The 143138-nt window shown below is 41.3% G+C and overlaps 4 protein-coding genes across 6 annotated transcripts; 3 read left to right on the plus strand and 1 right to left on the minus strand.

Annotated features, from left to right (window-relative positions):
* Window positions 1-5541: 5541 nt before the first annotated feature.
* On the minus strand, window positions 5542-6853 carry LOC129145544 (translation initiation factor IF-2-like). The gene is made up of 2 exons (XM_054693925.1): window positions 5771-6853; window positions 5542-5547 (listed from the first exon to the last, which is right to left on the minus strand). Exons 1-2 carry the CDS (start codon window positions 6851-6853, stop codon window positions 5542-5544), a joined length of 1089 nt encoding a protein of 362 aa, XP_054549900.1.
* On the plus strand, window positions 6163-105672 carry SMG1 (SMG1 nonsense mediated mRNA decay associated PI3K related kinase). Of its 3 annotated transcripts, XM_054693822.1 has the most exons (64): window positions 6236-6274; window positions 29193-29250; window positions 32281-32444; window positions 33007-33162; window positions 35257-35393; window positions 36215-36273; window positions 37507-37720; window positions 39829-39954; window positions 40367-40439; window positions 41923-42020; window positions 43335-43508; window positions 45304-45528; window positions 46891-46992; window positions 47683-47952; window positions 49574-49704; window positions 49871-50032; window positions 50149-50267; window positions 50771-50858; window positions 50955-51056; window positions 51787-51927; window positions 52481-52680; window positions 53068-53264; window positions 53438-53599; window positions 54145-54299; window positions 56085-56227; window positions 56847-57048; window positions 61188-61297; window positions 61993-62140; window positions 62798-62957; window positions 63652-63772; window positions 67016-67264; window positions 67597-67881; window positions 68763-68907; window positions 69023-69161; window positions 70732-70962; window positions 71062-71239; window positions 72500-72661; window positions 73226-73443; window positions 73770-73924; window positions 75524-75746; window positions 77734-77980; window positions 78654-78883; window positions 80484-80732; window positions 81217-81355; window positions 81459-81568; window positions 81693-81911; window positions 82507-82697; window positions 83417-83589; window positions 83729-84008; window positions 84714-84986; window positions 85496-85730; window positions 85996-86222; window positions 86925-87075; window positions 87179-87368; window positions 87535-88004; window positions 90968-91105; window positions 92459-92611; window positions 94148-94327; window positions 95589-95816; window positions 96465-96676; window positions 96823-96929; window positions 97909-98088; window positions 98170-98276; window positions 101189-105672. In XM_054693822.1, exons 2-64 carry the CDS (start codon window positions 29237-29239, stop codon window positions 101264-101266), a joined length of 10905 nt encoding a protein of 3634 aa, XP_054549797.1. In that variant the 5' UTR covers window positions 6236-6274; window positions 29193-29236; the 3' UTR covers window positions 101267-105672. The 3 variants fall into 3 exon arrangements, with proteins under 3 accessions (XP_037363440.1, XP_054549797.1, XP_054549798.1); XM_037507543.2 differs by lacking the exon at window positions 29193-29250 and having other exon boundaries at window positions 6163-6274; XM_054693823.1 differs by lacking the exons at window positions 6236-6274; window positions 29193-29250 and adding an exon at window positions 30164-30646.
* A 2399-nt stretch (window positions 105673-108071) lies between these two features.
* Window positions 108072-116354, plus strand: ARL6IP1 (ADP ribosylation factor like GTPase 6 interacting protein 1). Its single transcript, XM_037507544.2, has 6 exons — window positions 108072-108202; window positions 110441-110574; window positions 111056-111175; window positions 113338-113455; window positions 113993-114077; window positions 114486-116354. The coding sequence occupies exons 1-6, from the start codon at window positions 108167-108169 to the stop codon at window positions 114602-114604; spliced, it is 612 nt and encodes a 203-aa protein (XP_037363441.1). The 5' UTR covers window positions 108072-108166; the 3' UTR covers window positions 114605-116354.
* A 3796-nt stretch (window positions 116355-120150) lies between these two features.
* On the plus strand, window positions 120151-123465 carry RPS15A (ribosomal protein S15a). Its single transcript, XM_054693926.1, has 4 exons — window positions 120151-120283; window positions 120836-120915; window positions 121329-121388; window positions 123376-123465. The coding sequence occupies exons 1-4, from the start codon at window positions 120151-120153 to the stop codon at window positions 123463-123465; spliced, it is 363 nt and encodes a 120-aa protein (XP_054549901.1).
* Window positions 123466-143138: the final 19673 nt, after the last annotated feature.

Raw genomic sequence — 143138 nt, forward strand, 5'->3', positions numbered from 1 at the left:
CCACATGGCGCAGAGACCTCTCTTATCTCGCCTGCTGCTCCCCTCAGCAGTGTTTTTGGTCCATCTGTCTGTTCTGCTCCCCCTATCTCTGGGAGGAGCAGAGAGAGACCTCTGGCCTGTACCCAGTTCTTGTATAAATATATAAATCTTTAAAAAAAAAAAAAGAATTTCCATTCCTTCCACTAAGAACTATTTCTTTGGGGCTTAATATGGCCAGGTGCTATGCTGTGTGTTGGGGATTGAGGGGGTAATAGTGGGTCAGTTGTGGAGTTGGCAATCACATAGCTAAAATCGTATCTTCAGAAATGAGACAGATAATACGTGTGCAAAGAAAGCTACTATTTGCCCAGAGTGGTGGCTGCTTCTGAGGAAAGAGAGGGCGGGTGACAATATCTGTATAAGGCACTACAAAAGCATCAGCTTTTGTAAGCAAGGAGGCCAGTCTATACCTTTCAGAAGAGATGAAATGGGCCATGGAAAACATAACCAGGACTAGGTTGAGGCACAGGAGGCACCTAGGGCCCCCAATTTAAGGAGACATTCATTTGCCAGCATGTGCAAGTTCAGGGTTGCCACTTACACAACCCTGAAAGTGAGTGCCTCCTTAAATGGGGGACCCTAGGCATTTGGCTTATCTCACCCCTGTTGAAAGACACAAATGTGGGAAAGGCATTTCAAGCAGAGGGAAGAGCAAGTGCAAAAGCCCAGAGGCTGAGAAACTTCGTGTTTCAGGAACAGAAACCTGGTTCTATGACTGGAGTGGAGTGGAGAAACCCAATGGAAACAGGGAAGCAGAGCCACTAAAAGAGACAGGAAAAAAACTTTCTGAAAGTTTTGAGAGTTGATCATGTTTATATATATATATATATATATATATGTGTGTGTGTGTGTGTGTGTGTGTGTGTTTTAAAGTATCTGAATAGTTGCCATGGGAAAAAATGGGCTTTCAATTATTTTTGTCACACTGATTTAGAATTGCCTTTGTAACCCTCATGTATTAGGAGTCGAGATAGGGGGGATCAATTACTTTTTCAGTGCTTTGGGGCTTGAAAGTCATGCTTCTCAATCATGGCTGCACATTACAATCCCCTGGGAGGGCCTCCCTGGTGATGCAAGGGGCTAAGACGCAACCTAGGAAGCTATTTTTAGCCGCTGCAGCATGAGTTCAATCCCCAGCCTGGGAGCTACCCACATGGCGTAGCAGACCTCTCCTGACTCATCCACTGCTCCCCTCAGCAGTGTATTTCGGTCACTCTGCCTGTTCTGTTCCCCACTCTGTCCCTGGTGAGTCCTCTCACCCTCTGCACCTCTGGCCTGTACCCCAGCTCTTGTATGCATAAATAAATAAATCTTAAAAAAAGAAAAAAGAATCCCCTGGCAGAAACTGAAGAAATACCAGTGCCTGGGCTGATGCAGCGATTCTGATTTAATCAGTCTGGGGTGCAGTCTAGCCATGGGGATTTGACTGTGAAGACAAGATGAGAATGACCTGGGGGTCCAGTTCTGGGTATAAGCCTCCCTGGGGATGTTTGAGATGTAGGAGAAACCAGCTTTTACAGACTTTTGTAGGCTCTTAGTAACAGGAGTCTGGATTTTATCCTAAGAATGGGGAGCCATTGATGGGTTTTTAAGCAGAAAGGTGACATGATCTGATTTTCATTTTAAGAAAATCATTTTGGCTGCAGCATGGTAAATCTCCTTAGGATAGATTCCCAGAAGTGGAATTTCTGGGGGAAGGTTATTAACAATTTTAAGTCTTTGGCTATATACTCTTAAACTGCTTTCTAGGAAGTTGCTGCCAAAATGACACTCACCCACCTTCTGTGTCCTCACACCACCCCTTTGCCAACATTGAGTGTTTTGGAGGGTTAATTATTTCTATGGGAAAAGTACAAAAACTGAAAAATAAGAGGCAATTGTTTGAGCAACCGGGCACAACCCCTGCCAGCTATTCTACCCCCCGCCCTTCATTGGTCAAATATTATCCAAATATCCACATGCTTCAGAGAAGTTTTAAATCTGATTTTTAGTTAACACTTATTGATTGCTTACTGCATGGTGGGCATTGTGCAAAGCACTTTACATGGGATATCTTTATGACTCCTCAATATCCTTAAGAGGTCAACACAGGACCTCCCCTGGTGGCGCAGCAGTTGAGCGCTGGGCTGCAAAGCTGCCTGCAGCCTCTGCAGCGCCGGTTTGATCCCTGGCCATTGGCAAGGGTCCCACATGGTGCGCAGACCTCTCCTACGGCCCGCTGCTCCCCTCAGCAGTGTACTTTGTCATTCTGCCTGTTCTGTTCCCCACTCTGTCTCTGGTGAATCCTCTTACCCTCCTGTGCTACTGACTGTACCCAGTGCTTGTATAAATAAATAAATAAATCTTTAAAAAAACAAAGAGGTCAACACGGCTGTTATCCATTTGATAAATGAGAATCAGGGCACTGTGGGAGTCAGGGATCTGCCTGAACAATCGCACCTTCTAGATGGAAGAATTAGAATTGGAACTCAGAGCCCTTTCTTGAACTATTCTTCGGTTGCTCTGTAATTTGGAAAGGTGAAAGGACTTTTCAGATTTTTCTCTCAGGTCTAAGGTTTTGGTGATTCTGCCATGAATCGTTTGGCATTGGAATAATTGACATAATTGTGTCACTGCACCATTGTGACGATTGACTATTCAAGGAAGTCAAAATGATTATTAACTGGCCACATCAGGTATGTGCCCATGGATGTAAGGATGGAAGGGGGCATCAACTCACCTGGAGCTATTCACATGGATTATAAAATGTAGAAGATCTGGGAAAAACAGTTCAGGGAAGATCAGAACTTACAACAAAGAAATGCTTTGAGAGATGGGGTGTTCCCAATCAGAAAACAGGACCCCTTGCAGGGTGGAGGGCAGAGAGAGGGGAGACTGAGCAAACAGGAATATTTCAGTCATTTCTTCTAATAGATTTACCTTTCTGATCACTACTCCCAAAGGAGGCAGGGGGATTGAGTCTTGATCTCTGTTCTGTCCCCAATCGCTTGCTTAGCTATTCAGTGAAGTTTGCTGTGTTTAATGAAAGAATAAACCATGATTAGGCTGTATGTACTTAAAGGTAAACACTAGAAAAAAGTGTTGATTATTGCTCATGTAATTAAACATTAATTACAGACAAACAAATATAAAAAATACCTTGTCACAGGAATAACAGTCTCCCAGAGAAGACCTTACTGCCTGAGGGAACCTTAATCTTGGGACTTTATGGGGGGGTGGGGACTTTTTCTCTTCAAATTGCAGGGAAGAGGAAATGATAAACAGGGAAGAAAGGTCATCCTTGTGGGACTTCTGACAAATGGCAGGACCCTTCTCATAGTTTCCCCTCAGCAAGATGGAGGTGGGCGTGTGTGTGTGTGTGTGTGTGTGTGTGTGTGTGTAGGGGGGACTTAGGTAAATTTCAGGGTGAAGTGTTGTACCAGTGGAATATATCCCCCCTAACTCAGGAATCTTTATTTTTTTTACACATGTGGGCACCCATGCTTGGGTCTGACCTAGTGGGAATTTCTGTGTTGTGTCAAATATTAGCTGGAGTTAGGCGAAGTTTCTTTTTCCCTGAATGGGGTGGGGAGGTAAGGGAGGTAAATTTTTTGAAAATCTAACTTTCCATCCTTTATTGCTGCCAGGATGGGACCTCCCTGGTGGCGCAAGGGGTTAAGATGCAGCCTATGAAGCTGTCCACTGCCTCTGCAGCATGAATTCAATCCCTGGCCTGCCAGGGAGCTACCCACATAGCTCAGCAGACCTCTCCTGTCTCGCCTGCTGCTCCCCTCAGCAGTGTATTTCAGTACATCTGCCCGTTCTGTTCCCCATTCTGTCTCTGGTGAATCCTCTCACCCCCCTCAACACCTCTGCCCTGTACCCCAGCTCTTGTATGCATAAATAAATAAATAAATCTTTAAAAAAAAAACTGTCAAGATGATGCCAGTGAGGGGTTGGCAGGTGTAAGCAAGGGCCCAACGTTGAAGAGGTATGTGTGTGTAAATAACCACCGTTTCCTAGTCTTTAAGTACTTTTGGTAACAGTTTTTAATTACACAAGCAATATAGCCTTTCTTCTTGCAACATGAATTAAAGCCTTCTGTACGAGATAAGGTTAAGATCCTGTTATCTGTTTGGTGGGCAACATGCTCACCTTTTCTCTAGATAACAGTGTCATATTTACATTGGATGCTTCAGTGAAGTCCTTGGTGTGGAAGCAGTCTGTCTAGGGGAAGAGGGCTCAGTGCTCCTGTGGCCAGACTCTGGGGAGGAGTGTGGGCAAGTGTCAGGGTGAGTTTCTTTTTTTTTTTAAAGATTTTTTTTTATTTATTTATGCATACAAGAACTGGGGTACAAGCCAGAGATGCGTGGGTGTGGGGGGTGGGGGGGGTGGGGTGGGGGGGGGTTAGAGAATTCCCAGAGACAGAGTGGAGAACAGAACAGGCAGACTGACTAGAATACACTGCTGAGGGTGTAACAGGGTAGTCCCCAGGAAAGGGGGAGGTTCTAGGTTTCCTGCTCCACTCAAAAGGAGGGTGGAGCTGAGCAGGGAGAGAAGAAGCTGCAGAGGACACTGAGGAAGGAAGGACACAGGATGGAGAGCCAGAAGGAGACTTGGACGAGGCACATGGAGCTGAGAGACACGTGAAGAAACTTCATTTGCCTTTCCGTCGTGGACTGAGTGAAACAGATGTGGGTGAGAGACCTGTGGGGAGAATAGCAATGGTGGTTTTTTCCCTTGATTTTGATTTTGCTCTTTTCCCTCCAGACTTATCTGTTTGTTTCTGATCCTTTTCTGTGGGTCCCCACTGGAAGATGCTTTAGACTTGTGACAGGCTTTGGGGCCTTGCTCCGGGCCAATCCTGCTTGGATGGACTCTTACCCACGAGGGCACGGGTACCTTTGGGTGCTTGATTTAGAAACAGATTCTTTGCCTTTCCTGTATTGTTTCCTAATTGTATTAAAGTTCCTTCCCATTAGTCTCATGTTTTGTGTTGATGCAGCAGATGGCAGAACCTATTTACAGCAGGCAGTTTTGCTGGCTCTGGGCTGCCCCTCTCCCTGCCCTGTAACAAGGGGAGCAGCGGGCGAAACAGGAGAGGTCTGCTGCGCCATGTGGGTAGCTCCTTGGCAGGCCGGGGATCGAATTCTTGCTGCAGAGGCTGCGGATTGCTTCATAGTGCTGCGCTTAACCCCTTGCGCCCCCAGGGAGGCCCCCAGGGTGAGTTTCAAAGCACATTTGGCATTGCAGGGACAGGGCTGGTGGTCGTGGGCACTCCCCTCCCCGCCCCCCCAATTTAGTTTACTTTTTCACAGCGCGAGGAACTGGCCAGGGTGTCAGGCCTGCAGGGGCCCCCCTCCGCCGGCAGCTGCCTGGTGGACACCTACCCCCTCGCTTTTGTTTTCCCTTTCCACCGCACGGGGTGGGCCAGGTGGGCGCGCGGGCCCCCTGAGGCGAGCATGCGTGCGCCGGCGCGCTCCCCCGCCTGGGCACACCCCAGGCCCCCGACTGGAAGCCTGTTTACACCTGATTGCCCAACCCTCCGGGGTCAGGTGCTTTCCGGGGCGTGCTCGGGCGGGTCGGCGTGCGCGGCGGCGGCGCACCGCCCCGCTCCCATGATGCCCCGCGGCGAGGCCCGGACCTCCGCGAGGTCCGCGGGTCGCGGGGTCGGGGGCGGGGGGCGGGTCCTCTCGCCGCGCCCGCCCGGCCCCGCCCCTCGGAGGCGGCCCCGCCCCGCCGGCGGCCCCACCCCTCCGCCCTGGCCCGGCGGGCGCGGGCGCCGCCCCTCGCTCCCAGCATGCCGTGCGGCAGCGGCGGCGCGGCGGGCGGAGCCGAGAGGCGGGGAAGCCGTGGCCGTGCGAGCGTGAGCAGCCGCCGCCGTCGCCTCCTCGCCGTCCTCCTCCTGCGCCCGGGCGTCGCGCCGGGAGAGACGTCGCCCTCCCGTCCCCGGCCTCCTCCGCCCCCGCCGCGCCGCGCCCGCCTCCTCGCCCTGCGCCGCGGGCCCCGGCGGAACCCGGAACGGCCGCCCGCCGCCCCCGCCCCCCGCCGCCGCCTCCAGGGGCCGCCCCTCCGCGCCGGCCGGAGCGCAGTGTCGGCGGCCGCCGGTTCGGGCGGCGACGCGCGCTTCTCCGGGCGGCGGCGCTTGGCCATGTCGTGCCGCGGAAGGTAATGAGCCGCAGGGCCCGGGGTCTCGGCTGAGCAGCGGCGGCGGCGGCACCCGGTTCCCGCGGAGCTGGAATGACTGGCAAGCCAGGTGGGTGAGGCGCCGCCCGGCGCCGCGGAGGCGCGGCCTAGGCCCGGCGGGCGCGGCTTCCTGGGTCCGCGCCGGGGGAGGCCTCGGGCCTAGACGCCGCCGCCCGGTGCAGCGGGCCCGGCGCCCCGCGGGGCGAGGACGGCCCGGCCGGGGGCCCCGCGGCCGCCTCCCCCCGAGTTGGGGCCGGAGTTGGTGGACGCGGAGCCCCAGCGGCCCGCGGCCGCTCGGGCTCCGCGGGAAAGACCCGGGCGGCGGCCCCGGGGGGACCCACGTGCCGTTGTTGGAAAAGGCACCCCCGGGCGGGGCGGGGGAGCCCTCAGGACCTCGCTGTGCCTGCGGGCGGGCCCGGGCGGGCGCGGGGGAGCGGTGGTGTGCGCGCCGCGCCTCCCGCCCCGGCCCCGCCGAGGGAAGTTTCCAGCGCAGGTGCAGGTGCAATGTCGGGGTGCGGGGGGGCGGGTCGCGCCCCGGCCCCGCGTGGGCACTCGCTTGGGGGCGCGGGGCGCTGCCTCCTGCGGGGGGATTGGGTCTCCCGTCGGGGCCTGGCTGGGGAGAGTGTGTGTTCGGGCGCCTCAACTTCATCTTGGGTGTGTGTGTTTCTGGCTCATCGTGGGGCAGGTATGCCTCACGCAGGGTCTTGCCTCTTGCTGTGTAAGTGCGTGTAAGAATTCAGACTCGCTGCAGTTCAGCCCAGCGCCTAGGAGAGCCGCCTCGTTGCAGGTAATGTTTCGGGGTAGTTGAATCATGGGGCGCTCACACTCTGAACAAGCACATTTGCGTTATGGTTATCCAGGTGCTGGTCCCATAAATGCGAGACACAGTGCGGTTGAAAGAACTTTTGTCTCCTGGTGGTCCCGTGTAATTTGGCAGGGTTTGGAAAGTCGTTCGACAAGGTGTTAGAATGTAATGTTTTAAGGCCATGGGAAAAGCAAAATAATCTTTTGACTAATGGGTGGGACGCATCTTTTTTTGGGAATACCTCTCCCCAGATCCTGTGTCCGATGCATGTTACTAGGTGACTTTAAAAGTTAATGCCCGCATCTAGAATGGAGACGCTAAGTAGTTTGAAAACCATCGCTTTACTTTGGTCCTTGATCACTCGGAGTTGGCGAGTGCTCTCAATAAAATCAGTTTGACTAGTTTAAGTAGTTGTGTCTATAATTGATCATTGTTTTGCACTTACACTGAAATGTATGACGTTGAGAAACTTTCCATCTAACAATTAGGTGATAAATGAGATGAATTTGACATTTAAGAGTCTTATTATTTTTCACTATTGTGGTCAATATATGTAACAGAATTTAGTGTCCTTCAGGAGGAGGAAAGAAAGTTCCTTCTCAAGTAGTCCTAGAGCTTTTGGAAAAGAAATTGTAGCTTGCAGTTCTAAATAAATGGAGTAACAGAGTTGCAGCCACATGCTGGGGTCACCTGACTCTGTGGCAGGTATGGTGGAATGCCGTGTGTAGTTGTGGAATATGTACTTGGATGTTAATGCTCGTGTTTTCTTTCTAGTGCTTTCTTTCTTTCTTGGGTGTGGGGAATTGGGGGAAGGCTGTAAGCTTTCTGTGAGGCTGTGCTCTGTAACAAAGTCTCAGAATTTACAGCACAGGTAGCCAGATACTGTGGGCTGTGCTTGGTTACAAGGAGTAACAGGTTAGGATGTTGGAAATAACTTGACTTTTTTATAGAGAAGGAAATGGGGAAGTATGGACAATAACTATAGCATAACTAGATTTGTTTGCAAGGTCATGTAGTTGTTAAATTGCAAATAAAAAACTTAAGATGTTTGCCAAGTCATACATTTTCATAAATTAAATTTGAGGTTGTTATTCTGTCCCCGCTTCACTTCAGAAAGGTGATAGACTCCACTTAACTGACAGAATGAAAGTTGATTTCCCCCCTTGTTCAACTGGGGGCTTGTTTCTCTGAGCATCTTCATATGCAGGTCGATTACTATGGTTTGCCTGACTCGTTTTGATTAAAAAAAAATTCTTTGCCTTTCTGTACTATTTATTGTCTTTTTTTTCGTTCTATTTTTCTAGATTCGTGCTTTGAAAAAGTGGGACTTAGAACTATTCTTGGCAATTTTAGTGTCACTTTGTCATTTAGTTTAGACATTTCCTGTTGAGTTGATCATGGTCACACATGATGTAGTTCACATATATTGACAGGAAGTGTTCCAGGTGGCTGAATATGGCAGCGGGAGCAGACCCACCTTTGCTGGAAGCGTACCTTTAGCAAAATGTATATAGCACTGTCAGCTGTGCTCTCGGTTAACATTTAAGAAAAGTTAGGCAAAAATTAGCTTTGTATTTTGGGATGTAATCTTGCAGTTGTACCATTCCCAGATAGAGATTAAAATGGTTTGCTTTAAAATTCAATTCAGGGCCTCCCCGGTGGCGCAGCGGTTGAGCGCTGGGTTGCGAAGCTGCCTGCGGCCTCTGCGGCGCCAGTTCGATCCCCGGCTGCTCCCCGGCCACCGGAGGAGGGTCCCACATGGCGCGCAGACCTCTCCTGCCGCCCGCTGCTCCCCTCAGCAGTGTACTTCGGTCCTTCTGCCTGCTCTGCTCCCCGCTCTGGCTCTGGTGAATTCTCTCACCCTCCCGCGCTTCTGTCTGTACCCAGTGCATGTATAAACAAAACAAACAAACCAGCAAACAAATAAATAAAGCATGCCTCTAAAAAAAAAAAAAAAAAAAAAAAAAAAAAAAAAAAAAAAATTCAATTCAATGTATAATTATTGTATATTTTAATATTTCAAAGTGGCATGATTACTTTGACATTGGAGTAAAAATACAGGTTAGTTCAGCAAACAAAAGGAAGCACCTGGGTCCACAGAAAAGATTTAGCTTAAGCACTTGGGAGTTTAGGACTTCATTTGTTTAACAGATACCTGTTAGGCTCTTACTATGTCCAAACTTAAGGTCTTTCTACAATTCAAAGGATGAAACTGTATCAGAAATAGTTTCCATTTTTGGTAAAAAGTAGACAATAATTTCTCAAAAGTATATGAACCTTTATCCTCTCGTCATAGACAAGGAAGAGTGCGGTGAAGGCAGAAAAGCTAGAATCTACTATGTCTGATATTGTAAGAATCTGGATTTTCAAAATTTACAGTTATCTATTTAGCCTTTTCTGAATCTGTAGTGTCTCATGTCCATAGGGACATAATATAGTAAAATATACATGAAGGATAAAGTTACAAATTTTATAACTGTGAAAAGAACTTCAATTAAGTTGAATTTAGTGATTACTAATTCTGTACCCGAAAGATCTCCAAGTACAGTGAGGTTTTTTTTTTTTCCCATTTAATTGCATGTGAGTGTATAATTTGGGGGGAATGTTTATTTTTTCCATTATAAAATAGACCATCCCTAATGAAACATTTGGTAATTCTAAAAGGATTCTAAATTGAATTTAAAAAAAAAGATTTATTTATTTATGCATACAAGAACTGGGGTACAGGCCAGAGGTGCGAGGGGTGAGAGGATTCACCAGAGACAGAGTGGGGAGCAGAACAGGCAGATCTATTGAAATACACTGCGGAGGGGAGCAGCAGGGAGACAGGAGAGGTCTGCCGCACCACGTGGGTCAGCTCCCTGGCTGGGAAGGGAACAGTGGCTGCTGATATCTTGGTAGTGCTGAGATTTAACCCCTTGCCCCCCTAGGGAGGCCCTGTGTGTGTGTGTGTGTGTGTGTTTTAAATGGGAGGTGATAAAATATTTTAATTCAGTGAAATTGAATTATGCCCAATGTGGGAGATATTGGTGCTTTTGGGGTTTTTGTAACAGAGCCACTATCTTTAAGGAAGTTTTAGATTAGTGTGGAAGATAAGAAAAGGCTTTGTGTTATAAATCAGTGTTATTTCAATTAAAAGAAGAGCTTTGTAAAATGTAAAGTATTATAAGCATGTTAATTGTGATATAGTTCTTGGTGTAATTGTTCTTCTATGTGATTAACAGTTTAAAACCTGGAGAGTTCTAGGAGGGAACACTATACGAGTAGGGGGCAATGGGGTTGTGAAATTGATCTGTGCTATTTTCACAATAATTTTTTTAAAAACTATTTATTTATTTATTTATACAAGCACTGGATACAGTCAGAAGCGCGGGAGGGTGAGAGAATTCACCAGAGCCAGAGCAGGGAACAGAACAGGCAGATGGACAAAATACATTGCTTAGGGGAGCAGCAGGCATGGCAGGAGAGGTCTGCGCACCATGTGGGACCCTTGCTGGTGGCCCCGAATCGAACCTGCGCTGTAGAGGCTGCAGGCAGCTTTGCAACCCAGTGCTCAACCGCTGCGCCACCAGGGGAGGCCCTATTTTCACAATAAATTTGAGGGGTGGACCTCCCCGGTGGCGTAGCGGTTGAGCACTGGGTTGCGAAGCTGCCCGCAGCCTCTGCAGCGCAGGTTCAACCCGGCCACCGGAGGAGGGTCCCGCATGGCACGCAGACCTCTCCTGCCGCCCGCTGCTCCCCTCAGCGGTGTACTTCGGTCCTTCTGCCTGCTCTGCTCCCCGCTCTGGCTCTGGTGAATTCTCTCACCCTCTTGCGCTTCTGACTGTACCCAGTGCTTGTATAAATAATTAAATAAATCTTTAAAAAAAAAAAAACAAAGGAGGGCCTCCCCGGTGGTGCAGCAGTTGAGCGCTGGCTTGCGAAGCTGCCCGCAGCCTCTGCAGCGCTGGTTCGATCCCCGGCAGCTCCCCGGCCACCGGAGGAGGGTCCCACATGGCGCGCAGACCTCTCCTGCCGCCCGCTGCTCCCCTCAGCAGTGTACTTCGGTCCTTCTGCCTGCTCTGCTCCCCGCTCTGGCTCTATTGGGTTCTCTCACCCTCCCGCGCTTCTGACTGTACCCAGTGCATGTATAAATAAATAAATAAATCTTTAAAAAAAAAACAAAGGAAAGTGGGGAGATGGCAAAATGCAAATTGATAATTCCCAGTTTGGTTAGAAGGATGTGGTACTTGCGAGGGGTGTCACAAATAAGAGATAAGCTCAGCACTATATTGGTGCTGTTTGTAGGCTTCAAATGATAATTTGTGTGTTTGGAATGATTTTAGGGAAACATTGAACTTTTACAGTAGGAAAGTAGTAGCATAATTTAGGAAAATTAAAGTTTGTTGTGGATGTAACCAAATTAGTCGACAGTTAGAACAGTCTAAGACTGCTAAAGACCTGAATATTCTGTTTATAACTCATGATTTAAATTCAGAGTATTCAGCCCACTATGTGGGAATTTCCTTAAGCGAAAGCCCCTCCTGTATTGGATTGTCAGAAAATTCATGACTTTTTTTTTCCCCCAACAACCCAATATTACCTTATGTTGAGGATGACCACTCAAGTGATAATCTAGTCACAGCAGTTCACTTACATTATATAGAACAGTTGCACATTTAAAATGGAGTGTGTTTTGGGTGTTTTGGGAATTCTAAATTCTCACAACTTTTGATTTAAGGAGTTTCCTTCATTCATGGCATGTTATGTGTGTTATACAGTAGGCACTTTCACCTGCCTTTCTTTCCCTGTTCAGATCACCTCAAATAAGTCCCTGAGGCTCCTTTTCATTGGACTTCCCTTTATGAATTTACACAAGCTGTCATTTGTTTGGTGTCGTTTCATATTGTTATTTTAGTTGTCTTTGGCTGTCTTTACAGTTTTCTCAGAACCTATTTTATTATGGTGATTACAAATGAAAACATACCCTCTTGTATAGAGGCCTAACAGTAATGATTAAAGGCATTTTGTGGTTTAATTCTTTCTTATATGAAATATTTGTGCTTTTATTATCTTTTATTAAGATGTAGAGTGTAACCTACTAAATTCATGCAGAATTTTTTGATGTAGAGATGTTCGTGTGTTTTTAATACCAGTTTTTCTGCACCACCTTGTATTAGTTGATAGAGTGTACTTTTCCTCTTTTAGTTGAATTCTTCTTTGAATTCTGTTGTGGTATTTACATATACCACATGTAGATAACATTTACATATGTATAGGTCTTTGTGTTCAGAGAAATTTGATCAATGTATACACCTGCGTAACCATGAGCCCAGTCCAGATACAGACACCCAGTGACTTTACAGTTGGATTACATCTCCCCCCCCAAAAAAAAGTAAAACAAAACCAGCAATGTACAGATTTTGCCTTAATGCTTTTTGTGGAAAAGAAATCTTTGAGTATGATCTTATGTTTTATTGCCAATTTAATAGTTTCTTAGGAACACCATAAACATTTCTATTATTTCTCTTTTGCTATAAATACTTAAAATAGCTGAAGAATCCCTGTGAAAACAGTTTCAGATGGTAGATCTATTGTTAAACTTTTCAGGCAGTTGAGTCTTGGAACACAGAGGAACTCCTCTCTGTGGCTAAGTTTATTCCTGTGTTGCTGAGCTGTTTTTCATGCTCTCCCCAATCTGAACCTTGTGTATCCATGAAGACCCCTACCCTTTGTTCTCTGATCCCTCTTAGTGAATCTTGTTGCAGCAGGCTATACTATGAAAGCTTAGTCCTTATCAATTGTTCCCCCAACTAGTTTTAAGTTCCTGAGAACTGAACCTGAATGAACCATCCAGAGTTAGCCCTCCTCACCCCCCAATATTTTACTTGCCCTGAAGTACTTCCTGCGCTCTTTTCTGCCTTATGGTCTTCGTGTGTGCAGAGACTTTGGTCCTGGTACTTGTTTCCTCAGCCTAAATGTTACCCCCTCAAAAGAAATAGCCTTCTCTGACATCTCACTGTGATATTTTAATGATATCTTTTCTCTGTAGCACTTATAACTACCTGAAAATTTTAGGTGTCTTCCCAATGAAACATCCTTAAATGTACATGCATATTGTAGAATCCTTTCACTTCTGTGTCCCTTTCATCCCTGCTAGTGCATCAATACACAGTGTACACTCATGTTGTGTCCTCCTCAGGTAAACACATGAAAATGGAATTTTGCAAGTTTGTTTCTGTATTTAGAGTTAACCCCGGCGTTTACAACACTGTTACTGTAGAAGGTCTGTGAGGGGAACAGTTCCTCCTACTGCAGCCTGGTTAGCCTGAGGCAGCAGTTTAAACAAACTGAACAGGTTTGAAGGGACAATGTTCTAGGGGATCGAAGTGGCCAGATCTTTCACAGAAGAAAGAATATGGTCATTTACTACCAAGGTTTTACTCACTTTGAAAAAAATGTGCACATATTTTATAAAAAAAAGTCCTCATATATTTAAAGCTCTGTACATAGATATCTTACCCCATATTTATTGTATTCATTTGTACATTAAATAATCTAATCACAAAATTGTTAGGCGCTGGGTTGAGATTTCTGGCATTTCATTTGTTGTCTAGTGGAAACAAACCTCTTGCCAGTTGTTTGCTTGCTGATTAGGGAATGACTGAAACCCAAAATTTCCAGAATTAACAGATTTCTAAACACAGTGAACTGCTTCTTTCATATTAATCTTCATACCTTTTCAAAAATGGAAGTTGTATTCCTGTTAAAATTGATTCCTTTGGGCGGCCTTCCTGGTGGTGCAAGGTTTTTTTTTTTTTAAAGATTTATTTATTTATTTATACAAGCACTGGGTAAAGTCAGAAGCACGGGAGGATGAGAGAATTCACCAGAGCCAGAGTGGGAAACAGAACAGTCAGACTGACGAAGTACACTGCTGAGGGGAGCAGCTGGCGCGGCAGGAGAGGTCTGCCGCGCCATGTGGGACCCTTGCTGGTGGCTGGGGATCGAACTGGCACTGCAGGGACTGCAGGCAGCTTCGCAGTCCAGCACTCAATTGCTGCGCCACCAGGGGAGGCCCTGGTGCCAGGGGTTTAGTCTCAGCACTGTGAAGCTATCCACAGCCTCTGCAGCACGATTTCGGTCCTGGTCCTGGGCTGGCCAAGGAGCTACCCACATGGTGCAGCAGACCTCTCCTGTCTCGCCCGCTGCTCCCCTCAGAAGTGTATTTCAGTCAGTCTGCCCGCTCTGTACCCCACTCTGTCTCTGGTGAATCCTCTTACCCCCTGCACCTCTGATCTGTACCCTATTTCTTGTATGCTTAAATAAATCCTTTACAAAAATCAATTCCTTTGGCAATTAATGCTAATACTTATGTTATTATTATTCATAATGTCCAAAACTGCATGTTTATTATTATTTAAAAGACTTTTACAGACTTTGTGTCATTTAAAATTTTTTTAAGAGACATTTCTGGTATCAGAATTATAGATTGATTTTTGGTATGAAACTTCCTAAGTTCTGCTACTTAGTTAACTTTTATAGATCTACAAGAAAATTATTCATGGCTCTGCAGTGGCATAATGTAATTGTGTATCATGTATTTGCCTGCAGATTAATAAAATGTTTAATTAGTATGTAACAGATCCTCATTTTGGGGTGGCATCCAGTATATTAGTACTTTTACTGTTTATTAAGGAGAAGGCTCCACTAATAAATATGCCTTGGTCTGTGCAGTGACATATTTTAGTTTTTCCTCCAAATTTGACAGCACTGGCAGTGTTTTATTTTTTATTGAAGCTCTTTACACTTAAATTTTTCTTTTCTTTTTTAATTTTTTAAAAAGATTTATTTAGTTATTTATACAAGAACCTTTGTACAGGCCAGATGCACGGGAGGGTGAGAGGATTCACCAGAGAACAGAACAGGCAGACTGATGAAATATACTTCTCAGGGGAGCAGCGGGTGCGACAGGAGAGGTCTGCTGCACCATGTGGGACCCTCGCTGGCCAGCAGGAATGAACTGGGCGCTGAAGAGGCGTGGTGTTCAATGGCCCGCTCCACCAGGGGAGGCCCTCTTTTATTTTACTTTATTTTTTTTTTAAAGATTTATTTATTTATGCATACAAGAGCTGGGGTACAGGCCAGAGGTGTGGGGGTGAGAGGATTCACCAGAGACAGAGTGGGAAGCAGAACAGGCAGATCCACTGAAATACACTGCTGAGGGGAACAGTGGGCGAGTCAGGAGTGGCCTGCTGCGCCATGTGGGTTGCTCCCTGGCCAGCCGAGGATCGAACTTGTGCTGCAGAGGCTGCAGATTGCTTCATAGTGTGGTGCTTAACCCCTTGTGCCATCAGGGAGGCCCCTCTTTTATTTTTTTAAAGATTTATTTATTTTTTTATGCATGCAAGAACTGGTGTGTAGGGCCTCCCTGGTGGCACAAGGGGTAGAGCCCAGCACTGTGAGGCTGTCTGCAGCCTCTGCAGCTCCAGTTCGATCCCCAGCCAGGTAACCACCCACATGGTGCAGCAGACCTCTCCCCACTCACCTGCTGCTCCCCTCAGCAGTGTACTTCAGTCTATCTGCCTATTCTGTTCCCTGCTCTGTCTCTGGTGAACCCTCTCACGTCCCACACCTCTGGCCTGTACCCCAGTTCTTGTAATCATAAATAAATTAAAAAAAAAAAAAGAACTGGGATATAGGCGAGGGGTGCTGGGTGGTGAGAGGATTCACCAGAGACAGAGTGGGAAGCAGAACAGGAGGATCTACTGAAATACACTGCTGAGGGGAGCAGTGGGTGAGACAGGAGAGGTCTGCCTGGCCAGGTGGGTTAGCTCCCTGGCAGGGATTGAACTCATGCGGCAATGGCTGGTGATAGCTTGATAGTGCTGATACTTAACCCCTTGTGCCACCAGGGAAGCCCAAATCTTTCTTTTTTAAAGATTTTATTTATGTTTGTGTAGGAGCACTGTGGTGCAGGCCAGAGGGGTGTGTGTGTGTGTGGAGTGTGTGAGAGAGAGAGAAAGAGGGGATTCACCAGAGACAGTGTAGGGAGCAGAACAGGCAGATCTACTGAAATTCACTGCTAAAGGGAGCAGTGTGTGGACAGGAGAGGTCTGCCTGGCCGTGTGGGTCAACTCCTTGGCCTGGGATGGAACCCAGGCTGGTGGGGGTGGGGGGGGGCTTAACCTCAAGGCCACGAGGGAGGCCCCAATTTTTTTTTTAAATTTAACAAAAAACTGTTATCTAACATTTTAACCTTTACTATTAAAAGATATGTGCATGTGATGTATATATCATGTAGGGTTGTGTATGTGTTAAAATTTTAGCTTTAATCTTGGAATACTTCTTTGAAGCAAACCATTACTCTTGGCTATTCAGGCTTTTGAAGGTTTTCTTTATATTCCTGATATGTACCCCAGAATTTCTTGTCTGAAGTTAGAACTTGAATTCTAGAATTGTTTTTATTCTAACACTGAAATTTCAGATTCATTGCCTCAGTGACAGATTCTATGTTGTCTTTCTGAGATTTGCCAGAATTTAGACAGAAAAAATGGAAAGCTGTCATACTTTTTGTCCTTTTTATAAAATGAAATTCCTTTCTGATTAGATGACTAAAAAGATCCAAAACTGATCATCAGTATGATATTGTGTGATGCAGGTGAATAAATTTAATTAAAAATAAAGCATAACCTGGATTTTAACTAAAATCATTGATCCTTTTTCTTGTCTATCCTTATATTCTTTGGAGCTACATGAAGGAAAATGAAATGCAGCAGATGTTCCAGTAGCAGGACTATGAAACTTGAGATTTAGTGTTTATTCATTAGTCAGGTTTGAAAGAGTCTCCTTTAAGACCTAGTTTGTATTGTTCTTGAAGGACTTGAGTTAGAATTCTATTTAAAATGATTGTCATTTTGGGCCTCCCCGGTGGCGCAGCAGTTGAGCGCTGGGTTGCGAAGCTGCCCGCAGCCACTGCAGCGCCGGTTCAATCCCCGGCTGCTCCCCAGCCACCGGAGGAGGGTCCCATATGGCGCGCAGACCTCTCCTGCCGCCCGCTGCTCCCCTCAGCAGTGTACCTCGGTCCTTCTGCCTTCTCTGCTCCCCGCTCTGGCTCTGGTGAATTCTCTCACCCTCCCGTGCTTCTGACTGTACCCAGTGCATGTATAAACAAAACAAACAAACAAAATAAATAAATAAATAAAACATGCCTCTATAAAAAAAAAAAAAAAAAAAAAGATTGTCATTTTTTGAAACGTTGATACATTTTAATATTTGGTGTCTTGTTCCTTTTTTGAAAACATTGAAATTAAAATGAACTTATGCCTAATAAAGGTTGTGTGTGTGGGTAGTCGGTTGACTGAAAGTTTTGTGCGAGAAACTTTAAAGTGGCCTATTTTGTATGGTTACTATAATGCTAGTATCCCCTGTGTTTTTATAAAAGATATAAAATATACACCAATAGTGTAAACCCCCCCCCCCTTCCCGCTCTTTTCGTTCGTTTAAAAATCCACTTGCTGGGCCTCCCTGGTGGCTCAAGGGGTTAAGCACCACACTATGAAGCAATCCGCAGCCTCTGCAGCACGGGTTCTACCCTGGCCGAGTTCAATCCTGGCCTGCCAGGGAGCAACCCAAATGGCACAGCAGACCTCTCCTAACTCGCCTGCTGCTCCCCTCAGCAGTGTGTTTCAGTCAATCTGCCTGTTCTGTTCCCCACTGTCTCTGGTGAGTCCTCTCACCCCCACATCTCTGGCCTGTATCCCAGCTCTTGTATCCATAAATAAATCTTTAAAAAAAAATCCACTTGTGTTGTATAAATGCATCGGAGAAGTAAGAATTACAAGCCCCAGGGTGTTTTAGATTCTTTGATAAAGTGTACTTATTTTTAAGAATTTTAAAGTGTACTTATTTTTAAGCATTTTTAGTATTGACCCTCTGGGAGGATGCTGTTAGGGAAATAAATGGACTAAGAATGGGAAGACAAAGGTCTGTTGTACTGACAGTGTCATCTGTTCCTTTGAGGTGTTAATTCTTGCCTCCTTAGGATCTAGGGTTATAAGGGTTAGAGAGAAAGTTTGAACAATTACTTTCAAAGCTGTTAAACTGCTATACAAATTCTATATGTTGCCATATCTGAACCAAGTTTGGAAGTTTAAAGAACCTCCCTCATTTATCTCTTGCTCAAAAAGTTTCATAATTTACTGCACATATGCATATACTCACATTCTGACTCTAGTTCAAGTTTATTTTTCTCTTCTAGTACTCTCAGTATTAGAAGAGTATATGTGTAATGACTTCTAAATATTTCATAAAGGGTGTTTATGTTTATGTCAAGTATCTTAGTGGGGGAGGGGTGTGTGTGTGGACATGCATAACTTAAATTTCTGATAAGTGTGGCATAGGGCATTGTGATGTTGTTGGATATGTGATTAATTGCCCTCCAGTATAGAGGTGGTTCTTTTTCTGCATTTTCTGGTTTCCTTCCATTAGGCTATAAGCCTGTTTAAAGTTGGCATGTGAGCAGTATGTAGACCCCCCCCCCCATCTTATTATCCACATTTAAGGACTTAATACCAGGTGAAATTATGAGCCAATAAAAATAATGATTCTTTGTGACTATTGGCATATATTAGAGGGCAGGTGCAAATGGCATTAGAGAAATGGTAGGTTAAAAGGTGGCTTTTACCTTGCTTAACTTTTATTACACAGTTGGAATTTAAGAACCAATTCTTGTAAGAATGCTGGTTGAAATTGTATTGCTCTCCCTCCCCCCAGTTTAGTATGTGTGTTTTAAAAGGAGTTACTTTCTTTGTTTTAGAGGAGTTATGCTGTATTTGTTTAAAAAAGTAGGGAGGATGATCATGGCATCACGGAAAGAATATAATACCAGTGTAATAGTGTGAAGTACTTAAAAAGAAAAAAAAGAACCACTTGTATCTTCGAAATAAATGCAGAAATTAAAATGAGATTCTATGACATTTTAAGAATGTATATATGATATTAAGCTACCATAATATTTTCACACCATTTTAAATTAATCAAAATGAATAAATGCGTCTCCTAAGGAACTTCTGATTTACAAACATTGATTTTTCTCTTTTGTTATAAAAGGGAAGCATGAAAGTTTCTTATTTTATTTATTTATTTATTTATTTATAGAGGCATGTTTTATTTATTTGTTTCTTTGTTTGTTTGGTTGGTTATACATGCACTGGGTACAGTCAGAAGCGTGGGAGGGTGAGAGAATTCCCCAGAGCCAGAGCGGAGAGCAGAGCAGGCAGAAGGACCGAAGTACACTGCTGAAGGGAGCAGCGGGCGGCAGGAGAGGTCTGCGCGCCATGTGGGTCCCTCCTCCGGTGACCGGGGAGCAGCCGGGGATCAAACCGGCGTCGCAGAGGCTGCAGGCAGCTTCACAACCCAGTGCTCAACCACTGGGCCACCGTGGAGGCCCGAAAGCTTCTTATTTTAAACCACTTAAATCAATCTGATTAAAGTTTGTTTAGTGTAAAAAGTAACAAAAGAGAAAGATAGTTCTGTATGGACATCGTGGATTTAAAGTGACCTACGTGATGATTTTGAATGGTTTTTATAGCTTTCTTAAGCTTAAAAACTTTAAATACTTTAATATATTTCTGACTACTGCTAAGCACAGTGGGAGCATTGTTTCCCGGCTCTTGATTGCTGCTACTAGTATGTTTCAGTGGCTACTTCAAAGTATCTTCATTTCATAAAATTTCCTGCAGTTAAAAAAAAAAAAACACCTGTGATGATTCTTTAAAGTATCTTCCTTATAGAGGGACTATGGGAGAACTAAATAAGGGGTCAGGGAAAAAAAAAATAAAAACCAAAATTAACAGGCAGCTATAAATCAGAGACATTCTGCAAGGGGGGAGGGGGTAGAGAAGGAGAAGGATCAAAACGGGGTGGGAAGAGCACACAGGACTGTGGTGATGGTGCATGGGGCAGTTGGTGGTGGAAATTTTACAGGGACTACACCTGAGAGGAGAAAGCAGATTTTGTACGAAAATGAGCAATGATGTAAAATATATATGAATAAATTTAAAAAAATACAGAAAAGTATCTTCCTTTCCCAATTATTTGATTTAGGAGCGTTCATCTTTTTATTTATTTATGCTAAAGTAATAGGAAATGACTGTTTCAAGATCACTTCTGAAAAAGAGATCCCAGTGCTTAACCTAGAGGGTTTACCACACCTATTTTACCTCTGAGGACAGGTAGTATGTTTTTTTTTACCAATTTGGTTTTAACAGTGTATTTCCTACCCCAAGATACCTAAGGAAGTGTATCCTACAGGAGTTATTGGAGGTATCGAAGAGGGATCCTTAGTATGATTACATTGGCAAAGTTAGAAATAGAACCAGAACTTAGATTCCCTCTAAGATGTATTTATTTCTTAAGAAGCTTTCTTATTCATGTGTATAATTTGAGCATTCCTAAAAGATATTTCTGATAATGTCTCTCTCTGTTGAGAATCATTGGTGTGGAATTTGAAATTCAGTCTCCCCCTCCCCATATTTGTCATTATATTTAAGTATTAAATGTTAAGAGATGCATGGTAGACTAATGTTTTTTTTTGATGCCCCAAACCTTGACTGTGCCCAAGATTTTTAGGGTATGTACCATATCATAATGGCAGTAATGCCTAACTTGATCATAGTTTTCTTTAAATGTTCTCCTGTGTATGTTGCATACTACTAGTTTTTTCTTAATGTGTCTTGAGTGAATTTTGGCAGTAACATCATTTTTCTTGATCAGTCTCACCTGTGAAAAAAAGTGTTGTTATTACATAATGCATTCATTTTTAAAGGAGACCACAGTGCTTTTTAGGATTGTTTTTAAAGGGAAGTTTAAAATAATTGTTAGAGAATCTCACAAGCATATTCCCTTGGGGATAATATCGTTGAGTAGTATCATGTAGTGGAAATTTATCAAACTAATTCTATATTCATTATTTACCTGTTTCCAGGACTATTAAAAGTTGGTTTTATACACTTCCTATTTAATAAAACACTCTGCCTTTCCTTGATTATAGAATCCTAGTTTGGTTTCAAGACTTCCTTTTAGGATTCTTGTAGTGTTTAATTCTTAGCGATTCCTAATCTTTCCTGTCCTAATGGACTATGTTTGGCATTTAACTGGAGAGACTGTGGGGTTGGGGTGAGGGGTGTGTGTGACATGCTTCTTTGTAGACTTTTGGTCTTTTTGTCCTTCCTCTGCTAGGGAGGTCATGGAGTAAGAGATTTCCTTTCAATCTTGGCAATTTCCCAGGCTGAATGGGATGTTTCTAAAGTACTTCCAGGACTTGCTGACAAAAGGGGAAGATAAGTGATGCAAATGGGGCTGAAGCAGGGTTTCTTTTTAAAGCAGTAAACTTGCTTGGTTAGAAATACAGGCCTAGAGAAAGTGAGTCAAATTAATGTGTAGTCATAGATTCAGGAGCGTGAGGTAAATGATTATTTAGCATAAGAAAGTTATTTTTGTTAAATACTGAACACTGAATTCGTATTTGTAGTGAAGATTAAAAGCATACCAGATTTTTGTAACTACCAATATTCTTAACCTACTAAAATATGAATTTATGCAGATGAGGCACGGAACCTCAGGGTACTTAAATTCGCAGTGGATTTCATGTCTCTCTCTCAACCAATGATTTTGTTACTTTACAGCCCTGTGCTTTGTTTAAATTCTTTGGTATTGTCTCAGTGACCACAATTTTGAAAGTATCAAGATGGATAGACATGAAACATTAACATAAACTACATTTTAAAAAATGTTGTAAGAACTATCTCAGACATTGATAAAGAGTAAAGTTGCTATTGTGCTAAAAATTTAGTTTTTTCAGCCTTTTTTTTTTTTACTAATATAAGTGTACTATTTTGTTTGTTTTTGTACTTCTTAGGTTAATCCTTTCCAAGCTTTAAGTTCCAGCAGTTGTTATGTTTGGTTAAATCAGACACTAACAGTCTTTAGCATAGTGCTGCATTTTTGCTTCTCCATTTGGAATGGCTAAATAAATTAGGCCACATAAGACATAAAACAATGAAAAGTGTAGTTTTTTTGAAGTGTAATTTAATGCTCCGTAGTTCTCTGCATTTTGACACATGCATGCACTAGCATAATCACGACCCTCACAATCAAGCTATAAAGTAGTTCCATCATCCCCACAAATTTCCTTGACTCCTTTTTCTTTGCTGTCTTTTACTCCCAGCCCATGTCCCCCCATTTTGTCTTTTCAAGAATGTCATAGATAATTGTTTTTTAATGATAAAGTACGCATTTACCATTTTAGGGCCCTCCTTGGTGGTGCAAGGGGTTAAGTCTCCGCACTATCAAACTGTTGCCAGTCACTGCAGCCTAGATTCCATCCCTGGCCAGGGAGCTGACCCACATGGCGCAGCAGACTTCTCCTGTCTTGCCCGCTGCTCCCCTCAGCAGTGTATTTCAGTAGATCTGCCTGTTCTGCTCCCCCACTCTGTTTCTGGTGAATACTCTCACCCCCTGCACCTCTGGCCTGCACCCCAGCTCTTGTATGCATAAATAAATAAATCTTTAAAAAATTTACCATTTTATAATTCATTGGTATTAAGGGAATTTATGTGCACTCCAAAAAGAAACCCTGTACCCATTAAACAGTCACTTCCCTCCTCTCAGCCCTTGGCAATCACAAATTTACTTTCTCAGTGGATTTTCCCATACAGGGTATATTATATAAATGGAGTTATACAATACATAACCTTTTTGTCTGGCTTCTTTCGCTTTGCATGTTTTTAAGATTAAGCCATATTGTAGCAGGAATCGTTACTTCATTTTTAATGGCTCCTTAGTATTCCAGTGCATGTGTTTACTACATTTTGTTTCTTTGTCCATCTTCCCTCTCATGCAGCAACCACTATGCTAATGATTTTTCCCTCAGGAAAGATGTAGCATACAATAGTACCTTCCAAAAATAACATCTCAAACAAGTAAGCAAATTGATGCTACTACATGACTGATTATGTATGAGTTAGTGTAATACACACTTTGGGTGCTCTTTGAGTTTGAAGAAGGAGCTGAATGATGGGACATTCTCTGAAACCACAGAGCACTTTTTATTGGGACTTAGAGTGCAGTTCTTTATTTTTTAGATTGTAAATTCTTAAAGGGTGGCACTGTCTTATTTCACTTTTTGGAATAGGTAGCTCTTAGTTAATGCACTTGTAGTAAATGATCAAGAAAATATTGGTTGCACTAGAACATTTTGGAAAAGAGTGGGTTACAGATTGAATCTTCAAGAAAAGTCAGTGTTTAGTTTGGTTTAGGTTCAGGGGATTGTATTCTAGGGTCAAGAGAAAGGTCCCAATTATGGTAATAGGCAATTATTTGCTCAACAAGTAATTTATATGTCATCCAGGCAGTGGGGGTACAATGATAAGCAAAGTTGGCAGACCCCTACCCTTCTGATATTTAGTCTCCTGGCAATAAACTTTTCAAATGGTGTAAGAGTGAAGGGAACTATTAAGTTCTCTGGCAGCACATGTATAGCAGACTCTCTCCAAAGGAAAGCTAAGCTTGATGGATAAATTAGCTAGGGTTGGTGACTGGTGAGGACAAGGCTGTTTCAGGCAGAGTCAGAGCAAAGTGATTCTGTGGCACTGAAAGATTAGGATGGATGGAGCATAACATGTAAAAAGGTTGATTGGTAGACATTTAGCTGGAAAGGGAAGTAAAGAATGTAGGATGATAAGGACAGTGGGTGGACATCAGACTTGTATTTTTTTTAAGAATTATTTGCATCATGCAGGGAATGCAGGTTAGAGGTGAGAATTGAAGATAGGAGACATACTATGACTGACTATCCAAATAGTGTCACTAATTAGAAAGCACCTGATGATGGTACCGTTTATTAAAATGGGAATTCCAGGAGGAAAGGACTCAGTTGTTGTGTTTGAGGCATTAGAACACTAATACTTTTTTTTTTTTTTTTTTTTTTTAACTATTTGGGTATGTAGATCTGGGCCTCATTGTGAACTTCTATGATGGAGGCCTAAATTTGGGAGTTGATGGCTTACAGGTAAGAATTACTGTTGTGGAATGAATTGAGAGCAGACAGTACAGATGAGCTGACTAGAGTAGCCTAAAGTCAGGCTTTGAGAAACATACAATGATTTGGTAAAAGAGGCTGAGCAGGTTTCCTGAGAAAGTAAAACCAGAGAGATACGAAGAAATACAGAGTTTAGCATCTCATAAGCTAAAGGAAGGGAAGAATCTGGTTACTTTGAATTCTCAGGATCTGAGCACAGATGGTATTGTAAGAATTTTAAAAAGAGGTTTTCATTCAGTCCATCTCAGTCCTCTGCAGGGCACCTTTGTGCAGGCAACAAACTGCTCAACCCTACTCAGTAGCTCTGGGTATATTTGGATTTAGCAACTTGATTTTTCTGAAAGTGATGGGACAGAAATTGTATCACTGTGGATTAAGGAACCTAGCAGAGGCAAAGAAATAGGAATGGAAAGTAGACACACATTGACTGCAGAGTGAAGTCCTGTTGTTAGAGGGTCATCTGGGATTGGTGGAGTTTATTTTTTATGTATGTGTTTTTTTAAAGTATGTTTTTGTACTTTTAAATGGGAGGCAGAGATTTTACATGTTTAGGAAGCATGTATTTTGTGGGAAAGGCAAATTCCCTTGGGGAAAGAGTTTGAAAAATTGAGAGGCTGGAATTAGATGGAATCCTAATCAGGGCCAGTTGGGTACAGATGTATTTTGGGAGCTTTTTTTCTTAGAGTGTGTGACACTGTGTGTGTGTGTGTGTGTGTGTGCGCGCGCGCGTGTGCACTTGCTAGAACACTTTTTTTTAAAGATTTATTTATTTATACAACAACCGGGGTACAGGCCAGATGCACAGGAGGATGAGAGGATTCACCAGAGACAGAGCGGGGAACAGAACAGGCAGACTGACGAAATACACTGCTGAGGGGAGCAGTGGGCGAGGCAGGAGAGGTCTGCTGCGCCATGTGGGTTTGTCCTTGGCCGGCCGGGATCGAAACCGCACTGCAGAGGCTGTTGACAGTCTCATGGTATGGCGCTTAACCGCCTGCACCACCAGGGAGGCCTTTGTTGGAATCTAAAGAGAATGGCGAAGGTCTGCATAGTGCATGTAGAGAATGGGGGGGTTAATACCGGTGGACCTAGGAATGTGCTTATCAATAGATTATGGATAATTTCTTCAATATATGATGGTTTCTTCATGGTTGGAATTTTACCAGGTTGGTGTGAGGAGAATATTAAGGGAGGTTAAATGAGTTAGCAGAAGTGTGATAGAAATGATGGACCTTAAAGTCTTTTTTTTTTTTTTTTTTAAAGATTTCTTTATGTGTACAAGAGCTGGGGTACAGGCCAGAGGCATGGGGGTGAGAGGATTCACCAGTGACAGAGTGGGGAGCAGAACAGGCAGATTGACCTAAGTACACTGCTGAGGGGAGCAGTGGGTGAGCCAGGAGAGGTCTGCTGCACCATGTGGGTATCCCCCTGATCAGGGATCAAACTTGTGCTGCAGTGGCTGCGAACAGCTTCATAGGTGCATCTTAATCCCTTGTACCACCAGGGAGGCCCTAGGCCTTAAAATCTAAGCCGGTTAAAGAAGGAAATGAGGAAGGAAGAAAGTACTTGGATTGGGAAAAAGTCACTGGAATTAAAGTTACTAAAGAAATACGTCTTAGAGTGATATTGAGAAAGAGTGTGAGTAGACAATTGTCAAATACAAGTCATCAGAGGGCATTGAACAAGATGAACTGAAAAAAGCTTATGGGATTTTAGAGACAAGTAGGCCATGAGTGGCAGTTTCTACTTTGGCACAGTTTCAATGGGATGCTAAGGGTGTGGGACCCAGATTATAGTGAGTGTTGAAGTTGAGGAAGGCAGGCAAGGAATTTTTTTCTCGAAGAAGATTGACCTAGATGATTAGAATTAGAAGAAAGGGAGTTGGAGAGTTTTTTTTTTTTTTTTTTAAGACTTGAGAGTGTTCATATGTTGTTGATGTGTGATTGTGTGGTGACCAATGGGAATGTGAGAAATCTAAGGGGGAAAGTTGGGGAAGTTATGTAGGTAGGAGATTTACTTGTTCTATTATGATGAGAATGGCTGTGTGTGTAGATGTATATTAGGGATTTATTGTAAGTTAGTGGTGGAATATTGAAGAACTCTAAAGTTAGAACTGAGTTTGAGTTCTTGCTTTGCCTTTTTTAAAAACTGTGCAACTTTAAATCAATTGCCTCATCTGTAAGATGGCAACTAGTGGGATTATCTTAAATATTTAATGGGATATTAAATGTATGTAATGTACAGCATGGTAATGATACCATTATGTAATTAATACACTGTATTTTTACTACTGCATTTGTATATTTGGGTGTTGTTGGCTGAGAGTAGATCTTAAAAGTTCTTATCACAAGGAAAAAATTTGTACGTATACATGGTGATGAATGTTAACTAGCTTTACTGTGGTGATCATTTCATGATACATACAAATATTGAATTACCTTGTTGTGTAACCGATACTAATATAATGTTACATGTCAATTATATCTCAATTTAAAATTAAAAACAATAGAGGTAAGCTGTCTGCCAGACTTGGTAGGAGCTCATTGTTAGAACTGTTTGTATTTCTAAATACAAATCTGTAAAGTCATCACTGGTAGGCTCCGAGAAGGAGAGTGTAGAAAGTTTGAAAGTTGTTGTAGAAAGGAGAGAACATGGTGAGGAAAGCATGGGCAGTATTGAAGGCCCAGTTATCGTCAGAGAACTACATGGTGGTGGTGTGTTTATCAGCCTTTTCATCGAAGACAGTTGTGCACATATGCAGCAAAGGTTAAAATCTGATTTAGTACTCTCCTACAGTTAACTTCCTTTTTTTGTCCCTTCTGGATAATTTACTAGGGGGTGTTGGAGGTTCCTTGGAAGGACCATAAACTGTACTGAAGTAAAATCTTAATTACGTTTGCTCAAGATGCTATTAAAAATAAAATATATAACCTTTAAACATTTGGTTCAGAGTATTTCAAATGCAGTTGCAGACTTAGAGGGAGCATGTGACCACTCTTATTTCTGACAGTGATTCTAAGTTTGTAACCAGACTAGTCTTTGGTTGGATAATTCACCAGAAGGTTTTCCAGAACTCATCAAAAGGTTTTTACTCATGGTTGCAGTTTATTACAGCAAAAGGAATCAGACTCTTGGAGTGTAAAGGCCCTTAGAGCAGAGCCCAGGAAGGTTCCAAATGTGGAGCTTCCGTTTTTTCCTCTTCCCATGCAGTCATGAAAGTATTACTTCCCTAGTATTGATGTGTGAGAGCATGTGTGGAATATTATCAAGTATGGGAGCTCAGCCTATCTTTGGATTCCAGAGTTTTTATTAGAGCCCATGATTTACTGCCTACTTAACTCAACTGGTTCTCTAGCTCTTATGAAGGTGTAGCTGATTTGTGTGACTCAGAGTCATTGCCACTGATTACATTGTTATATTTCTGCTGTGGCAAAATACTCCAGGTGAACAAGAACACTCTTAGTAGCAGGCATGATATTCCAAGAGTTTAGAGATTATCTTCCAGAAACCAAGGGTCGAGGTCAGAGCTCTCTTTGGACAAGGTAAAATTCTTTACTGCTTTATAATAGTTATTTTTATATTTTGAGTCTGCAGCAACCACAAGTTGAGAGTTTGGTTAGTGATTAAAAATCGATAACAGAGGCCTGCCTGGTGGTGCAAGGGGTTAAGTGTCAGCACTATGAAGCTATCTGTAACTGCTGCAGCATGAGTTAGACCCCCACCAGGGAGGTGACCCGCATGGTGCAACACACCTCTCCTTTCTCACTTGCTGCTCCCCTCAGCAGTGTATTTCAGTCAGTCTGCCTGTTCTGCTCCCCGCTCTGTCTCTGGTGAATCCTCTCAACCGCCCCCTACCCCGCCCAACCTCTGGCCTACACCCCAGCTCTTGTATGCATAAATAAATAAACCTTTAGAAAAAATTGATAACAAAGAATTCATGTGTAGATAATTAGGATTTGATATTGGAGATACCTATACTTAAATAACTAAGAAAGTTTTATCAAGAAATAACTGTTGGTATTTCAATATAGCAAAAGTGATGTAAACTCAGTTTTAGCTTGATGGTTCAGTTCTGTTTATTAACTTCAGCTGTTTTCTTCTGTGGGAAGAGTTTTATATAACGAAGTGTCCCTGAGCCTCGTTTTTAAGTCTTAGACCTTTATGTTAGAACAGTATTTAAAATATAAAAGTGATGTACACAAGGCCTAGTGTATGCACAGTTTTATCTTTTCTTTTATCCCTCATGAAAAGCATGTCAAATCCAGGTGAGTAAGACATTGTAGGGATTACCTTGAATTTATTTCTAAAAGATAAATCATTTGTGTGTGGTATTGTTAGTATGAAAAAAAACAAAAACAAAAACAAATACCCAGCATATATCCTACAACTGCTTTGTGACAATGACACTGTCTTTGAGTACCATTGCTTAGAGAATAAATGCATCCCCACCTCATTGGCTTTACTGCAAACCTTATTTCCTGGTTGCTATCCATTACAAATTAGATCTCACCACAAGAGCAAAATCCCTTAATAAGCCTAGTTATAAAAACAACTTGAAGCAATATGATGCTAATTCCTCTGGCACCACTAGGTGTGGTGTTTGCATCAAGTCATTTTGGGGTGCTTTATGGAAATGCTTCCTAATAGGGAATTCCTGACTATGCTTCCAGAGTGGCTTTTTGGACCACAGGATGTCACACTTAGCCAGGAGATATAACCCCTAATACAGGGTGGACTGTTGATATGAGGTCTGAGGATTTGGGTCATTCAAAATGAATGACCTCTTAAGGATTTATTACATTTTCTGTATGTTGAGAATAGGTAACTAAAATGAGTGGTCACAATATTTGCATGTGATTTGTATGTAATAGTTAACATTTAAATTCTCTTATGTACTAAAAAACTTTTGGTTGCTACCTTAAGACTCTCCTGCCTCTAAGGCATTGGGTGGCTTTCCATCTCAATTTTTGCTTCATCATATGAACCACAGAGGACCATAGTTCAACTAAAAGCACCTAACCCAAGAATGATATTTGCTTCATGTTTGAACAACAAATGTTTTAACCCACTGTCTTCACTAATATTGTAACTACTGTCTTACAGATTGACTTGATGCAAAACATCACAAAGGCTCCATATTATACAGTATGCGATTTTTGAGGTATGAGCTTTAGAAACTTACCTCTCATGTGGCATGTACATCAGGCTTTAACTTCAGTTTAATCATTTTGGGGTAAATTTATGCATTTCTTTTTCTCTCTCCAAAAATATTTTTAGAGTATTAAAGGGACTGGAGGTATTTTTGGATTCTTGCTAGGATTCTTAGTCTTAACAGATACATTTTCTTTTATAACTAAATTGAGATACTAATTCTGGCAGATGATAGCTCTTTCAGCCCTTGAAACTAGCTTAACATTTATGCCTGCCTTTTTGAGTTCAAGTCTGCATTTTCTATTTGTGCCTTAGATTGCCTCATTTCCGTTCTTTAATAGTTTTCTATTTATTGATCTGGGATGATCTTGTTGCTGCTAACAGCCTGATACTGACTTTTTTTGGAGACCTAAGCATTCTAGATATTATAAAAGTAGAGGTTTCCTATAAATGCTGAACCATTTTGTGCTTTTGGTTCATAATTTCTCTAATTTGAATTCTGTTTAAATATGTTTTGATTGGTTTGTTTTAGAAGAACTTGGCAATGAGTTTTTCAGCAGTTCTGAAACAGCATACTAGCCTGGAGAATTTTTGATATATTTCTGAAAATACAAGTTATGGAAAAAAAATCTTGGTGTTCATAACTCGTAAGATTAAAAAATTTGTATTTTTATCAAATTAGGAAGTGTTTCCTGGCTTTTTTCAGTTTAGCTTGAAATTAAATGCTTTTCAGTTAGAATGGATTTGTTGATAGCAGTAGATTTCTTAATTTCTTTATTGAAGTTTTTAATCAGCTGCTAAGTATTGAGTGTAAAATCTTGTTTGTATTTATATGTTCATGAACTATTTCTACATTGTTTACTAGATCAGAATCTTTATTTAATTTAGTATTATGGTCATAATAACTTTGCTTTGTACCCTGTAAGCTAAGTATTTCTTTAAAATTCTTTAACTTATTTAAGCCTCTTAATCTTACAGGTTAGGTAGGTCTTAGTCCCATTTCATGTAAGAGAACACTGAGGCTTGGAGATTCCTGTGCCTTCTACAAAGTCACACATTACCTTTTTAGCGCTAGAGCTGGGATTTGAGCCCAGATTTTTTAATTTGACATGTTTGCTATTATATCACCAGAAAATGATACATAAATTTAACTCTTTGATAGTAAGGGTAGTGTATGTGATATATAAACAATGAAAGCAGGAAAAGCTATTTAGAGATTTAGAATGGGTAGACTCCTGTTATCTTTTGGTGTTTCAGAATTGTTTATTCCTTTGCCAGCAGCTTATTTTTCCAGGTTGTGTTAGGTGCTATACATGCAGATAAGTTCAAAACCTGTCAGAAATATCATACATGTTTATTTTTCAATTCCTTTTCAGAAATTAATGGCACATTATGGTTTATTATAGGTACGCTTTTATTCTGTTTTTAGATACATGCAGAATGCTATTATTACATTAATAAAAAAGTTCATATACTCCATTTAGTGTTAAAGGTATTTAAATACTTTTCCCTTGAAATTACATAATCTTTATTTTTCCTATGTTAGAAATATTGAATTTTGTTTACTAACTAGTGATCCCTGAATGTTCGAAGAGGGTATTCCACTATAGAACCTTAGTTATTTTATCATGCGAGAGTAAGATTTTTAATTAAGTTTCACATTGAGAGCCTTTAGGAATAAGTTAGACTATTAAGAGTGGTTGCAGTGAGTATAGATCAGGGTATCTGATTTGAGCCTATGCAGTTTCATGTTCAGTATTTTTGTGGCTGGGGGAACCAAACAATGATATGTATACAAACACTGCAGTCATTTTAAACATGGGGAGAGGGGCGTGTGGGCAAGGGACACGTTAGTTTCTGCTCTTGCCAGTGTCCTGAACTTTTCCATATAATAATGGATTCATGAGCTGTTTTTATTAAGTGTCATAAAAGTGAATTTTCCCCAGAAAGTGGTTTCTCTTGCAAGAAATACCAGTAGGAGAGGAACCCCTTTTTTTTTAATTTTTTTTATTTTTCTGTATGTTTTCTTATAGACCAGCCAGTGTTGTCTTATTTTTTATACTTTATGATTGATGGTTGGAAGAATGAGGCTCATGAGAAATGAACCTCTTTCTTCCCTCTGTTACTGATAAGGATTGTAAAGCAAAACTGATTCTTGCATAAGAACACTAATTCTGTCCTGGGACTGCACCACTTCTTTATTGGCAGCCAAGTATAAGGGATTATTGTAGGCAGTATTTGAATTTTAAATAGGTTATGGACTGTAGTCTTCAAATTCAGCTTTATTCTATTTATGATGCCTTTTATTTTCTTCATTTTTATGCTTTTAATAGATATTCTTTACAGTTGAGGAATCTTCAGTGAAGTCCAGTATTGCAGTACATTAAAATAATTGTACTTTGCAACCATGTTCTTTCCTTACTCTTGTGCTTGCTTGCAAATATTCTGTAATTTTTTCCACACAAAATAATCAGGTTAGAAATTTGGTTGAGAGAGAGAATGCCATGTTACCATAAGGCAGTATTGCAGAAATAATTTGGTAACACATTGCCTTTACTGCCTAAGCTAGTGTTTTTTATTTTATGACTAGGAAATCTGATTTTTCCAGTGGTAAACTCTTTCCTGGGAGCATAGTTGTCAAAGAATAACACCTTTTGTCAAGTCATGTGAAGAGAATCCTGGACCAGGGTGACCAACTGTCTCCATTTTCTTGAGACTCGGGGAGTTTCTAGGACATGGGATTTTCAGTGCTGAAACTGGTTTAATCTGGAGCAAAGTGGGATGAGTTGGTCACCCTAATCCTGGTAGTTACTCTTTCTGAATGGGTCTTTAGAATGGTAGAAAGGGATGGCAGATTAGCATTTCATCCATCCCTTTCCCTTGAGAGATTTTAGACACTTACAGTGCTTACTTAAAATACTAATGATCTCTTAAAAATTAGAACGGTGGGGAGAATAGAGGCTTGCTATAGAAGAAAGATTTATGACTTGAACTCTTAAAATGTTTAAAGTTCTAATGTTATACTCTTCTCTCTTTACAGAACTGATAGTGCATCAGCCGACCCAGAGAATTTAAAATATTCCTCATCCAGAGATAGGGGTGTGTCTTCCTCTTATGGACTGCAACCTTCGAATTCAGCTGTGGTGTCTCGGCAAAGGCACGATGATACCCGTGTGCACGCTGACATACAGAATGACGAAAAGGGTATATATGCACACACATACTTCCTTAATGCTAGAGGCATAGTATTTTTTTTTTTTTTAACAGACCTAGCTACTTCTCCTTCCCCTTTTCTCTCTTCCCTTTCTTCTAGTAAGTTGAGAAACATTAAATACAGTGCTGTTTCCAAAACCTCATAGGTTGACTTTATAAGTCATTGGGGAAAGAGTGAAGGTTAACAATGTGACCAGCCCTGGGTTCTAAAAATTTAAATGTTTTTTTCATATGCATGATACATAAATGCAGTATCCTGTGTCCCACCTCCCAAATGGTACTACCACTAAGGCTGAAGTTGCTCCTGACCACTGTCCTCTAGATTTCTAAAAAGCTTTTAAAGTGAAAAATCTGACTAAATTTTGTTATCATTTTTTCTTATCTTCATTGAGAATATTAAAATGAAACAAAAATTACTTCAAGATGGGCAGCACAGAGATGAGTAGAAGCAGCAAGGGCAGGTTGAGCTGCAGATTTCATAAGATCCTGAGCTATGAGAAATTGAGTGAACCAGTGATTCCTATTTAAATAAAGCAAATGTTGCTCTTTTTAGGTGGCTACAGTGTCAATGGAGGATCTGGGGAAAATACTTATGGTCGGAAGTCGATGGGGCAAGAGCTGAGGGTTAACAATGTGACCAACCCTGAGTTCACCAGTGTTCAGCATGGCAGTCGTGCGTTAGCCATCAAAGACATGAGGAAATCACAGGGTAAGACTGGACAAACCTGGCTCCAACCACAAATACCTGAGTCTCCTCTTTTGATGCCTTGTTTCTTACTAATGCTTTGTACATGTATGAATTGGCTAATAAATCAGGGTATGAAATCCAGATTTTTGATTCACACATTTTGTTGGATATAATCACTCTTTATACTTTTCCGTTGTGTGTATGCTATTTAGCTTGATGAATGTCTTTGTGTGTACAGCTTTTTCTTTTGTGTATAGCTTTAAGACTTTTTTTTTTTAAGATTTATTTATTTATTTATACAAGCACTGGGTACAGTCAGAAGGGCGGGCGAGTGAGAATCCACCAGACCCAGAGTAGGGAGCAGAACAGGCAGACTGACCAAGTACACTGCTGAGGGGAGCAGCGGGCATGGTAGGAGGGGTCTGCACTCCATGTGGGACTCTCACCGGCGGCCTGGGATCGAACTGGTGCTGCAGAGGCTGCGGGCAGCCTCGCAGCCCAGCGCTGAACCGCTGTGCCCCCAGGGGAGGCCCAAGACTTTATTTTAAAGATTTCTTTATTTATGCAAGTATGGGGGTACAGGCCAGAGGCATGGGAGGGTGAGAGAATTCACCAAAGACAGTGGGGAGCAGAACAGGCAGACAGACCGAAGACACTGCTGAGGGGAGAAGCGGGCGAGACAGGAGAGGTTTGCTGCGCCATGTGGGGATCCCCCGGGCTGGCTGGGAATTGAACCTGTGCTGTAGAGGCTGCGGACAGTTTCACAGCACTGTGCTTAACCCACTGTGCCACCAGGGAGGCCCCTTGTGTATAGCTTTAAAAAATGATTTTTGGGGATGAATTATAGAGGTGGAATGACTGAGTCCAGGCTATACTGTTTAATAGTGTTTTAATTTTTTTTTTAATTTTTAAGATTTATTTATTTATGCATACAAGAACTGGGGTATAAGCCAGAGGTGTGTAGGGTGAGTGGATTCAGCACAGACAGAGTTGGGAGCAGAGCAGGGAGACCTACTGAAATACACTGCTGAGGGGAGCAGCAAGCCTGTCAGGAGAGGTCTGCTGCACCATGAGGGTAGCTCCCTGGCCGGGGATCAAACTCGTGCTGCAGTGGCTGCGGATAGCTTCATAGGTTGCGTCTTAACCCCTTGCACCACCAGAGAGGCCCTGGTTAATTGTGTTTTAAATCTTAGCACTATGTATAATAGAAGCTAGAAAGTTACTTGAAATTTCATTCTCACAATCTCCATTTTGCAGCTTGCTAGTGGCAGAATTATAGATTCCCTGATTGGTAACCTAATGGAATTTGCAGTGTCAGTCTTTACAGAAGTATTCTGGGCTAGAGATTTGAAATCCTATTCCTTCTTTCTCAGATATTGTAATTTATTATCAAATATACCTTTATGCTTTAGAAATAAATGAAACTGTCAGACCCTTTGATGTAGTTTGTGAACAAATAATGGTTAGTCAATGGTAATTAGTACAGTGGAAAATTTAGAAAGAAAAATTTAGTACTTAAGCACATCTTTGTTAGTGTCCAGCTTTGAGCATTTCTGTTTATTGTCATTCAAAAATAAGGGGAAGAAATGCTCTGATCTGCCACTGTCCTGGTGGCAGTATATCTTGTACATGGCAGGTGATAATCAGACATTATTGAATTGAATGCATGACTGTGGTTCACCAGAACTTCGTCATAGGAAAATGATGATAATGTGAGCAAGAGGCACCTTTCCAAAGAGATGGTGGTGAGAAATAGAAGCATGTACCTGCTTATGCTTCATTGAGACTTTATCCTTAACCTGGAGAACTCTTTTATCCAGGCTTTTTACCTGAGTTTTGAAAACAGCTGGGAACAGATCCAAAGAAAATAATTTCTAAGTTGTTTTTCTCTCAGCTGGGCCTCTGGAATGAGGTGTTTGCTTAGGTTTATCTTTGAGTTCTGCTGTATGCCAAGCAGTGTGCTGGGACTTTGTTTATAGACATGAGCAAAAGTGAGATGGGACTTGTGTACATTGTCCAGTGGACTCTGGTTTTTGAAGTACTTTAACATAGTTGGTCTACTCAGTTTGTGTGCTTACTTATACTCAATGGATAATAAAATGTGTATATTGACAGAGCGTTCGATGTCTTATTCTGATGAGTCTCGACTGTCGAATCTTCTTCGGAGGATCACCCGGGAAGACGACAGAGACCGAAGACTGGCTACTGTAAAGCAGTTGAAAGAATTTATTCAGCAACCAGAAAATAAGCTGGTGAGTATAGTGTGTTTAGAAATGTTAGTTTTTGTGTTTCCATAATAAACTAGATAATGACACTTGAAGTGGCTGAAGAAGAGAAAAGGCATTTAGGGAAAAATAAGAATCCTTATTCCAGGATAATTTGGCCTGTCCTATGATCTAGAACTTACTGTGTGACTCATCTGCTATTATTGGATCTGCCTTGGTGCTTTCTACAATAGAGTGCTTTTAACATAAGACAGAATATCTCTTTGATTTTCGTATGTGAAATTGGAATAAGGGATACATGGGTAAGTTTTGTCTGGCGACCAGGGCTGAATGAATGGGAAAGTCCCTTAAATTACAAAGTTCAGGTGCGGCTTCAAATTTCTCTCCACCATGAATAATTCTTCTAATGTAAAATTAAGAATAGGAAACCATTTGATGAGAATGGCGTGGTGAGTCAAGTGAACATTTGGTTCAAAGCAAGTCCCCCTCTCCATTTTTATTATGAAATCTTTAAAATATACAGCAAATTGAAGAAATTTTCCAGTGAACATCAAATACTCCCATTTAAAGTTTGTTATCAACATTTTACCATATTGCTTCACCATACATTTTTTAAAAGGCATTAATTTTTTGATTGACGGTCATGCCTGTATATTTATAACAGCTAAGTTTTTTCATAGTCTGAAAGGAGACTTGTGATACTCTGATACATGCTAATTGGGGACTGGGAGTAATGAAAGTAAGGTGTTCTCCAGTTGTGGTTTGAAGGGTAACACAAGTTGAGAAACATACACAGTGTTCTTAAAAGTATAGGAATTTGAAGTTTTTATAAATGTGTTTTTTTTTAGGTACTAGTTAAGCAATTGGATAATATCTTGGCTGCTGTACATGATGTGCTTAATGAAAGGTAAGTAATTAATAATGTTTAAATTTAAAAGACTTTGAAGTTACTTTTAGAAATCATTAAAATATATACAAGACAATAAGCCCATTGACTTCACATGTTTAATGTTTCGGATTGCCTTGTAATCTTGATCTGTATTACAGTATTCACACATTCATTACCTTGGAATATGAATGGAATCCACTTGAAAGGGAATACCATTTTTTTTAATTCAGTCAGCATGACTGAATAATTGAGCATTTACTTGTAGAATGACCAAACTCTTAAAGCAGGCATGAATGAATGCAAGTAACTTTTGTAAACTAGAGAATTCTGTAACTGCCTAGAGAATAAAGGTGATAGGGAGCTTATTTCTTTGGACAACAGAGGAGTCAAACCATCTATTCTGCCTGACTCCTGGGGTTCTCCAAAGGTGTGCACAGTCAGTTCTTCATATGGTCAGCCCCAAAGAATTGCAATGTTGGGAAGCACCCAAAATGGTTTTCTTTTGTATAGTTACATACTGATATTATACTAAAATCAGTGCTATTATCCTTTCTAAGGTTAACATACTTACTACTATTTTCCATTTTATATTCCTTACATGTTACAAGGACATTATATAGTTAGTTATGGTATGCTTTATACTATCTTTATTGCTGCCCTTTTCTGTGAATCATTTAATACCCTTTGAAATAGAATTTGAAGCCTGACTTTTAATATTCCTGGATCTTTTCCTACTATTTCTAAATAACTGATTTTGCAAAAGAAATTCTAATGTCTAACGAAAGTACTTTTGGGCACTGCAGGATAGAGGGAATTTTTAAATTGGATATAAAACTTAAATCTTTTATGTAGTTTGAATAGAAGAATTATAAAAATTATCTGAGACTTTTTTTTTTCAAAGATTTATTTTTATGCATACAAGTACTGGGGTGTAGGTCAGAGATGGGGTGTGAGAGAGGATTAACCAGAGACAGTGGGGAGCAGAACAGGCAGATCTACTGAAATACACTGCCGAGGGGAGCAGTGGGCAAGACCGGAGAGGTCTTCTGTGCCATGTGGATTAGCTCCCTGGCTGGGAATCGAACTCATGCTACAGTAGCTGGTGATAGCTTGATAGCGCTGAGACTTTAACAAACCCTGCACTACCAGGGAGGCCCCATAAAGCATTCTTTTGTAAGATGTGTCATTCTTGTCATTTTTGAAAGCTTAAGTATTTTGTGTCTTCTGTTTTGTTTACATTAAAATAAATAGTAGCAAATTGCTTCAGGAGTTGAGACAGGAGGGAGCTTGCTGTCTTGGCCTTCTTTGTGCTTCTCTGAGCTATGAGGCTGAGAAGATCTTCAAATGGATTTTTAGCAAATTTAGCTCATCTGCCAAAGATGAAGTTAAACTCCTCTACTTATGTGCCACCTACAAAGCACTGGAGACTGTAGGAGAAAAGAAAGCCTTTTCATCTGTAATGCAGGTAAGAATGAGGGGGAAAATTGATGATACACTTGGGAAGAAAATTGCCCTTGATATGTCCTTGCAGGGGAGCTTAAAGGAAATTTAAAATAGTTTTTTCTGCTGATAGTAAAATGATATAAAGAAAATTTCTCTTTCCAAAATTGTGTAAATACGTTAAAAGTAGATTTAAAATTAGTTCATTTTTAAAATTTTGTCTTTTTAAAAGCTTCCCTTTGAATTTGCATATTACTAGAATCATTTGTAGATTTGAAAATAGGATTTTTAATAGGAGAACTAGATAGGCAGGGCCTTCACATCACATTATTTGAGGTTGACTAAAACTAAACATCAACTCATTCTAGGCCTTTTTAAAAGTCTAGAAATGTCAATTTCTTAATCCAATTGATGAACAATAGTATATAAATGAATATCAGTTTTACTTTTGTTTTACTTTTGTGTGTTTGAATTCTTCAAAGGTCATTCACTAATTTTGAGTGAAGTTATAAGTAATTAAATTTTTGTTGCGCTTATGTTTTTAAAAGCAGGGCTTTAAAAAGAAAGAATATCAGATTTTATTTACTTTTGCTTCTTTATGGTTTATGCTATGCTTTATTTTGGTTAAATAGTTTTTGAAAAAAAATAATTCTGCCTTTAAAAATGAATTTTTCCTTTAATAAAAAAGTCAGCATTTTTGAAAAGATTCTGAAAATTACCTATAACTAAATAGCGTAGCAGTAGTTGGATTTATTCTGAACATTTCCCCAAGTATTTATTTTGAGAACTTTCAACACCACAGGAAAAGAAACAATAAATATAATAAATATACATGTACAACCTTTACCTGGTTTGTCTCTTACTAAGTTTGCTTTGTTTTATTACCCCCCCACCCATGCACACTTTTTGTTGAACCATTTGAAAGTCACAAATATTATGATAGTTTACCCCATAATAACTTCAGTGTGCATCTCCTAAGGGTAAGGTTATTCTCCTTTGTAGCCATAGTATTATAATCATACCTAAGAAAAATAGTTTTATTACATAATAAAACTATAAACAGATTTCTGCAGATCTTTTTATAGCTTTGTCTTACCTAGCCCAGGATCCCATCAAGATTTATGCATTGTTTGGTGTTGACCCTCTTTAATCAGTCTCTCAAGTAATTAGAACAGTTTTCTGCACCTCTTTTGTCCTCCTTACTTGTAGAATGTCTTACTTTCTGGGTTTGTCTGATTGTCCCTGACTAGACTGAGTTTAAAATTTAAACATTTTGGTCATGTATACTTCATGGCTTCGTATTTATACCGACATCACACCAGCGGGCACATAACCTCAGGTTGTCTCTTTCTCTAAGATGAAGAGTTTCATCTTCTGGTGAGGGGATGACTGAAAGATCTTTCCATCATGAACGCTTATTTTACTTCCTATGTAAAGTGCATGATGTCATGAGGCCTTCTGAATATCATGGCTTTTAAGTAATATTTCACTCAGTGGTTTCAACATCTGTTCATACTCTGCCTAAATAGATTATAACATTCGCTGTTGCAAAATGGTGGTTTTTCAGTTCTAGCATTTCTTCTATATTTATAACATTCTTTCATAAAGAAGAATTTTCCTTTTTGGGAAAAAATGGGTTTTACCACTGTTAGATATTCTTTTGGTAGTATGCCATATATTTATTTTAATAATATATCTATGTAAAGTGGTAACATGAGCCTGTGTGTTATTCATGTGTTGGGGCCATGCTAGACTTCTGAGTCATTCCAATTTGAAGCAAGTACTAATATCCTAAAGCATAAGCTATATAAAATTTACTGTTTTATTTTGAATTGGAAAGTAATTGTGATACTTTAAAGAAAAGTTTCCCAAACACATCTTCGTTTTTGTACTTGAAACTTAATCACATCAGTGGTGCTAAAGAGACTACTTAGTATAAACAGACAGAGACGAGAAGAACAGTAGTTTTCAGCCTAATATCTTAGTGGAATGAAATATGTTCTGGAACTAAAACTAGATTTTTTAAAAATCATAATCAATTTTGGATACAGCCAACATCAAAAAATTAACATAATTTGCTAATTTCTTCTCTATTTTTTTGAATGTTCACAGTTTGTAACTTTTTGTTTCTAGCTTGTAATGAGCAGCCTGCAGTCCATTCTTGAAAATGTGGATACACCAGAATTACTTTGCAAATGCGTTAAGTGCATTCTTTTGGTGGCTCGATGTTACCCTCATATTTTCAGCACTAATTTTAGGGTGAGTTCTTTGGTCTTCTCCCCCCACCCCCACAATTTTCAAATGGTGTGGTGAGGCTTTGCATGTTTGAGGGCCTGGGGAATTAGCTAGAAAAAAAATTGTTCCTTTGTGTGTATATTCAGTGGTGTTTGAGGGTCTAGGATTGAATCGTGCAATAATATTATTTTTATTAAAAAATCACCTGTATTTTCTAACATTAATACTTAAGATATTTAAAGAAAAAAATAACATTTCATCAGTGTCATAAATGAAAATTCATTATTCTCCTGCCTTATCCTCCCTCTAAGTTTGTATAATGTTAAGTTGGTAGAACATAAAATGCACTTCTAGGGCCTTTTAATGTGAAATGATGCACAAATGGAATAATAGGAAGACTTTAACATGATTAGCCCCCTTCTCTGTGTCTCTCCAGGATACAGTTGATATATTAGTTGGATGGCATATAGATCATACTCAGAAACCTTCGCTAACACAGCAGGTGTCTGGTAAGTCATTCTATATATACCAATCACTTAAGTATTATGGGAAGGAGTGCTGGTCCTTGAAAGGCCAGTTTATAGTACTGTTACTTCATTAATCCCCCCAAAAATAATTGCTTCAGGGAAATATTTCAGCTAGTGTAAATTTACATTGCTTGATAGCTAAAATTATCTTTTCAAAGGAAAATTGTATAGTTTGCAGTAGATAGGAAGAGTAGGTACAATTTGTAATGCCCACCTGTGAGAAACTGAGAGGACTTAACTGAAGTCATTTATAGCATGGGTTGGTAGGAGAAGATGAGAGTGAATGAATACAAATACCCTGACATGTAGAATGGAAGGGGCTGGGTAATTGTGATTTGTTTTCTGGTTATTAATAAACAAATAGACTCATTTGGAGAACTGTCATAAGGAAAATTTTTGTTTAAGTGAATGATTAGCAGTACTCATTTGGACATGTCATCCTGCTCGAGGTATTAAAGTTTCTCTTGTTTAGTGCACTAAACTTTTAAAAATAGGATATGCTGGTGAGAATGGTTCTGTTCCATTTCCAATTTGGAGGTGAGTCAGGGGACACTTGATGGCTAGGTGTGGCCCTGGGGTAGAAAGCCAAGCTGGTGGTAGATGGTGGCATTTTAGTCTGTTATGTATAGGGATGGTATGGATATGAATTCAGCTTAAAAAAAAAAAAGACATGAGATAATAGATATTTTAATATCTGAAGACTTCATTTCTTTAGCACTAAAAAAAGGCATTGGTTAAATCATCCAGCAGTATGTTTAATAGTTAACAGTTCTAATTTTATCACAAAGGACATAGTTTAAGAGTGGGCAACTTAAAAACCACCTTTTAAAAGAAGGCTTTTAAATACTTTCTTTTTTTTTTTTTTTTAAGATTTATTTATTTATTTACACAAGCACTGGGTACAGTCAGAAGCGCAGGAGGGTGAGAGAAATCACCAGAGCCAGAGTAGGGAGCAGAACAGACAGACTGATGAAATACACTGCTGAGGGGAGCAGTGGGTGCGGCAGGCGAGGTCTGCGCACCATATGGGACCCTTGCCCTCCGGCCGGCGAACCAGTGCTGCAGAGACTGCAGGCAGCTTTGCAGCCCAGCGCTCAACCGCTGTGCCACCAGGGAGGCCCTAAATACTCTTAATTTGGATTTTTGTATTTTTTTCTATTTAAAAAAAATTTTTTTTAAAAGCTTTATTTATGCATTCAAGAATTTGGGGTACAGGCCAAAGCTGTGGTGGGTGAGAGGATTCACCAGAGAGAGAGTAGGGAACAGAACAGGCAGACTGACTGAAATACACTGCTGAGGGGAGCAGTGGGCGAGTTAGGAGAGGTCTGCTGCGCCATGTGGGTATCTCCCTGGCCAGGGATTGAACTCGTGCTGCAGTGGCTGCGGACAGCTTCATAGACTGTGTCTTAACCCCTTGTGCCACCAGGGAGGCCCCCTATTTCAAAATTTCTTATGTGATTCCTAGGGTGGTTGCAGAGTTTGGAGCCATTTTGGGTAGCTGATCTTGCATTTTCTACCACTCTTCTTGGTCAGTTTCTAGAGGACATGGAAGCTTATGCGGAGGTGAGTATATAGAAAACTAAGTTATTGTCTAAAATTCCAGTTAAGTAAAAACCAAAAATCTAAAACAGTGTTAGGGGATATTGTAAGACATTGCATAATTTTAATTTTTTTAAATGATTTTAATTTATCAGCAGAATTACTAGCTAGACTGAATGAAAAATTGTAGGTCTAATTTGCAAAACTTGAAATAACTTTTATAGCTGGTAGTTTTCTAAAGACATAGCTCACCTTTTTTTTCTTGGTTTACCAAGAATTTAAAAGTAAGATGAATTGATAAATTGATAAAAGCCGCCCCCAAGACAGCTCTTTCCTGTATTGGAGGTCTTAGGTCATGTTCAGTGGATAGAAATTGCTTCAGCCAGATTTTGCAGTTGTACAAGTAGCAGTTTTAAGGTGCTCCTGTGAAGTCTTGGTTGTTAGTTTTTGACTTTCCTGGTCCTCCTCTCAGGGCTTAAATCTGCCAGTTTCTGTCTGATTCACTTTCTTCTCTTCCCTGTTCAGATCTGCCGCGATTTCTTTATTGGTGGTCAAGGTGTCAATAAAGATTTAGTTTTATCTTTGAATCTTGGCTGCTTCTAGCCAATAAGAATTTAATCCCTTTGAACTGTCTCAGGCTGTTTGCTCCCTTTCAAAGTGAAGGGGATGTTTTGGTTCCCCGTGTTTTTTGTCCCCATATCCAGACTGTCTTTATTCCTAGACCACCTTTTAAGCTGATGTGTATCTGCCTCTCAGAAGCCACCCATTCTAGTTTTTACATATACTTTCCCTTGATAACCATAAGTCTTATTTCTTTATTTTGATGCTTAATAGTATGTAGATACATATTGCTTCTTACCTACCATTTTTGCTTTCTTTTTCTTTGAGTATATCTTATTTCCTCAACTAAATCATAAAGTCTGTAGTCCAGGTCTTATAATAATTTTTTTTTTTAGCATCCCCTCTACCTCTTATTCTTCATATGCATGATGTTGGTGTGGAGTACTGAGTTGAGTGTCAAATCTTTGGAATGAGATTTTAGCAAAAATCAATTCAGGAATGGCTAGTTTCTGACTTTATTTATACCTGTAATGTAACTCTTGGTTCCTAGTATCTGAGTTGATACAAGAGGTCATTTTCTTAATGTTTTGTTAATGTTGGCATATTTAAAGAAGTAATACGAACTTTTATATTCATGTTTTCTTTTTCCAGAGGTCAAATTTTTCTTTGTAAAAATATAAATTTAACTTAAAAGTTGGGGCTTTTTTTTTTTTTTTTTCCCCTTTCTTTTTTTGAAAACAACATTCTGGTAAAATAATGTTGTGAATTTCATTTAAGGATCTCAGCCATGTGGCTTCTGGGGAGTCAGTGGATGAAGATGTTCCTCCTCCATCAGTGTCATTACCAAAGTTGGCAGCACTTCTCCGGGTATTCAGCACTGTGGTGCGGAGCATTGGGGAACGCTTCAGCCCAATTCGGGGTCCTCCAATTACTGAGGCTTATGTAACAGATGTAAGTATCTTTAAGAGTTTCAGGTATCATTCAAAAATAAAATAGTTTGGTATTGTAAATGTGTCTTTACCTAGTGAACTGTGTTATCAATTCGTTGTTTAACATACACGCATATATATATATATGTGTGTGTGTGTGTGTGTGTGTGTGTGTGTGTGTGTAAGCCTGGTACTTTCTTAAAAATCCAGAAGAATAGGGAATCCTACTATATCCTATTCATTCCCCTCCTAGTCCCTTGCATCTTATCCCCCCACACCCTCCCCTCCCCCAGTGTAGAAAAGACCCCTATGAATTTTTGAACGTCCTCAAACTTTTCTTGGGAGGTATTTCATTGGTCCATTTTCATTTTTTATATATCACTTAAAAATCTTATTGTTTAATTTTATGATGTTACAATGTTGCTTTAAAATTTTTCAGTCTTTCAATCTTTTAAGAACAGCCTAAAGAGAAAGTCTCGTAGAAATAATTTTTTTCTGAGCATGACAGTACAAAACTGTTTGATAGCATGGCATCAAAGGATATAAAGATAAAAGAACTTAAGATATGTAGTAGTCTGAGACATCAGTTATATGATATAACTAGATTGCCACAGTTCAGGAGCTGCAAATATTAGCTGCCCTGTATTATACTCCAGTGAGAGGTTCCTGTAAGAGACACAAGAAGGGAACTTCCATCATTGAACTTGCTTGAATAAAAACAAACATGTGTGAAACAGTTATTAACAATTTAATGTAAGGACTAGAATTTTATTATTAACATAAAACTAGTTTTTATGAGCATTTACTTTTGTTGAACATGTTGGTACATAAATGGGGATATTTATTACATATGTAATTCTTGATAAGTTGTGTGAGCAGAAATGTTAGCTTCCAGTGATAATTAAAACCAATTTATATTTTTAAACCTCATCAGAGTGTCTGAATATCTTTGTTTAGTATTTACTATTTAAATGCTGGTATAATGATGGTCAGAGTTGAAATAAAGGCAGGTAACCGAGATGTAAAACAAAAGTAGAGGAATACAGTTATTTTCTTAAGATAATTATATATTTAATGTATTCTTTATGGAGGTCTTTTAGGGCTTTTAAACCTGTATGTAGATTTTAAAAACTTCTATATAGTGTTTGTTGAATATTATAGAAATATTAGAGTAATTTCTTTTCTCTATCAATACTGTTTTTTCCCAGTTATTTTTATTGGAAATGTAGGGCATTAACAATGACTATTACAGTTTAGTGGGGCTTTTTTTTGTTGGAAATTGTGTGACTTTCATAATTCTCAAATAAGAATTACATGGTATTGAGAATACTAAACGTTACAAAGAGACCATCAGCATCTGAATTTTCATAAGCTAAAGGTGAACTTAGATGTTTAATTTTTAAATGGTTGGATGCCAAAAGCCCATGCCCTAGATTGCAGAAAGTTATTCTCATGGCAAATTATTCCGATGTTGTTAATATCCTTAATGTTTTAAGTTCTGGTGTATTTCATGTTTATAAAGATTTTGAACTTCAGACATTTAGTAACTTTTGGAGTAGGGACATAAGAATTGAGTATAAGGGAAATAGAGGGTAGCAAATCTCCTTTCCTGCCACAATAGTTAGGCACGATCATTTTTTGTGTGTTATATTAAAGATACCCTTATTGTTCAATCCCTGAGAACTTGACTGTTAAAGAGACTGCTGACAAGCAAGCAGTTAATTTTTAGTTAAAACTGAATTAAAAACTATTTTTGTTTTTGTGCTATGGGAGCATCTGAAATTTTTTAAAAAGCTGCTTGTTTTCCCTATTTGCAGGTTCTGTACAGAGTAATGAGATGTGTGACGGCTGCAAACCAAGTGTTTTTTTCTGAGGCTGTGTTGACAGCTGCTAATGAGTGTGTTGGTGTTTTGCTCGGCAGCTTGGATCCTAGCATGACTATACATTGTGACATGGTCATTACATATGGATTAGATCAACTGGAGAACTGCCAGACTTGTGGTACAGATTATATCATCTCAGTCTTGAATTTACTCACATTGGTATGTGAATTTTTTGGGTTGCTTTTTAATAAGTTTGTTTATTCAGGCCCTTAAATTTAAAATGACATAAAAGAAATGAAGGCCTTGCTTGGTGGTTTGTTTTTTTAAACAAGGGTGCATTAATTGGTCTTACTTATACAGTTAACTTGCTTTTGCTGTAGTATCTATTTACTTTCAGGATTTTGTGGCTCATCTCAGCGTCCTTGTGGGTTTTTTTTTTTTTTTTTTAATATCATTCTTCACAGGAGACTAGTACCTGATAAATACTATATAAGAGAAGATATCTAATAACTCTTTTGATAAGCTTTGTTATGTTTTGTTTTCCTTATGAAGTTTCTTTTCTAGTTTTTATTCTTCACCATAACTATTTTCCTTCCCCTCTACCTTTCATTGTGGACTTTTGAGGGGAGCATATAAGAAAAAAATAGTATAGTGAATCTCTGCATACTTTGTACTCAGTTTCTGTAATTAGAAACACATGGCCCATCTGGTTTCATCTAGGCCTCCAACTCTCTGCCGCCTCCATGCTGTCCTTCCACCCCCACGTGGATTATTTCAAAGCAAATTCTAGATGGCATTCTGCTGAACATTTGTGCCAACGTTACACTTTGCCAGTGTAGAAAACGGTCCATGTTTAGGTGTAATTATTTATCTAAATAATTTAACATCACAATGTAAAGATCTTACTATTTAGCTTAGAGATATATATATATATATATATATATTTAATTGCTATTTTTGAGAGCAGTTTCAAGGTTTACAGAAAAATTACGCAGAAAGTAGAGTTCCCATAAACCCACTCCCCTCAGTAATTTTCCCTCCTATTGACATCTTGCATTCATGTAGTTCATTCATTACAATTATTGAATTAAATTGACATTTATTTTTGATTGCATTAATATTGGCTTCCATTATTGTGTTTTAAAGTAAGACTCTCCCCCTCCAGATGTTGTTTCTATACCAACCCTCTACCAGACTACCCACCATCCATCCTCATTTTCCATCCCATTTACTTGAGGATTGTCTGTATTGTATATTTTGTGGGTTTTGACAACCCATACAGAATGCTATGTATTCATAGTTACAGTATCATGTAGAATAGTTTTATTGCCCTGGGAATCCCTTGTGTTTCACCTACCCTTCCCTTCCCTGTTTCTCTCAAACTTTTGGCAACCACTATTCTTTTTATTTTCTGCGTAGCTTTGCTTTTTCTGTAGTATCATGTAGTTGGAATTATATAGTATATAGCCTTATCAGTGCAAGCCAGTCTTTCACTTTGTGCACTGTGCATTTAAGTTTCTTTCATGCTCTTTTATGCATTGTTAGTTCATTTCTTTTTATTTTATAATTTTTTTCTTCTAGATTGTTGAACAGATAAATACAAAACTACCATCGTCATTTGTAGAAAAATTGTTTATACCATCATCTAAACTACTATTTTTGCGTTACCATAAAGAAAAAGAGGTAAGTGAAAGATTGATAATGACTTGATAAGTAAGGGTCATTGAAGAATTAGACTTATGTTGTTCAGTAAGTTACACAAATGAAGTTGATTAAAATGATAAGTACTTGATTTATAAGATGACTAATGTTTTGTTTAACTGAACACGTGTTGATTGTCATGCTATTTATACCTTGATGTGTGATGTGCTAGGCAATCTTTTCTATTTCTATCACTTATTTTTATTAAATTTGCTAAGATTTCATTAAAAAATCAAGCAGACATATTTATAGTGTTAATAAATTCAGAAGGACTGTGTGTATTGTAAGTAGACTCTCTTTGTTAGCTTGTCAACAAACTCCTGGTCAGAACCACTGTAGACTTTCTAAGTAGATATAGCAAAACCAGTCTTAATAAGCTGTTTGTATATTTGTCTTGGCACCAGCTGCTTTTAAAAAATGGTATAGTAAGAAATCTCATATTGCCATTTTAAATTTAGTGGGGGCCTCTCTTTGTAATAAAGCTTTGTAGTTTAAAAAGCTTATTGTTACATGTGGATGCCTTAAGGTTGTTTGGTTTCTTGAAAATGAAGGTGTTTGGTGTTCTGAAATGTGAATTTGTCAATATTAAATGGATTTGCACCATCATCACCATTGTGCAGATAGTAGTTTAATTTCTATTTAATTGTCATGTTCCTGAATTCTCTTTTTAAGGTTGTTGCTGTAGCTCATGCTGTTTATCAAGCAGTGCTCAGCCTGAAGAATATTCCTGTTTTGGAGACTGCCTATAAGTTAATTTTGGGAGAAATGACTTGTGCCCTAAACAATCTGCTACATAGTCTACAACTTCCTGATGCCTGTTCTGAAATAAAACATGAGGCTTTTAAGAATCATGTATTCAATGTAGACAATGCAAAATTTGTAGTTATATTTGACCTCAGTGCCCTGACTACCATTGGAAATGCCAAAAACTCATTGATTGGGGTAAGTCTCATAATGGCTTGTTTTATCCTCAAATAAACTACTTCTCTTTGCATATTTATCTACCTCATTTACTATCATACAGTGCAACTACAGACAAATGACCATACTAAGGACATGTTTGAATAATTGACAAATTTTGTTTTTGCCATTATGTTTAGCTCTCTTTGACAGTCCTTAACATGGTTTTTAATATTTGTTTTAGTTTTTAGAAGAATGTTTACTCTAGCATGCTCATAGGAAATTTGTTAACATTTCCCACAGCTCCATTTTGTCTAGTTCTTTTAACTCTGTAGCCTCTTCCTCCCTGGTGCTTCCTTTTCTCCGGTAAAGTTAAGGCTTACATATGGTCTCACTCTGACTACCTACTTTTTTCTATGAATATTCATATGTTCTTTCAGAAAAGAATAAAGATTTCTTTAGGAAATTTGAGGTGATCTTTTGATTTTAAATTATTGCTGCGGTATACACATTTCCCCATCCTATATTGGACCTTGTAGTATTGAGACATTTTGAATAAAAAGTAAAGGGATATAATTAAGGAACAAAGTTTTCTAAGAGAGAGAGAAGGGAAATGTCACGATTTGGTGGTAATGGATGATGTTGGAAGGCTGTCGTAAATTCTTCATTTTTTAACATTTGAAACTTTGATTCATGCTGCATACCTATTTGAGGAGTTTATGTCCTGCATTCTGGAAAGAAGAAGAGGGATGTGGATGGGTGGGACAATAGGGGAGGGGCGTATCTTAGCAGTAAAAAAGAAGATATATCTTTGTCCTAGAACAGGGCACCTTTCCCTTTGTAGTCTATGGAAAATTACAGAGATAGGATCTACTGAGCTAAAGGATAGAATTGGTCAAATCCAGCCTATGACCTTATTTCTTCTAAAATAAAAAATCTCTACTGATATAATGCAATTACCACTAAAATTATTGTGTACAATTCGATGATTTACAGTGTATTCACAGAACATGCCACCATCTTGAAATGTCACCTGTTTTTTTATTTTTTTTTTAAATTTATTTTTTCTTTTAGAGGCATGCTTTATTTATTTATTTGTTTGTTTGTTTGTTTTGTTTATACATGCACTGGGTATAGTCAGAAGCGTGGGAGGGTGAGAGAATTCACCAGAGTCAGAGCGGGGAGCAGAGCAGGCAGAGGGACCGAAGTACACTGCTGAGGGGAGCAGCAGGCGGCAGGAGAGGTCTGCACGCCATGTGGGACCCTCCTCCCATGGCCAGGGAGCAGCCGGGGATCGAACTGGCGTCGCAGAGGCCGCAGGCAGCTTTGCAACCCAGCGCTCAACTGCTGCGCCACTGGGGAGGCCCATCACCTGTTTTTTTAAAGGCAAATTTTTGGAACACAGCCACTTATTAATAAGATTGTTTTGTCACTGCAGTTGTAGAATTGAGGATATTATGGCCCACAAAGTCCAAGATATTTGTCTTATCTTCAGAGAAGCTGTGTGTTGACCCTATGTTTAGTGTAATGATCATTTCCAAATTTGAATGTCTTTCTAATTTGTGAAAATATGGAGACATACTAATTTTGGAGGATAAGCTCTTGGTATGCTTATATGTGTCTTGGAGAAGGCAAACATTGACTTTCTTTTGCATGTCATCAGATGTGGGCGCTTTCTCCAACTGTCTTTGCCCTCCTGAGTAAGAACCTGATGGTTGTACACAGCGACCTGGCTGTCCACTTCCCTGCCATCCAGTATGCAGTGCTCTACACGTTGTATTCTCATTGTACCAGGTACTGCCTTTACAAATACAATGGGAAAAATATTTTTCTTACTTTAAAAGAGAAAGATGGGTGCTTTGAAGTCTACATTTAAAAAAAAAATATACTGATTTCACTTTGGAATTGCTTTTTTCTTTTTAGTTAGGGGTGAAAAGATGATCTGTACTCTGTCTTCCAGGCATGATCACTTTATATCCAGTAGTCTTAGTTCTTCATCCCCGTCTTTGTTTGATGGAGCTGTGATTAGTACTGTAACTACAGCTACAAAAAAACATTTCTCAATTATATTAAATCTCCTGGGAATATTGCTTAAGAAAGATAATCTTAACCAGGACACAAGGTAACTTTTTTTTAATAATATTAACTGTTACTAATTTGACCTCATAATTTGAAAATAAGTATTTTAAAGTTGTTTTTCTTTTTAATGTAAAATCAACCACATATTTTGTGTTTCAGAAAACTGTTAATGACTTGGGCTTTGGAAGTGGCTGTTTTAATGAAGAAATCTGAAACATACGCACCTCTGTTTGCACTTCCATCTTTTCATAAATTTTGCAAAGGCCTTTTAGCCAACAGTAAGATTCTGTGATTCTTTAATTTTGTTAACACTTAGGAGATCTTTGTTCATGAGAAAAAGAGCATTCTTCATGATCTGAAATGTATAGTCACCATTTTGATAACAGATGTATAATCTGTCTTAATTTTTTTTTCTGGTAGTACGTGAAAAAAGTCTTGTTTAAAGTGATTATATGTAAAGTAAGCTTGGAGCAATTTTTTAATGCATGCTATGTACTTTTAAAAAATTCCACCAGACAGGTTTGGGTGAAGATAAGTCACTTTAAGTGAATTTTGTTAAATATATTATTTTCCTAAACTTTATTGCCAGTAAAAATTCCAGGCAGGAACAATGCCTGATCATAGTAGTTGCTCTTTGTTGAATGAGTTAGTGGGTTCCGAAATTACAATGCACTGGCATATAGTTTAACCAGTCATCTTAGCAGTAGAAGGGAACCTCTGCTTTTGGTAGAAACTAAAAGTAACTTTGGTAAACTGAAAGTAATTTTTAATTTTTTAATAGCTCTTGTTGAAGATATGAATATCTGTCTACAAGCGTGCAGCAGTCTACATGCTTTGTCCTCTTCCTTACCAGATGACCTTCTACAAAGGTATGGATTAAAGATCCTGTCTTTGGACACTGGCCCCAGTAGCTTGGCTATATTACCGTACACCACACTTGTATCACCTTTTTCATTTTTTTGTAGGTGTGTTGATGTTTGCCGTGTTCAGCTAGTCCATAGTGGAACTCGTATTCGACAAGCATTTGGAAAGCTATTGAAGTCAATTCCTTTAGATGTTGTCCTAAGGTATAATAATTGTGTTGGGGCAAAGATAGCCCACCATGTTTTTACTGCCTAGTTTAGTTTAGGAAAAGGCAAACCACCTACTAGTGAATAAATGTCACATCTTGTGTGCTACTTCTCTGATTGAAGACATGTCAAAGCATCAAATTATGTGGGTCCAGAGGAAATAACAAAAATTTTATTTATTTATTTATGCATAATAAATAAATGCATATGCATGCATGCATGCATGCAGGCAAGAACTGGGGTGTAATCCGGAGGTGTGGGGGGTGAGAGGATTCACCAGAGAGAGTGGACAGAAGAACAGGCAGATCTACTGAAATACATTGCTGAGGGAAGCAGCAAGCGAGACAGGAGAGGTCTGCTGCGCCATGTGGGTTGCTGCCTGGCCAGCCGGGGATCGAACTCATTCTGCAGTGGCTGGCAATAAGCTTGATAGTACTGTCTTTAACTCCTGCGCCACCAGGGAAGCCCACAAATTTTTTTTTATGTAATATATTATCTCACAGTAATTAGTACATAAGAGTTCATACAGTGCCAAATGTGTTCAGTTACTTGAAAAACTTAACTATAATTTTTATTAGTTTTGATTAATTTGGAAGCCTTCAGTACCTAAAGTTGCAATTTTTTTTTTTTTATTTCTGAATACCATTAGCAAGGACATAACCCAACTTTGTGTACTAACCCTTTAACTAACATTTTGAGTAATGATGACTTTATTTTTTGTCTACAGCAATAACAATCACACAGAAATACAGGAAATTTCTTTGGCATTAAGAAGTCACATGAGTAAAGCACCAAGTAACACATTCCACCCTCAAGATTTCTCAGATGTTATTAGTTTTATTTTATATGGGAACTCTCATAGAACAGGGTAAGACATTTCTTTCATTCCTTTATCATTCTTTTATCTGCAAAAAGTAATTTAAATACACTTGAATATCTTGACTTTACTACCAAGTTTTGAGGAGAAAATGTATTGGGTTAGTGTAGTAAAATGTAGTATTCTTCTTGAGTGGGTTATTTTACTTTCTAGTAGTTGGAAGAATTGCTCTGAAGAGAGCATCTCAGGAAACAAAAACATGCTTTGAAATTGAGTGATGAAATGTGGTTGACAGTTAACTGATTTGATCTGGTCATCAGTGCTTTGGACAGGGGCTGCAGGCATAGACATTCTGGAGAGGCTTAGTTGTAGTGAATGTTTTATCCAGATTGCAAATTTTCATGAGCCACTTAACACTAGGAATTCATACACACAAAGGACATCACGATGAGAAGTGGGGATATAATGGTTTCCACTTTAATAGGTTTGTGTTTTTGGGGTAGTAAAAATTGTAGCTCCGTATTCCCATTCTCTGGGCAAAATTTTTTTGTATTATTAAAATGAAGTTGTCATTGTCTGTTATATATGAAACTATTTTTCCCAGGAAGGACAATTGGTTAGAAAGATTGTTCTATAGCTGCCAGAGGCTGGATAAGCGTGACCAATCAACAATTCCCCGCAATCTTCTAAAGACAGATGCCGTTCTATGGCAATGGGCTATTTGGGAAGCAGCACAGTTTACTGTCCTTTCTAAGCTGAGAACCCCACTGGGCAGAGCTCAGGATACTTTCCAGACAATTGAAGGTAATTAACTTTGTGCTTTTTCAAAGTTTGTAATGTAAATAACTTCAAGCCTTCTATTAAGAAGTAATGGATTTTTTTTGGTTAAAACAAGTATTTGAAGTATGTTTTTCTTTAATACTTTATTATTTAATCTTGTTGATATGTTTGTTTGAATAAGCTTTCATTGAATAATTGTGTTGGACACAGGATGATTGTCTTTTTTTGTTAAAACATCTACTCCCCCCCCCCCCCCCCGCAAAGTGAAAGATCTTTCCTGTTGGGAATCTTTACTTAAATATTTGATATGTAAGAGGATTTTTGGTAAATGTGAATTTGTGAAATTGCCTTCAAGTATTTTAGAATCTTTAATGATTTCTTTTAAATTTAGAATGTTATGTTTGCTTTTAGGTATCATTAGAAGTCTTGCAGCTCACACATTAAACCCTGATCAGGATGTTAATCAATGGACAACTGCAGAGAACGATGAAGGGCACAGTAGCAACCAACTCAGACTTGTTCTTCTTCTGCAGTATCTGGAAAATCTGGAGAAGTTAATGTATAATGCATATGAGGGATGTGCTAATGCATTGACGTCACCTCCCAAGGTTGGTTTCAGTGGTCCAATTTGTTGCTTTGTAGCAGTTGCATGGTCAAACCTGGCAGTTTGTACAAGAGCTGTAATTACAACAGACTTGTGTTATTTGGTTTATGTGTATTTGAGACATCTGTACCTATAACATGAACCCATCTTGAGTTCTTCTTTCTCTTTATTCCAAAGGTCATTAGGACTTTTTTCTATACCAATCGCCAAACTTGTCAAGACTGGCTGACTCGGATTCGACTCTCTATCATGAGGGTTGGATTGCTGGCAGGCCAACCTGCTGTGACAGTGAGACATGGGTTTGACTTGCTTACAGAAATGAAGACAAACCTATCTCAGGTAAAGAAAGAGTAGTGTCATAGTTATTTTGTAGAGAATGAGTTTTTTTTTTTTTTTTTTTTTAAAGATTTTATTTATTTGTGCATACGAGAGATGGGATATAGGCCAGAGTTGAGGAGTGGGGGTGAAAGGATCCACCAGAGACAAAAGTGGGGAACAGGCAGACTGACTGAAATACACTGCTGAAGGGAGCAGCGGGTAGGACAGGAGAGGTCTGCCTTGCCAGGTGGGTTTCTCCTTGGCTGGCCGGGGGTCGAACTCATGCTGCAGAGGCTGTGGATTGCTTCATAGTGCGGTGCTTAACCTCTTGCGCCACCAAGGAGGCCTGAGAATGAGTTTTTAAGATTCTGTCACTTTTTTGGTAGTTACTTTAAATGCAACATTTTAAGAATTTTAAGCTAAATAATACAATATTGTTGTAAAATAACGAACTCCATTTGACTTGAAACAGGCTTGGATTGTGATCAGTAGTTGTAAGTTTAGAGAATTGAATTTTAATGATATTGAGATCCGTGATTAATTTTTCTGGAAAATGTAATTTCCAGGGAAATGAATTAGAGGTAACCATCATGATGGTGGTGGAAGCACTGTGTGAACTTCATTGTCCTGAGGCTATACAGGGACTTGCTGTCTGGTCATCTTCTGTTGTTGGAAAAAATCTTCTGTGGATTAACTCTGTGGCTCAACAGGCTGAAGGGAGGTAAGCTGGAAGGGGAGGAAATGGATGATAGAATTTCTTTATATTTAAATCTTTGGTATTGCCAACTAATACATAGTTAAATGTTAAAAGAACTCTTTTCAGTTTCACTAATTAAAGCTTTCTAAAATCACTCTACTAGGAGGCACTTTAAATCTGTTCTTAATTAGCAGTAAAACTTGGGTGTCTTATTTATGGGTTAGTAGAATACCTTTCATAAAGACCTGCCAGTTACTTGTTTTATAGATACTTTTGAATTGGATCCTTTTTTTTTTTTTAAAAAGATTTATTTATTTATGCATACAAGAGCTGGGGTACAGGCCAAAGGTGTTGGGGAGGGCGGTGAGAGGATTCACCAGAGACAGAGTGGGGAACAGAACAGGCAGAGTGACTGAAATACACTGCTGAGGGGAGCAGCACGGTGAATCAGGAGAGGTCTTCTGTGCCATGTGGTTTGCTCCCTGGCTGGCCTGGAATCGAACTCATGCTGCAGTGGCTGTGGATAGCTTCATAGGTTGCATCTTAACCCTTGAGCCACCAGGGAGGCCCCTGAACTTGATCCTTAATAGAGAATCTTCCACATCAGAGTCTGGTGCAAATTACCCTTATGGCTCATTAGTTTTGTGCACACCACAGTCAAGCTAATTTATTCCTCTAGGTAAATGAGCATGTACCACAACAATCTTATGTTTATTTATTTGGGCAAATCTCAAGATAACTTTCCAGACAATTTTCACCTAATCTGAAATTGTAGGAAAATATGAGAACTGCTCATAATGCCATCTTCTGGCGATAACTTAGTTTTGACATGTGTGATTCTTGAGTAGCTGGTGTATCTGATTCATTCACACATAGTTTCCTATCTCTCCTTTTCACAAAAATAGCAATTTTGCATTTTTATATGGTTTCGCTCTTTCTAGTTAGCAAAATTAAAAAAAAGGAAAAAAAAAACAAAAGCAAACATTTTCCCATGTTAAATATCCTGCAGTGTGATTTTAAATTACACAGTTATGCTAATTTTTGAGTGTGTCATAATTTAACATCCCTTATTGTTGGGTGGTAAGATTGTTCCTGATATAGTTCACTGATCTTAATACAATGGCACCTAATTCTTTGCTCACAGTTGTGATTAATTTTCTTTGAAAACTGTATCTGCCAGTTGATTTAGTGGAAGAAAGGCTATAGGCCATAAGTTTTATAACAGGTATTATTGCTCAGCCACCATGCAGAAAAGATGGGTCCCCATTTATACCATCAGCAGTAGAGTCACTGTTTCCTTTTCAGCATTGTGTGCATACTGAGTGTCGCTGAGAAATGAGAACCCTGCCACCATCATCTATGGAGAACATTTTTTTCCCTACTTATGAAATAGAACTTTCCCCATGGGTTACATTGATAAGAAACATAGATTATATGTTCATGGCTACTTGTTTTTTCCTTTATTGATATGTGAGATTTTATTTATGAAGATTTTATTTATCTAATTTCCGATTTGTAATTTTGTTTTTAATGACTATGGTGTTTCTTTGATACCCAGAAACTTCCAAGTTGTTATACCATTAGAACAGTTACTTTATGGATTCTTTTATTGTTTTTTTCCCCCTAACTTTGCCTTTGCACACTTTGAGATTAGATACTACTATCTAATTTTGTGCACCCCATTCCCATGCAAAATAATTGACTCATTGTTTCAGCTCGGTATTTTGAGTAATTCATTTTTTTCAGTTTTGGGGGGAAATGGAGTAAGTGGATACTTTAAAAGTAAGACTGTTTAAATTTGTGTTGAAGGTTTGAAAAGGCCTCTGTAGAGTACCAGGAGCATCTGTGTACCATGACAGGTGTCGATTGCTGTATCTCCAGCTTTGACAAATCTGTTCTCAGTTTGGCCAATGCTGGACGCAATAGCGCCAGCCCCAAACATTCTCTGAATGGTGAGTATTCAGTTGTTGTTTTTTCCTATTTTACTCATCTATTTCTGTATTTATATTTTTGAATATTTTCCTTAAAAAAATGAAACCCCTTAATGTTTTATTTATTTCCTTTCATCTTTGTTAATTTTTTTTTTTTAAAGATTTGTTTATTTATACAAGCACTGGGTACAGTCAGAAGCGCGGGAGGGTGAGAAAATTCACCAGAGGCAGAGTGGGAAACAGTACAGGCAGACTGACCATACACTACTGAGGGGAGCAGCGGGCGGCAGGAGAGGTCTGCGCGCCATGTGGGACCCTCCTCTGGTAGCCGGGGAGCATCCGGGGATTGAACCGGCGCCGCAGAGGCTGCGGGCAGCAACCCAGCGCACAACCGTTGAGCCACCAGGGAGGCCCATCTTTGTTAATTTTTGCCTAGTGTTTGATTTCTGCCCTCCAGGATAGTCCCTGTGGTTATCCCACCACCTTAGCATAGTATTCAGTTTTTTAAATAAAAGGTTATAGTCAACTAATTTGTATTGCTGATCATACTGTATATTTTTAGAGTTCTGTGCTCTTTGAAATATTTATAACTGTTCTACATCTTTGTCTCCTTATCTCACAAAATACTGATTCTATTCAGGTGAATCCAGAAAAACTGTGTTGTCCAAACCAACTGACTCTTCCCCTGAGGTTATAAATTATTTGGGAAATAAAGCATGTGAGTGTTACATTTCAATTGCTGACTGGACTGCCGTACAGGAATGGCAGAATGCAATTCACGACTTGAAAAAGAGTACCAGCAGTACTTCTCTCAACCTAAAAGCTGATTTCAACTACATAAAGTAAGGATTTCTTTTCAGTTATAAACAATGATACATAGTCTCATTAAACACATTTTTGCTAGTTTTAAAGTCTTGCTCTGTGTCAGAAAACTATTAAAATTGATCCTATCTACTGTTGGAAGAGGGCTGAAAGTTACAAGAAGTCAGTAATAGATGGGAGGGGAGGGTGTTTTTACAGCGAGAAAACACTTGTAACTATTGAAACAGTCATTTGGTGTTGATTCTTAGCCTATTCTAAAATCAAAATGAATATACAGAAATTTGTCACTGCTTTACAAAGGATCACATTTAATGCTTTAGTTTCAAAATTGTTTGAATGTATCAAAAACATTCATTCCAAAGAGGGCAATTTTCTGAACACTTGTAATTCAACTTCCTTCTCCTCCTGTTCACTTTGTGCATTTATTAATCCCTTTATTCAAAATTTGAGTGCTTGTTGTACCCCAGACACTTGACTGGTGTTATAAGGGACATTAGCTTTCCTTGCATTGAGGAGCTCAGCTTTCGGTGAGTGCATGGGTTAATGGCAATTGCTCTGTTGTGTGTGTACTATGTGCCAGCAGTAGGATGCAGCAGTCCATAGAAGAGATTCAAAATCTGACCCGAGGAACTGATCTTATAGTGAGTGAGGAGTCACATGGGCATATGTACAAGGCTGTGGAGTGGCCTAAGGATGCCATGTGAGCACAGTGTTGGGGTAACAGACTTGGTGCAAGAATGATGGGCTTGGAATCTGGAAATTTCTGGGAGGCCAATATGGTTGGAACAGAGTGAATAATAGGAGATAAAGGTGGAGAAGCAGATGACAATTATGAGAACTTTGACTTTAACTGATAGAGAAAATGTTAGGTGCCATTTGAACAAGTGGGACGTAATGATCTGACTAAGTGGTTTACTCTGCTGTGGCATGAAGAGATTGGAGCTTTGGAGGACAAGGGTAGAAGCATGAAGACCAGTAATTTGAGGGGTGGGGGGGCAAAGTAGAGGGAGGTGATAACACACCATTAATTGAAGTAGGAACAAACAGAATAATGAGGCATGTTTAAGGTGCATATGAAACATGCAGATGAGATTGTTTAATGTGTAAGAACTGGATTTGTAACTAACTATAGAAAAGTCATTATTATATAGGGGGTAATGAAAGGCCCTTTTTCCTTTTCACTCTAATACTCCAAAGAGACTATATGCTACCAAACTACAGATAAGTCTCTGAAGAAAGAGTAAATGGAAGGAAAAGAGGGCCATGGTTAGAATCCTATTGAGCATCTTTATTAAGGGATAGGAAAGGGTCCCTTGGAAGAAAACGTAAGGACATGGAGGATGGAGGTGGTGGCGGTACAGCAGAACCAGGCTGAAGTGGCCACCTTTGTCAGAGGCCCCAGAGACAGCAAGTAAGAAGAGCTTCATACATATGAAGTAACCAGGTTAAATACTATTGTGTGGTGGAGTGATTTGAAAGCGAAAGGTTTTGGTTAGGTTAACTGGGTAGTAAATATTTTCTTGAAGTCAAGGAGAGGCAGAAGCTGTGGTGGGAGGAGAATGTGTGTTCTTTGAAGATACTTTAATTTTCAAAAGGTTAAGTCCTTACTAATGTTGACATTCCATCAATAATAAAAACGTGTATGGGGAAATACTCATAATTTCGAATGACTAATCTTTTTTTAAAAAGAAAAAATGATACTTTTAAAGGGAAAATATAGAAAGTAGTTCTTATAGGGTCAAAGAGTCAATAAACAAAAGGTAACAAAAAGGCTAAGTAGTAAGTTAAAAAGAGAAAAAGCAGAATTAAAAAGAATGTTACCGTCATACTGATTACAAGTTCATTATGAACAAAAATATCATTGTAAAAGCACATCAAGAGATTGTAAAGTGATTACGAGTTTTCATAGGTCAGGAATTTTTTTTTAAAAAGATTTATTTATACATACAAGAACTGGCATACAAGCCAGAGGTGGGGCTGTGTGAGAGGATTTACCAGAGACAGAGTGGGGAGCAGAACAGGCAGACTGAAGAAATACACTGCTGAGGGGAGTAGCGGGTGAGTCAGGAGAGGTCTGCTGCGCCATGTGGGTAGCTCCCTGGCCAGGGATTGAACTCCTGCTGCTGTGGCTGTGGATAGCCTCATAGGTTGACTCTCAACCCCTTGTGCCACCAAGGAGGCCCTGTCAGGAATTCTTACTGTATTTTCTTTCTTTTTTTTTTTAATTGTATGAATTTTTAAAAATTTTTTTTTTAAGATTTATTTATTTATACAAGCATTGGGTACAGTCAGAAGCACGGGAGGGTGACAGAATTCACCAGAGCCAGAGCGGGGAGCAGAACAGGCAGAAGGACCGAAGTACACTGCAGAGGGGAGCAGCGGGCGCGGCAGGAGAGTCTGCGTGCCATGTGGGACCCTCGCCGGCAGCCGGGGATCGAACCGGCGCTGCAGAGGCTGTGGGCAGCTTCGCAGCCCAGCGCTCAACCACTGCGCCACCAGGGGAGGCCCTCTTACTGTATTTTCTTTCTTTTTTTTTTTTTTAAAGATTTATTTATTTATTTATTTATTCATACAAACACTGGGTACAGTCAGAAGCGCGGGAGGGTGAGAGAATTCACCAGAACCAGAGTGGGGAGCAGAGCAGGCAGAAGGACCGAAGTACACTGCTGAGGGGAGCAGCGGGCGGCAGGAGAGGTCTGCGCGCCATGCAGGACCCTCATCTGGTGGCCGGTGAGCAGCCGGGGATCGAGCCGGCGCTGCGGAGGCTGCGGCAGCTTCGCAACCCAGCGCTCAACCGCTGCGCCACCGGGGAGGCCCAATCTTACTGTATTTTCTTATGCCCCAAATCCTGACATATAGTTTAAGATAATCTTGCATTTTCATAAAATCATTAATGGACGAATTTTTCTTTCTTCCAAACCAGTTAAATGTTCTTTAGCTACACTATGTATTATGCCACATTTGTCAGTATAAATCCATAGCAAATATTTATAAAACATACTGAATAATGAGGTGATTAAAGAATGAATAAATGTAGGTGAGCCATATTTTTAATTATTTTTGAAAAATGTTTTATATGAATACTTTCTTGGAATATTTTATCTCTAATATTATTGTATTTATTTAGGCTCATATAGAAATGAGAGAAATTTACAAAATGCTTATTTTAAATATTGGGGAGATTGAGTATTCTGTGAGATTAAAGGGAAGGAGCCACTAGAAAGCAGAGGTTTAAGAAATAGGATGAAGAGCATTGAATGAATGACTAACTGGATCCCACCTTTTCTCAAGGTGCCGCAAGGAAAGCAGTTTAGATAGATACATAGAGTTTTGGGAGTGGATGCCAGGTTGGGGGTGAAAGGGTAGAGGAAATTAAAGCCTGTGTTTGTTTTTCTGAGCAATTTGTCTTTAGCTGAAGGTGGTATAAGGGCATTGTAGAGCACTGGAAAGGTCGCATATCTCGTAGTGGGAGAAATGGTAAGAAGCAGGTAGTTGTATTGATCTCAGCTTGAGGCTTCTAAGGTAGAAGCAGAAATAGTCAAGGATGTGTATTTCCAGTAGTGGATTCAGACTGAGTTGTGAGGGAGGCTACGCAATGAAAGAAACAGGAAAAAAATGAATGATTAATAGAAAAGAGAGACCAAGCAAAAACTGTAAGTCATCATCTGAGAGCAGCAGTGCAGAGCTAGTGAAAGAATAATTAGGGCTAGGATATAAGATGGAGATAACTCTGATAGGAAGGCTATCTACAGGGGCTTGTGCTTTAGGTGAGGAATGAAACCATTTAGGGAATTTAGTGCTTGTGCAGGGAGAAGTAGATGTTGAAGGTACCTGCAGAGGTCTCATGTCAAGTTTGTTGGACTGGCCCTCCAGATATATGGGCTGCAACAGACAAAAAGAGGAAAGAGACACGGAGGGATGGGTATCTGAACTGAACACCTAGATCTGTGACTTTCCAGTTTGCTACTCCAATTTTAGTACTAAGTAAAATGGCACTAACCTCTTCAACATAAAAATAAAATGGTGGCCTATGTGGAAGAAACTTCTACTAAAATACTGTGTAACTGAACTCTCTTTTTCTAGAATTTGTTCTGTTTTTTGAGTGGTTCTACAGACTGGGATAGGATGGCATACAAGCTAACCAATATTTTAATTACAGATCACTAAGCAGTTTTGAGTCTGGAGAATTTATTGAATGTACCGAGCAATTAGAATTGTTACCTGGAGAAAATATCAATCTACTTGCTGGAGGATCAAAAGAAAAAATAGGTATTTGAGACAATTCAAAAATTATTTTTATGGTCAAGTTGTTCAGGTGGTTGGCTTAGTGTATTTTCGTGGAAAATCTGAAAGTTATATAATTATTTGGGGGAAGAAGTCCTATGTGAAGCAAAAAATTGAGGGTCATTCTTTTCATACTTGATCTGAAAGTGAAAAAATGGTTTAATTAATAAAAGTAAGTAAACGAAAAAAAGACTACAGTAATGCTGTTTTACCTAGCTATTTTGTTTGAAAAATATACAAGTAGATTTAGTTTATTTTTTTCTTGCTTGACAGCTTGATGATTTATTAATTTTGTTATTACCACTGGAATATTTTTCAAATGTTTTACTAAACTTAGTAGTATGAGCATTTTGTGTTTAGCATTGATGTGCTAGATTCAGTAAGATTTGCCAGTGTATATCTAGATTTGCCCCCTTTAAATAATACATTGACATACAGATTTTTGAACCTTTGAAATCGGCTGGTTTTGTGTGTGTGTTGGGGGGAATTGAAATATAATTTTATATGTAATATAATTTTCATAGTCATCAGAAATTGCTTAACTGTAAAGTTCATCTTCTTGAACTTAAATATGACAGGAAGTATTCACTGGTGATTATTTTTTAATACTGTTAAATATCTTGTCTCTCTTATACATTAAATGCAGATTAATTTTTAATGGTATTTTTAAACTTCTGTAGATATGAAAAAACTACTCCCTAACATGTTAAGTCCAGATCCCAGGGAACTTCAGAAATCCATTGAAGTTCAGTTGTTGAGAAGTTCTGTTTGTTTGGCAACTGCTTTAAACCATATAGAACAAGATCAGAAGTGGCAGTCTATAACTGAGTAAGTTTAATTCTCAAGAGGTAAATGTGCATTATGTATATCATGATAAATGTATGTACTTTCTGTACATGCATGTGGGGTGAGGTGGTTAACAGAACTCTTGTCTTACTTATTAAGATAACTACATTTTTTTTTTTAAGATTTATTTATGCGTATAAGAGCTGGGGTACAGGCCAGAGATGCAGAGGGTGAGAGGATTCACCAGAAACAGACTAGGGAGCAGAACAGGCAGACTGACTGAAATACCCTGCTGAGGGGAGCAGCGAGCGAGACAGGAGAGGTCTGCCGCACCATGTGGGTTGCTCCCTGGCCGGCCAGGGATCGAACTTGTGCTGGAGAGGCTGCGGATTGCTTCATAGTGTGGCTCTTAACCCCTTGAGCCACCAGGGAGGCCCCAAGATAACTTCATTTTAGTTGTAGAAATTGTATGATATGTGAATGCAACATTTACTAACATACTGTGATTGAAACTAAATGAAATGTAAAAATACCCAAAAGTGAATATGTTGACTTGTTTTTTTCATTTTAAGTAAAAAACAGGCTGTTCCTCTTGTTGGCTACTAATAGGATAGCATCTTATTAAAATTCTTTATCCCTTCAATGGTTACAAATCAAAAAAATCTCACTTGTTAATTAACAGTAAATATTTTGTTTCAGAAATGTGGTAAAGTACTTGAAACAAACCTCCCGCATAGCTATTGGACCACTGAGACTTTCAACTTTAACAGTTTCACAGTCCCTGCCAGTTTTGAGTACCTTACAGTTATATTGCTCTTCTGCTCTGGAGAACACAGTCTCTAACAGACTTTCAACAGAGGTGCGTATATTTGTGTTTTTACCAAGATATCTTCTCTTATTTCTTTTGAGTTTTAAAATAGCATTTGTTGGACATGCTGGTAAATCCAGAAATTGAAAATGCCACTTGAGTAGTATCTGAAGCACATGGAAGATTAGGATATATAATCTCAAGGATAACTAATTGCTTGTTTACCATTTTTTTTTTTTCTCCCAAAGTAGGGCAGTTGATGTATTTAAATATATTAGGCAGATAATGCAAACTGTAGGTTTGACTAGGATGAAAACCCCCCTCCTGCTGGATAGGATAATGGTTAACCAAAGTTAGGGTCTTCTTTAGAGAACTTTAATCTTTGAAAATGTGTCTATAAAGCAGTAGGATTGAATGTTTCTCTGTAATATAGTTTCCTTTCTGTTTTATAACACATACACTGTTAATTCTTTTATAGACAACATGCTTACTGTTGATAAATATTGTTGATTAAAAAGACTTATATTCTGAAAAAGATTTTTGTTTTGCAAAATAAATGTCTTAGAGTGACTTTTCCACTTATGACTAGATGATACAATGAGGAAAGAGAGGAGGCTGATATACTGGAATAGATCTTCAGTGAAAAAAAATCTGAAGTAATTGACTTGAGAGATGCAACTAAACTCAAACTCTAAATATAAAAGGAGGCTGTTTACATGAAGTAGTTTTGGTTTTCCCCTGGCAGGACTGTCTTATTCCACTCTTCAGTGAAGCTTTACGTTCATGTAAACAACACGATGTGAGGCCGTGGATGCAGGCATTACGATATACCATGTACCAGAGTCAGTTGCTGGAGAAAATCAAAGGTAACAGGGTGTTTTTTAAAAAGTAACTTCATTAACATGCAATTTACAGTTTTACAATGTACAGATCATTACAGTTTTAATGCACAGTTTTGAGATGTCATTTTTATCTCTAAGGCTTGCGGAACATTTATCTTATCCCAAAAGGCTCCTGTATGCCTTTTTTACAGTTGTCTTGCCCATCTGAAGCAACCTCTTACTTGCTTTCTGTCACTGTACGCAATCATACAGTATACGCTCTTAGGTCTGGCTTCTCTTGCTCAGCATTTTATTTTTTATTTATTTTTTTCAAAGATTTATTTATGTATATAATTGCTGGGGTGTAGGCCAGAGGTGCAGGGGCATGAGAGGATTCATTAGAGACAAAGTAGGGAGCAGAGCAGGCAGATATACTGAAATACACTGCTGCGGGGAGCAGCGGGTGAAACTGGAGAGGTCTGCTGAGCCATGTGGGTCAGCTCCCTGGCCAGGGCTGCTGTGGCTGCTGATAGCTTCATAGTGCTGATTCTTTAACACCTTCTGCCACCAGGGAGGCCCTCAGCATTTTATTTTCAAAGTTCATTTACAGGGCCTCCCCTGTGGTGCAGCAGTTGAGCGCTGGGCTTTGAAGCTGCCTGCAGCCTCTGTAGCGCCGGTTCAATGCGAGGGTCCCACATGGCGCACAGACCTCTTCTGCTGCGCCCGCTGCTCCCCTCAGCAGTGTACTTCGTTGGTTTGCCTGTTCTGCTCCGGTGAATTCTCTCACCCTCCCGCGCTTCTGACTGTACCCAGTGCTTGTATAAATAAATAAATAAATAAATAAATAAATCTTTAAAAAAAAAAGTTCATTTACGTTGCATGTATCAGTAGTGGCGAGCTTTCTTACAGTTTAGTAGTATCTATTGTATGTATATACCATGGGTTATCTTTTAACCTTTTGTTGTATATTTGGGTTATTTTCAAATTTGAGCTATTATGTGAAAAGCCTACTGTGAAATATAAATACAAGCCTTTGGTTGGATGTGTATTTTACATTTCTCTTGAATAAATGCCTAGGAGTGGAAATCTTGGGTCATTTAAGTTTCAAGACATTTTGGTAGTTTTTATTAAATGGTTGTACATTTTACATCCCTCCTGTCATTACATCCTGGGTATTGTTGGCCTTTAATTTTAGTTGGTGGAATGTGTGTAGGGTAGTTTATCCTTGTGGTTTTATTTTCATTTTCCTGATGTTGAGCATCTTTTCATTTGCATAGTGGCTGTTATATATCTTATTTTGTGATGTCTGTTTAAATGGCCCCTTTTAATAGAACCATAAGACAGACTTTTGTTCTGGATACAGATTCTTTACTAGAAATAAGGTGCTATGAATGTTGATTTTTTTTTTTTTAAAGCCACTCCAAACGAATTGGGAATTAGTATTTGTATAAATATTTGTATGTCTTATTTTAAGGAAGGCTATGTCTGTCATGTTAAAGGGATACTAGCTAGCAGTTGACTTTATTGCTTTAAAATAGAAAAGTTCCTAGAATTCTGTAGAATTTTAGTCAGAAACATGGTAGATGGATTTACTGAATGATTTTGAATATTAAATTTCAACTAAGCTAATGCTGAGATGGACTTGCACAACATGGACAGGCAACTGTGGCTCACATGAGTGCTTGTTGTCATGTAGACCTGGATTTGGATCATCACCCCAGCACTTGTAAATTGAGGTACCTTAGGGCAGTTATTGAACTTCTTTTCATTTACGTGTATTAGCCCATTCATGAGACTCGTGAAAGGCTTACAGGAGACAAGACAGGGCATATAAAAGCCCTAGCAAAGAGAATGGTTTGTATTGTGACTACAGTATCACCTTCCATTCCTTGCCATATTGGACAAGTTTTAAAATAGGCATGAAGAAATCACTAATTTATTTGGAGACAGAACTCCACTCTCCCTTGACTTCCCTTTCTTTATTCTGCGAATGTTTATCAAATGTGCCAGGTACTGTGCTTGAAGTTGGGATATAATGGTAAACAACACATGCCTAGCATCTGCATTCCTAGTACCAAAGGCTTTCTAGCAGCTAGCAGGGGAAACTGACATCAAACAAGGAAGAGCAGTAATGGTGTGCTGAATGGAAGTACACATGTGCTGGAAGAGCACGTGTTAGGGGCACCTAGTTTAATCCTAGGAATCAGAAAAGAACCTGAGGAAGGTAACATGAGAAAGAATGCAGACTGATTTGAGTAGAAAATCAACCGGAAATAATGAAAGATTTGTAGAGGATCAGATCACCTGAGGGAGAGTGGGAAAACATGAAGCTGGATGACATTGAGATTGGAATGGAATGTAGGGCATCAGTCAGTGCCTGGAGGAAGCCACCAAAGGAAACTTACATGTTTAGATTTACTTTAGTGTAAGGTCACTTTAGTTTCAGGTTGGAGACTCAATTAGAGGAGGAAAAGACTGGAGACAGAGGAACCAGTTAGACTGAAGTGCCTGATAAAGGTAATCAGTGTAGTGGCAATAGAGACAGAGAAGGCACGTATGATAAGAGGAATGATGGTAAAATCTAAGATGATGGCCAGGCACCTGCTTAGGTAACCAGGTCAATCATACACCTTTCCTTGAGGAAGGAAGGAAAGGGTCTGGGGGATGGTCGAAAATAAATTCTACTTGACACAGGTTAAAGTGCCCTTGAAATGCCCGAGTGTAGGTGACTAGTAGGCAGGTGGGACTCCGATGTCAGGGCTGTGCTAGAGATAAAGACTCAAGAGTCAGCAGCATTTGTATGGTAATTGAAGCCACAGGAGCAGATGATATTGTCCAGGGAGGGTGTGCAGAGTGAAAAGAGTAGAGAGTCTAGGTCTAACCCATAGGAACACCACTTTAATGGATGGGTAATGGACAAGAAAGAGACTGAGGAGAATTTTTTAGGAAGGTAGGCGTAAACCAGGAGAGAAGGGCATGGTCGACGGCCAGTGGGGACTTAGAGAACAGGGTGGGGAAAGTCTGGTCTTTTCCTCATTCCCTACCTTTTGACTGAGGTGCTTGACTACAGAGTCAGAAACTAAGAGAGTGATTTTCAGTTTTTGTTTTGTTTTATTTTTTTCTGCGTCGAATGCTATAGTAACTGCTAGGGGTGGAAAAATGAATTACCTTTATTTTGAGAGCTGGTGAAAGGAAATAGTTGGGGAAGAACTCTTTGGCGATGTTCTGTGCAATCTGGAGTTAGAAATAGACAGATCAGGAACTAATGCAATGTTTTCTTCTCTCCAGAACAAACAGTTCCAATTAGAAGCCATCTCATGGAATTAGGCCTGACAGCGGCAAAATTTGCTAGAAAGCGGGGGAATGTGTCACTTGCAACAAGACTGCTGGCACAATGTAGTGAGGTTCAGCTGGGAAAGACCACCACAGCACAGGATTTAGTCCAGCATTTTAAAAAATTATCAACTCAGAGTCAAGTGGATGAAAAATGGGGGCCTGAGCTTGACATTGAAAAGACCAAATTGCTCTACACAGCAGGTCAGTAAAGTGGATTCTGATTATTCACCATCGCAATAAGAATTACGTGTATGAGCTTTACTGTGTGGTATAAGGCAATAATGGGAAAGTTGTTTTTCCCCCCACCTCTTGCAGAACATTTGAATTTTGAAAAATACATGCACTTGACTGATATTTATAGTTTAATCCTTTTAAAAAACAATATTATTACCATTTATTAAAGTAGGAAAGGTTTCCAGCAATCTTATTCACTGAATTTACTTGTTTTCAGAAGTTCATTGTTTTTACCCTGAAATAGTGTTAGTCTTCTGCTTTTAAGCCTTCCGAGTGCTGACTTTTTTATTTTTCTGCAGGCCAGTCAACGCATGCAATGGAAATGTTGAGTTCTTGTGCCATATCTTTTTGCAAGTCTGCCAAAGCTGAATATGCAGTTGCCAAGTCAATTCTGACACTGGCTAAGTGGATCCAGGCAGAATGGAAAGAAATTTCAGGGCAGCTGAAACAGGTTTATAGAGCTCAGCAACAGCAGAACTTCTCAGGTCTTTCTACTATGTCTAAAAACATACTAACTTTAATAGAACTGCCATCCGTTAATACAATGGAAGAGGAGTATCCTAGGATTGAGAGTGAATCTACAGGTAGGATTTTTTTTTTAATAGCTTTCAAATATCCAATATTAATTTTAGCAATCATTTTTCTCAGGGAGCAAGAGAGAGAGAAAGATGTGTGGCTATAGCTGGCAGTAAGGTTCTGTACCAGATACCTAAAATTCCATCTCACACTAGAAAGAACAAAAGATTCAATAAATAGCCTGTGTTCCCTTGACTGGTGGGGAACACTTTGCATATTCTGACATTTGCTTCTAACAGAAAAAGGAACCTAACACACAGGGTAGTTAATTCATTCAGTGTTACGGTAGCTACCACTGTCTTGTTTGTGGAAATGGGTATATAACTAATTCTTGCTGAAATGTGACACTATATCTTTATCGTGTTGTAAAGTCTAGGATTTTAATTACTTGCGTTGTGTGTTTGGGTCTTGATTGTCACAGGGCTATATTTTATTGTCATTACAAATCTTCATATTAGCAAGTGGCACTTTCATAGGCGATTTCTTCACTGTAATGAGGACTAAAGTTCTACCTCAGTAATTCTGAGCAAATGAGGTTGTACACGCATCACCTACATATTTTTACCAGAATGCTTAAGTTGAATTTAATCATGAGGAAATAGCCAAATTTGTTATGTATGACACATTTGATACATGAACTTACAAAGCTTAGTGTCATGAAAGGCCTTGATGTGTTTTACATGATGATAAGCTTATTAGGGAAGGTAAGTGTTTGATTTTGACATTCTAGCCATTTAGAAAAGCATAACTTAAATGTATGCTTCATCAAATTATGTGCTGTAATAATATGGAACTTATTGATTAGAGTAAAATACTAAGGTATGCCATTAGAAGTTAATGAACATAACATTGCTGAGCTCGCTCTTTATTCTCTCCTCCCTTGTGGCAGTGCATATTGGAGTTGGAGAACCTGACTTCATTTTGGGACAGTTGTATCATCTGTCTTCAGTACAGGCACCTGAAGTAGCCAAATCTTGGGCAGCGTTGGCTAGTTGGGCTTATAGGTGGGGCAGAAAGGTGGTTGACAATGCAAGGTATGTTGATATGTAATTTGTTATATTTAATGCACTGCAAAACAGTAATTAAGATGTCTGTGGACATGGTAAAGTTCTGGTAGCTGAAATACTGATGCCTTGTTAATTTTAATAGCCAGGGAGAAGGTGTTCGTCTGCTGCCTAGAGAAAAATCTGAAGTTCAAAATCTACTTCCAGACACTATAACTGAAGAAGAAAAAGAGAGAATCTATAGTATTCTTGGACAGGCTGTGTGTCGGCCAGCGGGGATTCAGGCAAGGAAAACATGAAATATTGTCCATATTATTGTTTCAATTCATTGATTTTGAATAGATTGATCACATGTACTGATTAAAATGTTGGGTGGGGTTTAGGCAGTTTTCCTTTCAAATCAAAACTTTGAATTACAAGACAAAAGTGAGTTAGAATGTTTTTGTAAGAATGTACTTTCTTGAGAAATCATGTCATTTCTGTAGGGTCCTGTTAAGAAAGATGAAGTTGCTTTTATGTAAATTTGTATTTTTCTTTTGATTGCTCTTCTGATTCGAAATTAGGTTCTTAGCGCCTCCCTGGTGGCGCAGCTGTTGAGTGCTGGGTTGCAAAGCTGCCTGCAGCCTCTGCAGCTCAGGTTTGATCCCCGGCCACCGGGCAAGGGTCCCACATGGCGCGCAGACCTCTCCTGCTACCCGCTGCTCCCCTCAGCAGTGTACTTTGTTACTCTGCCTGTTCTACTCTCCGCTCTGGCTCTGGTGAATTCTCTCACCCTCCCGCACTTCTGACTGTACCCAGTGCTTGTATAAATAAATAAATATTTAAAAAAAAAATAAAAGAAATTAGGTTCTTAACATTAGCTTGGGAGCCTTTAAAAAAATTGGTAGGGATGAGCTCCACCCCAGATATTTTGGATGGGATGACATGGCTTGCGCAGGTGTGTGTGTGTGTGCGCGTGTGTGTAAGAGTGTAAGCTTACTAGGTGATTTATAATTTATGGCCACAGTTCAAAATTATGGATTAGATGATGAGTAGGATTTGCTCCCTTCCCCTCAAAGTTCTGCCAGTTCTGTAACTATTTTTTTTTTTTTGAAGATTTATTTTTTATTCATGCAATAGCTGGGGTACAGGCCAGAGGTGCGGGAGGGTGAGAGGATTCACCAGAGTAGGGAGCAGAACAGGCAGATTGACCGAAGTACACTGCTGAGGGGAGCAGCGGGCAAGACGAGAGAGGTCTGCTGTGCCCTGTGGGTTGCTCCCTGGCTGGCCGGGAATCAAACCCACACCGCAAAGGCTGTGGACAGCTTCACAGCGCTGTGCTCAACCCTCTGCGCTGCCACCGGGGAGGCCCAATACTGTAACTATTAAGTGTTTAGTTGTGAACTTGTAAGAGCTTGGACTTTATTTGCTGAATTACATTAAATTGTATTGATTCCATTCTTGCTCCAAACTTTAGCATGTACCAATGTCTACAAAGCTGATTTTAAATACATGCACAGTACTGTAGAGGATAAGGTCTCTGTGACTATATTTAGTGTACATTTAGCCTCAAGCTTTTTGAACAGATAATGCTTAATTTTTTGCATGCAGATTATTGTTACTTGGAAACATTAAAAGCCACAGTCATTAATCTTTGTTAATGCTTATTATGCCCTTTTCATTAACTGTATTAGTAAATATGAAGAGTAGTATGTTGACATTGATTTAGCTTGTTGAACAGTAAGCGTGAGAATGGAGCGGAGTAAGGTGGGCCTTTCATAAATAAGAAAAATGATGTTATAGGGAAAATTACAGGAAACTCTCTCATTTCAATTTGTGTTTAAAAATAGCCTTTTATTCCCAATTTTTCTTCAGGATGAGGATATAACGCTTCAGATAACAGAAAGTGAAGATAATGAGGAAGATGACATGGTTGATGTTATCTGGCGTCAGTTAATATCAAGCTGCCCATGGCTTTCAGAACTTGACGAAAGTGCAACAGAAGGCGTTATTAAAGTGTGGAGGAAGGTTGTAGATAGAATATTCAGCCTGTACAAACTGTCTTGCAGTGCATATTTTACTTTTCTTAAACTCAATGCTGGTCAGGTATGTAGCATAGTCTGAGAAAATTTATTTAAAATTTTTTGTCCTAATAAATGAAAACTACGTTCTGAATTTTTAAAATATTTCTTTCTAAACTCTTAGATTCCTTTAGATGAAGATGACCCCAGGTTACATTTACGTCCTCGAGCAGAGCAGAGCACTGATGATGTGATTGTGATGGCCACGCTGAGACTGCTCAGGTTGCTGGTGAAGCATGCAGGTGAACTTCGGCAGTACCTGGAACACGGCCTGGAGACAACGCCTACTGCTCCATGGAGAGGTGATGGTCTTAAAAAATGTTCCAGGAAAAGTTATTTCTCAATAGGATATAGAAGATTAAAACAATTGTTCCTTTGTGTTTATTTGACTCTGTTACAGAATAGTTGGAATGAAAGTCTCAGACAACAATTAAGGTAGTTAAACAATGTGTTGGTTAGATAATCAAACTGAGCTTTCAAAACCCAGGAAGCAGTCTGCCAGATTTTACTGTGTGAGAACTGTTCCAGCAATCAAAGTTTGAGTTCAGTTTATATAGGTGGGAACAGTTGAGTGGTATCAAAATGTAATTATTCTTGAGGGGGCTTCTGGTTTTTCATAGGCTTAGGTTTTTCTCTTTCCTTTTTTTTTTTTTTTTAAGATTTATTGATTTATTTATACAAGCACTGGGTACAGTCAGAAGCGCGGGAGGGTGAGAGAATTCACCAGAGCGGGGGGACAGAGGAAGCAAACTGACAAAATACACTGCTGAGGGGAGCAGTAGGCGCGGCAGGAGAGGTCTGCCTGCCATGTGGGACCCTCGCCAGTGGCCAGGGATCGAACCGGCACTGCAGAGGCTGTGGGCAACTTTGCAGCCCAGCATTCAACCGCTTGCCCACCAGGGAGGCCCTAGGCTTAGGTTTTTCAACTTCCTGAGTTATCTTGACCTAAAGATGTGTTGGTACAAAGGAGGGTAAATTACTGGGGTTTACTCACTTCTCTGATTACTAAAGAGTGCACTGTGTAGGCAGAAAGGCTGGGAGGCACCCATTATTTAAGTCTTCTTTAAGGGTTCTGTAGTGATTACTGGGGTTTGAAAGGCTGGTTTACCTGAAAGCAGTAGATTATTGTATAGCTGCTTCACTAAATTGGTGGAATCTGTTCTGACTTCAAATCAATGCAAATGCCTTTGCAGGGTGGGTGGGGGGAGGGAGTTTCCCAGAACATTCATACTGTGTTCATAATTCGTAGAACTCCCTGGACTGCTTTTTCCTTATATAGGAAATGAATTTTGGGGAGAATGATAAAAATAAGTCTAAAAAAATTTTATACCCTTTGTAAAAATTGCCTATTGCAGGCATTCACAGAAAACACATTTTGCTAGGATGTTTTTAAATTTTCTACCTGTTGATTATAGCTCTCTACCCTAAAGAACTGTTGTGTGGTTCTTTATTATCACAGGCAGAAATTTGAGACCTTTAGTACTGGTAGGTTTTAATTCTTTTGTACTTAGTATGTTGACAAATTTTGATAACATTAAAGTATCTTTTTTCTCACCCTAAAGGAATAATTCCACAGCTGTTCTCACGCTTAAACCACCCTGAAGTGTATGTGCGCCAAAGTATTTGTAACCTTCTCTGTCGTGTGGCGCAGGATTCCCCGCATCTCATATTGTACCCTGCGATAGTGGGCACCATATCACTCAGTAGTGAGTCTCAGGCTTCAGGTACGGAATGTGAAAATACTAAGTATAGATTATTACACAGATTGTTGTTGGGTAAATTCTTTTGAATTTTATGTGTCCGAGTTGATGGTGTGTAGTTTTTCTATTATTATTTTTTATTGAGGGAGTTAATTATTGTATGCCTGGCACTGAGACAAGTGCTTTACATATTAGCCTTCAGTCCTGAAAATAACCCGCCAGTGCTTGGAGAAATTGAGTAGTGAGTATGCTCTTAGGTTCATTGAGCTGAGTAATTGACAGATAAGGACTGAAACCAAGTGTTGGACTGTAGCTGGGAAAATGCTTTATACGTTGAGAATCATTTATTCTCCCCATTGCTTGTAATATTAATAAATAATGGAAGCATAACTTGTCGAAAGACTTGTCATTAACAAATAATGAAAATTATCAAAAGACAAGTTATGATATGTGGTCAATTTAATGCACAGAAAGCAATTGTTAAAAGCGTGCTCTGGAGTCAAATAGATAATCACTGTTTCTCCTAAATTCAACAGACGCATATGGGAGAAACATCCAAAAATACCTTATTCTCCTATTTCATTATAGGAAATAAATTTTCCTCTGCAATTCCAACTTTACTTGGCAATATTCAAGGAGAAGAATTGCTAGTTTCTGAATGTGAGGGAGGAAGTCCTCCTGCTTCTCAGGATAGCAATAAAGATGAATCTAAAAGTGGATTAAATGAAGACCAAGCTATGATGCAGGACTGCTACAGCAAAATTGTAGATAAGCTGTCTTCTGCAAACCCAACTATGGTGTTACAGGTAAAAAAGCAACAATAAAAAAACCCAACGGCTGTTTTAAAACAATTTTTATTATCCTCCCTTACCCTGCCTCCTCCCTTGCGCCCCCAAACAAACCCGGTAGCCGAACTCAAAAATTATCATGGAAATATTTGAAGGAGCATAATGTAGAGGAATCAAAACTGATTTTACAAATATGTATCATTAGATAAGATCATCAGTTTGGGTTCTGTCATTGTGTAATGAGCAAAAAGAAGTACCTGATTAACTTATAATTTGTAGTGTTTGCAGAGCTGTGCTGTATGTAGATTTGTGGATGACCGTATTTGGATATGATGTGTGTGCAGGTTCAGATGCTCGTGGCTGAGCTGCGCAGGGTCACTGTTCTCTGGGACGAGCTCTGGCTGGGAGTTCTGTTACAGCAGCACATGTATGTCCTGAGACGGATTCAGCAGCTTGAAGATGAGGTGAAAAGAGTCCAGAACAACAACACCTTACGCAAGTATGTTTATACACACTTACCTGAAAACAAAGCTCTTTTTTTTTTTTTGTTTTTAATGTAAAGTAGACATAAAATTTGCCTCTTCAGCCAGATTTAAGTATACAGGTCAGCTACAATAAAGATGACCTAAATACACTCAGCATTGTGCAGCCATCATTACTATCCATTTCCAGAAGTTACTCTTCTTCCCAGGCAGAGGCTCTGCACCCATTAAACAATACTGCCCCATTCCCCCTTAACCCAGGACTAAGTTTACTGCTATTCTGCTTTTGGTCTTTATGAATTTGACTAAGTATCTCCTGTAATGGTAATCATAGAGCATTTGTCTTCTTGTGTCTGGCTCTTTTGGCTTAGTGTAATGTTTTGAAGATTGATTTATATTGTAGCATGTATCAGAATTTCCTTTTTTTATAGTTATACCACATTTTGTTTATGCACTCATGTCAGTGGACACTTCAGGTGCTCCTCTCAATTGGCGTATAAACAGTACTCTGCTTTGAATTACTTTGGGTATGAGCCACTGGATTTGCTGGACCATATGGTAATTCTATGTTTAAGTTGAGAGGAACTTCCAAATTTTTCATCAGTGGCTGTATACTAACACAGTTTCACCAGATTTTGATAAGGGTTTCAGTTTCTCCATATCTTTGCCACTATTTGTTATTTTCTGTTTTTGATAGTTGCTTTCATAATGGGCATAAAATGGTATCTCATGGTTTTGATTAGCATTTTCCTAATGACTAATCATGTTGAACATCTTTTTGCGTGCCTTTGGCTGTAGTGTGTCATATTTAGAGAAGTATCTTTTCAAATGTTTTGCCCATTTTTTGATTAGGTTGTTTGTTTTTTGATGTTATTAAGTATTAGGAAGTCTCTGGATTTTGGATACCAATCCCTTATCAAATATGATGTGCAATATTTTAGTGTAACCCAATTTATTTTTTTTGTTGTTGTCTGTGTTTTTGCTGCCGTATCCATGAAATCCTTGTCAAATCCACTGTTAAGAATTCTTTCTTGGGCCTCCCCGGTGGCACAGCAGTTGAGCGCTGGGTTGCGAAGCTGCCCGTAGTCTCTGCAGCGCTGGTTCGATTCCCGGCTGCTCCCCAGCCACTGGAGGAGGGTCCCACGTGGCGCGCAGACCTCTCCTGCCACCCGCTGCTCCCCTCAGCAGTGTACTTAGGTCCTTCTGCCTGCTCTGCTCCCCGCTCTGGCTCTGGTGAATTCTCTCACCCTCCCGCGCTTCTGACTGTACCCAGTGCTTGTATAAACAAATAAAAAATATATATTTAAAAAAAATTAAAAAAAAAAAAAGAATTCTTTCCCTTATATTTTCTTCTAAGAATTTTAAAGTCTGTCTCTTAAAAGGTAAGGGTGAGGTAAGGTATCTGTTTAAAGGAAAGTTAAGGGTCCAGTTTTATTGCCACTTGTGGAAGAGAGAAGTTAAAACCTCTTTCATGTGGGTTTTTTGTTGTTCTTGTTTTTTTTTTTTTTTTTATCATTCTGTGTTAGTGAGTTGCTGTGCTATCCTTGACACTATTTACTTGCACTTGATACATTTAAATTTCTTGTTTGTGTAAAACTCTCTATCTTCCTGGTCAGAGAAGAGAAAATTGCAATTATGCGAGAGAAGCACACAGCTTTGATGAAACCCATTGTGTTTGCTTTGGAGCATGTAAGGAGCATCACAGCAGCCCCTGCAGAAACACCTCATGAAAAGTGGTTTCAGGATAACTATGGTGATGCAATTGAAAATGCCCTGGAAAAACTGAAGACACCATCAAACCCTGCAAAGCCTGGAAGCAGCTGGATTCCATTTAAAGAGGTACAGAAATATCTCAAAAATGCAACTATAATGCGAAATTCTCTATGGGATACAAAATTTAAATAAGGGTACTCTTTTTCCTTGAAACACAAGATTTTGTAAGCCCATGAAAGTCGGCCCATGACCAGTTGCTTGTAAGCAGAATAGGGAAAGATATTTTCAATTTGAATTTTGAGAATGAGTTTGCCTTAGGATGGTCAACTTTCATCTATTGTAAGAAATCTAGGAGGGTGCTCTGGTCTTAAGCTAAATATTGATTGCCTGCTATGTTCTCATAAAAGATAAGAAATTTAACCATATATCATCTCTTTAGTTTTTCCTATGGAGAATGGTATTTAGTATTTTTAATAGACAAAAATTTACATATTAACAGTTTTCATAAATTATTTGAAATCAGTTTTGGATAGCTGTATTTCAATATATGAGAGTTTTACATTTTGGTTCTCTTAAATCTTTATTTCTTTGGTTTTTATCTGTTATAGCAATAGAATTGTTAGGGGAGCCTATTTCTTTTTTTGCAACTTTTCCTTGCTTACCTCGATCCCTTCTTTCTCCCTTACCTTTTGCTTCTAACTAACTTTAGGAATGAGAAAACTATTGAGAAAAAGTGCAGAAACAAAAAGGATAGTCAACTGCAGTAAAAGCAAACTGTTAAAAGGACAAAGCCAGGCATAAGACAACACTGACCTCAAGGATGAAGTCATTAGTGTGGCTTAGCCACGACTTTGTTTCCTTGTGTTCCAACAGTAGTTTCTTCTTTTTCTTCTCCTCAATAACTCAACTAAGTAACCCAGAGGAAGGAACCAGGGGGAATGCTTTTTAAAACCTCTCTCCCTCTCTCTCTTTCTCTGTGTGTGTGTGTGTGTGTGTGTGTGTGTGTGTGTGTGTGTGTGTGTGTGTGTGTAGAGTAAATCATACAGAAATTTTTTTATGATGATTGTATGTACTGTGAAGAATAATTTAAAAAGTTAAGAATATCAGTGTTTCCCTTCTCTTTAAGTTGTAATGTAGCTTAAAAAAAATGGAATTAGCTAAACAAACCAGAAGTCCTAGGTGTCCCTCCCTGATAATATTTCCCTTTTCAAAACTATGACTCTAAATTTTGAAATAATCATTACCAAGTATTTTTAGAGCAGATTTTTTTCTAGATGCAGTTATAAATGATAGTGTTTAGTTTCTGCGTATTTTTGAACTTCATGTAAATGAAATCATATTGTATGCATGTGTATTTACTACTTCCATAATTGTTGGGCCAACATTTTTTTAATGATCATATATATTTTGTGTGTAGCTAATGTCTCTCTAGCTTATGAAAATACCACAATTTATTCATTCATTAGTGGATAATTGGAATGTTTCCAGATGTCGTTTTCCTTTTATGAAGAAATTTTGCCGTGGATTAAGATTTTATTTTCATATTGAAGCAGAGCTGATAGTTCATTAGTTTAGGTGCCTGTATTGAATTAGCTACAAGTAGGGACACAACGTGCAGTCCACTCCCTGTTGAATTGTTAGAAGGCATTGTTTTTTCTGCATACTTCAGGTAGTAAAAGCTCTCAATTGTTTACACCCTTTCACATGGTTTCTTTAGGGTGTGTCTACCTGACAGCCATTAGCTGATGTATGTTTTGCTCTATTGCAAGGTCTGAATTGATATATTTTGGTCTTGATCAAACGTAGCATAACAGTGTAGAATTAGTGTTCTAAAAGTCCTGAATGTGATTTCCTTTCATCTGCTGTGATTTCATGGCTTGCTTGGACAGAATAGAAGGAGGTGGAGGGACTGATCAAAGTAGAAATTGCCTACAATTTGTTATTACACTATTGTTTGTCCTCTGAAGAGACCTCAAATATGTATTACTAAATTATGTGTAGAAACTAGAACATCAGCTAATTGTATTGGTATTTTATGTCAGATTGAATATGGAAGAAAGTAAGTATTGTAATACTGTAAATTCCCGCCCCTCCCGGCCCCCCCATCTTACAGATAATGCTGAGTTTGCAGCAGAGAGCACAGAAACGTGCAAGTTACATCTTGCGTCTTGAAGAAATCAGTCCTTGGCTGGCTGCCATGACTAGCACTGAAATTGCTCTTCCTGGAGAAGTCTCAGCCAGAGACACTGTCACAATCCACAGTGTGGGTGGGACCATCACAATCTTACCTACCAAAACCAAGCCAAAGAAACTCCTCTTTCTTGGATCGGATGGGAAGAGCTATCCTTACCTTTTCAAAGGTAGGAGTTTAAAGAAGAACGTAGTCTGATTATTAATGCTTTCTATCTGTGTATGATAGGAGAGGATTTTTTTTTTCATAGGTTTATTTTTTATTTATGTAAGAGCTGGGGTACAGGCCAGAGGGGCGGGAGGGTCAGAGGATTCACCAGAGACCGAGCGGGGAGCAGAACAGGCAGATGGACCAAAAGCACTGCTGAGGGGAGCAGTGGGTGTGACAGGAGAGGTCTGCCACGCCATGTGAGTATCTCCCTGGCCAGCTGGGAATCGAACCCACACTACACAGGCTGCGGATAGCTTCAACCCACTGTGCCACCGGGGAGGCCCAGGAGAGGATTGTTTTAGGTGAAGTTCTGATTATCAGAACTTCCTGATAACAGCCTGAAGTATCCTGTTCTTAGGTGATTTTGAATGGAAACGATTGGGGGCTTTGTAGCAAGAATTTTCATTTCTCACCTATTCATGCTTGTGAACTTAAATGCAGAACAACTGAGGTACTACTAATAACACTGGTATCTAATAACTTGTGACAGAATGTTCTCATTGTGCCTCTTGGGCTATCAGCCTTAACTGCTATTGCTAATTGAGTACACAAAAAGTATACTTCCAACCCATTTCACCACATTCCACCCCGTTTAGTCAGGTACTGTAGCAGCTTTAATTTTGTTTCCATAGGACTGGAGGATTTACATCTAGATGAAAGAATAATGCAGTTCCTGTCGATTGTGAACACCATGTTTGCTACAATCAATCGCCAGGAAACACCCCGTTTCCATGCCCGACACTATTCTGTAACACCACTTGGAACACGATCGGGACTTATCCAGTGGGTGGATGGAGCCACACCCTTATTTGGACTTTACAAACGATGGCAACAGCGGGAAGCTGCCTTACAGGCACAGAAGGTCAGTTAAAATTACAATATAAATGTACTTTTATTTGACTCTTCATAAGCATGTTGGCCTAGTATGTTATAAGTGAAATATTTATAGGCTTACTGCACTTAAGAATTACGGCAAGTTCATAGAGGTTAAAGAAGGAAAAACTTGGTATCTCGGAAATGTTTTTGAGACACGTTTTATAAAAGTTAAGTTTGTTTTTTTTTTTAAGATTTTTTATTTTTTTATTTACACAAGAATGGGGTACAGGCCAGATTCGTGGGAGGGTGAGAGGATTCACCAGAGACAGAGCGGGGAACAGAACAGGCAGACTGACTGAAATGCACTGCTGAGGGGAGCAGTGGGCGAGACAGGAGAGGTCTGCTGTGCCTTGTGGGACCCTCGCCGACAGGCCGGGATCGAACTGGCGCTGCAGAGGCTGCGGACAGCTTCACAGCACTGCGCTCAACCGCCTGCGCCACCAGGGGAGGCCCTATAAAAGTTAAGTTTTAAGAGGCAGAAAGGATGACTTTGGTTAACTTAACTCTCGATGAATACAGAGAAGAATCATGGTTAAAACCTCGTTAGCATGGTATTTCGCATCTTAATGCTTTTTGTTGGGCTTACTGGGATCTTTTTATTTAAGTTTGTAGAGACTACTTTAAAACTCAAGTTCTTTTAAATTATGTGTGTAAATAAGAAGTAATTTTTGAGTTTATCTCTAGGACATCTTACTTTGTATCTGTGAAACTTCTGTTTTGGTTCAGGCTAAGAATTTCATTTAGAAATACTTTAGCTAAGTCACTTAAGAGTAGAGATGTGCTGGGATTCCCTGATGGCACAAGGGATTAAGTGTCAGCACTATGAAGTTATCAGCAGCCAAGGCAGCACGAGTTCAGTCTCCCCCAGGGAGCTGACCTACATGGCACAGGAGACCTCTCCTGTCTTGCCTGCTGCTCCCCACTCTAACCAGCACCCCCCACCACTGGCCTACACTCCAGCTTTTGTATACATAAATAAATAAAATAAATATTTAAAGAGTAGATATGTGCTGCGTGATGCAGCTATAAAGACCAGTTTTATACAGTTTGGGCCTCAGGTTCCCACATTTGACCAAAAAGGGAGTGATTCTAATCAGTGTAGGTATGGGAAGTTGCAAGAATTGGAAAGGAATTGGATTTTTTAAATTAGTAATATGAGTCTGCAGAAAAATTATTGAAGGGTAAACTAGGGATGGGAATTAGAGAAGGACTATCCAAACTTCTATGTAATGTGTTTCTAAATAGCTATTAATTTTATGAAGTCATTGTGAAGAATGAATTATGTATGTAGAGGAATTATAAAGTTTAAACAGAATTATGTTACTTTGGTGTTGAATTTGAACTTTAAGAAAGTATGAGTTGACCAATATTTCAATAAAGTAGTATATTAGAAGATAGAAAGAGTGTAAGAAAGACGCATAGTCTAAAAGAATTTACTCACTAGGTGCATGAAATTTAGCTGGGTAGGTTCGGAGAATGCCACCAAACAATCAGTTTTTAAAATGCTATCTTTGGAGTAATCTTTATCCCTATTTAAATGAAGTTGATCTTTAAAAAATTTAAAATCTTTAAAATGTCTCTTTAAGGCTCAAGATTCCTACCAAACGCCTCAGAATCCTGGAATTGTACCCCGACCTAGTGAACTTTATTATAGTAAAATTGGTCCTGCTTTAAAAGCAGTTGGACTTAGTCTGGATGTGTCCCGACGGGATTGGCCTCTTCATGTAATGAAGGCAGTGTTAGAGGAATTAATGGAGGCCACACCCCCAAATCTCCTTGCTAAAGAACTTTGGTCATCTTGCACCACACCTGATGAATGGTGGAGAGTCACACAGGTATGCATTTTGTTTTGGACTGTAAGCAGTATGTTGTCTTTTCCTAGCTTCTTTGTATTATCTTGCTTACCCTCTGTTACTACCCCCTGCCTTGTTTGAGACTTGTATTTGACTCTTATATTTATTAGGCATGACTATGACTGTGAGAGAGCAGAGTGGAGGGATTTGTGGATGAAATAAAAAAGGGAATAAAAACTTTAGATGGGGAAAACTGGTAAGACCATAGAATAGAAGTTTTGTTTTTTAAGTTTAGCATTCTGATAATAACTAAGTAGGACCAAAAAAGACCATAGTGTTACATGCATCTGCTCAGTGCAGAATCTCTCTGACCACATGCAGCAGCCCCAAGGAGTGCTAACTGTTTATTTAGAAATCAGCTGTAGGAATATGGAGTTTTATAAATTTTAGAGCAGCAACTTCATTTTGGAGGGAAATTTGCTAATGGTGCTTAATTTACTCCCTTCACCCCTTCTTCTTTATTTAGTCTTATGCTAGATCTACTGCAGTCATGTCCATGGTTGGATACATCATTGGCCTTGGAGATAGACATCTGGATAATGTTCTCATAGATATGACAACTGGAGAGGTTGTTCACATAGATTACAATGTTTGCTTCGAGAAAGGTAAAATTAATGTGGATTTTTATATTTATATGAGGATGAGGGTCCTTTTTTTTTTTTTTCCCTTTGCTGAAAGGACACAAAATACAATTTTTTTCTTTTCAAGGTAAAAGCCTTAGAGTTCCTGAGAAAGTCCCTTTTCGAATGACACAGAACATTGAAACAGCTCTCGGTGTAACTGGAGTAGAAGGTGTTTTTAGGCTTTCATGTGAGCAGGTATGCTGTTTTTTCTTACACCTGTTAGTGTACCTGTTAAATTAGCAAAACCCATGTATTGAAAAACTAAAGTATATTTCAATGAGAAAACTTGTGACAAAATTTAAGACTCTTCTGAAAACAGGTACTGCATATTATGCGGCGTGGCAGAGAGACTCTGCTGACATTGTTGGAAGCCTTTGTATATGACCCTCTGGTGGACTGGACAGCTGGGGGTGAGGCTGGGTTTGCCGGTGCTGTCTATGGTGGAGGTGGTCAGCAGGCAGAGAGCAAGCAGAGCAAGAGAGAGATGGAACGGGAGATCACCCGCAGCCTCTTTTCATCCAGAGTCGCTGAAATTAAGGTGAAGCCAATGACAATAAGTCATTGTCATCTTTTTATTAAGACATTAACAAAAAAACATTAAAAAGTTGAGTAAGATAATTTTCATCAAATTTTTTCTGTAAGACTTTAATGTATAATGAAATGGCAGTGAAATGGGACTGTTTAATGCTACTATACAAAGAGGCAGTCACCATTCATAATCATGGGGTATATTAATGGTTTGAAAAAACTTAATAATATTTAAGTAGATTGAAATGTGTTCCCCAGTGATTGTTGAAAGTGTTCTTTAATTGAATAATTGCTTGGGACTTCTTTAATTGAATAATTGCCTTTGGTCTTCATTTAAATACCATGGTAGCCAGTGATGCAAACTTTGTTTTGTGTGGCATGGTGATAACTGCGTAGTATTATGGGATTGATCTCAGTTTATGGCTATGTGAACTTAAGTACATTAGTTATCTTGTAAAATATGGGTGATGCCTCACTCCCTTCAGGGTTGTGTTAAAATCTGAATGAAAGATGTGTGCAAGATGTCCTGACAGGATGCTTCTGACAGACACCATCACATCTCATAGTTGAACCTGCAAGTATCTTCCTTATCATATCTTTTTCAGGTGAACTGGTTTAAGAATAGGGATGAGATGCTAATTGTGCTTCCAAAGCTGGACAGCAGCTTAGATGAATACCTAAGCTTGCAAGAGCAACTCACGGATGTGGAGAAACTGCAGGGCAAGTTGCTGGAAGAAATTGAGTTTCTAGAAGGAGCTGAAGGAGTGGACCATCCTTCTCACACTCTGCAACACAGGTTTAAGCAATGTTGTACTCTTCTTTCTAAATGGATGTCATTAAGGAGAATTTTAATATTTATGTAAATACTGTTGATGTGAATTATAATTATTATGATTCAGATTTAATAAAAGTTATTCCAGAGACTATAGTTGAAAAGCTTTAATAAACAAGATTCAGTAAAGTTTTCTGCTTTATTATATTTAATTTAAATGCTTGAGTAATTATGGGAAATAGGCGAGCTTGAATTTAGAAAACCTGGACTTCAGCTTTCTCTCTCTAGTTGTATCTGAATCTTTATTCATTTGTACATTGGCTATAATTTCATCCACCATACTAAATTTTTTTGACATTTTCTTGATAGAAGGCTTTAGGTGGGTGAACCTTACACAGCCAGGTGCTCAGGAAAAGGCAGTTAAACAGGCAAGTGCCAAAAACTGCTTGAGGCTCTGAGACTCAACTGCAAACAAAAGGCCTTTAAAAAGTGTTTTTTCATACCTTCAAATAATTTGAATTCTAGTGGATGTGTTGGAGTTTTGTTTAAATTGTTGAAGTATAGTGGTGGAAACTCTGGGATCAGGAAAAATCAGAGAAGAAAGAACGGACCTTGGAGTAGTGCCCTTAAAATAGAAGAGGTGCTTATTAGCAGGCAGTCCAAGTATGAGCAAAATCAGGATTATGAGAGTACTTATAAGAAAGCAGAAGAGATTAAAAAAAAATTTACTTTTTCACCATCAGGTATTCTGAGCACACACAACTGCAGACTCAACAAAGGACTGTTCAGGAAGCAATCCAGGTGAAGCTGAATGAATTTGAACAATGGATAACACACTATCAGGCTGCATTCAATAATCTAGAAGCAACACAGCTTGCAAGTTTGCTTCAGGAGATTAGCACACAAATGGATCTTGGTATGCGTTGACTTATTTTAGATATTCCTGTGAGTTTTATAGTTGTGTGTTTACATGGGGATTCTGGTTTGTGCTCCCTTTCAATGACTCCTGGTTTGAGATGATTTCATGGTCATTAATAATTGTCTTTTACCAAAAGGTCCTCCGAGCTATGTGCCAGCAACAGCCTTTCTGCAGAATGCTGGTCAGGCGCACTTGATCAGCCAGTGTGAACAACTGGAAGGGGAGGTTGGTGCTTTCCTGCAGCAGAGGCGCTCAGTTCTCCGGGGCTGCCTGGAGCAGCTGCACCACTATGCAACGGTAGCTCTGCAGTATCCAAAGGCCATATTTCAGAAACATCGAATTGAACAGTGGAAGACCTGGATGGAAGAGCTCATCTGCAACACCACAGTAGAGCGCTGTCAAGAACTCTACAGGAAGTAAGCTTGATAGCACTTGATTTTCTTGATTTTTCCATGAGAGTCGGCAAAGTTTTTTTGGTTTTGTTTTAACTGTTTATTTTATGAATGTAAGAACTGGGCTGTAGGCCAGAGGTGCGAGGGTGGGGTGGCGTGAGAAGATTCACCAAGAGACAGAGTGGGGAGCAGAACAGCAGATCTACTGAAATACACTGCTGAGGGGAGCAGCGGGTGGGACAGGAGAGGTCTGCTGCGCCATGTGGGTAGCTCCCTGGCAGGAGATGGAAGTCAGGTGCTGCAGTGGCTGGTGATGGCCTGAGACTTTAATCCCTGCGCCATCGGGAGGCCCCAAAAGTGTTTTAAATTATATGGTATTTATTTTTCTGAAAGAAATGGTAAATAGATGTAATTTAAATAGTCACTTTTAAAGTGGTTTTAAGAGTAATTGAGCTTGTGTTTTCCTAAATAAATTGTATCCCTGGGTAAGAATGGTGGGATCAGGATAGAGGAAGTTAAACTTGAACTTTGATTCTGTCACTCATTAACATATCATATAGGAAGTTACTTTGACTCTTGAGACTTCATCTGTAAAATGGAAATTATGCCTACTCTTTGAGGTTTGTCTTGGAATCACAACATTGCATGTTCTTTGTGTGAGCTTTATTTATAGGCGGGGAGTGGTTGTGTTTATTATAAATAAATAAGGACCTCTTTCTGCTGTTACAGATATGAAATGCAGTATGCTCCCCAGCCACCCCCAACAGTGTGTCAGTTCATCACTGCCACTGAAATGACCTTGCAGCGGTATGCAGCAGACATAAATAGCAGACTTATTAGACAAGTGGAGCGTTTGAAACAGGAAGCTGTCACCGTACCTGTTTGTGAAGAACAGTTGAAAGAAATTGAACGTTGCATTAAAGTTTTCCTCCATGAAAATGGAGAAGAAGGATCTTTGAGCCTTGCCAGTGTTATTATTTCTGCCCTTTGTACTCTTACAAGGTGAGTTACCTAATCGCTTATGGAGACCATTTATTGTCTTGAGAATGGATTGATGTTTATTGAGATGTCATGTATTTTTTTTTTTTTTTTTAAAGATTTCTTTATGCATGCAAGAACTGGGATGTAGGTCAGGGGTGTTGGGGGTGGTGGTGAGAGGTTTCATCATGGACAGAGTGGGGAGCAGAACAGGCAGATCTACTGACATACACTGCTGAGGGGAGCAGTGGGTGAGACAAGAGAGGAGAGGTCTGCTGCGCCATGTGGGTTAGCTCCCTGGCCAGGAGTGAACTCAGGCCACAGTGGCTGGAGGTAGCTTGATAGCACTTTGTCTTTATCCCATGTGCCACTGGGGAGGCCTGTATCTTTAGTTTAATCCCAAACTGTAGATATTTTACTTTTGTATTCTTGACCAGTGTTATAGTTGCTTTATTCCCTCTAAGATTTTGAGGTATTTTTGTGTGTGAGTTTAGCTAAGTCTGTTTCACTATGCAAATATTTATTGCGTTTAGGCGTAACCTTATGATGGAAGGTGCTGCCTCAAGCGCCGGAGAGCAGCTGGTTGATCTGACTTCTCGGGATGGAGCCTGGTTCTTAGAGGAGCTCTGCAGTATGAGCGGAAATGTCACTTGCCTTGTTCAGTTACTGAAGCAGTGCCACCTGGTGCCACAGGACTTAGACATCCCAAATCCCGTGGAAGCATCTGAGGCAGTTCACTTAGCAAATGGAGTATATACCTCACTTCAGGTGAACACTGTTAAATTAGCTAAAAATTTTTAAGCTTGTTTTAGATATTGAATATTGTATTTCTCATATCTTTAGTTCAGGGAAGCAATTAAATTCCTCCCTACCACCCTAACCCATTTGAATGTTGCTTAAAACAGTCACTTAAAGATCACCACAAGGTTTGTAGCTGTAACTTGGTTACTTCATTCGTGTCATTAAGTCTGTAACTGTGTAATTTCCCTAACTCAGAAAACATTAAAATAACATATTTCTCACATATTTATAGGAATTAAATTCAAATTTCCGGCAAATCATATTTCCAGAAGCGCTTAGATGTTTAATGAAGGGAGAATACACATTAGAAAGTATGCTTCATGAACTGGACAATCTTATTGAGCAGACAACTGATGGCGTTCCCCTGCAGACTCTAGTGGAATCTCTTCAAGCCTATTTAAGAAATGCAGCTATGGGACTTGAGGAAGAAACACATGCTCATTACATCGATGTTGCCAGGCAAGTAAACATTAGCTCTGCTCTGTTTTCTAGTGAAAGAGACAAGATAAGCCAGCTAAAAGGATTGAGTTCTTGTTTTACTGCTGTTTAATTCTAATTTTTTTAAAAGATTTATTTATTTATTTATACATGCACTGGGTACAGTCAGAAGTGCGGGAGGGTGAGAGAATTCACCAGAGTCAGAGCAGGGAGCAGAGCAGGGAGCAGAGCAGGCAGAAGGACCAAAATACACTGCTGAGGGGAGCAGCAGGCGGCAGGAGAGGTCTGCGCGCCATGTGGGACCCTCCTTCGGTGGCCGGGGAGCAGCCGGGGATCGAACCGGTGCTGCAGAGGCTATGGGCAGCTTCGCAACCCAGCGCTCAACTGCTGCGCCACCGGGGTGGCCCTAATTCTAATTTTTTAAAGCAGATATAATTAATTATATTTTTATTTTGACACGATTACAGATTCACAGGAAGTTAGAAAAATAAAAACGTGTGCAGGAACATCTTGTACACACTTCATCCCACATCTAGCATTAGCATCTTGCATATCTGTAATATGATAGCAACACCATGTAGTTGAGTCCACGGAGATTTTGCCAGTTGTACATACAAAAAACTTTTTAGCCATTATGCCAGCTCTGAGACTGTTGACTTTTTGTGTTCCCTGAAATTTATTACTCTTCACAGAGAATTTTAATTCTTCCTTCTTTTCCTCTAGGATACTTCATGCTCAATATGGTGAATTAATCCAACCAAGAAATGGTTCAGTTGATGAAACACCAAAAATGTCAGCAGGGCAGATGCTCTTGGTAGCATTTGATGGCATGTTTGCTCAAGTTGAAACTGCTTTTGGCTTATTAGTTGAAAAGGTAAATATTGACTTGGTTTTATGAATAATGCAAGTGTTGCAAAGTAGTTGTTCAGTGTGCAAAGAGTGGAAAAATGGACTTCTTTTTCTTTCCATTTACATAGTTAAACAAGATGGAAATTCCTATAGCTTGGAGAAAGATTGACATTATAAGGGAAGCCAGGAGTACCCAAGTCAATTTTTTTGATGATGATAATCACCGGCAGGTGCTAGAAGAGATTTTCTTTCTAAAAAGACTGCAGACAATTAAGGAGTTCTTCAGGCTTTGTGGTACCTTTTCTAAAACTTTGTCAGGTAATATTCCATGTTTGAACATGCTGGCTTAATTGTGTCATACTCCGGAAGGGGGCAGGATGGAGTGGAATTAACTGTATGTTCGTAAGAGAGGAAGTGTTTTAAATAAGCAGCATATTACCTTAGTTTTACATGAAATACTTTAAGAAAATTGTCCTTTTTTCAGGATCAAGTTCACTTGAAGATCAGAATACCGTAAACGGGCCTGTGCAGATTGTCAATGTGAAAACCCTTTTTAGAAACTCTTGTTTCAGTGAAGACCAAATGGCGAAACCTATAAAGGCATTCACAGCTGACTTCGTGAGGCAGCTCTTGATTGGACTACCAAACCAAGCCCTAGGACTCACTCTTTGCAGTTTTATCAGTGCTCTGGGTGTAGACATCATTGCTCAAGTAGAGGCAAAAGATTTTGGTGCTGAGAGCAAAGTTTCTGTTGACGATCTGTGTAAGAAAGCTGTAGAACACAACATCCAGATCGGAAAGTTCTCTCAGTTGGTCATGAACAGGGCAACTGTGTTAGCGAGTTCTTACGACACTGCCTGGAAGAAGCATGATTTGGTGCGCAGGCTGGAGACCAGTATTTCCTCTTGTAAGACAAGCCTGCAGCGTGTTCAGCTGCATATTGCCATGTTTCAGGTAAGTATTTCTCCCTGTTTTTTATCCTTGTAAGAATTTGGAAAAACTGGGCAAATAAAATGCAACAATATAAAGAAAGAGAATTCTAAGACTTCCTGAATTATGCTGGCTCAGCAAGCCCATATTTGTATTTTGGTGTCTTTTTTCTGATTATTCCTTGTTTCTTTTTTATTTTATTTATTTATTAAAGATTTTTTTTTTTTTTTTTTTTTTTTAAATTTTTGTGTAGAGGAGAACAAGGGTGTAGGCTAGAAGTGCGGGGGTTGAGAGGATTCACCAGAGACAGAGTGGCGAGCAGAACAGGCGGAGTGACTAAATACAGATCAGTGGGCAAGACAGGAGAGGTCTGCTGCATCATATGTGAATTAGCTCCCTGGCCTGGCTCAAACTCAGGCCATAGTGGTGACAGTGCTGAGACTTAACCCCTATGCCACCAGAGAAGCCCCCTTGTTTGTTTTTTATGTATTTGAGATCATTTTGTATATACGGTTTGTGTTTTTTGAATTTTTATGTCATTATTTGACTATCCAGTAACAGAGTTTAGTCATTGTGACGCTGTACTTCCTGTGTTAACATGTAATTAAGATAGGGGACCTCCTTGATGGCACAAGGGATTAAGTCTCAGCACTATGAAGCTGTCTGCAGCACAAGTTCTATCCCTGGTCAGGGAGCTGACCCATATGGCGCAGCAGACCCCACCTGTCCCACCTGCTGCTCCCCTCAGCAGTGTATTTCAGTCATTCTGCCTGTTCTCCCCACTCTGTCTCTGGTGAATCCTCTCACCCCTCCCGTACCTCTGGCCTACACCCCAGCTCTTGAATGCAAAAATATATAAATCTTTTAAAAAAAAAAATGTTATTCAGATAACTTCTTTTTTTTTTTTTTTTTAAGATTTATTTATTTATACAAGCACTGGGTACAGTCAGAGGCGCAGGAGGGTGAGAGAATTCACCAGAGCTAGAGCGGAGAGTAGAACAGGCAGACTGACGAGGTACAACTGCTGAGGGGAGCAGCGGGCGGCAGGAGAGGTCTGCGCGCCATGTGGGACCCTTGCTGGGCAGCCGGGGATCGAACTGGCGCTGCAGAGGCTGTGGGCAGCTTTGCAGCCCAGTGCTCAACCGCTGCATCACCGGGGAGGCCCCCAGATAACTTCTTTTTAAAGCAACTTCTGTTTTTCTTATACTAAATGGATGAACTGTTTTGTGCATAGATCATCTTAGTTTGGGAATTGCTTTTAAAAGCCTATTTTTATCTCGATTTTTTAGGGGGCAGTGTGATATAGGTTTGGATTCAGATCAGACTTACGTATATTTACCTAAGTTTGAATTTAACTTCTCTAAGGTTTCTGAGTTACTTTTCTATAGAACGGGGCCAGTGTCTCTCAAGGGTTGATGGTGACAAGGGTTAAAGTCTATGCACAGTATAAATTTAGGTATTTTAAAAAAAATTCTTCCTTTTGAAATATAGGCTTCATATTGTCAGTAGCTTCAAATAAGTTTTAACCTGTGGTGTAATGTTTGCAGACTGTATTTTCCTGAGATCGGTTTTAGCACAAAAAATGGTTGCTCTGTGTCGTTTATATATGGAAGCTGCTTCGTAATAGTGGAATTGTTGGGTTCAGCTCAGTGCATGGAACCAACCTATTTCCTTCTCTTTGCAGTTTCACCATTAGCTGTTGTTTTTAGTTCTTAGGTTAAGGAAAGTAATTTAGTCAAATTCTGAAATTGCATTTATTATATATTAATAGTCCTATATCTGGCACACTCTAAGTTTTAGGATGTGTTTTAAATGTAATGCTGAAAAGTTTTGTACATCTTGGGATTTATTTCCTTAAGTAATGATGACACCTGTATGGAAAACATTGTAAAAATTCTTTTAATTTTGTTCTTCTGATTACATTGTAAGCTCTGAGCACAATGTAAAGCTTTTTAAGATTTATTTATTTATGCATACAAGAGCTGGGGTGTAGGCCAGAGGTGCGGGGGCTGGGGGTACGAGCATTCACCAGAGACAGAGTAGGGATTAGAACAGGCAGATTGACACAAATACACTGATGAGGGGAGCAGTGGGCAAGACAGGAGAGGTCTGCTGCGCCATGTGGGCTAGCTCCCTGGCTGGGGATCAAACTCATGCTTCAGTGGCTGCCTGTAGCTCCATAATGCTGAGACTTAACCCCTTGCGTGACCAGGGAGGCCCTAAAACTTTTAATTGTAGTCCTAGTGCCTCCTGGGGTCTCTGTAGAACATACGAGATGACTTGATCTTTCATCAACATTTGTCCCTCCATTCTGTCACTTCCCTCCCCCTGTCAAGATCTTCAACTGGAGATTATTTTCTGGGGAGTTGTGTATTAAACTTACTTTATTATTATTTTTTTTTAATTTTTTTTTAAAGAGGCATGTATTTTTATTTGTTTGTTTGTTTGTTTGTTTGTTTATACAAGCACTGGGTACAGTCAGAAGCGCGGGAGGGTGAGAGAATTCACCAGAGCCAGAGTGGGGAGCAGAGCAGACAGAAGGACCGAAGTACACTGCTGAGGGGAGCAGTGGGTGGCAGGAGAGGTCTGCGCGCCATGTGGGACCCTCTGCCGGTGGCCGGGGAGCAGCCGGGGATTGAACTGGCGCTGCAGAGGCCGCGGGCAGCTTTGCAACCCAGCGCTCAACTGCTGAGCCACTGGGGAGGCCCATAAACTTACTTTAATTAGAGAACATCTTCGGAATTATATAAAGGTTGCATATTGTTGATCCAAGAAATTTGCCAGCCACCCTCTATCTCAGGAAAATCTTCACCTGGTTGTGATTCTTCTGTAGTGTTTCTTCTGTTACTCTCTTCTACCTGCCTGCCTTTGTTGCAGCTGGATTATTTATTTTTCTCCCCCTAGTCCTAACTCACACCACCCTTCCCTTGTTTATCTAATGTTTTTTTTTTTTTCACAGCTGATTTCATTTTTCTTTCTTTGAACAGTGGCAGCATGAAGATCTTCTCATCAATAGACCACAGGCCATGTCAGTCACACCACCCCCTCGGTCTGCCATCCTAACCAGCATGAAAAAGAAACTCCATACTCTGAGCCAGATTGAAACTTCAATTGCCACAGTTCAGGTATGTTTTGTCAGATCCTCCTTCCAGCACGCCTCACTTACAGAAACAACCGACACTGTTACTCTTAGTTCAGTGAGCATATGTGTGGCCTCTAAGCCACGAGAACATAAGCTCTTTCCACTTAAATTTTATTTTTTTTTTATACAAGCACTGGTTACAGTCAAAAGTGGGGGAGGGTGAGAGAATTCACCAGAGCCAGAGCGGAGAGAACAGGCAGAGTGATGAAGTACGCTTCTGAGGGGAGCAGTGGGTGGCAGGAGAGCTCCGTGCGCCATGTGGGACCCTCGCCTGGTGGCCGGGGATCGAACCAGTGCTGCAGAGGCTGTGGGCAGCTTCGCAGCCCAGCGCTCAACCGCTGCACCACAGGGGAGGCCCTCCACTTAAATTTCATAAAATAATTTATGCCTTTTTTATCCTTTCACCTTCAAGATAACCAGTATGTTTTGAAGAGTGGAGGCATACTATTTCAGGTTTTTAATGCATTTGATGATTATTGTGCCTTTATGCATAATGGGAACCTTGATACTTAATTTGTTTTCTGAAATTTTTGTAAGCAGTTATATCTGACGTAATCATTTTTTTAATCTTTATTTTATTTTGGCTGACTTATTAATATCTAAGAAGCCTAAGCATTTTTTACCTCTGTTGAGTATTTAATTTTTGTGATGTCAAAGACAGCAGAACATCTTTCCAAACTGTTAGTACTGACTATTTGGTCAATTCAGCTAAATATTTAATATCCCCCAACGCTCTTTGTTTAAATAAGAAACACTGATCTTGATGATGGTTATGTTTCTCTTTAGATTCTGTATTCTGTACCTTTGTACACAATAATAACTGACATTTTTCTGTTCTTTTTATGAATTAGTGTTAGAATAAAATCAAATGCAATATTGTGTAATACTTTTTTAAGTTATAATAAAAATATTCTGGAGCTCACATCTTTACTTCCTTGTCATGACAACCTGGATGGACTTTTAACATTATTTATAAATTTTTAAAGTTCTGGGAGCCTGGTTTTCATTTTTCACAATCAAAAGTATAAATTTTGTCATAGCACATGTAGCACAGTAAGAGTTTGGTGTAGCAAATGTTGTGTTTTAAAGACCATTTCATTTAAAAGTGAAGGTGAAACTACAATTTTGGCATAGTATGCTAAATGCCAGTTTGTATTTCCCAAACACATTAAGCCTCAAATATTTAGTGAAATATTAGTGAAAGATTACTTTCAAATGGTTAGTTTAAGTTTTTTCTAAATTACATATGCTCCATCATGATTCCTTTGACTTGTTATGTAAAATGCTAAACAGACATGAAGTCTGTTATTCACTGAAATTCTGCTGGTTTTCATAGGAGAAACTAGCAGCTCTTGAAGCAAGCATTGAACAGCGACTCAAGTGGGCTGGTGGTGCCAACCCTGCACTGGCACCTGTGCTACAAGATTTTGAAGCGACAATAGCAGAAAGGCGAAATCTTGTCCTTAAAGAGAGCCAAAGAGCAAGCCAGGTATTGTGATCTCTGTGTGGTCTCTGTGTTTCCAGTTGCAGGATTATATTAACCGAGTGGAAGGTGCAGGTAGCATCTCTAGGAATAGCTTGAGAGGCCACCCTCTAGTCCACAGAACTGGAAAGAGGATTGATTAGCATTCTGGGATTTTCCTTAAGGCTAAATTCATAGCAAGTTACTTCCCTAGATCCTTACTGTGCCCCAGTTATATATAAAAATAAATATAAAATGGACACAGCCTATGTTGAAAAATGGAATTTTAATTCTGTATTTGTCTAAAGGTCACCCAAAGATTTGAATATTATATTTTCCCACATGGCAACAAAAGGTCTTACAGCTTTGTGCTTTGCCAGAGATTGTGGATTAGCTTCGTGGTGATTGGTAAAAATAAAATATTTATGTAAATTTTTTTAAAGTTTTTTTTTTTTTTAATTTATGCATAGAAGAACTGGAGTGTAGGCCAGAGATGCGGGGGGTGAGAGGGTTCACCAGAGACACAGTGGGGAGCAGAACAGGCAGATCTACTGAAATACACTGCTGAGGGGAGCAGCGGGAGAGACAGGATAGGTCTGTTGCGCCATGTGGGTTAGCTCACTGGTCGGGGATCAAACTCAGGTCAGAGAGAGACCTGAGACTTAACCCGTACACCACCAGGGAGGCCCCTATGTAAATTTTCTATCAGGTGCAGAATGGACTAATAATGATACCCGTATTTTATAGAACTATCCCATAAATTTTATTTCCTTTATAGTTCTAACATCCATATTTAATGCATTATATCATTTTATCTATAAAATATTTCAGTAAAGAACTCCTAAAGAACTTCATCACAATATTATTATTATCATGCCTTAAAAGTCAGTATTTTGTGATCTTTATTGTAAAGTTAGGCAGAGTAGAAGCAAAAGGGAACATTCCAAATTGAAATTTGGATGTAACAAACAAAATGCATTGGAATATAATAACAGTTATATTTATTTATTTTTAAAAAGATTTATTTATTTATTTATACAAGCACTGGGTACAGTAAGAAGCATGGGAGGGTGAGAGAATTCACCAGAGCCAGAGGGGAGAGCAGAAGGCAGATTGACGAAGTACACTGCTGAGGTGAGCAGCGGGCGGCAGGAGAGGTCTGCGCGCCATGTGGGACCCTTGCCGGTGGCCGGGGATTGAACTGGCGCTGCAGAGGCTGCGGGCAGCTTCGCAACCCAGCGCTCAACCGCTGTGCCACCGGGGAGGCCCTATAATAACAGTTTTGTTACGGAATATATTTTGTATAAAAACAATCATGTAGAAGATACACTGACTTAAATATCATAGGTACTTTTGACTCTCAGACCTACTAGCATCAACAACAACGTGTACTTACTTACAGCCTGTTTAAGGGTTTGGTCAATTGCCAAAAGAGTTACATGTTCGCAGTTCTAGGACCAGTTTTGTTTCTGAATCCTGGCAAAGAGTAGCTGGTATTTTTTGTGTGTCATTAATTGATTTCCCTCATTGTGGTAGCTCCTTTTCTCTTTTGTTTCTTCACAGGTCACTTTCCTCTGCAGCAATATCATTCATTTTGAAAGTTTACGCACTAGAACTGCAGAAGCCTTAAACCTGGATGCTGCGTTATTTGAACTAATCAAACGCTGTCAGCAAATGTGTTCATTTGCATCCCAGTTTAACAGTTCGGTCTCTGAGTTGGAGCTTCGTTTATTACAGAGAGTGGTGAGTTCTGGGTCTTGGAGGGAGTAGAGACTGGGTAATTAAAATGGTAAGGCCTTCATTGTGCCCTCAAAATCAACTTAATCACTGGTTTACATTTATTGAGCATGTAGCCATATATGATGATCTGAGGGATACAGTGATGTAGTTCTCACTCAAGGATCTTATACAAACAATACGACTAAAGAAAAAGTGAAAGAATTTGCAGAACGGGAAGGACTGTGAAGGTTTAGGGGGTAGGAAAGACTGTAACAGATGATTCAGAATACTGAAGATAAGGTAACAAATAGAGGGCTAGTGGAAGACAAATAGTGCACAGATTTGTTCAGAAATGTCAAGTTGAGGGCCTTCCTGGTGGCATAGCCCTTGAGTGCTGGGTTGCAAAGCTGCCCACAGCCTCTGCAGCGCTGGTTCGATCCCCGGCTGCTCCCGGCCACCGGAGGAGGGTCCCACATGGCGCACAGACCTCTCCTGCTGCCCGCTGCTCCCCTCAGCAGTGTACTTCGTCAGTCTGCCTGCTCTGCTCCCTGCTCTGGCTCTGGTGAATTCGCTCACCCTTCTGCACTTCTGACTATACCCAGTGCTTATATAAATAAATAAATAATAATAATAAAGAAAAATCAAGTTGATAAGTTTGGTATTTACATTTTATGGAAATTTAGGCTGTGTGTTAGGCGTTTTGGTTTCGTTTTAACAAGTAAATTTGGGTTTATGGTCCTTCATATGGATCATCTTTGTTTTTTTAAATATTTATTTATGCATACAAGAACTGGGGTATAATCCAGAGGTTTGGGGTGGGGGGAGAGGATTCGCCAGAGACAGAGCGGGAAACAGAACAGGTGGAGTGACTGAAATACACTGCTGAGGGGAGCTGTGGGCAAGGCAGGAGAGGTCTGCTGCGCCATGTGGGTCACGACCTCCCTGGCTAGGGATCAAAGCACTATAGTGGCTGCAGATAGCTTTGTAGTGCTGGGTCTTAACCCCTTGCACCACCAGGGAGACCCTGGATCATCTTTGCTTTTATAGATGCATTTTCAGGTCTTAAAGTTTAAGTGCTAATTCCCTATGTGATTATGCAGAAAAGTTAAAAATCTTGTTCTGTATTTCACAGATTCTGTAAATTATCATCAAGTACTATTTTGACTAGGCCACTGAGGTTCTCTTTGTCAGCTTGAAGTTACTGGTACTTTTTGATGACAGTGATGAACAATCTTAAACTATTCCAGCTGATTGTTAAAACTAAATAAATGTTTGTTCTGTTTAGGACACCAGTCTTGAACATCCTATTGGCAGCTCTGAATGGCTTTTGTCAGCACACAAACAACTGACCCAAGACATGTCTATGCAGAGGGCAATTCAGACAGAGAAAGAGCAGCAGATAGAAACGGTCTGTGAAACAATTCAGAATCTTGTTGATAATATAAAGACTGTGCTCACTGGTCATAACCGGCAGCTTGCAGATGTCAAACATCTACTGAAAGCAATGGCTAAGGTAGGACTAATACTATCAACACATTCATGTCCTCCCTTTTATATAAAATTATAAGTTGTTATGATTTATGGAAAAATGACATTATAAGAATTTTATAAAAAAAGTAATTTCTCTCAGCTCACATCTTCCAATTTGTAAATGAATGAATTTGTGTTTTCCTTGACTATACGTTTGGTAGGTAGTAGTCTTAATTTTGCGCATAGCTGAGGTTTGAAGAGATTGATTCACACAGTCACTTCATAACCTGTGTAGTAAGTAGAGCTGAGACCTAACCTTAATCTCATGGTGTTTAGAACAGTAGCTTTTCTTCTCCATGTCCTTATTCCCGGACTTCAGGGTACCTCCGAAATGAATGAAATACTGTTTCTTCTATTATCTGACTAATCTAGATAGTAAGGAAAGTGAGCCCTCAGAAAAGGCTTGATTACTTCATCATTACAAAACCGTAAATCATTTTAGGATTTATTTTTATTTGGAGTTTTATAATTTTTTGAAACAAGATTCCTAGAAAAAAGGAATTAAATTGTTATAAAATAATTAAACAGATTGCTTTTTGAAAACCACTTATTCTTAGTCAAAAAGTGACAGTCTTTAGAATAATCACTGAAACAAAACCATTTTTCATAATCATTGTTATATGGATTCTAGGATGAAGAAGCTGCTCTGGCAGATGGTGAAGATGTTCCCTATGAGAACAGTGTTAGGCAATTCTTAGGTGAATATAAATCATGGCAAGACAATATTCAGACGGTGCTGTTTACATTAGTTCAGGCTATGGGTCAGGTTCGCAGTCAAGAACATGTTGAAATGCTTCAGGAAATAACTCCCACCTTGAAAGAACTGAAAACACAAAGTCAGAGGTAAGAATGCTTTCTGGCCAAAATTTAAATGTAAGTAAAACATCTGGTATAGAAAGTCTTATGTAGTTAATTTATTCAGTTTTGTTCATATTTATAAGTAGTTATCTGGTAAAGTGTATTATAAACCATTTTATTTTGTATTTCAGTATCTATAATAATTTAGTGAGTTTTGCATCACCCTTAGTCACCGATGCAACAAATGAATGCTCAAGTCCAACGTCATCTGCTACTTATCAGCCATCCTTTGCTGCAGGTAGGAATTCCCTGCTTCAGAATGACCCTAATTTTGATCTGTCAATAATCTATGTAGACAAAGATGTTAAGAGGTTTTGTTGTAAATGTCTGCTATGTTTATAGTCATCACCTTTTTAAAGGGTTTCCTTAAAGTATGTCATATCTCAAAGTGAAAAAATTTGTTTTTAATTTTAAAGTACTTTTGAACTACCTATGTTCAAATACTCTTTATTTAAATATTAATTTAAAGATTAATTTTTTAATTAAAGATTAATTTTTTTATGCATACAAGAGCTGGGGTGTAGGCCAGAGGTGCTGGATAGGGGGTGGGGTGGTGAGAGGAGTCACCAGAGACAGAGTGGATTGACTGAAATACACTGCTGAGGGAGGCAGAGGGCAAGACAGGAGAAGTCTGCACTGTGTGGTTTAACTCCCTGACTGGGGATCGAACTCATGCTGCAGTGGCTGCCTGCTGAGACTTAACCCCTTGTGCCACCAGGGAGGCCCTGAATAGTTAATTTTTTGATTATGAAATATAATAGTTCCATTCCAGCTGGGTGTAAAACCACTGTGAATTGTTGGTTCACTTCTATGAATGCAACTTTTGTTGCTTTGCCTTCTTAATATTAAATTAATAATTTCCCTGTCACTAAATAAATCTTTTGAAAAATGACAGTGCCCAGATTTAATGTAACGTTTTGTGACTTTACCATGTTAATCTTCTGTGGTTGGGCACTTAAGGTATTTACCATATTTCGATGCCACAGCAAACTAGTACATCACGGTGCCAATTCACATCTGAATGTCAAGATTTGTTTTTAGGAGGACAGTTTCTTTTTCATGGGAAGAAAACTTTAAAATTGTAAAATCACATCCATTTTCAAGACTGTCCATATGTAGTTGATGGATTGTGAGAGCATCACCCTGCTTTTTCTTCACTATCCCATGCCGTTTTCTGTTTACATGTATATTGAGCTACTGCTGCTCTTTTTCTGTAGCAGTCCGGAGCAACACTGGTCAGAAGACGCAGCCTGATGTCATGTCACAGAATGCTAGAAAGCTGATTCAGAAAAACCTTGCTACATCAGCAGATACTCCACCAAGCACTGTTCCAGGAACTGGCAAGAGTGTTGCTTGTAGTCCTAAGAAGGCTGTCAGAGACCCTAAGACTGGGAAAGGTAAATTAATTAGAATAAGGATGCCTTAAATATTTACACAAAGTGATGGTCTGACTTATATTTGTTTCTGTTGCTTCATAGCTGTGCAAGAGAGAAATTCATATGCAGTCAGCGTGTGGAAGAGAGTGAAAGCCAAGTTAGAGGGCCGAGATGTTGATCCAAATAGGAGGATGTCAGTTGCTGAACAGGTAACTTTTAAAAACATGATCCTCTTATGCTTTTCCATGTGGTTGATCAAGAAATGAGGAATTAAATCTGTTTTTAGGATCCAGAAGATTTTGAGTGACACAGCTCTCGAATTGTAACATAGTCACCATTTTACATCAACTCTTTCCTATTAAAGTGTGAACTTACATCTTTACCAGATGAGCAGCTAATTTGCATTTTAAAGAGGAGCATCTGAAAGTTTCAAATGAAATGAGAAGGACATTTTGGCTGTAGGAACAATATCTATAAAATGTTCTTGGCTTTTAAAGTCATTACTCTGAAATTTTCTCATTAAAATTGTGTATATAAATTTGAGAGTGAATCCTCCCTGCCCCCGATATTTTGAAAATTTTCAGTTTGCTTTATCTGACTGTATATGTATCTGCATATATACAATTTTCAGAACCATTGGAGAGTTAGTTGCAGCCATCGTACTATTTCATGCCTAAATTCTTCAGCATCTTTCTTTTAAAATATTGTAATACAGTTATATTATTCAGTTGTCAACGCAGGAGACAACATTGACTCTACAGTGCTAACATTCAGTCCATATTCACATTTCTTCAATTATCCCCACATGTCCTTTATTGCTTAACCCTTCTCTTTTAAGCTGCATCCCTTCCACCTCACCCCTCCGGTACATTATATAAGGTTTATCCTGGATTTCATTTACTTGTTTTAGTCAATTTTAATATCTAAAATAGTTCTTGAGACATTGTTCTTTTGGCATTGACAATTTTTATGTCTAGACCATTTTATTTACAGAATGTACCTCGGTTTGCATCTGTCTAACATTTTCCTCATAATTAGATTCAGAATTAACTGTTGTGGCCAGGAACACCATGTTAGTGATGTATCTTTCTCAGAATTTTACATCAAGGGATACATGTTGGTTTGTGCCATCTTTGGTATTATCAGGTCAGCTCTTTTGGTTTGGGTAGTAGTCGCCATTGCAAATTACCTTTTCTCCTGTGGGGTAAAAATTTGAGATGTGACTATTCTTTTTTTCCCCCATCACCAGCCAGGTTACTTATTTAAGCTGTCTCCTGCTATAAGCAGAGACATGGGAGACCATTGTGCTGGTCATGATTCGATATAAGTAAAGAAGGCGAGCTGGAGCTTAAGGTTCTGCACGTTACTGTTCACATGCAGAGTGATAGTCCACACTAATACTGTGGACCCCAGTGCTGGGCACTAGTCCAGGTTCTTTTGATTCGTTTTTATAGCCAGTCAGCAGTGACCTCACATGACTGTTATGGAATAGAGTATGATTACCTTCTCCCCAGGAAAAAGACTTGGTGGAGAGATGGGGTTAGGGAAGGAGGTGAAGTGGGGGCGCTCTCTTGCTCTTCATGCTGTGACTTCTAGAAGACATTCAGCATGCCATCTCCCAACACATGGAGTGGGATGAAGTAGTGATGGCCTTCTCTTTGAGAGCTGAACTCTTCTCTCCATAGGGTGCCGCTCCACACAGGCTAGCCAGGCTGGGACTGACCTGGCTGCCTAGAAATCTGGGGCACAAGCCACTGCTGCCATTTTTGATCCAGACTACCCTGACTGTTTTAATTGCTAATGCTTGGCATCCACAATTCAATATTAACATCAGTAAGGAAAGTTCTTTTGTTTTGTTTTTAAACACATCCCTTTTTTTTTTTTTTTAAGATTTATTTATGCATACAAGAGCTGGGGTGTATGGCAGACCATTGCAGGGTATGGGAGGATTCACCAGAGACAGAGTGGGGAGCAGAACAGGTGGATCCACTGAAATATACTGCTGAGGGGAGCAGCGGGTGAGCCAGGAGAGGTCTGCTGTGCCATGTGGGTCAGCTCCCTGGCCAGGGATCAAACTCGTGCTGCAGTGGCTGCAGATAGCTTCATAATGCTGAGACTTAACCCCTTGTGCCACCAGGGAGGCCCTTAAATGCATCCTTGAGCCTTGAGCCTAAACTATTCTTGGCCAAGAGTCATTCTTTAGAAATAGTTTGTCAAAAACTTTGGGTGATTTACTGAGACAGGATATCTTTATCTCACAAACTTTCTGACAGGTTAATGGGTTGTGTGCTTTCATCACTGTCTAGTACTTCTCCATTTTTTTAGAGGATGCTTCACTATTGTGCTTTTAACTCAGGTAATTGCTAAGTTTTATGTGAAAGAAAGCTGGGGCCTCCTTGGTGGAGCAAGGGGTTAAGCACCGCACTATGAAGCAATTCTCGGCCTCTGCAGCTCGAGTTCCATCCCCAGCCAGCCACGGAGCAACCCACATGGCGCAGCAGACCTCTCTTGACTTGCCTGCTGCTCTCCTCAGCAGTGTATTTCAGTTGGCCTGCCTTTTCTTTTCCCCACTCTGTCTCTGGTGGATCTTCTCATCCTCCATATCTCTGGCCTGTACCCCAGCTCTTGTATGCATAAATAAATCTTAAGTATAGAGTTTTTTGCATAAAACTTTGGGTATAGATTATAATTCAGCAGCCATATATTGTGCATTTGCCAGATAACTGGACCCTGAAAGATGTTCTGGCTACCTTTCTTACTATAAGAGAAACTTGGACTGATCTGTTGAATTAGAGACATTTGTTAATCACCCAACTGTGTTCAAGGATCTGGTAGGCACTTTTTTAATATACAACTTAAATGTTCAACCGGTGATTTCACTGTTAAGCCCCAGGAGTACCCATGGGTCAGTGGGACTCACAGACCATGTAAGGTGAATTTCCAAAGACATACATCCTGTCAGCTGTGGAATTATGAGGGAAGCCCAGCTTACTCAACTCTTTTTCTACAATAGCAGCTACATTGCCTTTCGGTAATTAATTTGGGTGATTAGAAACTGAAACAATTCATAAAACTCATGTACTTCTAAATTTTAAGTGACTTTACGATCCTCTTTTTATAGGTTGACTATGTCATTAAGGAAGCAACTAATCTAGATAACTTGGCTCAGCTGTATGAAGGTTGGACAGCCTGGGTGTGAATGGCAAGGCATTAGATGAGTCTGGTTAAGCGAGGTCAGACATCCACCAGAATCAACTCAGCCTCAGGCATCCAAAGCCACACCACAGTCGGTGGTGATGCAACTGGGGGCTTACTCTGAGGAAACCTAGGAAATCTCGGTGCGCTACGAAGTGAATCCTGCAGGACAGCTGCACTCAGGGATACGCCCAACACCATGGCCTGCAACCCCAGGGTCAAGGGTGAAAGAAAGAAAGAAAGCTCACCGCCTGAACACGGAGATTGTCTTTCTGCCACAGAACAGCTGCAAACGTGTCAGGAGGTTAGCTGCAGAAAGAAATCGGGATGCCGCGGAGCACAGAGTGATTTGGAACTCCATTCCACCTGACCCTGTGTGTACAATCCAGGAAAAAACCCCGCTCAGAAACAGAGAATACTGGGGCCGAGAAGAAATCACAGCCAAGGAAGATTTGGTGCATTCAGATTCTAGTGTAACACTTGTTGCTTGGCAACAATACTGGTTGGGTTGACCAGTAAGCACAAACAGGCTGAATGAATTTCAGAAATGGACTGAAAACGGAGAGCTATGTAACAGTAACACTACATTGGAAGGACTTCTGAAATGAAGGGAAAAAAAAACAACCCACGTCCTCCTCCCCAACCCGCCACCACTACCCATTGCCCTTTACCTGATAGAGATTAGCCATCTTTCAAACTCATTTTTGTTTCAATCCTTTTATTTCTTATACTTTCGTCTCAGTGCTGTTAACAACTTACATTTGGAGTGATAAACAGAAATTTCTCCAAAACCATTGATAACATGGAAAATTCAAGGATTGTTTAAAGGTCTGATGATCACATTCAAAATGTTAATTCTGGTTATTTAAGTCATTTCTTTGATTCTATCATGTACAGTTTCCAGAATTGTCACTGTGCATTCAAAAGTAATGAATCTAACAAACATTTGATTTAATGTACACTCCCATTGCTTGTAGTGTGCATTTTTTGGAGGTCATTCAAATTTTCCCTCTTCTGTGATTGCTGTAGTTTCTTTCGTAGAAAATAGCTAATTCAGTGTAATCATCTACCTTTTTAAAAACCAGGATAGAGTACCTATTAGAGTTTTACCTTGTTGATGACAGATTAACAATAAAGTGATGTTCAGGTGGAGGTAGAGTGAAATGTCTTTTAATTCAGTTTTCTTATTTGATACTTAATTTTAATTTACAAGGTGATACTTTTAATTTACAAAGTGTAAGTTACACTTTTGATTTACAAACTGTAAATTAAGAGTGCTTTTGTTACCTGGCATTTTAGGACATATATATGAAAACATCAGCGAAAAAGAGAACCACCACCATTTTTCATCAGGTTCAATTACTAGTCTGTGAAGTACTTTATTTTTTGTACAATTTCTACAGTTTGCTGTTCAGTAACACATTGCAAGAGTTCATGATCAAGGTTTCCTTAAATTAGCACTGCATTTCAATACTGACCATGTAAATTCCATTGTTGACCCAAAATAAAAATCCAGACTAGGATTCTTAAAATCATATATCACCACAAACTAAAATATGGTTAAAATCTTGAATACATCTTTTTCCTACGTTTGAGAGATTGCTTTCTAGTTACCAGACTTCACAAACAAAAGGTACTAAGGATAAATTCCACATAGCTCTGGCCTTTTCTGTATTCTAATTGCCACAGTAATCTATAATCTTTCAATACCCAGAACAGAATGCATTTCAGTATCAGTGTTTTTTTTTTGTTTTTTTTTTTGTTTTTTTTTTTTACTATTTTGACGAGTATTGCAAGAGTGGTGGTATGTTTAAATACCCATGTGTCTAATAACAAGTTAAGGAAACCCATGCATCAAATTTTATTTTCTTCATCTTGCCTCATTTTCACAATCAAAACAACTTAGCTGGAATAATGATGCCATATTGTATTTTGCACTCTGCTTTATTTCCTAAAGACTGTGGGAGCCATTGCATTCATCACTTGATTACCTCTGCTCTCTTAAGATGAAACAGGTTTTTCAGCAACATTCTTTATTGTCACAGGAAAAACTTTTGTCACAATAATAAAACCAGTTCACACTAGTTTGTCTTCTCTAGGTGGTATTCAAAAATTAGTTCCTCTTTGTTAAAAAAGATAAATACATGGATTTTATTGCCTGTGAATTTTAGGCTTCAGAGGTACCTGCAAAAATATATGCCTCTGGTAAATTATCTGCCACTTTAATTTTACAATGGTCCCTCAGAGAATAGTGTGGCATATACATGTTTGGTCCGGGGCAGATATGAATTACTGATGACTTCAAAGCTTAATCTTTGCTGCACTCTGGACAATGAGACCCTCATCGTAGGGCTTGGCTTTCTCTGGGAAGTCATTCTAAAAGGCGCCTTGTCATTTTGAACTTTTGTAAAAGACCTCAACAGAAGTTTTATCAGCAGGTAAAAGGCCCTAGCGGTAGAGCAGATTGAAGACGGCGCTGTATTTTGGGGATCATCCTGTAAAATAATGTAAAGCTTAAGAGTGCTGTAGTTAGAAAGTCATACATTTATGATGATACAAAGTACCTGTGGAAAACCAGGGAATCTGCTCTTCTCTCAGATTCAGGGGGTATAGGATAACCTACAAACCACCTCTTCTTCATTGTACCCCTGGAAACTGAGGTTTCTTTTAAGTGTTCCTGTCTTTCATTTGCTAGAATTGCCTGACTTTTAGTTGCTATCTCTATTAAGCTGTGGAGTTTTAGTAGTTCATGAAGCTGTCTATTCCTGTTTCTTTGGTGTGTCTTATAGTATCTATTTCTGGTCATGAGTTCTTTATAGAATTTGCTAATTACTAGGTTCTTTCGTGTCTGACATGTAGTTGTTTTTCACATATGTGAGATTTCTATGTGAGAATTGAGAATCAAGCTCTTGATCTGTTTTTCTGAATTGCTTTTTTAGTGCCCAAACCCCAGGTTTAGGGTGAGGGTTTGTAATACAAAGAAAAACTTCCATCACTCTGCCCTTAACTCTTGCCTCTATTACCTAAGCTTAGTATGTAGTTTTCTTAATATTGTCCAGTGTTTGGTGTTACTGGCATTTTTTTTTTTAATTGTGGTTTATCTGATGTGTGAAATTTAAGGAAAGAGCCATTTTAAAATGCCAAGCAGGGCAATGCAAGTACAGCCAAATATTAGAGTTGATGTGCAATCTTAGGTCCTTTTAAACCTGGGGTATTATAGGCAGTACTTTGAAACAAAAAGTCTTCCTGGCCTATTTTCCTCCACATGTTTGTAATTACGCTGGGGGCTTACTTTTTTGGCAGTACTAAAATCAAGGGAGCTGGTTCTTCTTTTCTCCCAATTCTTTTCATAGTAAAGAAAGCACCTACAATTAGCCTGTTAGTCTGATTCATATACATCAAAAATCAGTGAATGCTGTGTTAGCATATTTAAGTATCCTTGTTTTACACAAAATTAGTTATGAAAACCGATGGCCTTCTATTCTGTAACTTGTGGAGCTTGTGAAATTCCAGTATTTTAGAGCAAAGACATCCCCTTCCTTAAATCAAAGGGTAAATAGGATACATTGATGCAGGTTTCACTAAAAGAGAAGGCCTTTTGTTTTCAATATTTGGGTTGTACTAAAAGATTCCATTAATGGGGAAAAAACTAGCATTACAAAATTTTACAAACATTGGGGGAGGGAAAATTAAATTCACTGTATTATGAACCCCTATGGGTTTGTTGCACTTTTCCTGCTTTGTAGGCCTGGGTAATAGTCTCACCATCCCTTATCTACAAAGGCAAAGAGGTTCAAGGTGGTCTCTTGCTTTCAGTGGGTATTGGGCTGGACTTACCTAGGGAAAAAGCTGTTGTGCTAATGTGAAAATGTCATACAATTAGCTTGACTTTTGAAGATGGTAAGCTTAAGGAAATGCATGTCGTTCTGAAATGCAGACTTGTTTTTCTTTCAAAACAAGCTGATTTTTTTTTTTTTTTCTTTTCCTGGTAGTCTTAAGTTTCAGCTCCTGTTTTAAGTTCTTGTGTCAGTTATTTTTCTGGTTTAAACTTCCCTTGCATTTTCCACCTGTAATGTCCATGGCGATGACATCATAGTTCACTTACCTGTTGATTTACTTTTTTATTATAAGAGCAAATTAAGTTGAAACTAAATCTTCCTTGTCTTAGTAACATTGTATAAATAAAGTGACTTCTCTGTACAAAAGGTTGCAATGCCTCCTGATGGATATAATTTTGTGATTGTATTTAAGATTAAAAGATGAATAAATCACACCAGCTTCCTGAAAACATTCTTGATGCATCTTTTGGAAAACAAAAATATATGCCTACTTTGTGCATATTTGCATTAATGTGGCAAAGATTGTATGAAATACCTGTTTTTCAAAAAATAAACGTTTCAAAATGGCATGTAAGCTTTGAATTTATTTGGTCAAAGTAGGTTCCAGAAAACTTTATTTTGGAATATGGGTACCTTTTTTTTTTAAGCACTAATAACAAAATTTAAAAAAAATTAGTGTTTTGTCCCCAGAGTTCCATTGTGTCTTTGAACAGCAGTGGAAATTTTACTAAGCTGGGAAACTTCTTAGTATTAAGACCCAATTTATGTAGCTTAATTTAGATAATACTTAAAAAAACAACAACTCCTTGGGCCTCCCTGGAGTCAAATCTCAGCGCTATCACTGCTGAGGCCTGAGTTTCGTCCCTGGAGCTAACCCACATGGCACAGCAGACTCGCCTGTCTCGCCCCCTGCTCCCCTCAGTAGTATCTTTCTGCAGCTCTGCCCATTCTGTGCCCTGCTCTGGTGAATCCTTTCAGCCCCCACACCTCTGGCCTACACCTCAGTTCCACGCAAAATAAACCCCAAAAACTTCCTGTACATTATTATTGACATCTATATTCCCTGGGGAATGAAAGCACTAAAGGAAGAATTAAAACGTCCAGCTTGTTTTAATAGCTGTAAATTTGCATTTGTTGCTGCTGGATTGTTAGGATTTGAGTTTGCCGTTAGTCATCTGGCACAATTTAAAAGATCATATCCTGTATTTGTAGCACAGAAAGCTCAAGAAAAGTTCACTACAGGTGTATTTTAATAATTAGGCCAAAGTGAAAAGACCTTACAGCGGTGCTCCTAGGCTATGAAGTCCTAAAAAGGCCTGGAGATTTGGGAACACATTGAGTAACAAAAGGATTCCTTGGAGAACCCGTGTTAACAGTCGCTTGTGTTTTTTCCACCTTCATCAGTTTTATATGCTGGTGCTGAAAAATCTTCCTTTAATTGTAGGGGGCTTGTGTAATCCAGAAGTATTCTGTAGCAAAAAAAGCTACAGTAGTAAAGTCAGTTATTAAACAGCTAACTGGCACTTTACTAGATATACTCTGACTGCTGATTGGGACCTTTTTTGTAAGAGGTAGGAGAGGGTCTGCATCTCCAACTTGACAGCTTTAAAATCTCCCAAGTGGAGTCTTTGTTCATCAGCTGGCTGCATGTTAGCTACCAGCCCTCATCACCTCCAAATCCCAGAGTGGCACTGAAGTCTCCTTCCCTATAAAGGCTCCCCCCATCAAGTATTTCTACCTGATCCCAGGTGCTTTCCTGTTTTTTCAAGTATGCATGCCACATTTCCCCCGTTCCTGAAATGCACAATGCTGTGCCCCTGGCTGGCTTCCAGCAGTCTGGCCTACAGTCGTGCTCCCACATTTCTTGATGCCTTCTCTAAATTCTTTGGAACCTGGTAGTTCTTTAAGGGGTGCTTTGCAAAAGTCAATTTAAGTTCCATGACATCAATAATTATCAAAGGCTAAAAGGCTGCAAGTTAAAAACTGGCGAGCTTCACTGTACGCAGCATCCAAGGCCAGCATTTGACACTACTGCCTTTACACTGAGTCGCGAAGCAGCACTGGGTGCCTTTTGAAGTCCTGAGGGAAAGATGCAACAGTCAGTCCATCCCCGGGTTCCTGAAGGGCTAAAAACGCCACAGGTCAGGAGGTTTACCTCAGAGCGTGACCTCAAATGTCAGCAAGGTCTTGTCAAAACTAGCTCCTCTGGGGGTGAAGTTCGGCTTCGTCAGTAGCCTGGGGGCCCCGCAGAGGGCACTTTCTCCTAAAGACCCCCCAGGAAAGGCCCACGTTCCCAATCGGCGTCCGCTCCTGTTCTCACACCGGCCCGCCCCACCTTCCAGCGAGGCCTTTAGTCGTAAACCGGGAGGCATGAAAAACACCCCGAAAACCTACACCAATAGCTCCTTTCACGCAGCCTCCTGAGGTGGGCGTGAGGCTCGGAGCCACAAACCCAGGCAAAGCTGCGCAGGGGCCGGGCGGGGGCGGGGATCTGAACAGCGCGGGTCGTCCAGGGGCCCGGCCAGGCCGGCTCGGGGGTCCGCCAGCGCCCCCCGGCCGCCAGGAGTTTACATCACGGGCGCGCTTCCGCTCTCCGCCTGACTCTGCGTGGCGTATTTCTTCTACGACTAAGTTCTCCTCAGCGGCTCCGGGGCGGCTCTGAGGCCCAGCGCGAAGACACCGGGGTATCCACGCCGGGAGGCCGAGCCAGCCCAACGGCCCGCGAGGCGGCAGTTGAGCCGCTTCCGAAAGGCCTGGGCGGGGCGTCGCACAAGTCCTGGGCGTTGATTGGCCATTCCCTGACCCCGCCCTTCGGCCGGTGCGGCCTTGCTCTCCTTTGGCCTCGATTTCAAGCCATGCGCTGGGCAGCAGTTGGTCCGCTCTCCTCGAGCTGGATTTGATCTGTCCAATGAGGAGCGCGCTTCGCGCTGCCTGTCGGGAAAGGCGACCGGGCTATATAAGACGCCTGCGGGGCGTATCCTGGTGCTGGGGGCTCGGTGCGGGCGTTCCGGGCTGTGTTCTCCTGAAGGGCGACGTTCGCTCGCGGAGGCGGCACCTCTGGGACGATGGCGGAGGGAGATAACCGCAGCGCTAACCTGCTGGTGAGCGCCCTCTCCCCGAGAGAGAGACCCGAGCGGGGCCGCGGACCTGGGTGGGCGCGTTCCTGTCACTCGCCGCGGCCCGGCCCTCCTCCGCGGGCGCCCGGGCGGCGACGCGCGCCCCGCGGCCACCCCCGACACCCCCTGAGGAAGGCCCGGCGCGGGCCGAGGAGGGCGCGAGATTAGTCGCGGCGACGGGCTTGAGGAGGAAGTGGGAGAAGGGGTCGGTGGCGGAAGCCCGGGCCGGCCGGGCGGGCGGGGCTGCCCAGCGCCTTGGGGGCCGGGGCAGGCCCAGCCCTGTCCAGGGTCGCCCGTCCGTGAGCCTAACCCGGGGGCCCCGTCGTCTGTCCCCAGTGCGCGGGCAGGGGAATGCCTGTGGACAGTTGTCACGGCTTAAAATGGCAGGAGGCGGCGGCGCTCCGCGGGGAGCCGGGAGTGGGGTTCAGGTGGAAAGACAATGGGGTCGGCCGGGGCCTGGCGTGCGCCCGGGATCCGGGGGTTGAAGGACGACCGCAGGGCGGGGTGTGGTGAAGCCGAGACCCACAGGCGGGCACAGCTGACGAGCTGGAAGGCACAGTCTGGGCTGAAATGAGAGCGAAAGCGGTGTTTTCGCCGCCGTTGCCCTTCCCCCGGAAAGTCAGGCCTCGCACCGCAGCCACAACCGAAGAATTTGATTTTTGACTTGGTTTTCCAAGAGTACAGGTGGTAACGGGTGAAGGGACGTTGCTGGGCAGTGTTGATTGTGCGGGGTTTTCACTTTTTTTTTTTTTTAAGATTTATTTATGCAAACAAGAGCTGGGGTGCAGGCCAGAGGTGCGGGGGAGGGGGCGAGAGGATTCCCCAGACAGAGTGGGGAACAGAACAGGCAGATCTAATGAAATGCACTGCTGAGGGGAGCAGCGGGGAGACAGGAGAGGTCTGCCGTGCCATGAGGGTAGCTCCCTGGCTGGAGATCGAACTCGAGCTGCAGAGGCTGAGGACAGATTCATAGGTAGCGGCTTAACCCCTTGTGCCACCAGGGAGGCCCCGGGGTTTTCACTTTGCATTGGTTTTTAGAACTGTCTGACTGTTTAGTGAGCAGAACTAGCCCTAGCCAGGTTCCTTTTAAGAAGATTGACTGAGGCATCAAGAAATTGGAGTTGACACATCTATTGAAATGACAGGTTCTGGCCTAGAGTTCAGCTACTCTTTCCAGCAGAACAATAAAACGTCAGGAGAGCAAGGCCTTTGGTCTTGGACTTCCTGGATTCAAAACTGTTAATCTATGTGTATCTCAGTATCTTCACCTGTAAAATGAGGATAACAACATCTTGCCGCATGTGGGAAGACTGATTAAATGTATTGAATACTTGGCAGAGTTTCTAGCACAAAGTGAACTCAACTGTATGGTAAGCATGGTAGATACAGGCAGGAATACTGAAATCACCTCACTGCTCAGTATAACCCTAAATCTTTACTCAGATAAGGTGGCACTGACCCCTGTGCTGACATTTCTGGGGACACTTGGTTTCTTCTTGTTCCAGTTGTTTTTTTTCCCTCTACCAAAATTGTCTGAAGGGCTTTTTTGCCAGCATTAGCTCATCCCGGAAGTCCACTTTCAACTGATTGTCTGATTTGAGAAAAACTTAGTCTGACCAAAATTTAAGTGTAAGCAGCAGTTTGGAGATATGTTTACTTTAAAGCATCAAGTAATTTGGTGAAAGTAGTTTTCCTTAATTTGCAAATGAGGGAAAGGTCTAAATGATTCCATTACACAAAGAGCTATTTTAGAAATTGCTATTCAGAGAGAGGCTTTCCTAATGGATTTAGAATAGGGGTTCAAATCAATGAAATGACAAAACAACAGATCAATTCTAACCACCTGAAATGAACTTCAAGTGATGTAATTTTGTAGACTGGGCACTGCCACTTAGTGGTGTGTAATTGTGGGAAAGGTAGTTAATTAAGCATTCTGAGTTCACTTTCTGTAATTGTAAAATGGGTCTTCTTATCCTTTCCTCCCGGGCCTCTCTAAGGATTATGTTATATCAGGCATGTAAAAGAGTAGATAGTGCCCCCATTAATTTCTGTCTCTGGTAGCAACCTTGCAGGGTTTTTCAGAAATTAACCTGTTTAGTAAGATAATGATTTGGTTAAGAGCTATTTTGCATACTTGGTGCCTTAGAAGAATTTTAACTCTCTAGGAACGACAGAAATTTTGAGAGTAGTTAAACGGTCACTTTAAATGTTGATCATATCCAGGCTGCAGAGACTGCAAGTCTGGAAGAGCAGCTGCAAGGATGGGGAGAAGTGATGCTGATGGCTGATAAAGTCCTCCGATGGGAAAGAGCCTGGTTTCCACCTGCCATCATGGGTGTGGTTTCTTTGGTGTTTCTGTAAGTGAGCTATTAAATTTCTATGGATTGTGCTTATTAGTTATAAGGGCTCAGGTAAAACACTGCCTCCATTTATGAAAGTGCCTGAAGTCTTTTGTAATGTGTAATCTGGAAAGAATGCCTTTTCTTAGAGCAGTTTTCTCAGTTTTCAGAATTTGTAGCACTTACATAAACTTGTAATCTAATGCAGTTGAATTAAGAACTGACTCAAACTTTTTGGCCTTAAGATACTTTATACTTCTAACAAATACTGAGGACCCCAAAGAGCTTTTATTTTATCTCTTGATATTTACATTAACCATTACAGCTTGTCACCGTGTCATGAAGGCTTTGGAAAACCACTCTGAGAAAATTAGAATGAAAAGGGCAAGTGACTTTTTTTGGGAACTAACTAGTGGACTAAGTGGTAAATAGTCAAACTTACCTTCACAACTATGAATACTAATGACTTTCTCTAATTTTTTTTTTTTTTTTTAAACAGGACTATCTACTATCTAGATCCATCTGTTCTATCCGGTGTTTCCTGTTTTGTTATGTTTTTGTGCTTGGCTGACTACCTTGTTCCCATTCTTGCACCTAGAATTTTTGGCTCCAATAAATGGTAGGTGGCATAATCATTTGGCAGCCTAGCTTCTGAAAAGTTACTGGATGATCTGTGTCTGTAATTAGTAGACACTACGGGGTTGGATTTATTGCTTTTATGTGAAGACTCTGTTAAATCAGAGTAAATCATGAATTTGCAGTACTTTCATCACCATAGTTCTTTCAAGGTCAAGCTTTTATTTTGAAATTGTTTTTCTTTTTAGGCCTTTCAATGGAAGTAAGTTTTTAAAAGTAACATTTTATCAAGGATGGCAGAGCTCATAGTGAGTTTTCTGTAAAAGTAGTATGTTTATATTTTATATTTCCACTGATACTTAAAATGTATAACATTAGTTTCATAAGTTACTTTTAAATGAATACAAAAACAGTAACTGGTAGATTTTTGTCCAGTCAGCAGCTATTTATTCAATGTCTACTGATAGGTACTGTTCTAGGTACTGTGAAATAATTTGACCTTTAAAATTTGCATTTAAGGTTGAGCCAAGGCCATGCAGGGATGGCTATCAGCATAGCAAGTGCTTCAGAGTAGATTCAAGCACTGTATACAACTGGATTGTTGATAACAATTTTACCAGTCTTTGATTTGTTACTTATGAGCACCTAAGATTGAGTTAAGTGGCTATAGGTCACATTAAAGTGTTTCTTTCTTTCTTTCTTTTTTTTTTTTTTTGCCTATGTGCTGGGGGATGGAGGGATGAGATGGTTCACCAGAGGCAGAGTGGGGAGCAGAACAGGATAGGTCTGCTGTGCCATGTGGGTTAGTGTCCCTGGTTGGGGAAGTAGTGGTGATAGCGCTGACTTAACCCCTAGGCCACCAGGGAGGCCCCAGGTTACATTAAAGTATTTTAACTTCCCTCCATAATGTTGGATTTCTCACTTTAAATCTAAATAAATGACTAAAGCTAGATGTTGGAATAGATTTTTTTTCTCCTAGTTGCTCTTCTCCTTGGTTGTTTATTCTAATTTGATAGTCTGTTTATGCCTTTACTTTTTGTTATTGTTCTGATAATAGCAATTTATAATTCTATAAAAATAAGAATTTTACATGTGTACCTTCTGGATCTTTGAGGACAAATGGACACTTAGTCATGTTTATTTAAAGGCTTCCCCATAGCAGAATAGTGTTAGGAAATGTACTTTGAGTTGTTTTACAGTTATGAATTACGTTGCTGTTTATTGGGCAAGTTTGTAACCATGCAGTGTAACAGTTCAACAAAAGAAATCAACCTCTGACCTTGATTTTATTAGATGACATTTTAAGCTGCTAATTCATAACTCCTGGAGGAAAGTTTTTAGAAATAAATGCTGATAGTTTCTTCTAGTTATCAGTATGTGACTCAGTCTTGTCGACAAAGCCATTTTAGTTTTTGATCTTAAGGGGAAGGACACTGTTGCACTGCCACAGTCTAGCCTTGACCAAGGGCAGCATATAAGGTCTGATTGTTTACAAGAAGTTCCAAGGCTCAGCAGAAACCCTTCTGCTGTTTCTATCACTTGAGTTTTATCAGCCCCTCTCCCCCTGCCCTACCCCCAAAAAACTTTTTGTATTATTACTACTATTTTTATTTATGATTGTTTTCCCTCACTGGCATTAAATTTATAAAGAATTTGGATATGAGTTTTTGTTTCTGCCTTAGGTGAAATGTAGGAAGCCCAGTTTGAGGGTATTAAGCTTTGAATGCTAGTAGCTATTTTTTTAACATGAATGCTCAAATGTTACTGTTAACATTTTTCTCAAAACAGTGGGACTCTGATGGGCTACAATCCAGGATTCTTTAGGATCTGAAAAATAATATAGGAATAGAGAAAGTGTACTAATTTCTACATGGCCCATAGTGGCTGTGATGCTCTTGTTACTGTCATAAAGCAAACACAGCTTTACAATCATGTTTACCATTGCTTTAGTGTATTAACAACATGTGTTGTTAATGCATAGGCACACACGCACACATGCCTGCCCTACCATGTCTTTTTGTATAAACTTATTCTTGTGCTATAAAAGATGTCTTAGTGGTATAAGGACTTTTTCACCCTTTATAATAATGGATCATTGTTAACCTTTTTTTTTTTGAACATAGTTGTTTTAAATTTAGGAGAATAGTCTTATTTCTGTTTACTGTAGAGAGTTGCTTATAGCAAAAGGAAAAATTTTTTTTCTAGGACCACTGAGCAACAGCAAAGATTCCATGAAATCTGCAGCAATGTAATAAAATCTCGCCGCAGAACTGTGGGTTGGTGGAAACGCCTCTTCACTCTAAAGGAAGAAAAGCCTAAAATGGTACTTTATTTTTTTGAGTTATTTAAGTAAAGCAAAAATTTCTGGTTGAGTCAGTTTTTGCTTTCATTATAGTGTTTGATAGCCTTTTTTTTAATAGTTAGTTTGATATCTTCCATTATCCATTGGTTTAACTTTTTTGAATACATTCATAAATGTTTATCTTACTAGTTAAATTGAATCATTTGAAATTAAAGTTAGAGTTTGCATTTAGTTTTTCATTCTAGTATGACAAAAATTTTATTTCACTTTTTTACTTACTGAAATAAAAAACATGCATAGCATTTGCTCTTTTTCAGGTTCACATGAGGTTGCAATTATCAACTGTATAAGTAATGATTTCTCTTTTAAGCTAATTAATATATAAGTTAATACTAGGAAGAAATGTATCTAAATTCTATGGATTTTTATACATAGTTAATATTTTTAAAGAAAAGTGGTAATAAAGACTGAATTATTCTATCTTTTGAAATGACCTCTGAAATCTATGCTTTTTAGTTTGTTCTAGGAATTGACAATTCTTGTTCTTTTCATTATTAGTACTTCATGACCATGATCGTTTCTCTTGCTGCGGTTGCTTGGGTAGGACAGCAAGTCCACAACCTTCTTCTCACCTACCTGATAGGTAAGTCTGTGAGGTACTGCAGGCACGGCCTGGCCCGAGGTGTTTTTCATCAGAACTTAGTAAACAAGTGTGTGTGTTTGCTTGTTCAGTTTGGGCACTACTTAAAGAACTATAGGAGTATAGAAATTTAGCTGAGAAAGTTCCTTGTTTACAGGGAGCTTGTGTTATAGGACGCTAAGTCAGAGAACATAACCAAGATGGGAAGCAAAATGTTAGATGTGAAAATAAGTAGTAAGTTATCTGAGGTGTAAAGGCAGAAGTTTCTGGGGCTAAATACCACTGGAAGTACTAGATTTCATATTGCTTCCTCCCATCAGAATGTCTAATAGTCTGGGAAACTACATTCTCTAAAATGTAATAACCTTTAGAAAATTAATTGCTGCTTATTTAATTTTCTTTCTTTTTAAGTGACTTTCTTACTGTTGCTTCCTGGACTGAACCAACATGGAATCATTTCGAAGTACATTGGAATGGCCAAAAGGGAGATAAACAAGCTTCTCAAACAAAAAGAAAAGAAAAATGAATAGTGAATCTGCTTCATTCAGTGTGACTAATCGCATATACATTGTCCATGGAACCAGTTTCTGTTATGCTGTCTGGATACTAAATGTTACAGAAGCAGCTCTTTGCGCCCTCATTTTGCCCTTAGTTAACAGAAATTCAGATTTGCCAACTCAGCTTCATTCATAGTGTCTTCGTGTCAAGTGTTGCTGGGTGTATTCTCTCAGTTGGCCTTATATGGACAACTCATTTGTATGACTTATTTTGATTTTTCTCATCCAGGATTCATTGAATTCTTACATTTAGGCAACTTCCTGTAAAATAACCTAGTGGTGTCTTTCACCCCTTAGTACAGTTAACAGTGACTTTGGGTAATTGTCCAACTGATCTGTGTTTTAGCTAGATAGAAGGTAGTGGTCTGTGGCTACAGGAAGCTGGTTCTACTGTCTGCTTCCACAGTCTACTTAAAAAACTGTCTGGCTTTTCATGAATATAGAAACCACATAAGAGACCAATTAAGAGTCATTCCTCATTTTGTTTCTCTATCATGGGTGAAGACTCCTCATGGAATAAAGTGAATGAAATTCCATGCGCCAGAATGTATTGGTTTCTCCCTGTGCAAAACGTAGCAAGCTGTAAGAAACAGTGATGTTTTCTCCCAAATGGGACTATGACAGGCTTAGAGCTTTTGTCCTCTTGCACTTAAACTTCAAGTTAGTAAATCCTTAAAAGCTTTTCAATAACAGACTTCCAAAAGATCATATTTATGATTTTTAGCCTACTTTTAATTTCTGATTTTCAGCTGACTGAAGCTGAACCTTAATAGGTTAAGACTCATTGTCTTTGATCTTTACTCCAAGACCAACCAGTAAAGAACAAAAGTCTTCCTGTGTTCAGTCAAGATTCACTTCAGTAGACAATAATCTTAACTAATTTGTCAAGACCCAAATAAGCCTTTAAAGGTAAGCCTCAGGATTCTCATTTAATGGTAATTCTGGCTGCTTTGGTCCCTACAGATTGGGCATAGAAGTAGTTACTAGGAAGGTGTCCATGTAGTTTATGCTCTGAAGAATATAAGGACTGGTGGTGAGAACAGATTCTGGGTGATGAGAGTTGGCTTTGCTCTACAGCGATTCTAACTCCTTGACAAGCTGCTTAGCGACAGTCTCCCTCTCAGCAGCTAGAAATTTAGAGTAGCTGAAATTTGTAGGAATGAACCTCTGAGGGCTGAAAATGTGAATTTTTTTGAACATTCTTAAACTGATTTGCTGTAATATAGTTTTGTGAATTTACTGCACTGATGTTGTAAGACCTGGACCTTGTGGTTTTTCTGTCCCTAAATAAGTACTGTTTTCTCCCCTTCAATATTGCTGTAAACAGTGGCATCCATGTAGCATATGTTTGAGTTTTTCCCTTATGTTTCGTATGAAAACTACAAACTACCTTAATTTACGTGTGTTTTTCCCTTGTAAATAACCTGTCTTCCTACCTGGATTTTTGTGTGTGTACTTGTTCTACCAATTAACTACTTTTGCAGTTTTAATCCTGTATTATTTCTTTCACTTTGTTTTGTGGAAAAGGGGAAAATTATAAAAAGCTTGGAATCCCTCTTTGTGTCTTACTTTCTTAATAGCCAATACAATGTTTACATGATTGGATTTATAAATCTCATTAATGAACCACCCTGTTGATCACTACATGCCTGTACTCTTTTAAGAACAAAATGAAATAAAGGTTTAAATTTACTCAGCGAACACCCTGGCACCGTGCTAGATGAAAAAGGAAATAGAGTGAATGAGTTAGTGATGGCTGTGCTGGAAGAATAGGGAACAAGGCAGGCTGAGGAGAGAAGCTGGATGTGGGCTGCTCTGTACCCCAGGGCCTGCCTCTGGGTTTGGTATACAAGGTTCTTGGTAAGTAATTGGTGGATAATTTTTATCTGCACTTGATTTTTTTTTAAATTAAAGCTCAAATTGGATGTTTTATTTATTTTTTATTGGGCTTCACTGTCTATACTTTGTGGCCCTGGGAATGGATTTAATATCAAATCCTGAGCCACCCCTAAAGCATGTGGATCCTTTAGAGCCTCCTGTGGCTTTGGTGATGTCTAGAAAAGAGAAGTGACTCAGTCACCATTGGTTTCTGGCTGCTTGAGGCTGTGAAATGCTGGTTTTCTACCAAGTATCAGAGGTTACTTCTCAGTTCAGTCTCTCTGGGCTGACTTCCCAGTGCAGCTCAGCTACCCCTATGCCAGCTGCTCTAGTCACAGCGATACTGCCTTTTGGGCCTTGATCTGGCACCAATTTGTAGCCGTCCTGTCATTTCAGAGTGTACAGGGTGAGTTTGTTGTGCCAAGAAGAGTGAAAGAATTTGGGAGCTTTTAGGAGTGGTGATTTAATGCCACCAGGTCATCTTCCACAGGTTGCTGTTTATCTTAGCCCACTTCTAGGTTCCAGTTAGCTTCTTGGTAGATTCACATCCCCTTGTCTCCAGGAGCTGTCATCAGCCTCTCCCCACTCACTTTTCCTAACATTTTGGGATCAGGTACAGACCTAGATCCAAACCCCATCCAGCAGTCTATTAGCTTAGACTAGTAACCACTTTGCTTTATCTTCTTAAAACAAGAGTTTTAAGTCCGTTGAAGATTGAATTTAGTTTTCTCATTTGTGAAATGGGGATAACAGAGCTCTAGCTATCAGCATTGTATAATCACATTTATTTTGAGGAGGCACTGAGTTAATCTATAGCCAGTTAATCTTAGTGACAGTCATGAATTGGTAATTGACAGATCAAATGGCATTTGCTCTGAAAGCTGCATAAACATCCCCGGCCATCTCTGCATCCCACTTCAGGTGGCATATTGCTGGGTATTGGTGGTATTTAGAGGTATGTACTCCCACCCCCATTGGGGTCTGAATCTTTCATAAATACAGGAAAGTTATTTTTGTACCCGCCATCTGGCACATGGTAGGCACTCATGGATGGATGGATGGATGGATGAATGAGTGAATAAAGTGTGTGAAGAGATTTTTATAATGACATCAAAGCTCTTGAAGGCAAGTGGGTTTATTCACATAACTCCCTACTCTTGCTAAGGTCCTTAAGGTGAACTCCATATTTTAATAAATAGAACAGGTAAGTGTACAGGAAACCAGTTTCAAGAGAATTTTCATTTAAAACGCAGATGATTCTTGGGTAATAAAGTTGTAACCAGAGAATTCCATATCCCTGAGAAGTTCAAATTGGATCTTTGCTTTCTTGACCACTTAGGATTTGAGAAGTGGAGGGATGGGTGCAGTGGGCTGAGACTGTATTAGTAACTAATGTTGATGGAGCACTCACCAGGCCAGGTTTGTGTTCCTCTCCTTTATATGGATTATTCTATTTACCCTTATAGCAACATCAAGTGGTTGGTATTATCACTCCCATTTTACAGATGGGAAAATTGATTTCCTCATTCATTTATTAAATATGTATCAAGGACCTAGGATATGCCACATAACTTCTCTAGAAGCTGTAGAAAATTATGGCAGTGAAAAATACCAAATCCCTGTTTGCTGGCCTGTACCCCAGCTCTTGTGTGCATAAATAAATACATCTAAAAAAAAAAAAGGAATTTGGATTTTATTGAGTGCCTTGGGAGCCCTTGGAGAGTGCATGCTCTGACTTAAGTTGGGAAGAGGTCTGTTCTGGCCGCCAAGTGGGAGCAGGGTAGTGGGGAGAAGGGTGAAAACTTACCCAGATAACTCAGTTCCAGAGAGGGCAGAGCCGTAATTCCTGCCCTACAAGGTGATAAGGTCCCAGGGTTCAAGCTTCAGCTACTTGGTTTTTCCAGTGGCAAAATACATTGAGAATCTACTAACTTTCAGAGAGGATAAAACTTATCCAAACTGGTTCTTGTCCAGGTGCAGAAGAGCAGATAAAAGCACCAGCTCAGAATCCTCGGTGTTTATTTTGAAACATTTGTGGCTTTCTTCCAAACTATCCCACAACTCTAAAGAAAGGTCTGCAGTCTCAGTAAATTAATTTTCAAGATTTAGGGAGCGTCAAAAAGGAATCAACCACTGACTAATAAGTATTTTTGATTGCTTTGAAAATGTAATACATACACCATTTCAAACAAAACAAAATTTATAGGAGAAAGGTCAGTCTTTCATCCTAGTTCCCAGTGCCGTCCCCAGAGGCAATTATTAATTGCTCTGGGTCCTTCCAGAGATACTATACGCAAGTATCAATATTCTGAATGGTGACTAGTTATTGCAATAAAATTTAGCAAATAGCTAGGCCCTTGTTAGTTTTTTAAATTTTACAGATTAGTGTTAGGAGAGAGTGGAACCTCAAACTAAACAAAACCTTACCCAGTATTCCCTCCCGGGCCTCAAATGGGGAGATCGAGTCCATCGACACTCTACTGCTCACCCCTGAAAAGGCCCCGCAACTTCCTCTTCCTTTTTCCTTTAGGCTTTTTTTTTTTTTTTTTGGCGGTCCTTTAAAAGTCTCGCGATAGCCCGTCCTCCTCCCATAACTCCGTGCGCTCGCCCCTCCCGTCCTCTTTCCGCCATTTTTCCGTGCCGGTGAGTATCTCTGTGTGGCGCTCCAACAGCATCCGTCGGCTATCGAGGCCATCCTGCACTCTGAGGCTCGACTTCGTTGCTCTTCGAGGATGTCGGAGCCTGCCTCGGCCGGGGGTCCTGGCCTTTTGGGGGACTGGGCTGCCATAGGGGAGAGTCTTCCTGGCCTCCACGCTCTGCACTCTGGGAAGCCCGCCCATGGTGCACAGGCCTCGGTGCGGGCCGGAGCCAGAGCTTTCGACCACCCGGGCCTCGGCGCCAGGACCTCCCGGTAGCGGCTGCGGCAGCGCGTTGGCCCCGGGCGGCGGGAAGCGTGGGGAGCGGTGGCCGTGGAGGGCAGGGGAGCCTCTGCCGCGACCGCGCTGGGAGCCAGGGAGGCCAGAGCCACTGAGTAGGGGACGCCGCGGCCAGCCCGGGGAGGCCGCTGGCTGGTCGGTAGCGCTTGGGTTCCCGGGTTTCCCGTCAGACTGGGCTGAGTTTGAGGAAGAAGGTCAGATCCCCGTTGGCGCTTGAAGGGTGCCTGGGCCTCCACACTCAGCTTCCAAAACTTCATCAGGGTGTCATGCACCTCGTGGCCCCGTGGCGAGGCGTCTAGGCCGGTAGCCTGTGCCCTTGGACACGGCTTCTGGGGGCGCGCAGACGTTTTGGTTAAATAGAGGCTTTAGGTGAGAGGTCGGTGATAGCTTTTGGGTATCTGTTCAAAGCTGAACGAACGTCCAAGGGAAAGTTAATAGTACAGATACCGCTGGATTTCAGAATTTGGGAATCGTTACCGTTGATTCTCACCTGCATTCTGAATCCTCGACCTACAGCACCTCATACTTCAGTTTTGGCAGCTGACATTGCTCCCCCAGGGGAAACGGGCTGCTTGGAGGTAGGGCAACTTTCTCATGATGGAGTCAGAAGAGAAAGATTGTGTTCGCTTGGCAAGATTCGTTTGTGTTGATGTTGGTTGGCAGTGCTGGTAAAAACCTCTCTTCTGTTTGCCCTCAACAGCCATAATGGTGCGCATGAATGTCCTGGCTGATGCCCTCAAGAGCATCAACAATGCCGAAAAGAGAGGCAAACGCCAGGTTCTTATTAGACCGTGCTCCAAAGTTATCGTCCGGTTTCTAACTGTGATGATGAAGCATGGTAAGTACATTGCTATGTTTGATGTATTCAGGTAAAAATATTTAAGAAATTGTAGGTGGTGGTAATGGTGGGGCTGGGGCATTGGCAAGGTGTCAAGTCATTCCCGAGAAGTTACGGAGATAGGGGCAGGGATGGTTTCGAACAGATGATGTAGGTGAATTACTGAGGAGAAGGAGCTTGTGACTTGCCTGCTGCCTTTGTGTAAGTGCAACTGGGACATGTCATTGAAAAGACTTTTGAGCTCTTCTAAGAAGAGCTGCTTGGGGTACAAAGGAGAATTGTTGCAGGGCTTGGGCATCAGGTAATGGTGGAAGTGGGGAGCTGTGAGAAATTAGAAGTGTCAGGTAAATTTTCCTTTGGGTGATGCCTCCATAAATTTTATCTTAAGAAGTCTGAAGTTGGTTTTGATCCAGAGTCTTTCCCTTAAACTACTTAGAGAAACAATCACACAGGTGACAGGATGGGAAGAAATCCAGTAGGAAAAAGGAATAATGGAGGAGCAAAAATAATTAGGTTTGTCACATTGACAGTTGTTAATGTTATGTTCTGTAGGTTACATTGGCGAATTTGAAATCATTGATGATCACAGAGCTGGGAAAATTGTTGTGAACCTCACAGGCAGGTTAAACAAGGTAAGAATTGATTCTTTTCCAGATTTAGGAAGCTTAAGAATTAACTAGCATGGTGGTGTGTGTTTTAATTGCCCTGTAAAAAATGAATTGTGGTGCCATGTTGCTTTCCTTGGTTGGATTAAATTCCTTAAGAAATCAATTCAACTCATCAAGTTTATATCAACTTTTACTTGGCTTGTCTCCCAGGGTTGTGTTTGCTCTAGAATTGACGAAGAGTTTGTGGATTATGAACTTTTTGAAGGGAGAGTTGGGGGTTTAACTAACAACTGGTGGCACTGGGCTTTGAAAATTATATGGTACTGTCCACCTCCCTGACTTGGACTCGGGTAACTCAGGCCACTAATCCTCTTACTGTAAATAGCTCTTGTGCTTTTGGTGATTGTTTTGATTTGATTTGATTTGCTTCTAAACAGAATGGTGTTCTCTTTACTAACAATCCTACTGGTTTTGCTGGCATGGTCTGTGTCTTTGAGGTTTGTGTGTCCTTTAAGTTGAACTTGTCAACATAGCCTAGTGGGTCTGTTTGATCTGCTTGAATTTGTGATTTAGCTGATTGCGTGTATTCTGGGGGCAGGTGTCTATAAGTTAGCTTGCTTGAGCCGCTACTCTATTTTGTGACTACGAAGGAATCTGAGGTGCTATAGTTGAAGACAGAGGAGAGAACAGGCCCAGAAAGTGAGTCATGGCGGAGGCACTGGCCGGATTGGTAAGGCTGTTTTCTGGCTCAACAGTTTGCTAGGTAGTGAACTTGCTTTGTGTGGGGATAGATTTTTAATGGTAGACAAAAACTGCAGATATGAAGCCTTTATTAGAGATTTGAAGGCCTTTCAAAGGTCAGAGTCTGTTTTGTTGTAGTTGGAGCCATTAGACCCCATCTGCAAAGCAGGATTTGGAGTCGCTTTCTCAGTGATCCTCACTCTTTTCTTGAAGAGAAGAGAACCTGTCAGTGATTTTTTTTCCCCTAGGAGTTAGAAATCAGAGATCGGCGTTGTCCTCGAGGTCTTCCAGCTAGTCAGTAACCAGTGGGAGAGCTGGTGCCATATATAGTTCCTAGCAGATCTTTAAGAACTGTCCTGTGGAAGATTGGTGACGTGTTTAGGGGGAAACTCACAAACCAAGTTTTCAAATTGGAGAAATTCTGCACGCCAAATTCCTCACATCTTTTCTTTACTGTGCGTTATAGCTGCAGAAATGAGTTGGGAGTAGAGGATTTTCTAATTTTCTGAATGGAACAAGTTTGTGACAACTTTGTTCAGTGGTGTGCTAGTTTGAGAAATTCTTGCCTAGAGGTAGTTGAAATCCAAGTCATTTATGTGATATTAGGCGAATCGTTTCCATTTTCAGTTTTTCTGGACTTCAGTTACCCTCCTTTCATTAGACACGTTGCCTTAGTTTATTTCACACCATTGTGGGATGTACCCTGTAATGTACACATGTAAGGGGGCTGGGGAGTAAGTGTTTAAAGACTAGATTGAGAAGATTTCGGCTTTGATCACATCTTAAGACTCATGCTGGTTTAGTTCTTCTAGTTGAAGGAGAGGGATGTTGCTGCTGGAATAAAAAGAAGTCTGGGTGCTTGTGGAGTGGAGGCTTTGGGTTTTTTCTTAACTTAGAAAAGAAAATAGTGACAATCTATTTTTAAGTGTACAAATGATTTATAGAGCAGTGAAGTGGACAGAGGGTGCAAGTGAAGCTCTATTTATAGAGGCTTTAGAACCGTCAATTTCCACTTTCTAATCCTAGTTGCTTTAGTCAGAACCCATGTGTAAGCTCATGTAGTCTGTAAGTGGGTGTTGGAAGAATGATTGATTTGTGATTTGCTTGTGATCCAGCGATTGAAGTATTGTGCTTTGCCTCTTGGGGAACTCTCACTTTGGAGGACAGCTGTTACTGTGTCGCCATAGCAAAGAGGTGGGATAACTACAAGAACTCCACTCTTTTCTGCCTTTCCATTTTGCTACATTAGTATGGGAAAAATTGACAGGCATGCTAGGCTTAGAAATGGGTAGTGTAGGCATTGGTGTGGAGTGTCTGTCCTTAGGTTTTAGTTTTGTGCCTGTGGAATTTGCTCCTTATTAACTTTAATACCTTGTGTCTTTAGTTCATGAGTGAAGGATTTGAGACCCTACATATTCTTAGGTTTGCTATGTAAAAAGCATGCAATTTTATCTAATACTTGGTTTCTTAGCTTTTTAAGGTCTGGGCCTGTTTTCTGGGACAGTGCCCATGCTTGCAGGGTGCACGCTGATGACCTGACACTGTGTGTCTGCGTCTTCCAGGGACCTTTGAAAAGCTGCGCTTTTGCTGCCTAAATAGGCATAGGTCATACAAATGGCGTGTATGTTAAAGATTATATAGGTTACCAATGACATAGTTTACATGACTTCAGGTTTTTTTTTTTCCCCCCAGATTTTCTTATCTTGGTGACACGTAAACACTGTTTTTGTTTTGCTTTTACAGTGTGGAGTGATCAGCCCCAGATTTGATGTGCAACTCAAAGATCTAGAAAAATGGCAGAATAATTTGCTTCCATCTCGTCAGTTTGGGTGAGTTGATTTTCCACAATTAAATGATAAGGACTGCTGTCATGCAGTTTGACTTGAGGTGAGGGATCTTTTTCCTTTGTTGCCCGCACAAGCATTTGTCTATATTCCCAACCAGTTTGGCTTAGGGATTAACACTACCTCCTGTGTTGCCATAGTTCATTGTTAGACTCCATGTTCTGTGAGATATATGGGAGCAGAGGCTGAGAGCAGATTTGTGTCTCCTTAAATGCCTGCTCTTTTGGCTCAATTAATATAGTTCATGTTACAAGCTCACTGTGAGCCCCTAGGATCTTCATCCAAATCTTGGGCCTCTGGGAAGACTCAGAGCTTTGTCCTTTGTAAGAGAGTGACAAATATTTGTGTTCCTAACTTAAGCCTCTGAGGACCTGGGCAAGACATAGGCTGTGATTTCTTCATCTATGGAAATCCTTTTGTCTTAGAAGGTGTACTTTATCTGGTTTAATCTTGGTAAAGCACTTTAGGTTCTGACATAGTGTATCTGTTTCTGGTTAAGAACTTATGACCTAAGTCAAGTGTTTGATGTGGTTGAGTTAGTACAACTTGGTGGTTACTGTGTTTCAAGTGTAGTGTTGTGGAGTGATTTTTGAAGTAATTAACCATACTGACTTGAATACCTCACAGTTGACATTGGCCTTATTTGTTGTACCATCATCCTCACAGTAACCCCTGGGGTACATAGGCCTGGTGGCTCTCCCATTGTCCCAATGACTGTCTAGAAGTGTGCAGTTGGTCATAAAGTTAGTGGCAATAACAATTCAGTCATGTTTATATTGATACTTTACACCAAACTCATGCCTCCTTACCTGGAAGCAGGAGGTTACATTTTGAAGTTAAAGGAGTTCCCAGTCTTTGTTTTCAGTTAAGATTGGTAGCATTGTTTCTCAGTGTTACCAAAGGATATGGCTCTTGTGACAGGAACTTTGTTGCTGCTTTGTGGGGGGATCTGGGAGTAGGAGTAGCATACAGACCAGTAGGAGCTGATCATGTGACAATGATATGAGGATTAAGGTCTGGGGGGTAAGGGGCCGAAGGCTTATAAGGGACAGAGAACGGGACATTGTCACCATACTTCAAGAAACATTTGCGTCAGCAAAGTATATGCTGATGTCACAGGCAGAGTTATTCCGAGACCACCATGGGGATAGTCATGTAATCAGATCAGGTCAGTGGCGGCCTAGGTGTTCCCAGACCTGCTCGTGATACAGGCTATTCGCCATAGGTAGTCATGGAATGCTCTGCTGCAATTTGCAGATAGCAAATAGGTCACAGTTGCCTGTGCGTGGCCAGCTAGTGGCCAGCTCATAGGAACCCATGTAGGGCTGTACTGAGTGTGTGTGACCGAGGGCTCTGTATTTTGGTTTCTTGGTTCAGGAGTCATGCCTGTGCACTGCCAGCCTGTTGGGCAGCAAAAACCTCTGTTCTTTACGGGAAGGCATCTTAAACACAATTAGTGTTGTTTTTCTGTACCAGGAAACAGCTCTGTGTTGAACTATTAGGAAAAACTCACCAGCATTTTTTTTTTTAACTTTCCATAGTTTCATTGTACTGACAACCTCAGCTGGCATCATGGACCATGAAGAAGCAAGACGAAAACACACAGGAGGGAAAATCCTGGGATTCTTTTTCTAGGGGTGTAAAACATATGTGGAAATAAAATGCCTCAATGGACTCTGGTGCTTCACTTGGTCGTTTTGAACTTTACAGCAGAGTAGCAAGAGCGTCTGTGTCAGTCCACAACCTTGGTGTTAATTTGATGAATGCTGTTTTTTTCCTGAAGTGAACAAGAATGTCTGCTAACACACCATCACCTGCTTGGCTCACCAGCAAAGTGTGTCTGGTCCTTGATGGATTCTGGGTTGGGGTCCAGGTGGTGAAGCTGCCCTCTTCTGGAGTTTTATATTAAACCTGGGAGGGGGCTGGTGCCTTCCCTGTTGTTCGTGTGACAGTACGCAAAGTGCCCTGTAACTACCCTGCAGTTAATGTCATGGAAGCAGACAGCCCACAGCTCTCCCAGACGCTCCTCTAAGTAAACTTAGGTGGTGTTTTAGCAATGTATGTGTAGAAATGTCATTTTTTAAAAGAAGCCTCTTTTTAAAAGTTGTATGTGAAATAGTCACAAGTACATTGCCAAAACTGGAGAGAGTTAATTTGTTGTGCACCTCACCTAAGAGATGCTAATGAAGGGCTCATCCTCCAAAGAAGGCAGGGTGGCTCCTGGGGAAGACCTGGGCCCCACTCCGCCTGAGAGATAATGTAACAAGAGCCACTTAGTCCAACTATCTGGTAGCCACATTAAGACAGTTGGGATTTAATAACTTTAAAATGTTGTATTTTCAACATGTAAGAAGAAACATGCATAGGATTTTGCTTTTTAGTAAGTCTGAAGTCATATTTTACATTTATAGTTAAAGTGAATCTTAGAACCAGTGGCTGGTGGTGCACATTGAACAACACAGGTTAGACCCTTGTTTTCTAGGAGGTCTTGTGTGTCTGGCCAAAGAGAAACGAGGTTTGGGAAAGCCTGGATGTCCTGCACCTAGCCTAGTGTTTGCTCCTGCAGAGTGGGGTGAAGAACATTTAAACTCAGCCTTGTAAGACAGGGCAGCAGCTGCTGAGTTGGCCTGATGACAGTAGGATTGTAGGTGCTAAGACCAATTTTATGTTGCATAAGTTTGATTTTTTTTTCCCCCCCACTGTTTCCTTTTCTGATTATTTTAATAACTAGCTTACAGGGCCACTTCCTGGTGGGTGGAGCAGATCTCAGGAAGCACTCGTCAGTGCCCTGACGTATGGTGGTCTTCCTGTGAGCATCCCTGTTCTGTCAACATGGGAGAACCTGCTTCACATTTTCTAAATGAGCACATAGCAAACAGTCCAGGTTCTGGAGCATGAGCGGCACTCAGTAACTTAGGACTTTTGAAGGCTGGGCTACTGTGAGGACGCCTGAGACTGGCCCTGGAGATTTGGCAAGTAATGAATAGCCCCAGTGGGGTGTTAGAAGAAAGAGTTAAGAGCTGTGTTAAGGGTGGGCCTTGTGTTCGGAAGGCCATGAGGTAAGGACATGGGTCTTTGAGGCTGAACAGACCAGAATTAAGGTCTGCTTTTCTGCTTATAGCCTTGATTTCCTTGTAATGAAAATAACAGGAAATTTATCTAAATTGTTGCGGGAAAGAGATTTAAAAATTATTTAAATTTAAGCGCTGGACAGGCACACAATTGGGCACAAAGGAGCAGTGAGTCCAGAAATCTGTGGAGAGCACTTGGTTCTCTGGGCATCCCAGATTCATCTTTCCTGGATAGGTGAGCATTGGGAGGTGACTTGCCTCACCCCTTCCTAGGAATTGCTTTCTGTTCCTGACCTCCAAGAAAGCAAGCTCAGAGAGACCCCATATATGACTAAATAAAGCCATCATATCGACCCCAAATATGCCTTCCCTCTGAGCCTGTTCTCAGAGCTCACCCCTCCTGGAGTGCCTCCTCTCCCAGAGTTCTGAAGAGAGCCCCTTTATGTCATTTCATCACAGATCTTCCCACAAAAGGAGCCTAATAACTCCTAGATGTTTGCTATAGAGCAGAAATGGAGCTAAAAGTGACACATTTCATATAATCTTAAATTCTATAACCTTAAATTTTACATCATCCCTACTACTGGCACCAGCTTTCAGGTAAAGAAAGCACAGAATTATGAAGTTGTTCATGATGCTATTACAAAGTGGCAAAACCGCATCCTGCCAGTTTCCTGGCCCTGCTGTGTGGTGGTGTGCATTCTTGTGTTCAGTGTAACTAGTGTTTTAGCTCCAGGCAGTGGGGTGCAAGTGTCCACAAACCAGTCTGTGCCCTTGTTAGTCTCTTGAGACAGCTCTCCCCAGTGGGAACCCCCAGCATCTAGCTATCAAAGTGGGTGTTGAGAGTTTGAGCCTTACTCTCACCCTCCTTGTGGTGGGAGAGCACACTTAAAAGTGGATTTCTACGCAGTGCCTTTGCTACAGTGTTGAGTCCACAGAATCCCATGGACCCCAAAATGAGTCTCGGTAGTATACAGAGTAGACTGGGATGTGGGCAGCACTCAATTCAAGGTCACTCTTCTGGTACCCAGGTCCCCTTTTTTTATCTTTTAAGTCATCTAATGGGTACGCAAGTGCTGAAGACCACATAGGAGAGAGCCAGAGGAGTCAATAAAAAATATGGTTAAAAGAAGGGATTTTGAAATGAAATGCTGACTTCATTAGCTGTGTTATCTTGGGCCAGTTGCCTCATTTCTCTGCTTGAGTCCATCATTTTTCTGTAGGAACAATAGCAATACTCCCTGTGGTGGTTGTGAAGATTAAATATAATGCTTGAAAAGTGCTAGAGTGGTAATTAGCCTGCAAAATATTCGGGTTCGCCCCCTGCCTGTCACATGTACTTTCCACGTGACTAGTTCTGGCCAGTGACTGAGCTGACGGCAGAAGTGGTTGGTGTGCCTGACTTTAGTGGCTGTGTGAGACCTCCGGTGCCTCTCCCCACAATGGTGTTAGGAGATGGGCACGGCACCAGGGATTAACTGTTCTGTTACCTGGCGCCTGGGAGTGAGTTGAGATGAGATCCAGCAATGGGACGTAGGAAGAGCAAGAAATCACCTGCTGGTGATTTGGGTTTGTTACCACCTCGTCCTGATGAATACAAGTACTTAGATCCCTCTTTGGGATAGAGTGAGAGCTTGTTAAGTTACCGAAATGAAAAGGCGGTGATGCAGCCTTTTGAGTGGACATCAGGAGACTGCCTGTAGTGCCCTCTGTTGTCAGGGTCGTTTTTTCCACTGCCCCATCCTGCCTCCATCCTATGTGGTTCTTCATTATCTCAACCCTAGCTGACTGGCACCCAGCTCAAAGTGGGTTGAAGATTAGGGTATTTCGAACTTGGTTTATTTATTTATTTATACAAGCACTGGGTACAGTTAGAAGCACGGGAGGGTGAGAGAATTCACCAGAGTGGGGAACAGAACCGGCAGACTGACAAAATACAATGCTGAGGGGAGCAGTGGGGCGGCAGGAGAGGTCTGCGCGCCATGTGGGACCTTCACTGGTGGCCTGGGATTGAACCGGCACTGCAGAGGTTGTGGGCAGCCTCGCAGCCCAGTGCTCAACTGCTGCGCCACCAGGGGAGGCCCGGTATTTGGAACTTGGGAAGTGTGAGGTTTGTCACTATAAAATGGGGGAAATTAGGACCTCCCTTGGTGGCAGTGGCGGTTGAGCGCCGAGCCGTGAGGCTGTCCGCAGCGTCTGCAGCGCCGGTTTGATCACAGCGGCGGGTGAGGGTCCCACATGGCGCAACAGACCTCTCCTATAGCGCCCGCTGTTCCCCTCAGCAGTGTATTTTGTCAGTCTGCCTTCTGCCTGTTCTGTTCCCCGCTCTGGCTCTGGTGAATTATCTCACCCCCCACACCTCCGGCCTGTACCACAGCCTTTTCATTTTGGTAACTTAACACCTGGAGATGTCACACGCCCTGATTTCAAACTACTGCACACCTACACTAACCAAAATAGTTGCATGGTAGTGCCACGAAAACACACATGGGTCAGTGGAACATCATAATAGAGAACCCAGAAATAAACCCATGTTCATGTGGCCAATTAATTAATGACACAGGACACAAGAAGATACAATGGGAAAAGGATAGTTTCTTCCATAAATGTAAAAACTAGATACTTGCAGATGAGTGAAATTTGACACCTGTCCACTCGCAAAAATCAAGTTGAAATACACAAAACTCTTTTGAGATCTGCAATTCTAAAACTCCTAGAAGAAAATATATGGAAAAAGTTCCTTGATGCTGGACATTTTTGGATACAAGATCAAAAGCACAAGTAACAAAAGCAAAAAGAAAAGACTAAGAACGTACGCACTTCTGCACAGCAAAGAAAACAATTAGCAAAATGAAAAGTGTCTGCAGAATGGAGAAGGTATTTGTGAACCATGTATTTGAAATACATAAGGAACCCATATAACCCAATCGTAAAAGAAATCTGATTTCTAAATGGACAAAGAATATCAACATTTTCTCCAGAGATAAAAAAAATGGCAAGCAGGTACCTGAAAAGGGCCTCAACATTACTAATCATGGAAATGGGCACCACCTCGTTCCTATTACACAATCGCTGTTATCCAAAAGACAAGACAACAAAAGCTGGTGAGGATGTGGAAGAAAGGGAACCCTTGTGCACTGTTGGTGGGAGTGTAAATTGGTGCATCCACTATGGAAAACAGTATGGAGGGTCTTTAAAAAATTAAAAATAGAGTTACCATATAATCCAGCTTTTCCAGCTCTGGGTGCTTATTCAAAGAAAATAACACTAACTTGAAAAGATATATTCATCGTGATGATCAGAATTGCAGTGCTGTTGACAGTAGCCCAGATAGGGAAACAAGTGAAGTATCCATCAATAGATGAATGGATAAAGGAATTTGAGGGGTATACATGTTGCTGCAAATGGCAAGAGCTCATGGGTTTTTATGGCTAAAACCATAGTACTACAGCTAGTGATTGGAGGCAGTCGAGGCAGCCCGGGGCCCCTGTCCATGCCCCATTGTGTGTGTCATCGGTACACGTGCACACACACACTATGATATGCATAAAAAAGAGTGAGATCTTAAACCATTTACAACACGTGTGGACCTCAAGGGCATTATGCTAAGTAAAATAAGACAGAAAGATAAATACCCTAGGATCATACTTACATGCAGAATCTTAAAGAAAACACAAAGAAGCCCAAAGCTACAGAGAACTGATTGAAGGTTGTCAGAGGTGGGAGTTGGGAATGGGAGAAATGAGTCAAAACTTAGTTATAAAATAAGATGGGGGTATAATCTATAGTGGTGACTAGGGTTAATACCGTATTGGGCATTTGAAAGTTGCTGAGAGTAGATTCTTAAATTTCTCATAGCAAGGAGAAAACATTTTTTGTAACAATGTAAGGCAACAGATGTTAACTAGACTTACTGTGGTGATCATTTAGCAATGTCTACAAATACCAATATGTTGTACACGTGAAGCTGAAGTTGTATGTCTTACACCTAAATCAACAAAGATTTAAAAATTGTTGAAAATTTTAAATTAATATTTTGAAAGCTTTTTTTTAATAATACTTTTTAATGTCTCTCTTTGCGATTCTAATGTTCATTCTCAGTACAATTGTCAATATAAAGAATTGGTATCATCTCAGACATTTTGTGTGTAGATCTCATGCATACATATTAAACAGTGATATGGATTGTTTAAATTGCAACATGTTCCTTGGCCACAAGAAAGAATAGGAAGACAAACAGAAAAATGGATGCCCAGTGCTGCTGGAAAAGGATTCTGGTTATGTTAGAATCTGGTGTGTGCATGCTACTTGAGCAGAATTTAATTAAGATTTAATTAATTTGTCCTTTGTCTCACTTAAGTGTTTTCAACGCTCAAGTCCTTCACATACTCGGAAGCATTGTCTGCAGCGCTGATGGCGGCCACACCCACAGACCTTTGTGACTTTCGTGTACAGTTACATTTTGTTTTGAGATTTTAGGGCAAGAGATGGAGTGTGCACCCCAGGACTGTGTGTGTGGGGGGGCTATGGGGGAGGGGGAGGGCTTGACAGTGAACTTGACAAGGGAATGGGACTGGGGGGGAATAGCTGAGCCTCTGACCTTGAGCTTCCCCATCTTACTGTGACAAGGGGTGTGATGACGATGATGGTAGCCACAGTTGTATTGTGCACTGTGTTCCAGACTCTTCTACAGAAACTTGCCCAGCTTTCACACAGCATCACGAGGTGAGCGTTCTCAGTATACCCACTTTACAGGTGAGGAAGCGCAGTCTCTTGGCCAGGCAGCTGGCAGTTGGAGGTGGTGGGTGCAACCCGTGGCCGCTGTCCCAGTCTCTGACTGGCCTGGTGGGCTTCTGAGTGCTGAATGAGTGAAAACATGTCTGGGGGTACAAATTCTTAGCTTCTGGTTTTGTTTGTTTTAAATGTTAAGTGAAGACTTCCTGTGTTGGGTACCAGCCAGTCTATCCAGATCCTTTCTTTTGGAGAACCTGAAGATGAGTCATGGAGAAAGGATTAGTGTCAGTGTCAGTACTAGGGACAGAAGCAGAGAGACAGGAGAGGTGGGTAGGAGCCGGGAGCTCACAGCAGACTGAGACAGAGTGGCATCAGCAGAGGCCAAGACCAGAGGTGCTGAGTCATCGTGCCAGTGGAGCCTGAGTACAGAGCTTGACTTTTGAGGGTGACCCCTCCCCCATCCCTGGACATTTGAGGGTGACCCTGCGGGGTTATAGTGAAGCAAAAATATATCATTGAGCAAGCGAATATAATAAAGAGTCCAGAAGAACTTCCAGCCCAGGTGCAATGAACATCCAGTGCAGGCGTAATTAACAAGTTTGCTGACTTAAGGCTCCTTCCCTTTCAAGACTCATGGCCAGCGCCTCAGCGCTCTTATCTCCAAGGTCGGGCAGCCAACCAGATGGTCTCTCTCTCCAAGGCCATCCCCGAATGCCTGCATCTCCCCCCCACCCTTGCCTTGCCTCCCTGTCTGGGGATTTTGCTGCAAATGGTTGTGTCTGCTGAAAAGCGATGCCATCCATGTAACAGATATGGACACAGTTGTGTATAAAAGGAACCCCTGGTCTTTAAACCGGTGCTCAGACCTTACAGGGCTCCCCAGGTCTGGGACCTCACGCATGAGTAATAAAGCTTCTCCTGACCTCACCAATCCTGAAGCACTGCTTGTTCTTCCTCTACCTGGGGAAAAGGCTAGAATTTATTTCCACAACAGGGCTGCTCTCTGGCGACCAGAGCTGGTGCTATAACCAGAAGCTGGCCAGCCTCTGGGAGCCCCGGTTGGGTTTGCTAGGACTTTGGTTTCCCCAGTCTCCCAATAAAAGCTGGGAATGTTAGCTTCCTTGCAACGTACTAGAGCTCGACCCACAGCACCAGCCCTCTCAGAACTCCTCGGAGACTTGGTTTCCTCGCCTGGGAGATGGGACAGCTGTTGCTCCAGGCTTTTCAGCTCCCGTCTTTGTGGGGCATGTAATTTATCTGACACTTTGCAGCCCTTGGCTGTCAATCAGGGGACACCGCTTCCAAGCTGGCACATAACCCAAGGCTGCCCAGTCCCACTCTATGCAGGCCTTTGCTTCTTATGCAGGGACGCTGCTGGGCAGGAGGCTGGTGCCCGGGAGAGCTTCTGGGCTCCTCTGGATGGCTCTTCCAGGTTGTCCTGGTTCCCTTTTCCAAGACTCGTTGGTTCAGCTCTTTTGTTGTGGACTTGCCCAATGCCTTGACAGATGCCCATTTCTTGTTCAAGCGGGTGTCCTGGAGTGGACACCCACCTGGCAGCATTGTTTTGAAGCGAAATGAGTGACTCCTAGAAAAGCTGCTGGAATACCTACCAGATGCTCTAGGTCATAGTACCCTAATACCTCACTGCTTTCCTCCATGGAAGGAAGATTTTAAGTCTAAACCAGCTCTTCATTTACCATGTGCTTGACCAAGTGCCTCCTGGGCTTGCTTTGTCTTTCTGAATAATGTGAGACTATGGGGTGGCTCCTGGGACCTAAGCCAAACCAGGGCTGCTCTCTGCAGTTCCCCAGGATCCCTGTAGGTGGCAGCATGTGACCACAAGTGTTTCTGGGCGGGCGACCTAGTCTCAGAGCTGTGGCTGAGGGGGCCTGACTGGCAAGGCGGATGTTTGGAAGCTCTGGTCTGGAGGCCTGGCCCTGCCTGCCCTGGGGACTCAGAGTGGGGCCAGCGCTGGAGTGGGGAAGGGTTGGGACCCTCAGTTTCAACTCAGTCTCATCCCCGTGAAAATTACCTGTGACTTAGCACTAACAGGGTGAGCCCACCTGCCTATTTCCTCATGAATGGAAAGGTCCTGGTCCCTGTAAACCAACCGCTCACAATTTATTCATTGGGAGGAAAGAAGTTGATATAGAAAGGAGGAGGTGATTTCACAGGGGTGGAGTGTCAGGGTGTTAAAGTTGAGTCAGTGAGAGTAATTGATTCATGGTGCTCCCGGGCAGGGAGATGACAGCCAGTCAGGAGCTGTCCACATGATTTCCCACTAGTCGTCACGGGGCGTGGCGCAGTGGTGAGACTCACGTGTGGTGGGCCAAGACGATCGTTTTCCTCTTGGGTTTCAGATATGCTGGCGTCAGGGTCTTCTTTCTTGTTGGATGTTTCCTTCTTTAGCCAGTTTTATTGATTCAGGGGCACTAGATCAGGGAAACTGTGGAGATGTTTTTTTGAGGACCTGCTTTTGTTTAGCATGAAGTCGACGTTTTCAAGAACCTGTTGCCAATGGCAATGGTGGCCCCTGTACACACACACACCTGCATGTGTGTTTAGCATCGTTTAAAAACCCAAAGTTGTACCATGTTGGGACTCCCTGGTGTCCTAGGGGTTAAAACTCAGCACTAGCACCACGACAGCCTGAGTTCGATCCCCGGCCAGGGAGTACCCACATGGCACAGCAGACCTCTGCTCTCTCGCCCTCTGCTCCCCTCAGCAGTGTATTTCAGTCAGTCTGCCTGTTCTTTTCCCCACTGTCTCTGGTGAATTCTCTCACCCCCAGCACCTCTGGCCTGTACCCTAGTTCTTGTATGTATAAATAAATATATATATATATATTTAAAAAGATGTACCATGTTACATCTTGCTTTGCAACTTGATTTTTTTCACTTAACAATGTATTTCTGAAACCAACCCTTGTTGCTACATATAGAGCTAACTCCTCTGAGCTTGTGTCTTAGCATCTCATCCTCTCTTCTCTGTTTTCAAGCTATTCCTGAATCAATGGGCATTTACCTGGCACCTTCTTCCTTGCTATTCCGACAGCACTTTGGTGCGAGGACCAAACGGGCCTCTTCACGCAGACAGAACCACCCGGAAGCTCTTACAATCACACCAAAACCCTACCCCCAAAGATCCTTACTTGAGTGGCCTGGAGGTAAGCCTCAGTGGTTTTAGAAACTCCCCAGGTGGTTTGAATGTGCATCCAGGGTTGAAATCTGCATGCTCGGCGTCTGTAGGTGGCAGTGTGGCCCCGCTGAAGAGCCGCTCTGCGGGCTGCGGAAACCTGGAGATCCAGCTTAGAACAGACTTCACCTCTCTGTGTGTCTGCCCGGTCACTTCCCCTGCGGGACCTGGGGTTTCCCACCTCCAGCGAGGGGACCCCGACACCCCTCAGGATTGCCCGCCCAGCTGGCTGTGGGTCTCCTAGTTCTTCCAGGCCAGGGGGTCACAGCAGCTGGTTACTCTCTGTGGCCTGCGGGCCCTTTCTCAGTCAACCTATGGAACACAAAGGCAGCCAGTTATATGTGTATCTGCTACCACGAGGTTTATTGACAACGTTACAAGGTACTGTGTGATGATTTGATGAAACTATACATTGAGAAAAGATTCCCCTTACTGGGTTAAGACATTGCTACTTCACCGGTTTTCCTGTTTAAAAAAAACCCTACCTATTTTTTTTTTCTTTTGGTGAGAACATTTAAGTTCTGCTCCGTTAGCACATTCGGATGGTACACCCAGGGCTGTCTGCCACACTCACCGGGTTGTGCAGTTTTAGGTCCTTGGGCCCTAACTGTTATAGGGCAGCCCCGATATAAAACGGGTTGCCTGGCTGTGGGTCCTCACCCGTGCGCTTACAAGGGACTTATGAATACTCCACTACAGGCACACACAAAAGGTTAATGAAAGGTTTATTTACGGGCCTCCCCGGTGGCGCAGCGGTTGAGCGCTGGGTTGCGAAGCTGGCCGCGGCCTCTGCGGTGCCGGTTCGATCCCCGGCTGCTCCCGGCCACTGGCGAGGGTCCCACATGGTGCGCAGACCTCTCCTGCCGCCCACTGCTCCCCTTAGCAGTGTACTTTTGTCCTTCTGCCTGCTCTGCTCTCCACTCTGGCTCTGGTGAATTCTCTCACCCTCCCGAGCTTCTGACTATACCCAGTGCATGTATAAACAAACAAATAAATAAATAAAAAACATGCCTCTAAAAAAAAAAAAAAAAAGGTTTATTTACAAGGGAAAGGGAATTAAGGAAATGTACAACTCAGGGAGAAAATAGGGAAATAAAGTCTTTAATGCGTCCTACCCGATCCGACGACCTGGAAACCCAAAGTCACTCTCAGAGCTGGCCAGATGCTGTGAGCTGGCGGAGAGCCAAAATGGGGGAACCCCCCCCCCAAGCCCACGTGTCTGGCTTTATACCAACCTGGCTGCTGAACCCCACCCTCAGGTCCCAGCCACCTTCCCTTTGGTGGTGATGGGATGTGGAGTTCCCAGTGGCTTTGGCTTTGGCCTGGGGTGGGGGTGGAGTCCCCAAAGCCTGTATGGGATTAGCTTTAGGACAGCCTTTTCCCCCTAACATAATCATCTCGTGGCTGGAAGTTTGTGCCTGTCACCAGCCTCTCCCCACTCCCCCACCACAGCCCCCATAATCTCTTTCCTAATTTCTCTATGAGTTTGACTTTTTTCTTAAGATTCCACACAAAAGTGATCCCACACGGCACTCGACCCCCTCTGTCTAGCTTATTTCAGGCAACCACTTATATTGAAATAGAGTCATGTTATTCCAAAGCCAAATTGTCACAGAGCAGTGCAAGTGCTTCTTTATTAACATGCCACACGGCAAGATCTGTCGGTGGGTCACCTACATTATCACTGAAATTTCAAGGCAGTGGTGAGTGCAATGATGTTTCAGGCTGTCTGCTGCAGACGTCACGGGCCATGAAAATATCTTGGATCCTGGTTGGTGACAGGGTGGTGGGGGCTGCTGGCACAATGGCAGCTGGTTGCCTGGATGCTGGACAGGAGGGAGTGCTGTGTTTCAGCGAGTGTGAGGGAAATGAGTCCTTTTTCCTCCACCCAAGTTCACCAAGTCCAGGTTATAAGCTCCATGGGTTGCAGGATACGAGGTTTGTGGGAGCGAGGGAGACTTGAGTTTCGATCTCTACAGCTTTCTGTGCAGGACATGGGGGCGAATTGCTTTTCCTCTTCCAGTCTCTGTTCCATCTCTAACATGGGCTGAAGACTGTGAGCTCTGCCAGCTGCCAGCTGGAGTAAACGCCGTCAATCAAATTCAGCACAGGTACTAATTCGTTTAAAGTTTTGTTTTATTGGGATAAGAATATTTAACATGAGGGTCCCCCTGGTGGCGCAGGGGTTAAGTCTCAGCGCTTTCAAGCTATCGCCAGCCACTGCGGCTCGGCTCGAGTTCGATCCCCACCCAGGGAACCACCCACGTGGCACAATAGACCTCTCCTGTCTTGCCCACTGCTCCCCTCAGCCGTGTATTTCAGCAGATCTGCCTGTTCTGCTCCCCACTCTGTCTCCTCTCACCCCCTGCATGTCTGGCCTGCACCGCAGTTCTTCTATGCATAAATAAATAAATCTTAAAAAAAAAAAAGGGGAGAGAATGTATTTGAAGTACTTGGCACCGCGCCTGGCACACCACATAGTTCGGGGTGTGTGGGCCATGGTGATGCTGTGGCTGCCGCCTCTCCCGGTAGCCTGGCGGGTCCCCAGGGGCACAGGCCTCCTCGTTGTTTGCTTCAGTGACTGATGCTTGCGCTGCCCACCGTGGAAATAGGCCAGGGGAAGGCAGCAGCCCTGTCAGAGCAAGATCCAAGGGAAGCAGGTCTGATTAAAGGAAGATAAAGTCTCCTCTCCTCCGTGTCTTGCGGGGCGCGCTAAGCAATCAATAGGGCTTGCAGATCAGCGGAGGGTGCTTGGAATCTGGCAGCACGGGGCTTTTTAATTAAACTTATAACTGCGAGAAAGGTAACTGCCTTCTTTCTGCGGCTTGCCTCTCTGCCTGCCAGAAATGGGACAAGTCAATGCGCTTCCAGAGGGCTGAGGGTCTGGATGAGGTGGCTGCTGGTTTGGGAGGGCCAGACCTGGCCAGGATTAACAGATTCCAGGGGGGCAGATACCAATTCTGGAGGCTCTGGTGTTACCTCTGGCATTTAAGCACCCCCCAAGCCCCACCCCCGCCCCCTGCAGGTGTGAGCATCAGCTGCACTTCTTGTGAGGGTGAGGACCTTTCCTAGCCAGCAGAGGTTGGGCTCCCAGGTCATGGAGTCGGGTCACGGAGTCCGCCCAGAGATGTCCGCGTCTCCATTTCCAAAAAATAGGTTCCTTTTCCTAGGAGATAGAGCCTGGGTCCTTCAGGTGCGGCCCCTGGGGCCTGGGTCCTTCAGGCCGCTGCCTGCTGGGCTCCTGTCAGAAGTGGAGACGCTCAGCTCCCCGCCTTCTCAGCTAGGATCTGCCTTGCAGCCAGGCGCCCAGGAAAAGCAGGCGGCAGCGTGGGAAGTGCTGGAAGTGAGACCCCAGGACCCCACTCTTACAGAGAAGGGAGACAGAACAGGACGGCGTCGTGGGCGACACGTTGCCCCCGCGCACACCCGCGGTCCAGGGCCAGATCCCGGGCCGTGGCCTCTCCCTCCAGACCCTTCCCCACGTGGCTCTCACCCCCGGCTCCCCTGGGGCCAGCAATTAACAAAATGACACCTGGGCCGTCTGGCCCGGCGCGGGGCTGGGCGCGTCCACGTGGTGGTTGGCACACGGCGCTGGGGCGCCCTCGCCACCGCGACTCCGGGCGAGGAGCCCCAGGCCGGGGCGCGGCCGGCGGGTCCCCCAGCGTGGAGCCCCGAGGGGAGCGGGCAGCGCGCCCCAGGCCTGAATCACCGGCTTGGAAACCCGCTGGAGGCCTGAGCGGGCTCCGTGGGGTGAGACGCGCCCCCCAGCCCGGCCCCTCCTCTCCCGGGGCCCGGCTGTCCCGGGACGGGCCGCCGCACACGCCTCTGCGTTTTATTTTAGTGTGTTTTATTGGGGTAACGTTGGCTGACGATGGTGTTCGTGTTTTAGAGGCGCAGGGGCTGCGTTCAGGTGCCCTGGCCAGCTGAGCTAGTCCCGCCTCCTGGCCTGCCCGCCTCCCGGAGCAGCTGGGCCCCGCGAAGCCAGGGGGGTTGGGGGGTTGGGGGGGTCGAGGGGTGGTGGGGGCTGGGACGCAGTGATCTGTGATAAAAGACCCCAGGGCAGAGCCGGTCACGGGCTGGCAGGGAGGTGGCAAGGAGCCTGGGCTCTCAGTGTAGACGCCCTGGGTTCAAGTCCCAGCTCTGCCCTTAGGGGCCAGCGACCCGGCGCGAGTTCTCGCCTTTCCCTGGGCCCGCCCGTCCTCACCTGGGAAACAAAGGAAAAAAGAGGCTAACAGAGCAGGTTGCCTGGATCAAATCCGGTTAGGCTCTGAAGGACCCACCTCCCAGGGCCATTGTCCTAAGACAGGGATGGGCTCATGCTTGGAAAACCCTTAGGCTGCGCCTGGCAGGGCCGTGTGAAGCAGGCGGGAAGGAAGAATTGACAATACTGGGCTTTTTTTTTTTTTTTTAAATCTAAAACTTAGATGGTTTCGCCATGGATATTTTTGCCACCACTTTCTTTTTTTTTTTCTAGAATATTTCACCAAAATGTCTTGTACACAAGGAAATTTGATGACCTCCTGGTCACCCTCCTGGCTCCGTGCTTAGGCACCAGCACAGAGTTTTCATGGCTCTGGAGGGGGCGCAGCATCGTTGTTGTAAATGCACACACACACACACACACACACACACACACACACACACACACACACTCAGGCAGCACCACCGGGCTATTCTGGGAATGGAGCTGTTGATGAGATCTTCACAAACATGGTCCTAGCCCTCAAGGAGCTGACATCAAGCACGAAGAATCACCACACATTGAGCACTTACTGCATACCGAGCGTGGCTCCAGTCACGCTTTCATTAATCCTCACAGCGACCTCTCAGCAGGGAATCGTCATATTCCTTTATTAGATGAAGAAACTAGACTGGAGCAATTAATCAACTGGTCCAAGGCCAGGAAGTTAAGGGGGGAGGGGAACCCAGCCTTCCAGCCTCCAGCCTGATCTTCGGGGTGAGGCAGGGGCTCTGTTTCCGCCTTCTTATAAAAACATCTTGGGTGCAGAAGAAATCAGCTGGACTTTTCTGGGCGTTCCTTTGCTGGGTTTCTCTAATTATTCGTGTTTCAGGAAGCTCGTGTCTAGACTAGGAGGGGCTGTGGGAGGTGGCCCGCCCCCTCTAAGAGTGGGTTTGAGCAGCCATCTGCCGTCAGCCGCTGCCTGTGGGGAGAAAAACACCGTGTTGAGAAAACCTCTGAGATGAGGCTGCCGTCTAAACGGACTGGAAAGCTGCTCCTGCATTCCAGCAAAGGGGGAGGGAGGCAAGGAGAGGGGGCAGAGGCAGAAGAGTGGACTAAAGGAGGGGGGCAGCCCCTTGGCCCCCCAGCAGGCGTAAGGAAGGAGGAGCTGTGCATCCTGCAGGGTTTCTGTGAGGTGGTGTTGCCCTCCCCCGCAGGGAGGGGGGCTTCCAGGGTCAGCCTGGGAGAGGCAGCACAGGGGGTGGGCCAGGCCAAGTGACAGCTCCCACCTCCAGGGCTGGCTGTGCAGCTGGATTCAGAGCTGCTGGGGCAAGATCTGTGCAGACGCTTCTTTCCAAGCAGAGGCTCCTCCCTTGGAGAGAGAAGAAGCTGCCCCAGTAACAGTAGCTGCAGGTTAAAAAGCATTCACTGTGCCCCAATTACCTTTCATCCATGGCTGCATTGAGAACCCCCAAATATCACTGCTTCTTTCATGGCTGTTCTGAGGGGCCAGGAGAGTAACCTGCATGGGGTCACCTCCCCACCAGGGTTTACAGAGAGGCTCCTGGGCGCCTGTGGCTTCCGAGCACCCAAGATGTGCCTGGCGCAAAGAAGGGAGTGAATTCTCAATTTTATTTAACTTTAGGTAATTTACATTTAATTAAAAAGGCGAAGCAGTGTATTTTTCTGTGACAACACCTTGATTGTTTTAGTGGGAATCCATTTTTCTTTAAACTGTTGAAAATTTAATGTCCACATGGAAACTGCTGTAAAAAATACACTTGGGCATTTGAAAGCCCCAGTTCAGAAAAAAGAATCGGAAATATCTCACTAATCGTCTTTTATTTTGACTACGGGTTGACATCATAACGTCTTGGGCATATTGAATTGAATAAAAATAGAAATTAACTTTACTTTTTAACAAAATATCTATAATATGGTGACCAGAAAATCTAGAATTTTTAATATAATTCTATCAGGTGGCACTGATAGATATGAACCCCAAGGGGGTCTGAGCCTGGAGCCCCTGCTCTTGACCACCACATATACTGCCTGCCCCTTGAACATGGGGGGTCTCGTGCACCCCTCTTTGGAGGGTGGAGGGTGGTGTGACTTCCGGATTCCCTGGAATATCACACTCATTTTCTCCCAGCTCCCTCGTATCTTCTCCAAGATCTAGTACCCCCCTCCCCCCCACTGTGGCCCTTTGGGGGTAAGGACCTCCCAGCAACCTCAGCCCCCATTTGACAAGAAGACAAAGGGACAAACCTTCCTTTATTCTCAATTCTGGGCCCATCATTCAACAAATGCGTAGTAGGGAAGACACCGAGTATGCCGGGCACTGTCCTGGGTTGAGCAAAGCAACTTCTATCCTTATTCTATGTTCTATTGGGGGAGCAAAAATAAAAAAGATGTAGAAAATGTTAAGAATTTAGACAGTGATGACTGCCAGGGGACACAAAGCGAGCAGATGTGCATGGGAGGCCTCATGTGGCTGCTGTAACATGTTACCCCAATGATGGGGCTTAAAATGACCCACATGTACAGTTCTGGAGGTCAGTTCCAGGGGAGAATCTACTTCTTTTGCCTTGTCTGACTTCTAAAGGCTGCCCAGTTCCTGGTCAAGTGTCACTCCAGCGTCTGCCCCTGTTCTTGTCACACCCCTTCTCTGACTCTGACCCTCCTGCCTCCCTCTTCTGAGAACCCTTGCGATTCCTTTGGGCCCAGCCAGTACTCCAGGATCATTCCTGTCAGTGCAAAACCCTTCCTAGAATCACACCCACATACCTGTAACATCCTTTTTGCTGTGTAAGGTAACATAGTCAGCGGTTCTGGGAATAAGGGCGAGGACTTCTTGGAGGGGGCATTATTCTGTCTCCTACAGGGACTGAAATTTCAGATGAGGTAGCCAGGGAAGGGTTTATGAGGTGACATTTGAGTAGAGACCTGAAGGCAGCGAGGGAGGGAGTCTTGCAGATACCTGGAGAGAGAAACTTCCAGGCAGAGGAAACAGCTTGTGCGCAGGTCCTGAGGTGGGAGTATGGCTGTTGTGGTTGATGAACAGAGAGAAGCTGGAATGACTGGAGCAGAGACATCGGGAACAGAAAGGTCGGAATGAGGTCGAGGTGATAGTGGGGGGAAGGTTTGGGGCAGGTCATGGAGGGTCTTGTGATGATTTTCAGAAATGTGTCTTAAGCTCTGAGTGAGGTGGGTAGCCTTTGGAGGCTTTCTCTAATCACTGATTCAATAATTAACCATGAAAAAATCTAAAACCAATTGCAAAGAGAAACACGAAATGGGGTGTGAACATATGAAAAGGGAACCAGGAAGCACGGAAGGGGTACAGTTGGATGCAGGATTCAGAAAATGCAAAGAATCAAGCCTTTAATGGATGATGGCAAAGGGCTAATATCTTTATTTTTCAAAGAACTCATACAAATCATTAAGACAAGTCCTGAAGCTGGGTAGAAAAACAAGCAAAGGGGTGTGAACAGACAACTGGAAACAGATGAAATGCAGTGATCTAAGCACGTAGGAAACCGTCAGCTGCAAAAATAACCAAAGAAATTCACACAAGGACAGCAAACAGCTCCTTTCCCCAAGAAGATTTTATTTATTTATATGTTTTATAGTATATAAATATTTTATATCTCTATATTTAAAGATTTATTTTTATTATGTATACAAAAACTGGGGTATAGGCCAGAGGTGTGGGGGCGGGAGGGGCAGTGAGGGGATTCACCAGACACAGAGTGGGGAGCAGAACAGGCAGATCTACTGAAATCCACCGCTGAGGGGAGCAGAGGGGAGACAGGAGAGGTCTGCTGTGCCATGTGGGTGTCTTCCTGTCCTGGGATCGAACTCAGGCCACAGTAGTTGGCAATAGCTTCATAGTGCTGAGACTTTAACTCCTGTGCCACCAGGGAGGCCCCACCAAGTAAGGTTTTAACAATGATAATGTTGGCTTTGGCAGGGGTAGGGGTGGAGTCAGGTAGGCACCGGATCCCTGGGTGTGGTGGGAATTGAGGGTCTGACCTTTTGAAAACGATTTGACTCAAAATCTGAAACATAGAAATTCTTGTTGACCCCTAACATCCATTTCTGGTAACCTAGCCCACGGATGTGATTCTAAATGTGGGAAAGCTTTAGTCATTGCAGTCAAACAGCAGAGACAAGTAAACTGCGAGCAATAGATTAAATAGGCCATGAGGGTCATGCCTTCAGTATCTTCGTCAAAAATATTACTTAAATGCCAGTGGAGTGCCAGGCGCTGGTCTAGCCGCGACAAAGTATTCCAGACTCCCTGCCCTCAAAATCTAGTGTGTGAGAAAGAAAAAAATAAACAGCAAAGATATGAACATGTAATATGATGAAGAACAAAGCAGGCTTCTGTGGCTGGGAGTGATGGGGATTGTAAGGTGAACAAACACTCCAGTTTGGGGACTCTGGGGGCACCCAGCACATGGATTTCCAGCTTTAAAA

This window comes from Talpa occidentalis, unplaced genomic scaffold, assembly GCF_014898055.3.
Source record: "Talpa occidentalis isolate TD23 unplaced genomic scaffold, MPIMG_talOcc4v2.1 talOcc4.12, whole genome shotgun sequence".
Lineage (NCBI taxonomy): Eukaryota > Metazoa > Chordata > Mammalia > Eulipotyphla > Talpidae > Talpa > Talpa occidentalis.

Coding starts and splice junctions, on each gene's coding strand:
- LOC129145544 (XM_054693925.1), bottom strand. CDS start 6,853: ATGAAGTTGAGGCGCCCGAACACACACTCTCCCCAGCCAGGCCCCGAC.
- SMG1 (XM_054693822.1), top strand. Junction 63,773..67,015: donor GTTGCTGGAGAAAATCAAAG/GTAACAGGGTGT, acceptor TCTTCTCTCCAG/AACAAACAGTTCCAATTAGA. Junction 67,882..68,762: donor GATTGAGAGTGAATCTACAG/GTAGGATTTTTT, acceptor CCCTTGTGGCAG/TGCATATTGGAGTTGGAGAA.
- ARL6IP1 (XM_037507544.2), top strand. CDS start 108,167: ATGGCGGAGGGAGATAACCGCAGCGCTAACCTGCTG. Junction 108,203..110,440: donor ACCGCAGCGCTAACCTGCTG/GTGAGCGCCCTC, acceptor GATCATATCCAG/GCTGCAGAGACTGCAAGTCT. Junction 111,176..113,337: donor ATTTTTGGCTCCAATAAATG/GTAGGTGGCATA, acceptor TTTTTTTTCTAG/GACCACTGAGCAACAGCAAA.
- RPS15A (XM_054693926.1), top strand. CDS start 120,151: ATGGTGCGCATGAATGTCCTGGCTGATGCCCTCAAGAGCATCAACAAT. Junction 120,284..120,835: donor AACTGTGATGATGAAGCATG/GTAAGTACATTG, acceptor TATGTTCTGTAG/GTTACATTGGCGAATTTGAA. Junction 121,389..123,375: donor GCATGGTCTGTGTCTTTGAG/GTTTGTGTGTCC, acceptor TTGCTTTTACAG/TGTGGAGTGATCAGCCCCAG.